This window comes from Mustela putorius, unplaced genomic scaffold, assembly GCF_011764305.1.
Source record: "Mustela putorius furo isolate JIRA1106 unplaced genomic scaffold, ASM1176430v1.1 tig00003859_pilon_pilon_pilon, whole genome shotgun sequence".
Lineage (NCBI taxonomy): Eukaryota > Metazoa > Chordata > Mammalia > Carnivora > Mustelidae > Mustela > Mustela putorius.
This window is the reverse complement of record NW_025422011.1, coordinates 9,418,035-9,560,632: the sequence shown is the minus strand read 5'-3', so window position 1 is coordinate 9,560,632 and position 142,598 is coordinate 9,418,035. Positions and strand designations below refer to the sequence as shown.

The 142,598-nt window shown below is 48.5% G+C and overlaps 1 protein-coding gene across 9 annotated transcripts; it reads left to right on the top strand.

Moving 5' to 3' along the window:
* The first annotated feature begins 59,193 nt into the window (after positions 1 to 59,193).
* Positions 59,194 to 129,108, top strand: PRR5L (proline rich 5 like). 9 transcript variants are annotated; one of them, XM_004755996.3, is made up of 10 exons: positions 59,194 to 59,329; positions 70,295 to 70,373; positions 77,820 to 78,108; positions 79,498 to 79,578; positions 92,335 to 92,383; positions 105,567 to 105,624; positions 110,203 to 110,294; positions 113,299 to 113,439; positions 118,209 to 118,335; positions 126,365 to 129,108. In XM_004755996.3, exons 3-10 carry the CDS (start codon positions 77,945 to 77,947, stop codon positions 126,757 to 126,759), a joined length of 1,107 nt encoding a protein of 368 aa, XP_004756053.1. In that variant the 5' UTR covers positions 59,194 to 59,329; positions 70,295 to 70,373; positions 77,820 to 77,944; the 3' UTR covers positions 126,760 to 129,108. The 9 variants fall into 9 exon arrangements, with proteins under 9 accessions (XP_004756053.1, XP_004756050.1, XP_044921948.1 ...); XM_045066013.1 differs by having other exon boundaries at positions 59,210 to 59,417; XM_013058009.2 differs by lacking the exon at positions 59,194 to 59,329 and adding an exon at positions 66,535 to 67,108.
* The last annotated feature ends 13,490 nt before the right edge of the window (positions 129,109 to 142,598 follow it).

Here is a 142,598-nt window from a genome sequence, read left to right as displayed (position 1 = left end):
GAGCTTAAACCTGCTGGGGGGGTGGTATTGGGGAAAAAAAAACATAGAATGCAATCCTTAGACTTATCCCCCTGAGTAGCAAGGGAGCTGGCATATCTATGTATACCAGCTTGAGGGAGTCATGGGTTGAACGCTGCCAGGCAGGCATGGTGGTCTTATTAATCACTGACCCCTTGTAGCCTGTCTCATGCATGAATAAAACAGACCCTGGTAGCCAGACAGAGCCCTTAGGCAAAAGATGCAGATTCTGGTCATGGAAAATCAGACCCACACGTCCTGAAATGTTACCACCCATGGGAATGTGAGAGAGCCACCAACACCAACAACTGCAGGTTGGGGGAGATGGGGGAGATAGTTTGAGAACACACTGACTGAGTTTAGGGAAGGCAGAGATGTTAGGACTAATCAAAGAGCATCCAAATTGTCCTAATTCTCATTTTTGAGGGCTAGTCCCATTCTAAGGAGGGGCTGCTTGGCACAGCTGTTTTTAGCAAAAAAACAAAACAAACAAACCAAACCAAAACAAAAACAAACAACCCCCCCCAAACAACTATAAAGGAATAGAAAAAGAAACACACAACATCCCTTGGTGACAAGTCCAGCACTTCATTGTCCAACTGCAGGCATGCATCTCGGGCTCAGATGGGGGAATGCTGGGGAAGCGAAGGTCTTAGTGGAGAGGACTATCTCTTAGCTCCTCATGGGCTGTGTCAGGGAGGCAAAGGCCCCAAAGTTGGCCTTCACTTGAATTGGTAGGCAAGGCTGGGTTGAATTGTCTATTATCTTAATGAACCCCTTGAAGTTGTAGTTTTAAAAAAATGCTCTCTGTATAGATCACCTAGTTCAAGATGTCACTTTTTCTTTGGGGTAAAGAGAAATGGAATATTTGGAAAAATATAGACATGGCAGCCTCTCCTGGTGTAGAAAGATCTTCTTACGGTGGGGCTTTTGCTGAGTGTGGTTTTCTTCTTTGTTCTGTTAGAGTGCAGTGGTGGATAGCGTTGGGATTTGGGGATAACCATCAATCTGTCTCCTTCCTGAATTCGAACCAACTGATATACAGACACAAGGAAGCAAAGTACCAATTGATGACTAGCAAACCATTGGAGACAATCTTGAATGTTCATTAATAGGTGGAAGGGTAAATAAATATGGAATGACCAGAAAATGGAATACTATGCAGCTAAAAAAAAAAGGGATGAAGATACTCTGGGTATTGACAGGGGAAGAGCCCTACAAAGAATGGGAAGGAAAGAGGGCGGGCAACATAAGTGTGTAGCATCCTAGGTGAACCTAACGTTTAGAGGGAATCACAAGAAAATACTAATAGGTAGAGCTTGGCACATGGTAGGCAGGGGCCTGGGTGGGAGGGAGACTTTTCATGGAATACCATTTTGGGGAAACACGTAAATCATTACCTATATGGCTAGACACCTAGAAAATGACTCAGGCGTGGGAGGATGGATTAAAATAGTTATTGCCCCTCCTCAAAAGTCACCCGGTTATCTCTTGTCATGATTTCAGGAAAGGAGACGGAAAGAGTGGTGGGTGGGAAAATATGAGAAGGTACAAGTGAAGAACTTCATGAAGGCAGAGTATTACCATGTGCACCTGCTGCCTGTGCCATTGCTGTGCTCCCATCTCCGTTCACTGGGTGTACCTTACACGGAGGAGGTGCCCAGAAATACAACTGCCGGGGTCTGAGTGCACCGGGATTCTGAATAACCTGTTGGCACAGCTCTTGGCTGCTACCCACTTGGGAGGCAGTATGGGGTGATGGTTAAGAGCACAGCACCCGGCAGCAAACTAAAACTATGTTCCTGACTCCACCACTAACCAGATGTGTGGGTGTGAGTGTCTAATTCATCTCCTCCTCACATGGAAAACAAGAGAAATACTAGCACCTACCTCACCATCATGAAGAGTCACACACAAGAGTGCATGGGACAGCACCTGGCCCATTAGAGATGCTCCAGAGCATTTGGTATTCATTTTTGCCAGTTTCATCATTTATTGCTGTGGTTGGTAGCACAGATCCCGACTCTTCACAGAAGACAGAACAGAGTCTAGCTTCTTGCCTGGGCAGGGCAGCTGACCCTTCCTGACATTGCTGGCTCATGTAGCATCTGCCTGCCTTAGATGCCCTTCCAGCATCTAAGGTCCTGGGGTGGGTCTCACCGGAGGAGCAACTCTGCTGACAGATGTGTCCTCTAGGATTCCAGAGGTGATGCCAGATGTTGGCATGCAGCTGTGCTCACAGAACACCCTATCAGTGTTTATCCCCTGCATAATTGCAAAGTAAATGGCTTAATGTTATTGTGGAAATGACTCTAAAAGTTAATGGTTCCTCTAATAGGAGAACCCCGCACTCTCCTCCCTCCTCCCTCCTCCCTCTTCCCTCCTCCCTCCTCCCAATGGCACCAGGTTCTTAGTTCTCAGCCTTTTTCCTGTCTCATGGAAAGGAGCCATGGACCTGATGACACCCTGAGTGAGAAATTCACTTGGAACTCTGCTGGTGATGATCTGATCTTAGTTGTGGTGAAGAAAAAGTAAACAGGTGTCATTAGAGAGCTCCCTTGATTAATTCTGTTGTTTTTTACTCCATCTTGTAAAAGAAGTTTTAAGCCACGCAATGTCCAAGGTTCAAAAAGTTAAGTGTGTTTCAGGTTTTAAAACCATTTAATACATCAAAGATAGTTTTGTCCTGATCCCCATGTTCTGGTCAGAGATAAGCTTTGCTTTGTTGCATTGCTCAATACTGTCTCTTGTTGAAGCAGCAGGTGAGCCAATGACAGACAAGTCTGCCCTCGGATGTAACTGGGCAGAGTAAGCTGTGCTCAGAGCAGCGGGACTTGGGGACCAGATATCTGGCATGTCAGTCGCACCTCAGCCCCAGTGTCTTTCCTGTAGGACAAAGTCAAACACATCAGTAAAGGGGCCCAGCAGCAGCCAAGGGCCACTGACCATATGTACAATGCCAATTAACTCTACATGGAGGAAGAATACTAGAGAGAGTACGGACACTGCCAACTCAGCAACCAGACATCGGATGTTAGCACCCCACCATTGCAGCCATTCTCCTCAGTGCCCAACCTTCAGGGAGCATGTGCTGGACGGTTTAGTGTTAGGGGTCCAGACCATGAGCTCTGAAAATGGTCTGCCTGAGTTCAAGTCCCAGCTGTACTGCCTACCAGCAGCTGAATGGTTTTGATCCAGTCACTTCTCTGTGCTTCGATTTCTTTTCTGCAAAATGGCAATCATAATAGCGTCCCCTTCATAGGGCTGCAGTGAGGGTAAATGAGTTAATATAGATCAAGTGGCTGTTTCATGGTAAGTGATATAAAGTTGTGGTCTCGGACACCCTGTGATGAGTCGCCCCCACCCCACCCCACTAAAGAACACTCCATTCATTTGAATCATGTAGTTGGCAAAAAGGAACTATAAAAAGCTCCCCGTAAATGACTTCTAGATGGATGTCAGTGAGTCCCTTGGACTTGGGTGTTTGCGTCCACAGGAGTGGTCTCTGTCTTGGCCTTGCAGCATTCCAGATCTCGGTGCCTCACCGAGTTACCTTAGAAGAGCCTCCTTACAAGTCAGTGAGCAAGGCGAATTTTACTAATAGCATCCCCATGAGGTGTGAGGAGGGGCTGATTGGAGGGATATCGCAGTGCACAGTCCCACACACACGTGTGTGTGCACACCACCGCAAATGACTTTCACACCTCCTTAGGATTTCTTCCCTCTAAAAACTTGGCTGCACTTGGGTGGTTTCCCTTGTTGCCCTTTTCCCCACACCAGCCTCCAATGTTCTCTCTCTGCCTCTTGGGAACTGTAAATTCCTTGCTCTCTGTAGTAAGCAGGGCTGTCTGACCCTGTCCCAGGTCCAGCGCGCACTTACCCTATCAAACACACGATGGCCAACATCTCCACCTTGATTCAGTTGACGTATCAAGATGGTGCATCGAAGCACTTTGCAGACATCCCAAAGCCCAGACCCAGATTGAGTCCCTACTGTTCTGTTATTTACTAACTCTGTGTTGGTGGGCAAGTTACTCAACCCCTCTGAGCCCCCACGTTGCTCATCTGAAAAACGAAGGTGAGGCTAGGCCTGGAGGGGCTGTTGTGGACCCAAAGTGAAACCCAGAGCACTTCCCGGTATTGCACAGCAATGCAATCTATGCTTTTTGAGTAAATAATAGCCTCATCTCTCACGAAACATAAATAGGATTTCTCCCAGCAGAAAAACGGGCATCCATAACTTTTTATGAGATGTGTACAAGGCACTATGGGACATAAAAGAATGAATACTTAGGTCTATTTTGATGATGCTGGGAACTTTTGCAGGTTACTTAATCACTCTGAACATTAGCCTCCTCCATTGTAAAATGGGGATAATAATAGTACCTATTTATTTGGCTGTGGGGAGGATTAAATGAGATAATGCATATAAAAACAGAGCCTTGGTCCAATGTGAAAGTTTAGAAGACTGTAGCTATTATTATTAAAAGCTTATGCCTTGAACTGAACTGCTAGGATAGGGAAATGTATTTGCCTCTTTTTCGGGTATAAAATTCAAATTTGCAAAGTTCAGATGCATTTAGGAAATCCCAATGCTATTTTACTGACTGCTGTAGTCAAGACAGAAATTGATTAATTTAAGCTGATAGCTTCGGCTTTAGAAATTTTAAATCACTACACAATTCATAAACTTACTAATGGCTCTCTCTTGATATTTCATTTTGGAAATCTTAAATTCTTTGTGGACTGTTAGCTCTGTAGTAGCTTCCTTTCATCAGCTACACGTCAAGAATTAATTTGAGGTACAAGCTAATAGCTCAGCACTTCTGACCAGTGTTCCCTTTGATTTTGTGTAAACTGTGAGCAATTGGCCATATTCCATGAGCAACTAGTTATGAAGATGGAATATGCATGAGCAGAGTTTAGTGCTGAGATCAAATAAGGCTTGCAACAAACTTAATGTGATGTTGTAAAGGAGATGCAAAATCTGTGGGGTAATTAGACATAAATGCAGTTCACACAGATGACTGTAGTTTCCTTGCTCCCAGAGAAGTCCTTCCAGGATTAGCTACCAGAGGAAGAGGGGTGGGGGATTTTGGAGCAGAAAGCAACTTTGGGGACCCTCAGAGCATCCTGATGTCTCTCCTTTGGGATAGGGCCTGGGTGACCAGGAAACTTGTTGTTTGGAACCAAGAGATGATGAAAACAACCTCATCCTGGTCCTTGGAGGGGTTTGACTACAAGGAAAGTGGATTAGGGTAGGCCAGGAGTCAGTAAACTTTTTCTGAAAAGGGCCGGATAATAAACACACATGAGGCCATAGGGTTGCAATGACTCAACTCTGCCATTGTATGTCAGAAATAGCCATAGTCTATACGTAGACTCATGGATCTGGCTGTATTTCAATAAAACCATAAAGAAACAGGTGGGGGAGCCTGGGTGGTTCAGTTGTTAAAGCCTCCACTCTTGGTTTCTGCTCAGGTCATGATCTCAGGGTCATGAGATCGAGCCCTGCTTTGGGCTCTGTGTTCAGCATGGAATCTGCTTGTCCCCCCCCCTCTGCTCCTCCCCTCTCTTGCATTCTCTCTCTTTCTAAAATAAATAAATAAAATCTTGGAAAGGAAGGAAGGGATGGAGGGAGGAAGGAAGGAAGGAAAGGAGAAAGAAAGAAAGATGATGGGCTGGATTGAGCCCATAGGTTGTATTTCTGGACTCCTGGTCTAGGGTAAGACTCCCAGTGGGGAACTGGAGAAGACAATCCAAACCAACACTTTCCTGAGGCAGGCTAGCATCTGGGTTGATGGATGACATAGGGGTGTGGAAAGTTGGGGTGGAGGGAAACTTCTCTTCCCCTCCTTTACAGGGCTTGCCTATCCTAAGGAAGGCAGCCACCTAGAAAGGTGGTACAGTATGGGTCAGAATGTGGGGATGGACTGGGATCGGGTTTAAACCTTGGCACTGTCCTTATTTTGCTGCGTGACCTTGGGCAAGTTATTTTACCCCTCTGAGCCCATCTGTAAAATTGGGAGTGTTAGAACTTGTGTCATGGAGTGATGGGAATTAAATGAACCATGTTTTATAAAGTTTAGCAAACATGAAATGGCAGACATAGTGGGTCTGAATATTGTCTTCTATGAGCAACTTAAGGAAGCTTTGAGAGTAATTTTGCCTTTGGGGGATTTCCCCCCCACCTTTCATACAAACTTTAGAATACAACCCCCCCCCCCGAGTTTGGTCTATGTTCAGTTATTTTATTAGTCCCATGATATGCCCAGGACTAGAACTGTTGGGTCGCAGGTTATACATGCTCAGTTTTACTAGACATCCAACTGCTTAGTTGATGTGAAGTAATTTTCCCAAATGGCTATATTTATTTATATTTCCATGAGCCTTGTTATAAGAGCTCCCATTGTTTATGATTCTGGTTTCTGGTGGTTTTCACTGGTGTCCTCCAGTAAGTAATGTTTGTGCACTTGACATTAGTCATTTGAATATCCTCTTCTGTGAAGTGCCTGTTGGAGGGCCAAGTCTTCTTATTGATTTGTTGCAGTTCTTTCTGTAGTCTGGATCTGAGAATGTCAGCTGTTTTCTGACAAACAGAAATCTCTGATTTTAATATAGTTGGCTATTTATTGACCTTTGTTGTGATGTCTTAAGGTTCAATGACTTAAGTAAATTACTGGGTACTATTTATATGCCCTTGCTTGTTAACTTCACACGGCTGATCAAGGCACACCAGTTAGAACCATTGGATGAACTCATTTCTTTTTAATCCTGAGATTTAATGAATCCATGAGACTTAGCCAGTTGGTATTCATTTGGTTTCATCTTCAACACACTTGAGAAGGATGGATATAGATGCAAGGACTACTGTCAGCTCCGAACCATGATGTACAAGGGGAATGGGAAGCCTGAACTAGGGCAGGATGTCAGGGGTTAGAGTTTGGGCATCCCTGCAGTGTAGCCTGGGGAATGTCCTGGATATCTGGAAAACTGAAAAGAAATTGAGATGGGAGGTGTCCCAGGATAGATGGGAGGGAAGAGAGATGAAAGGAAAAGACAGAAATTTGGTAGCAAACATCAGAGACTCAAATAAAACAAAAGAAGGTGTTCAGGGTTTTCTTAAATTTTCCCAAATTTTTTAGTAGGAGGTCCTAAAAGAACAAATCACATAGTAATGACTTTTCTTTTCTTTTCTTTTCTTTTTCTTTCTTTCTCCCCACGCCCTTTCTTTATACTGGAGGCACTTCATACCCACCTTTTTTTTTTTCCTGATGGGAAATAAAATGGGTTATTAACTTTTGAATAGGTGCTGTATAACATAAAAGTTGTAAAGGAACTTTAGAAGTGGAAGCCAGCACCGTGTAGAATATATATCCCATGTCAAGATTATACAATTAGTCCAGCCTAAAATAAATCCTTCCTTGTCTTTGAGGGTTCCGTGTAGACCGTATTGGGAGCCCCTGTCTATCCCAAAGAACTCTCGATTGCTACTAAGTGACTGAAATCCAACCTGAAGGCTTCAACGGTAAAAGGGAAATGCTGACTCTCAGATCGGCAGAGTCTAGAGTGGATGCTGGGCCTGGAGCGTGGCTTTATCCAGCCACTCCAGGGACATCACCGGGGGCTTGGATTTTCTCCATAATTTTGCTCTGCGTTCACCACTGCTGACTTCATCCGTTGCTGTTATGCATGGTCACTCCCACCCCGGGGTACCCTCCTCACTCCCTCGTCGCAAGAGCAAAACAGCTACAGCAGCTGGAGCCCTCACCCTACACCTAACACCGAAAGACAAGGAAGGTTGTCTAAGGTCTCCACCGCAGACCTGGGATTCACAACCTCTCATTGGCCCACACCAGGTCACGTGCCCTCGCCTCACCCAATCACAGGCTCTCTTTATTAGACAGGCTCCAGCCTGTTGTTGGGTGTGGACCTGGTCCCGCCCAAGCTGCCCGGTTGAGCCCCCGGGACAAGTGAATTCGCCAGTAACCAGAAGGAAGCTGGTGCCAGGGAGGGGGAGGGCCCGTTAGACCTAGCAAGGGAAGTTGGAGCATCGGGAAAGCTTCGTGACCTGTGACTTAGGAACCAAAAAGCAAACAAAGCGCACCTTCCTGAAATTGCTGCCCGAGTCGTGAGACCTGGCTGGATCGTGACTCCGAAGCTTAATAATTGGGTTTCTGAGTCTCAGAAACCGTGGGCAACCTGCTTCCCCCTCTATCTCTCTGCTTAATAATTGGGTTTCTGAGTCTCAGATTCCATATCAGTCCAGCGTGAAAAGGATTCCAGTCCTCTTGTTGGAGAAGAAAAAGGAGAGAATATTTTCCGAAAGGCTTTGAATAGTATAAGACAAAACACGTGGATATGAATGTACGGGGTTTTTACTAATAAAAGATCCTCGCAGGAATAAACAACTCCCCAAGTGCAGAGTTTCTACTTAAAATTTGACTTGTGAAGCTAATATTCCTACAATGTAAAATTCCTGTTGGGCCATCATTAATAATGATCAGGATCATTGTGCTGATTATGATGAAAGTACCAATCACCAACATCTATTGGGGCTTTCCACGGGCCAGCCGCTGTTCTAAGCATTTTTTTTTAAAGATTTTATTTATTTATTTGACAGAAAGAGAGAAATAGCACACAAGTAGGGGGAGCAGCAGAGGGAGAGGGAGAAGTAGGCTCTCCACTGAACAGGGAGCAGGACAGGGGTCTAGATCCTGGGACCCTGAGATCATGACCTGAGCCCAAGGCAGGTGCTTAACGGAATCACCCACCCAGGTGTCCCTACGCACCTTTCATGTATTATTTCACTTAATCTTCAAATAACCTTATGAGTTAAGCGCCATTATTATCCCACTTTACAGATAAGGAAAAGAAGCTGCAGAGAGGTTAGCACCTTGCCCATCATTCCCAGGTAGCTGGTGGGGTTGAGATCCAGGACCATGTTCCTGAAATCTGAATTCCAAACCACTATTTTATCCACAACGAAGGGTGTTGAAATCTACCGCTTAGTGGAGCCAAATTTACCAACACCTTTCTGTGCACTAACATAGCTAGTTAGTACAAAATACATTACGAGACTCATTAGCCTGTGAAAGTAAAACTTAAATAGAAGTAGTTAGTATATGGGGTTTTTTGGTAGTGACTTGCTGCTTAACCTTTGACCTGCATGTGTGTGGACACATGCCATAGCAAAAGCATGTTATTTGAGGGATTACAGCTTGTAGAGTAGAAAGAGTTTGGAATTAAAAGACTAGAATGACCAGCATAGCTCAATTTCCAGCTATAACCACTTCACATTTCTTATTTTCTCTTTTATAAAGTAGAGATCACTCCAGAGAGTGAGCATGGGGCCAAAATCAGGCAGTGCATAGAACTGTCCTTTGAAAGCTGTCAAGCATTATACTTAAGACATTTATTACTTTTCTTTTTTTAAAGATTTTATTTATTTTTTTTGACACAGAGAGAGAGATCCCAAGAGAGGCAGGCACAGAGTGGGGAAGCAGGCTCCCTGCTGGGCAGAGAGCCCTGTTCGGGGCTCCATCCCAGGACCCTGAGATCATGACCTGAGCCGAAGGCAGAGGCTTAACCCACGGAGCCACCCAGGCGCCCCTACTTTTCTTATTAATAATGCTTCCAGGGGCACTTGGGTGGCTCCGTGGGTTAAGCCTCTGCCTTTGGCTTGGGTCATGGTCTCAGGGTCCTAGGATGGAGCCCCGCATCGGGCTCTCTGCTCCGTGGGCAACCTGCTTTCCCCTCTATCTCTCTGCCTGCCACTATGCCTACTTGTGATCTCTGTTTGTCAAGTAAATAAATAAAATATTTTTTAAAACATGCTTCCAGAGACCACTTGTGCAATTAACGAATTGTGTCCCATGGAAACAGCATTAATACTTATCTGTTTTTCCATGGTATTGTGCTTTTAAGTTTCCTTGGAGTCTGGCCCTCCTAAGTGGCCTGATTTCTTTCTATGGAGCTGTCAGAATCAGCCATTGGTATGATGTAATGTGTTACTTTACCTACCTTGGGGACTCACCTGAAGTCAGTGTAAACCATTGCTTTATGGAGGTCCTTGAGGGATAATGGGCAGCCTGTATAAACACACAGATCTCTAGCATCTTCTGCTTAGCACCACAAATGTTTTTCCTACTGGTATAAATACTTTGTTTCCTTAAACCCCATACTATTTCCCATTTTACCTGGTTTATCAGTTAGTGTTCCATAGTGAATAATTGTGTGGGGTTTTGTTCATTTGTCTTACTTACCATCGATTACCGATTTATTTTTATTCTGGTAGAAGAAGTCCTCATTATGGTTTGGGTGCGTGTAGCCCAGTGCTGGGTCTGAGCTGGTGAATTAGAGCTGACTGTTAAGGATCAGCCAGTTGTCAAACGTGGCCATTAGTAAAACTTAAATTACATAAACATGAAGTTAAATAGCATACAAAGAGCAAAAGTAATAAACACTCCAAGTTTATCACTTCCTAATTATTTTGCTACATTTTTTATTATCTCTGCCCTTGAGAACATGAGTCTAATGTATTTATGGTGGAAAATACATAACAGTGTGCTACCTGCTCTTTCCAGCGTTGCATTCTGGGACATACGAGAGCTCGAAGTCAGCCACGGTAGGAGAATTTACACTAGGGAATTCAGCTAGTGTAGCACATCAGGGCACTTTCCCCCAGATCCTGGTTTACCCCCACTCTCAGCTCCAGGGGATGAACCCTAATTAACTTAAACCAATCATGTCTCTGAAGACAGTGAAAGGCTGATACCGGCTGATGAGTGTCTGCTTGAAGACTTTTATTTGGGTGTGGAAGGGATGAAGCTGGTGGCCTGTAACCATAAGGGGAGAGCCAGTCCGAGAATCCTGCTCTCACGTGGAGGAAAGCAGCTGGACGTTGCGATGGAAGGCCTGGGTTTTGAAAATTTCATTGAGCCCCTGGATCAAGCTACACCTGATTCACTTCTAAGTCAGGGATTTGCAGACTTTTCCTGGAAGAGGGTGGACAATAAGGGTTTGGGGCTTTGTTTTGGTCATAGCTATTCATCGTTGGTGTTGCAGCATAAAAGCCATAGACAACAACAAACCAGTGGGCATAGCCGTGTCCCAATTAAACTATTACAAAGGCAGGTGGTGGGCAGAATTTGGCCCAAGATCGAAAGTTTGCAGATCTCTCATCTAAGTCACAAAATCCCCTTCTTTGCTTAAGCATATTTGGGTTAGGTTTTCTAATTAATGTAACTCAAAAAACCTTAACTGACCCAGGTTCATGGGTTGTGGACACTAGAAATTGACTCTGAACTCCTTAAGGAAAAACAAATTTATTATCAAAAGAGTATAGCAAAATTCAAATTCCCAGAAGAAAGATTCCCATTGTTCAGGTCACATGATCACAGGAAGGCAGTTTACTTATCCTTCCAAGGCCACATGCAGCAGAGAAGGAGGTGTTTCTGTAGGGAAAATTAGGGGGCTATTATCAGAATAACCAGAACTGGGGGTTGATCTACTCCATTAAGACAGGAAAAGGGGGCTCTTGGGTGGCTCAGTCGGTTAAACATCTGCCTTCGGCTCAGGTCATGATCCCAGGGTCCTGGGATGGAATCCCACATAGGGCTCCCTGGTGAGCAGGGAGTCCGCTTCTCCATCTCCCTCTGTCCCTCCCCCTGCTCACTCTCTCTCTATCTCTCTTCCTCTCAAATAAATAAAAATCTTTAAAAAGAGATAGAGAGACAGGAAAAGATTCCAAAATCAAGTATACCCAGCAAGCACCCCATACATGAAGCTCATCACAGGCAGTTTTGTGTGCTACAAAAAAACTCTCCTTGACAGAAGACCCAGGTCCTAGTTGTACTTCTGTCACTAACATGCTGTGTTGCCTTGGGCGAGATACGAAACTTCTCTGGGCCTTAATTTAAGTACAAAAAGAAGGTGATGAAATGTGGATCTTTAAGGCCCCTTTGAGTGCCAAGTTTTGGTTGTTTCTTCATGTACCAATTACCTGGCTTGTTGGCCTCTAAGATTTAATACTCCTTGCCCTGTGGTTCACCTGTTTGCATAGTCACTAGCTGCAGGAACTCCTTCATATTACTGAATTTATGTGAGTACGAATTTTCTCATTTGTTATGGACTCTACCCTGGAAAGGGTGTGAGGATTAGGATTATGCTTAGAAAAGTGGCATGTGTGTCCTTTTAGAGTTAGGGTTTGGAGTTATAGATTAGCAGGACTCAATCCTTGCATAGCCTTTTTCTTGCTATAACATTGAGCAGATTATTTAAACTTTTGGAAACTTTGTGTTGTTTTCTGTAAAATGGGGATTCTTATATGACCTTCATGAGATTGTTGTGTAGATTCATTGAGATACTGCATACAGTATGCTTAGTACATAATAGATAATCTGGAAAGTGTCATTTATTTTATTTATTATAATTTACATTTAATATAGTTTTATTATTTGTTATATTTGCTTATTTTATTTTAATAATTCTAATTGCTTGTTACCGTTTTATTTGGTTTTTAGAAATAGGTTCCTGCTAATAAGTTCCTCTTGTTGTTTTTCTTTTTACTGTTCTTATTATGCAATTTTTCAAAAGAAATTCTTTGAGTTTTGGTGCTGTCGATTGCTTTTAGTTACTTCCCTAAAATTGTAAAGGTAAAACATGCCTTTTTTTTTAAATTAAATTAATTTATTTATTTTCAGAAAAACAGTATTCAATATTTTTTCACCACACCCAGTGCTCCATGCAATCCGTGAGAAAACATGCCTATTAAAAAAAAAAAAACCATATTTGATTTTCTAACTATTAGAGTAGGATGCTTTCCGTTAGTGTTACAGATTTATATAAGAAAGGGCATTTATTGTCCCATGTCATCGTCAAGTCCTCTACGGCTTAATACATAACTCAAAAATGTCCTCAAATATTATTTTCTTCCTCTCTCTACATTCTGCCTTCTTTGGGCGTCATGAAATGGTAAAAAGAGACTCAGTCCATGGCCATAGATGGGTGCCCGTAGATCTAGGCACTCCTGCCTCCTCATCCTAGAGAAAGAGAAACGTTCTCTCCAAGTGGCTCTCAGAAGAGCAAGGAAGTTTCTTTACTGTAAGCTTCTAACAAAAGTCCTTTCGAGGCTCATTTGCCCGGGTGAGGTCGCGAACTCATTCTTGAAAGAAATTGTGTCCCCCGAGGTTGGGCATCACTAATGTGCTCAGCCTTGTCCTTGTGCTTAACCCGCGGAGCAGCCTGACTGGCCGGGCAGCATCCCCGAGGGTGAGGACCAGCGCGCCCGTTGGAACCTCCACCGTGACCATGACCACGTTGTAAGACCAGAGCACCCACTCCTCTCCTCCACCCGTTTTAATCCTCCTTTGTCAGTCCCCACATTCATCTGCTAGGGCTCTTGTAAGGAGACGCCACAGACTGGGTGTGGTTTGAACAATAGAATTTCTTTCCTCACAGTTCTGGAAGCTAAAAATCCAAGAACAAAGCGCTGGCAGGGTTGGTTTCTTCTGAGGCCTCCCTCCTCGGCTTGCAGATGGCCACCTTCTGGCTGTGTCCTCACCTGCTCTTCCTTCCGGGTGTGTTTGGTTCTACTCTCCTCTTCTCAGAAGGACACAAATGAGATTGGATTAGGCCCATCCTAAAAACCTTATTTACCTTGATAATCTTTTGAAGGCTCTATCTCCAAATTTTGTCACATTCTGAGGTACTGGAGGTTAGGATCTCAGCCTATGAGGGTTTAGGGACACAGCTCAGCCCATAACAGTTCACAGCCTCCATGACTACTCCTCAGAAAAACATTCTTAAAGAGTTTTGGTGTATAGTTATACTTTATAATTGTTCCAAAAGCATTCTTTGAATCAAACCTATACTGGCATTGCCTCAGAGATGAAGGCAACCATTTTATCCAGGAGATTCTCTCAACAGTCAGGAAATCTCTCATCTGCCTGACACTTTTCCCTTAAAAAAGTTTTAGGGCAGGTGTTACCAGTAATTCAAGTACCTATTTTTTAATATACTCAACATAAATACTTGGTGAACCTCTCAAAATGAATTGGTAATACATATAACCCTAGAAAATGGAACCTAATAGTTTAGAGTGAACTGTGGTGACTATTAGTTTCATGCGCTAGCACACTTTGGTCATTCCACTTCTCTTGGGTTCTTTGGGGGAATTACTTCTCTACTCCAAGTGACCTTTGGGTATTAAACCATCAAGTCAGTGCCCACTACCATTACTACTCTGGCTTCATCACAGCTTGTGTCCTTGGGACATGGTGATTAGTTGGAGGACTGAAAATATGGGCTGAGTCAGGTTTTATCTGAATGTTGAGAAAGGGAGAGGGAGAATAGCCATCCTGTTGTGGGTTGAATTGTGTGCCCCTCAAAAGATATGTTGAAGTCTTCATCCCTAGTTCCTGCGAATGGGACCCTATTTGGAAACCAGGTCTTTGTAGATATAATCAAGTTAGGATGAAATCCTACCCAGCTAGGGTGAGCCTTCATCCAATATGACTGGTGTCCCTCGAGAAGAGCAGAAGAGACACAGAGACACATGAGGAGAATACCATGTGAGGACGGAGGAAAAGACTGGAGTGATAGTACAGCCAAGTGGCATCTATAAGCTATGAAACACCAAGGATGGCTCCCAGCGCCAGAACCTAAGAGAAAGACGTGGGACAGATTCTTCCCTCAGCCTTCAGAGAGAACGTGTCCTGGTGGCTCCTTGACTTGAGCCTATGGAATTGTGAAAAATGAAATCTAGTTTGTAGTACTTTTGTCACAGCAGCCTCAGGAAACCAGTACAATGCCCATTCTCTTGAAGAGCAAGCTGAAGCTGAGGATTCTGGGTGATGACCATCTCCAGCCGGTGGAGAAAGAGTAAGGCCAAAAGAAAGAGAGAAACAGAGATGAGAGATGGACCAGTAGGGAGGGATTTTAATCTCTTGGTCCTGTTCCCATAGCCATTCTTAACGGTGTTGGATTCGACCTACCTCAGAGCGTCCCAGCTCGGGCACCAAAGGCGGCAGGGCTCTAGGTGTCCTGAGAAATGGGTCTCCTCAGCCTCTCATGTAGCCAGGTTGGGGATGAGGTGAGCAGGCTGCCTCCAACTGCCACCAGAGTCAACTCAAGTTAGTATTACCCCCATACACTCTACATACATTGTCGTTTTCTCTCTATACCACGATATGAAAACGTTGGGAAGGGTTAACCTACTCCACAGCCTTCCGAGGGACATGAACCAGTCAGTGCCCATTCTGCGGACACAGTTTGCCCTGGCTTTCCATCATGTGCACTTACAATGGTCCTGATTAGTCCAGCATCACCAGCTCTAATGCTGCTTAGTTGGAGAATGCCTACTAACGCTATTTGGGCTAAAATGTAATAGGCTGATAGTACTACAGGGTGGCAAAGATAGGGAGCCTCTGAAAGTCTTGTGCCAGTGCAGGTGGGGCTATAAAATGGTCCATCCTCTTCGCAAAGCTGTTCGGCAATTATTTGACCAGCTAACCAGTTTAATAACTTACAAGTTAGGAGAGGTTAACCAGTTATGCACTCTTAGGTATACACCCAAGAAAAATGATTGTATATATCTACAAAAAGACTCAAACTACAAAGTCCATAAAAGAATTATTCCTAGGGGTCAATAATAGCTCAAATGCCCCAGAAACAGGATAATAAATACATAGATTATCGTGTATTTATATAATGGAGTTCCATTCAGTTAGTAGAAAAGACCAGACCACTGGAACACATAAGAATATAGATGAATTGCATATATTGTGTTATAGAAGCCAGACATAAAAGACTATATACCACATAATTCCATTTAGAATTCCAGAAGTATATGGAATTCATATACTTTTGATATGAATTCCAAATTGCTTTCCAAAAATCTATTAATTTACACTAGCAGACATAAAAGACTATATACCACATAATTCCATTTCATGATGTTAAAAACAGCACACAACTGGGGAATGGACATTAAGGACAGCACTGGGTGTTCTCTGCAATTGATCAGTGAACTCTACATCTGAAATTAATGATACACTGTATGTTAATTAACTGAATTTAAATAAAATAAGTTACAAAAACAGGAACAGCACAAACTTGTCAAAGTTTATAGAAGTCAAAACAATGGTTACTTCTAAGAGAAGGGAAGGGGGCAACGAACTAGAAGGGTGTCTGAGGGAAACTTCTGAGGAAGCAGAAATGTTCTAAATCTTGATTTGGGTAATGGTTACCTGGGTGTGCACATATGTAAAGAAAAGTCACCAAGTTGGGCACTTGAAATTAGTGTGCTGTAAGGTGTTATCATGCCAAAAATTCTAAGAAAAATAAACTGATTTTTGAGTCTATAAAACATGGTTATTTAACATTAAAAGTCTTTTTAACCTATTCTTTTCTTAATTTACCTGAAAACAAATACATATTTCTTGCTACAATTTTAGAAAATGCAGAGAAGCAGAAAATAAGTCATTCACATTCCCACTTACAAAATATCATTGTTGACTTCTGACTTTCCATTTTCTTTTAAGTCAAGGAAGAACCTGGTCATAGGGTACCAATTGTTTTGTTACTTTTTTTAAACCTATTGTGAACATTTTTTATGTCCATAAGTATTCTCCAACAGCACCATTTTCAAGAAGGCATAATGCACCAACACATTCTTTCGCTATGAGTTCTTGAACTCATTTTAAAATTTTTATTATTTTTTATTCTTTTAACTCCTTTTTTACTCAGAGTCACTATGATTGTTTTCCTTGTTCTGACATAATAACGCCCTCTGGAACACACATCCTCTCAAAGATCTTTACACATATCTGGGATTATTTCCTTAGGATGCATGCCTATGAGTCCATTGTTGGAGTCTACAAAAATGTCGAGGCTTTCTTTTAAGAAGTAAGCATCTTTAGTACTTTTGATATGAATTCCAAATTGCTTTCCAAAAATGTATTAATTTACATTAGCAGCAAAGACGTGTGCTGTCTTATATTACTTTGCTTATTTAAATCTTGAAAATGTAAAATTAGGAGAGTCCCGTGAATCCCCATGTCCTTATTGTCCAGCTTCACTAATCACCATTTGGCTGTTCTTGTTTAATCTCTTGTGCTCTTCTCCACCCATCTGAATCCCAACAGACCCTTCTTTATAATCCTTCTGCTTTGGGACTGATGCTCCAAAACACAGGAAGCATCACTTCTTACAAGCTGTGTGACCCTCGGCAAGGTGCTTAATCTCTCTGAGTCTTAGTCTCCCTTATCTGTAAAATGCAGAAAAACACAGGATTATTATAAGAATGAAATAAAAATTATCCACCCAGAGCTCTTAGATTAGTTTTTGGCTTCCAGTGGGATTACACATATTTAAGCCCTCTGATTTCCTGCCACCATGGAATTGGAGTTAAAAGAAGAGATACACACAGAAATCAATATTAATAAGAGCTATTTTTAAGTACTAACAAAAATAGTAACAATATTACCAAAAATCTTCATGAATGCCTACATCAGCATTTTTACATCTTCCTCCCTCCTGTCCAAAACATTCTCCTCTCCACCAAAACAAAGACACAGCTCAACCAGCAAAAACCAGAGAGTGGCCACAGTGGAAGCTGGATCAGTTGCTGGTTTCTCCTTCATAGGACTTTGACAGCTGGTGGGCAAAAAGAGCAGTTGTTGGGAATATCCTGTGGCACGAAATGAGCCTGGATCTGAGACCCAGCTCCTCTGCTATGTAACCTAAGTGGTTTTCTTAACCCTCCATACCTCATCCATACCTAATTTTTTAAAAGGTTTTTTTTTAAGATTTTATTTATTTATTTGACAGAGAGAGATCACAAGTAGGCAGAGAGGCAGGCAGAGAGAGAAGAGGAAGGAGGCTCTCTGTTGAGCAGAGAGTCCGATGCGGGGCTCAATCCCAGGACCCTGAGATCATGACCTGAGCCAAAGGCAAAGGGTTAACCCACTGAGCCACCCAGGCACCCCTCCATACCTAATTTTCTGATCCTAAATCCATTATTTCCTAATTGCCTCATCAATCCATCCATTTCTCTCCATTTCCACTGTCCTCCCCTACTTGGATCCACCACCATGTCTTGTCTGAACCCTGGGAGTCTCCTATCTGGTCTTTCTCTTTCCAGTCTTACTTTCTGCAATCCATAACAGGAGCTTTGGCTGACAGTAACAGAAATTCCAAAGTAACATTGGCTTAAACACAACGAAGATGGTGATTTTTTTTTCTCATCTAAAAATCTAGGTAGCCCAATGGCACATCCATGAGAATATCTAAAATTTTACAGTCTGACAATACCAAGTATTGGCAAGGATGTGGAACAACTGGCCTTCTCATTCACTGCTCATGAGAATGTAGAATGCTCTACCCACTTTGAAAATTTGGCTGTTTCTCATAGTGTTAAACAGATATCTACCATATGATGTGTCCATTCCACTCCTAGGTATTTACCCAGAGAAATGAATCCTATGTCTACACAAAGATTTATATAGATGTTCAAAGTAGCTTTATTCACAAGAGCCCCAAAGAGTAAACAACCCAGATATCTATCAATTGGTGAATGGATTGAACAGTTAGATCTATACAATAGAATACTACTGAGCAGTTAAAAGGAAGGAATTATTGATGCGACATGGGTGAATCTCAAAATAATTATGCTGAATGAAAGATGTCAGACAAAAAAAAAAGAGTATATACTGTATGGTTTCATTATATAAAGTTCTAGAAAATGAAAGCTAGTCTATAGTGGCAGAAAGCAGATCAGTGGTTGTCTCATGCTGGGAATAGAGGGATGGGTGAATTGCAAAGGGGCACTGAACAATCTTTTGTGGTGGGGGGTGGGGGTGGGGGTATGCCTGGCTGGCTCAGTTGGTAAAGCATGTGACTCTTGATCTCCAGGTTTTCAAGTTCGAGCCCCATGCTGTATAGAATACTTTAAAAAGAAATCTTTTAGGGATGGTAGAAATATTCTCCAAGTTGCTCATTACATGGATGTGGAGAACTGTCAGATTTACCAAATTATATGCTTCAAATGAATGCAGGAGGGTTTTTTTGTGTATAAAAACTGTATATAAGATATACCTCCATAAATTAAAAAGCTGAAGGAGCAGTCTGAGATTGGTAAACTCTCCACAATGTCAAGAACCCTGCATCTTTCTTCTTATTGCTTCTCCCCGCATGGCATCTTCCTCATAGTCCAAGATGACAGCATCTGGATGACAAGTGGCAGGATGGAGGAGGGAACCAAGAGGAAGGCAAAGAGCACATGCAGTTTGCTGCTCTTAAATGAGGGTCATAGAAGCTCCTCCCTCCTGACAATTCTGCTGGCATGCCATTGGCCATAATTTAGTCACATACACATATCTAGTTGCAAAGGAGGCTGGGAAATGTAGTCTTTATTTCAGATGGTCACATGTATACAGAGGAAGGGGAAAACAAATAGAGGAGCAGTTAGCTGACTTCATTTTTTACAAAGGCTTCTTCATGTCTTGCCTTCATATTGCGCATGGGATCCTAGAACCCTCTCTGCTTAAAACTCTTCAAGTGGCTTTCCACTGATCTCTGAATCAAGGCCAAACTCCTTGCATGGCCTCTCCAAAGGTGCTGGATCTGGTTCCTTCCTGCCTTTGTACCTTACTCTCTTGGATTGGGGAGCTCTGGCCAGTATTTCCTGCCTTTAGCCATACTTGCACATCAGGGTTTCATTTACTGTTTCCTTCTGTTTGGAACACCTGCACCTCACTCTGCCTAGTTAACAACCCTATCCCTTCAGCTCTTGGTTCGTCCTGACTCCAATGCTTAGGGCAAATTCCTTGTTTATTTTACACATACCTTTCCTATATGGTGCTTCTCACAGTCTGTAATCTTACATTAGTGTGTCGGTAGGATCACTATCTTTCTCACACGCTAGGCTGTAATCTCCTTTCTGTTTGCCTGTATATGCCAGTGTCTAAGGGAGTACCTAACAAGGCAGAAGGAGCTAAATACACTTTTACTGAGTGTGTGAATGAATGAATGAATGAATGGAGAATGAATGAATGCAGATATCCAGGACTGGTGATCGAAGTGAGGTGACTAAGGAGAAGTTTTGTAGTTCTGCTGAGCCCTGATTACCTTTGTTAGGTGTCAGTTTTGAAAGGCTTAATCGTATTTTATTTGATCACTCGCTCTGTACCTCCATCCTAAATGGTCATCTATGTTTTGAGGGACGATCTTTCCATAAGTATTTTCTGCTTAGGTGGCAGGATGTCTGTGTGTTGGGGTGTGTGTGTGTGAAATGAGTAACATTTCTGGAAATAAAAATTACTATACGGTTCATTACCTTCCGGCTCCCTGGAGGGGAGTTGGGGGGGTGGGCATTGGAATTATTGAGTGTGGGAACAGGATTGGCGTGCAAAGGGCTTGGGGGAGGGCAGCAACATATTTATGTTGTTTATTTAGCTGGGGAGTGAGACTCTGTTCATCTACTCGAGGGACAAATTATTCTCAAGTACATGGTATTTATTTAGAATGCAGATACAGTATGGTCTGCTTAAGTGGGAGCTTTGACAGGGTAATTATAGGATATTAATAGAGTCAGAAAAACAGGTTCTTCATGGTGCAACCCATGGTTAGCCAACTATATAATAAGCAAAAGGGAAAATCACTTTTCTTTATAAATATTTTCTTATTCAAAGTTTCCTTGATTTCCGAACTTTTGCCACAGTTAATCCAATTAGTGGGTTTTCTTATAATTTCAAAGTGGAAATACTCTTACTAACTCTTGCATACTCTGCAGAACATAGTCAAAGAAATAAACAAAAGCTTTGAGATATAAACAGAGGATGAGCAGGAAGTTGGGAGTTGGGGATGTGGGCACGCATTTCTTGTGGCACGCAAAAGTCCGGAAACTCCTTCTAGTGGGCACTAAGCTGAGCTATGTTGGGCCCAGCGTGTCCCAGGTCTGGATCATTCTGTACCACTGTCACCACTTTTGCCTTATCTGCCTACCCACAATGCACTGCTTACTTAAAAAGATAAATTCTGTTCTCCAAACTTAGATTGACTTAGAAAGAACAACTAAATGAATTGTAAACAAAATGTATAATGTCAGCTCAGGCAGGTCAGGAATTCTTCTGTTTTGCTCTCCACTGGATCCCCTCATTGGAAAATACAGTGCCTGGTAGGTTCTCAAAGAGTGTTTGTTGAATGACTAAATGTCATCATCCATAGAGAAACAAGTGTTTCTTTAAGATACGTTAGCGGTGTTTGGCTATCACAAACAACTAAAACTGTTCATTTGCTTCCCATGTAAAACCCTCTTGCATGTCACTAGCAGGGTATACGATGCACCATGCATTTTTTTTTCTTTTTTTAAAATTTAAATTCAATTAGCCAACGTATAGTACAACTCCAGTTTTTGATGTAGCGTTCAATGACTCATCAGCTGCATATAACACCCAGTGCTCATCACATGTGCTCTCCTTCATGCCCATCACCTAGTTACCCCCTCCCCCTACCCACCTCCCCCTCCACGACCCTCGGTTTGTTTCCCAGAGTCAAGAGTCTCTCATGGTTTGTCTCCCTCTCTGATTTCTTCCCATTCAGTTTTCCCTTCCTTCCCCTATGGTTGTCTGCACTGTTTTTTGTATTTGTGCCATACTTTTCTAAGTAATCATCATTGCAGAAGTGATCTCATTTCATCATTTACTTACTGTCTTACTCACTAGCTAGGTAACCCCCTTCTTAACAGTTTTGTCCACCTCTGTATGCCTAGTGCCAAGCACGGTGTGAGGCACGTAACGGGTATAATAAACACCTGTGTGTGAACGAGTGGCTTATCTCATCTGATTCTTACAGCAATGCTAGCACATAAACTTATCCCCACTGTCCTACAGATGAAGAAGAAACCAAGGCACAGAGATGTTCTATGACTTGCCCAAGGTTCCAGAGCTGGTAATTGAAGGAGCAGGGATCTGACCTCAGGCAGTTAACTCAGGAGCCCTTCTTTTTAAATAGTACACTAGATTTTTTTTTATTTTCTCTGGTCCAGCTGAGCTACCGAGCCCATTGATTTTAGTTAGACCAATCAAGAAGGATGTGGATTTTTAATATTTTTATGCCAGTGCTTGGGACGCTTTTCCCTCAAAACAGTTTCTAGCACATACTCAATTGTGATGGTTGATTTTATGCATCAACTTGACTGGGCCACTGGGTGCCCAGATTTGATCAAACACTATTCTGTGTGTGTGTCTGTGTTTTTTTTTTTGGATAAGATTAACACTTGAATTTGTAGACTGAGTAAAGCTGATTGCCCTTCTCTATGTGGGTGAGCCTCATCTAATCAGTCAAAGGCCTGCATTAAAAAAAAAAAGGGGGCTGAGTGAGAGAAAATTCCTCTCTCTACCTGACTGTCTTCAAGCTAGGAAATTGTACATGTGCTGCCGAAGCGAGCACTTCAAGCTAGGAAACTGATCTCCTCTTCCTTTCTTTTTCTTTTGAGAGAGAGAAAAACAGTGAGAGAGAGAGAGAGAGAGGTGTGGGGGAGGGGTAGCAGGAGAGGGAGAGAAAATCTTAAGCAGGCTCCATGCCCAGCGTAGAACCAAAATAGGGGTCAATCTTACAACCCTGAAATCATGATCTGAGCCAAAATCAAGAGTGCAATGCTTAACTGACTGAGCCATTCAGGTGCCCAGTCCTCTTTTACTTTGCGTTCACACTAAACTATACCATTGGCTCTCCTTGTTGATTACAGATACTGGGATTTCTCAACCTCCAAAACTGCACAACCCAATTCTTGTGTGTGTGTGTGATTAATATATATGAATATATATTAATAATTATGAATAATATATATGTATGTATTCATCTTGTTATTTCCCAGCTCATAAACTTTCCAGTGTTTGCCTACTATCCCAGGATAAAGTATGAAGTCTTTGGCTTGTTCATCCGTTAGGATTAGGTTTGCCTGCATTTTAAAATAAACACCAAATAACAGTGGCTTAAGCAGTACAGTTTATTTCTCTCTTGTGTGACCATCTTTTCTGAAACTGGTGGAGTCATCAGGGATCCTGGATCCTTCCTTCCTCTTCCATCAACCTGAGCAGTCTGCCTCATGATCTAAGATGGCTGCCAAAGCTCCAGCCATTGTGCCCACATTCCAGAATTTGCAAGTAGGACTTTCACTTAAGTCTTAACCAAATCAGAACTTAGTCACATGGCTGCATCCAGCTACCAATGAGGCTAAGGAGTGTACTGCATTTTGGGCAAATTTTTATTAAAAAGGAAGGGACAATATCTAGTAATCTCTACCCTAGCTTGGCATTAGAAGCCTTTTTCAACCCAGTTTTCCAGATTTCCTTCACCTACCAGCTCTTCTGAACATTCTGTCCCCATCAGATTCCTTTGCTTACTGTCTGTGAAACACACCTAGTACTTTATCACCCTGTCTCTGTTTACTCAGCCCTCTTGGAATGCCTTTTTGTTTCATATCCAAGCCACACCTTTGTCACCATGAGACCTCCGCCTCTCTGCTTGAATCTCAGATGGTTTCTTTTGAGGCTGAGCTCTTCCAGCAATGAGAATGTGTTTAAGTTGTTCAGAAATCCACACACTTCTATCTCAGACTGTTCTTCCGATGAATTGAACAGCATGAATTTTTAATTGTTAATTTTTTATACATTTAGGTCTTATCTCCTGCCCTCATCCCTCATTCTAGATTCCTTGAGGACAGCAGCCCGTTACTCAATGAACATTCACTGGCCTCCTACCTTATATTCAGCATGGTGCTTGATGTTGGGGATGTAGTAATAAATAAAGCATTGGACCTGTCTTCCAAGTCCTAATATGTCCCATGGAGTCTTATTAAAACTTAGAAACGTAGGGGCTTCCAGGTGGCTCAATTGGTTGAGCATCTGACTCTTGATTTCAGCTCAGGTCCTGATCTCAGCTCAGGTCTTGATCTCAGGAACGTGAGTTCAAGCCCCGTGTTAGGTGTGAAGCCTACTTAAAAAAACAAAAAACAAAAAACAAAACCAAAAAACTTGCAAACGTAGGGGCGCCTGGCTAGCTCAGTCAGAAGAGTGTGCAACTCTTGATCTCTGGGTCATGAGTTCAAGCCCCACCCTGGTGGATTACAAAATAATAATAATAATTAATCAAAATTAAACTTCAAAAAATAAAAACTTGCACACCTTAAGGACTTCACAAATTTCCATTGCACTGTTGAGCGATAAGAGCTGGCATATACATAAATGATTATTACTTATGCTCAAAATAATATTTATCAAGTAATTACTACATGCTAGGCCTTTCACATGTATCCACTTAATTTCTTTATTCAACAGCTATGAGATAGACACTGCTGATGTTTACAAATAAAAATGAAGCACAGAGAGCTTAGGTCACTTATTCGCAGTCACACAGCTGGTAAGGGATGGAGCTAGGATTTCATCCAGGCAGCTTGGTTCCTGAGCCCAGGCTCGGAGTCACTATCAAGAAGGTAGCTAGAAAGTAAGGGTGACCTCATGATTTGAAGATTTAGTGGCCCTTTGAAAATACCCACCCACAACTGGGGCTTCTCCTGTCGCCTTGTCCCAACCAGAAGATTTCCTCGACTGGGTTGGCCTTTCCCTGAGGCATGCCCCCCAGACAGGGCCCTGTAACCTCCCATTCACCATCTGAGCCTCAGCGGCACCCCAGGTCCCCTCTCGTTCCCTTGGGATGATCAAATCCTCCTTTGGCTACAAGGAAAACAACTCAGCACCTCTGTATTTTGCCGTCGCAGCATAGCTTCACTCTCACCTCCTCTGACTTGATGGGGTGGAAGCGAGCAGAGGCTGCAGTCTGGAAACCTCTCGCAGGATCAGCCCCCCTGACTCGCTTCATCTTGGGCAGCCTGGTGTTTAATAACTCTTTATAAATTCATTGTCAGTATCTATGAATTCGAGGATGCCATGCTAAACTCTGAATTTTTGGCTTCTTTTGAAACACTGGAAGATTTCAGAAATAGTGGGTCTGTCTGCCCAGGGGCCCAGGTTGCCAGGCTCCACGGAGGCTGTTCCTTCTGAATGGGCACCGTGTCCTCCTCCCTGGTAGCCTGACACCGAGGGCCACCTTTGTGTTTCTGACCCGTCTGCGGCGAACATTGCTCAGCACACGAAGCACGCGTATCGACCCTCCGCGCCAGACCTCGTGCTGCATGTCTTTCCATCGCTTTGGCCGGCTCTGGAAGAGGTACTGCTCCTATCCCCACTTTACAGATGAGGAAGTGAAGGTCCACACTGCTAGTCGTGGACGGGCTGGGACTCACCCAGGCTTTCGGGCTCCGGGCTTTGTCTTGAAGCCCTCACTGGTCCCCCGCTGTGGAGCCCTGCTGGAAAGGGAGAGCGAGACAAGAGGGGCCCTGTCCCTGCCCCACATCAGAAACACAACCCCAGAGAGCTGACCTCAGATACCAATAACAGGCAAACAGAGAAAGGCTCTGAACTGAGTGGAACCTGCACCAGAGGAAATCAGGGCCCTAAAGGGAAGCTGGGGCCATCTCAGAGCCAGCCAGCTGCGGGGGATGGCTTTCCCTAAACTCCGAGTCGGTCCCTCTTGGAAAAGAGAATTTATTGATTCTTTTAAGCCTCCCTCCAACTGTCACTTGAAACATTAGCCCATAAACAAGTGTAATCCATCTCAGCCCCGTGGGCTCCCTGGGGGCAGGTGATGCCAGCCCGGGCAAACGTCGTGGCCTTCACGCTAGCATCCTCCAAGGTCCCCAGCCTGCCTGAGTCCACCTGGGCTGCGGAGTGGGTCCACAGGGGGAATGAATGGAGCCTGCGGCACAGAGAGGGATGGCTTGGGCTGGGTCACCTGCCTGGTCAGCTTTCAAGTACCCTGAGGCAGAGGCAAGAGGGATGCAGCTGCTTTGGGTGGGTGACAGCTGTCCCACGAGGGACAAGCATCTCTGAAGCTGTGGATACAGAGCTGGCTGAGCCTCTGGCACAGTCAGGGTGACCCTAAGATCCCAGAGCAGAGCATTCTGGAGAGTGAAGCACACAGGCTTCAGGTGGGCCGATCTGGGCTCACTGGGACTTGTGGTCACAGCAAACAGAGCCTTTAAGACTCCTCCTGGCTCTGGACAACTTCTGTGGGCAAATTCACCTCTGACTGATTCTTGCTGTGAACACAGGGATGATAACCGTCCTGAGTTCTTACCTCTCGAGAATGCGAGGATTATTTCAGATCATGTGGCTGGAATGTGCTGAAAGGTCCCTCGCACGAGGAGAGGGCTGGAGGCCAAGTTGTTGGGCTCTGGGGACTGAGACGGCTTTGTAAGCTGAGATGCCCAGCGGCTTTGTAAGGTGAGCCTTAGTGCTTAATGGCTCTGGAAAATCAAGGGAATTAATAGAGGCCAAAGGAGGGGAAGAGAAAGAGGAGAAACAGAGACAACTGAAAGAGGAAAGAAATTTGGGTGTGGAGTGGAAGGAGACAGCCAAGGAGAAGCTGTCTAGGTCGCGGCTGTGCAGTGTGCTGTGTGATTCCAACCCGCTCACAGGTCTTCAGTGGGAGAGCCATTGCCATGAATCCTTGATCAGGCAGATGTTTTGGGAGGATGCATCGGACTCAGGGTGGGTGGGTGGTGAGAGCTGAAACCAGCCACTCCCGAAGGCTCTCTCCTTTGGAGTTTACGAATTCCGAGGGCTCAGCCTATTGCAGACCACAGGGAGGGTGCCCTCGGTGTTACCTCCTGCCTCTTCTTACTGCAACCGTTCGTACCACGTTACTGCAACCATTCGAAGGTCACATTCAGTCTATCAACACCGACCTGGAAACACAAAGCTGAAAACCTTTGTTTCAGTTCAGGAGGACAGAACTGCCCCATGAGGACGAGGGCAGGGGGAGGACAAGGCAGGCGGCTGTTGTACTCTATCACACCATTCCCCGTTCCTCGAAGAAAAGCCTCGCGTGTGGCAGAACCAACCTCATCGGCCAGCCTTGGGCAGCTCCAGGACGGCCCCGGTCCTACCTCCTAAGACCTGAGTGGCACTCCTCCCAGAGGGCTTGTTTGCAGAATGAGAAGAATGTTAATTAATCCTGTTATCTGAGCTGAATGCTTTCTGGTTTAATTTCTCTGATAAAACCACCCTGAATGGAGAGCTCTCAGAATACCAAAGGAGGCCTTTCTATGGGATTCCTGAGGTGCAGTGAGACCTGGAAGGGATGGGGGTGGGGTGGAGATCACCTTTCTGCCCTGGGAACCTTGGATTCAGCATTGACTTGTTCAGTGTTCTGACTGGGGATCCTTACCATACAGCCCACCTCCCCATTAAACGTTGGCCACACTTCGGAAAGGAATGGGAAAAAAAGAATTCATTAAAAGAAAAGAGAAAAAGAGAAAGAAAAAGAGAGGGAGGGGAGGAGGGAGAGAAGAATCCCTAGTTCATAATCTATAAGGGAGTACATGTAAAATGCATGTACAATGCAATGTCAAATTCAGAAGTTGGTGTTACCTAAAATTTTTGCAGCAGATTTAATAATCACTAATTGCTGTGTGTGGACCCGAGTCAAGGACTAGTGGTACTGCTTACAGGTCCTATGTCTGTAGTTCCCTGTGCATCATGTCAGCGTAAAGCGTGTGATATTTGTGTGTATTATCTAAAGTGACGCCTGGGGCAGCTACCCCTCCAATCGAGTGTCCATGCTCCCAAGTAGTCCGCTAGCATGATGTCAGAAAAGTCTAATCCCAGAAGGGATCGTCTGAAGGGCTTCAGCTACCTACACCTCTAAGAAACACCAGGTGATTTGCCCATTAGCCAGCTAAGTGTCAGAAATGGGTTTGCCTTGGTGATCCTAGCAACGTGTTGATGGGAATAATGGAGGTCAGAAAGGGGGTCTCAGTTATTATCAGACAGTGTTACTCAAGGTCTATAGATTGGCTAAAATATTTTATTACTGGTACCCCCACCTTCATGTGAAAAGTATGTAAGAATTAATCCTTATGACCCTAAATAGCCCTCTATCTATTTTGAGAATTTCTTCTTGGTTACTGAAGCCTCTTTCCCAAAATGGAGTCGCTTATGCTACCCTCTTCCCCAAACCCAAACTTGACTTAATTATAGTTTCAGCTCTCCCAGAAATGGAATCCTAAATGACTCAATCAGAAATTTCCCGGTCAGCCCTGGTGCTCTGCCTGATAGATCCTTGCCATCCCCTAAGGGAAACTAAGCTTGCAATAGTCAATCCTACTTTTTCCTTCTAGTATAATATCTCCTTATTCCTGCTTCCTCCTGCTTCCTTCATATAGAAGTTTTCATTTCATAGAATTCCTTGAAACACTTATCTTTCTGCTGGATTGGGTGCTGCCTGATTTGAGTTGATTTTGCTCAAATAAACGTAACATTTTAATATATTTCACTTTATCTTTTAACACATGCAAGGTGGTTGGTCTGAACAGCCAAAAAAGACAAGAAGGGACTTCAACTGAGCACATAGTGTGTGTTGGGGAACTACATGATTCCTCCTCCCTACTAAAGTTTAGCATCTGTGGGCAGTGTAGGGGAGGGAAACATTTTCTACTATCTTATTAGGTTCTGTATCTGGGGACTGTGAATTAAACTGACAAAAAACAGGTGAACAAGAAAAAAAAAGGTTTATTTTGTATGGGGGGGTTGCCCACAGAAAAGAATGAAAAACCCCCAAAGTGGTTAAGCCTGGGAATTTATACACCATTTTTAAAAGGGATATGAACTGTGGGAAAATGTTGAGGCGTGGGAAGAGGGCTTGAGTTACTTGAGGTGGCAAATTATGCAGAGGTAAATATATGGGAGGAATGAATGGACGACAAGGATTGTGCAGGAAGGTTTGCAATGCATATTCAAGTCTTAAACTAGTTCTGTGGTGCAAGCACCGTAAGACCTCCACTTACTGCTGGGAAAACAGGTCTTGGATGTATCTCATCCAAGGACACAGAGTCAGGATCTCTATAAATCGGGGTCATTTGATTTTCAATGCACTCAATGATTCTCTGTGACCTTTCCACCATGCGAAAATAAGATGTATGTTTTTTTTCTTGATTTTGCAAATATCACATGCTCATGGGAAAGCAGGGAAACGTATGAGTGTGTAAGACAGCCTCATTGCACTACTTAGACACACTTAGTTGAGACTGTACAGGGGTTCATGGTTTCATGTCCTGCTTATTTAACATAAACATTTTTTCTTATCATTGATAATTATTAAGATCATTTTTTAAGGCAAACAATATTCCAACCAGATGTCTGTGTCACGTCACCTATGGTCAGGCATTTGACTTCCTTCTGACTCTTTACACCACCAATAACAAGGTGGCCCTCTTTGGAGATAATCTCTCGTTTGTACTTCTTACTATGACTTTGGGGCAGATTCCTGGAAAGGAAATTTCTGGGTCAAAGGGTAAGAGCGGTTAATGGACATTATGAGACATTAAAATAGACCACAGGGTACTCTGATTTTGTAAATAAGGAAGATCAACATTACTTTCTAAGCATTACTTTCTAAGACTCTGTTTAAAAAATCAAGATAAACCATTGAGCATTTCGACCAAGAATGGACAGACCAGCTGGCAGGTTTGTTTGGTGCTACGTTTCTAACCAGTAGGGGGCAGCACAAACAAATATCAGTGGAGAGCCCTTGGCCATTGAATTTGACATTTTCGTAGGTTTTTTTGTTGTTGTTGTTTTTTGCCAAACTTCCTTTGTTAAAATCAGGCACACAAAGCCACCGAATTTACAGGCAAGAGCCAGAAAGGAAAATCTAGTTTACCTGAAAGATTTATGGCTTTCAAGAATGTTCCGAACACTGATCCAGATGGCAAAGGGCTTGAGGGAAAAGGCTCTTTCCAACGTAGGCTCTCACGGGAGGCTAGGAAAGCAGGTCAGGGTGAGAGAAGCAGGAAGAATGGTGCTTGTCAGTGGGGTTGGTCAGTGGGCATTTCGTGCCAGGCAGGAGGTGCCTGAGGGCTGGGAAGTGAGTTTATCTTGCCCAACAGAATAGCCAGAGGAAGAAGGAGGCACGTGACAGCCAGCCTTTGGAACAGCAGGCACAAGGTCAGTGATGCAAGGAAGGAAGAGTTAATGAATCACAGAGAAATTTGTTGCTGTGTCAAAGTGATGACAAGAGGTGGGTAAGCCTCCCTAAGGAACGTGACTGCCGTGTACCTGGGGCAGGGGTGGTTAACCTAAGAGTTGTGTGCCATGGACAGCATCTCCAGGAATTCTGTGCCATCTCTGAATTTATGCTGAATTCATACAGAAAAATACACAGGTTTTTCTGGGGTTGCGGGGGGGGGGGGGATCTTTAGCCCTCAGGCATCTACAACATGATCTGTGTGTATTTTCCATTTCTAGGATCCAAGGCACTCTGTCCCCAGAGCCAAACTCCTTCTGCTCTGTTCCAAAGGCACAAATACCCTGCCTGGCGGGAGGGGTGGGTGCCATCCATGGAACTGCTGTGATCTGTTTTTTATAAACGTGTGACTTTTCCACACCAAGCAATTCTCTACTGCTCTGTGGACACCAGCCAGGTGTCCCTATGAGTTGATTTAATTGTGACACGAATTACCCAGAGTTAGCCAGACCCCAGAGGGTAAAGGCCCAGTCCCCAAAGACCACCCGCTTCACTTGGGATGCCAATCAGTAGTGGGCTTTCAGATTGCTCACTCTTCTGTCTGACCTGGGTACAAATCGGGGGTTCCCATGACCCCTTCCTCAGATTTGATAACTTGCTGTAAGGGCTCACAGAATCCTGGGAAACACTTTCCTTGCTATTGCCAGTTTATTGTGAACAATATTAGGAAGGATGCAAGTGAACAGCCAGATAAAGAAGTATATAGGGCAAGGTCTGGGGGGTGGGGGGGGGGTCCTGAACACAGGAGTTTCCATCCCTGTGGAGTTTGGGGGGCACCATCCTTCCTGCACAATGATGGGCTTCCCATCTCAGATAGTCTCTGAACTCCTTCATAAAGGGTTTTATGGAGGTTCCATGACATAAGCATGCTGGATTATATCATTGGCCATCGGTGATTCACTCAGTTTCCAGCCCCACTCCCCTCCCTGGAGGTGGAGAGGAGTATGGTACTGCAGGGCTGAAAGTTTCAACCTTCTAATCACATGGTTGCATCCCTTGGCACCCAGCCCCCATCCTGAAATTCTCTAGGGGGCCCAGCAAGCCTCACCTCATTAGCATAAACTCAGGTATTGTTGGAAAGGGCTTTGTAATGAAGAATCAAAATATTCCTCGCAACCCATTGCTCAGGAAAATCCGAGGGTTTTAGAAGCCCGTTGCCAGCAACCAGAGAGGAAATCAAAATATACATTTCTTATCACAAGATCACAAGTAGTGACGTTGTAGAATAAATTGCAGTTCATCTGTATTATGAAATATTAGATAACTTTTAATCTTTTTTTAAGATTTTATTTATTTATTTGACAAAGAGATCACAAGTAGGCAGAGAGGCAGGCAGAGAGGGAGAGGGGGAAGCAGGCTCCCTGATGAGCAGGACCCTGGGATCATGACCTGAGCCAAAGGCAGAGGCAGAGGCAGAGGCTTTAACCCACTGAGCCACCCAGGCACCCCATTAGATAGCTTTTAAAAAAGAATGTTAGATCTATACGCAGTGATCTGAGAGATGTTCATGATATTATCTAAAGTGAAAGGTTGGAGTGTAGTACGTAGGGCAGAGAGGGGCAAACATTTTCTATAAAGGGCCGAAGGGCAAATATTTCAGATCCTGCCATTGCAGAGCAAAAGCCGCTTTAGACAATATGTAAACAAATGGGCTTGGCTATGTTTCAATAAAACTTTATTTATAAAAGCAGGCAGCGGGCCAGATTAGTCTGCAGGTCATGGTTTGCTGACACTTAGCATAGGAAGTAATCTTTTTTAAAGGAACCCTTCTATTTTGTGTGTATGTTTTGTAAAGGTAGGATCCGAACTTAATATTGGTTATATTGGAGAAAAAAATGGATGATATGGGGAGTAGGAAGATCATTGGCTTTTTCTTTACTCGGTTCTCTGTTGCTTAATTTAAAATGGAACACTGTGTATTGCTTTTGAAATTTCTTCTTCGAATCCTAAAATGACATCACAAAGCATTTGCATTTTTCAGCTGTGTCAGAGTGCCTCTGCCCACAGAGTTTTGGAAAAGCTTTGACTTGATTTAAAGAGGTTTATTTGACCACGATCTCCATTCAAATCAGCAGTCTCTTAAGACCGAGAGCCGTTTGAGGCCATGAAAGTGAAAGTGTGATTTTGTGAAAGGTGAGGGAAAGGGTACCAATGTTCTTTGTACCAGTCGAGTCACATCAGGGCTCTCTTTTGAGTTGGGGGTGCTGGGTTGTAAGGCAGGCATGGGCAAGCTGGACTATTGCCAGAGACAGAGCCTGGGAAGGGGAAGGGTGTGGAAGTTCTGTGAAGAGGAGCGTGGTTAGCCTGGAGGGAGGGCGGGCGTGGAGGATGCTAGGGTCTTTACCTGGTGGTGAAGTGCAAAGGGGACACTCACCCTCACTCCCGAGTCTGTGTCTACACCACTTTGACCCGCCATCTCTTGTCAGGCAGAGGACGGTCCAGTCATGGGGAGCATTGGATGAGAGTGAGCTAGACATTCCTTACAGGGCCCCTTTCTTTAAAGTATTTTTTTAAAAGAATTTTATTTATTTACTTGACAGAGAGAGATCACAAGTAGGCAGAGAGGCAGGCAGAGAGACAGGAGGAAGCAGGCTCCCCGCTGAGCAGAGAGCCCGATATGGGCTCGATCCCGGACTCTGAGATCATGACCTGAGCTGAAGGCAGAGGCTTTAACCCAGGTGCCCCACAGGGCCCCTTTCTAAAATGCTCTAGAACATGCTGGTCTCTGCAGGACTCAGGAAGCAGCTGCTGTGGTGCTTTGACTCCCGAGCTTCAGGGTAGACCGCCGTGGATTTGCAGTTGACCTTGTCTGTTCAGAGCCAGCCACCTTGGGGAAAGTTTCTGAACCTCTCTACACCCCCACTTTTCCTATGTGAAGGAAAGAAAGTTAATAATAATAGTAATAATAAGACCTCTTTCATAAAGTTACCATAAGAACCAGATGAGTCTACACACGGCATTTTCCATGACACTGGGCACAACAAATGAGCGCTTAGTAACCGTTAGTTTGTTGTCACGGTCCTTACTACTCGGGTTGTCACTATGACAACCGCCAGGTTACTCTCTCAGCTCCCCCCTGAAGTTGAGTGTGACCAGACTGCCCCCTTAACCTTACAACTTTTACAACATGGTCTTCTTTGACAACATCAAGTGGATGCTTGGCCAGATGGCTTTCTGTGGGTCTCTGTTTTCTCATCTACAGCACAGATTTCGTTGTAGCTCTTGTGCCTCTCCAGTAAGGCAGGTGATGCATGAAAGATGTCAGGGGTCCACCCCAGGAAAGCACAGTGAGGGAGACGAGTGGAAGGTGACAGGACACCCCAAGCTTAGAGCTCCCCACCTCACCCTTGTGCACACCCGAGTCCTGCTCTTCTGATCACGTGGGGATCTCCTGCCACAGAACATTCGTGCACTTCTGTCCCTGTGCCCGTCTGGGCTGGTAAGGCTCTGTCGTCCTGCTCTGTGTCACATGTGCGTCATTTCCCACGTATGTGTCACGGTCACAGCTTTGGAGAGCTGGAATCCATCCTAGGTATGCTCAAGTCATAACTGTTAATGAGAGATCATGAAAAACTGATAATCGATGCAGAGCTCGAGGGGATTGCTGGTGTCAGCTATGGTACTGGATGCCTTCACGTGGAATTAAAATTTAAGATTATCCCAACACCCCTGCAAGGCAGCTACCAGCGTTCTCACTTTATGGATGAAAAACAGGGTGCCGGAATGTCATTAAGCAGCTTCAGTAATTAAGCACCACCCACGCATCTGAAGAGGCAGACTGTTTCCTTCTCTCTAGGGGCTAGCCAGGGAATTAGCACACAGTAGGTGCAGGGTAAACGGGAAGAAAAATACCTTTGGTGCTCCCTATCTGATGAAGATTATAAAAATTTTCAATTTTTAAAATATTTAAAAAATTTTTAAAAATGGCTTTTTAAAGATTTTAATTTAATTTTAAAATTTTAAAAATTTAAAAAATTTTTAAAATTGCTATTTCTAAAACCATCTGAGTTGCTTTCAGAAGCAACACACACACACACACACGCGCGCGCGCGCGCTGTCTGAGTTTGCACTTGGCCCCTTCTGCATCTGTTTTCCAAACAGGCAGAGAGCTCACCTGGAACGGACCCAGGGTGCTGAGGGAGGGGAAGCAGGAGGCCCTAGTAGGGTCCAGGTTTCCTGCGGGGAAATCCAGGGATGGAGTGTCCCTGCTTCCTTCTGGTCAATTGTTCATGGGAAGGAAGGCAAGGGGCCTTCTGTTCTTTCTCCGGAATCCCGTGATGCCACTTCTTAAGCAAGCCGAAATAATGCACATCCCTGTCCCAGAGCACTCCACATCTTCCCCTCCTTGGGGGAGGGGGTTGTAGGAATGGGGGTGCAGTCTCTTTCATTGCTTCCTTGATGGCAAGGACGGGAAGATTTAGCTTATCACTTTTCCTAACAACTCATCAGCTTCTGAACCCTACCATACCTAAGGCGTCTTGCAGATGGTCCAGATGTAACTGGGCTCACTCTTTCCTCCAATAATTAGAAAACAGAACAAATAACAGAACAAAAATTGACTCTGAGACCTGCACATTCCCACGAGGCCTCGGCAAAGGAGAGAGTCCAGCACCATCGCAAACTTCTTGCCAAGGGCATTTCTCCATCCCCATCAGCCCCCTCCTCACTGATGCTGGGGCTGCTCAGCTCTCTGCACCACTTAGACCCTGGGGTAAGGGGGTATATTTAGTGCTCTCTCAGTTTTAGTTCCCATATTCTTCTGAGCTAACAGAATTACATCACAGAGCAAGCACACTGACGTGTAATACCAGAAATGCAGTGAAAAGCACAAATCAGGCTGCCCAGGTTGGGGTTCCAGCTGTGCCTCCTACCAGCTGGCTGGTGTAAAGCAAGTCACTTAACTTCTCTGTGTCTCAGTGTCCTCATATGTAAAAGGGAGGTCACAATACCAGTGGGATTGTTGTGGGGATTAAATGACCTGACACTTGTGAGGGGCTCAGAACCACGCCTGGTGACACGGTTCTGGATAACTAAGCACTAGATAATGTTACTGAATAACTGCCATAGCATCTGAGAGGTCTCCGACCTTGACCTAGTCAAGCTCTGTATTGCTAGGGCCTGTGCGGGCTCTGACCCTGAGGAGTAACTGCTTTCATTTTCTTCCCCATAGACTCCTGGGCCTCTCAGATGTGTGTACAGCCCAGGTTGCAAGGGGAAAGAGAATTTTTATTACTTAATTACAGAGAACACATTCCGCTTCCTTTGTTTCTGCTTCCTCATTCTGGTCTGAGCCAGAGAATCTTCTATACCTAAGGGCTCATCACCATGTTCTTTTAAACAAAAGATGAGTCCACTCCTCTCCTCTCTCCCACCATGGGGACAATAGAGAATATCTCTAACTGTGCACGTAATGCAGAAACAGCTGTGGTGGGTAGTTGTCTAATAATACTTTTGCCTTTGTAGGGGAGGGGAAACTTTTCCTCTACCCTCTTAGGTTCTGTGACTCAGGGCTGTGAATTAAGCTGACAAATGATGGAGTAATGGAAGAAAAGCACACACATTTTACGTGGTGTTACATGGCACGGGGAGCTTCATAGAGAAAAAACGAAAATCTCCAAGAAGCTCTTCGATTAGGGAGCTTAGATGCCATTTAACAAAGGGTGATAAATTGCGGAAAAGTAGTTGGATGAGTCAGAGAGCTTTGGGCTTCTGGGGTGGCAAAGTGTGGGAGCTTGTCTTGAAACACATCGGGGAAACGAAGGCAAGATAAGGGCTATTTAAAGTGCAGGTTCATCTTAGTGTCAGCTTCCCATCTTAGGTAGTAGAATGTTCTTTTCTTCCTGGTACTAGGAGGCCATCTTTCGCAGGGGAAATTTATGCCCAGCTTTTAGGCAGAGAAAGGTACTAGAGTGTGAACAAAGAAGAGGCTCTTCTGCTGACTTTGGGGAAATTTCCATGAAGAAGGATTCTGAAGCTGCCCTCCAGGGAGGGTGGACAGCGAGAAGAGGAGAGAGAACGTTCCCCAGGTCACATGGGAGGGGCTGTTGGGAATCCAGGTCAGAGGATTCACCCTGGAGAAAGGGAGGTTGATTTGGAGCATCGGCCTGTAATCCAGGCAGGGATAGTGGGGGCCTGAGGAGAGGAATCATGCATGCGTGCGAGCGTGCAAGTTTGTGTGTGTGTAGGGACAGTGGGGGTGGTGAAAAGAGGCGATTGCAAGAGGATCTTAAAAGTGGACATAAAGGGCACCTGGGTGGCTCAGTGGGTTAAAGCCTCTGCCTTCAGCTCAGGCCATGATCTCAGGGTCCTGGGATCGAGTCCCACAGCAGGCTCTCTGCTTGGCAGGGAGCCTGCTTCCTTCTCTCTCTCTCTGCCTAACTCTCTGCCTACTTGTGATCTCTGCCTGTCAAATAAATAAATAAAATCTTTAAAAAAAAAGTGAACATAAAGCTTGCCTTGAAATTGGATGTGAATTGGAGGATAAGTTTGAACAAGAAGTTCGACTTTCAGCATTTGTTAAAACTAGAGGATTTTAGAGCTAGAAGGGTTCCCTTTCCCCACCCTGCACACACACACGCACATTTTAGATGAAAAGTGGAACCCAACATCTCGCCTAGAGGAGCACATCATGGTAATTCCAAGGTGCCAGGGCCATCAATTGGATCTCTGGATCCTCGAGCTGGATCCCCAGTTTCTTCCCTGTTCCTTCCATTCAAACAAGAGGCCAACGCCAACCCTGGGTTTCAGCCCTGGGCACTCAGATAAACAGGAAGGCTTTTGCATTCCCAACCCGTCTCGGCCACGAGGACACCACTTTTAGGAAGAGAAACCCTTCCATCAGGCTTCCCAACTTCAGCACGACTGACATTCTGAAACTGAAATTCTTTGTTGTGGGTGACTGTCCCGTGCTAGAGCACCCTGTCCTTAGATGCCACGATGTCCTCACCCCCTTCTCCCCACCCCCAGCCATGGGAACTAAAAATGTTTCTAGACGTTGCTGAATATCCTGGGCAGGAAGATGGTGACGGTCCAAACCCACTCCAGGCTGAGAACCATCACCTTGTAAGGGTGTGCTTGCAGAGAGTTCTAGCCCCGCATGGGCCCCAAACCACAAAATCTTAGAAGCCAAAGCTTTTAGATCGTTTGCTGGGGATGAAATGCTTTACATTTTGCAAGTAATCGTTAGGCGATTCGTTCATTCATTCCACAAATACGTATTGTTTATGTACTGTGTGCTGGGCGCTGTGGAAGTCCTTAGAGAGACAGGGGGTGCATGAGATGGCTTTCTGGGCAAGATCGGGGATGCTGTGAAAATAAATGGAAGAGTCCCACAGTGAGGAGGAGAAGGAAGAGAAGCCAGGGGAGGCCATGGACAGTCATGTGTGGATGGACAACAGGGAGAACATTCTGCTGCACAAAACCAGCCTAGAAACTGAGCCCCTGAGAGCCTGGGCTTTGAAGTCAGATGCACCTGTGACTGAACCTCAGCTTAGTGTGACTTGGGCAAATAATTTTCTTAACCTCAGTTTCCTTATCTGTAAAATGGAGATAATAACAATACTCAGCTCACGGTTGTTTTGAAGATTCCGTAAGATAACATATGAGAAGCTCTTCGCACGGAGCTTGGGACCTGGTAAGCACTCAGGCTAGTGCTGTAGAAGCTTCTCTAATCATTGCTCCGCTTGCACTGTTTTATAATTAAGAACAAAGCCATGCTCTAGGTAAAAGCAGATCCACCACCACCAAAGAGGAGTAAGACCTTGGGACAGTTATTTCAGCCTCTGCCACCTGATTGTCCCCTATTTATGGCTGCTGGGTTGTATGGGTGCTTGGCTTTGAGGCTATTACTAAACCCTTCATTTTCTATATGCGCGAGAGCTCTGAGGTTGCCGAACGTGCCACTTAAGAGATATTGGCTCATCGTGGAAATGAAAGCAAAGGTCATTTTTTCAAAGTTGGGCATGAGAGAATGCAGAATTCTGCACGTGAATTTGAAAGAATGCGTTGGTAAGCAGGGGACGATTATACCCACGAAGTGCTTAGAAATCGCCTTTGAACTTAGTAAGCAGCCTAGAAATACCTTCCACCACCACCACTGTCCTCATCCTTATCATTATGTAGAACAAGGAAGGAATCAAATAGCTCCTGAAAGATTTTTGAGCTTCTGCACGCTACACTTACCAGCCAGGGGCAAGGAAAAGTGAAGAGCCAATTGGAAAAAAATCTCAAGTACATGGCTACGGCGGAGCATCAGTGTTGGAAACCTCATGGAAATTTAGGAGGCGCTTGGGGGTTGGAAAATGCAGGGGCTTAGCTTGCGGGAAGTGGAAAGTGCCGCTTGGTGATGTTTGTTGCAAGCTTTGGATGTCCCGTGAATTTAAGATTCATCTGAATTTGTTCTTCATTGAAGTGAATCTTGGATGATCAGAGTATGGATCCCATAATTCTCTGAGACACTTAGGGAGACCCTCTGGGGAGGGTCACCTCAACAGATTTCCAAATGGTGGATCTATTTTAAGGAAATATGGCCAAGAGAGGGATGTCTGAGAGCAGCAAGGAGGAACATAACCTTCAGAGCATAAACTAGCCCTTCTATTTGGTGTTATGGGAATGGGTCCTGCCAACGAAAACCCTCAGTCACCTCAGATTTACGAATTTTACATCAACAATGACTCACTTTTGTTGAGCGCGTACTACCTGCCAGGCTGTGCTCTAAGCACATTTCGTGGACATTCCCCAAGACTCTATGAGGTACTGCTGTGTTCCCATTTTACAGATATGGAAGCTGAGGCACAGCTTGCTTAAGGGATCCAGCCAGCCCATTCTGTGACCAAGAGGTGAATCATGCAGTCTGGTTCCAAAGCCCTTGCTCTTAACTACTGAACTTACAAATGGCCTTTTAACCCCTGACCTTGTTTAAGTATAAAAGTTTCCATATTATCAGGACGACTATCGCTATGAGGGAAGCATGGTTGCTGGCAAGGAGAAAGCCGTTTGATTTAGAAACAAGCACATCATTGACCTTGATTGGGTGGTTTCTGCAAAGCGCTGGGATGGCAGCCAGACAGCAAAGGCTTCCGGGCACCCAGGGAAGTGAGAAAAGGGAGGCCTGCTCTGGGAAGGCTTGTTTTTTTTCTTCTCCCCAAGGTGATGAATACACATTGTAAAGAAGGAAAGCGTGCTGATGGAGGGGAAGAGGATGGAGATGCTGAAGCGGGAGGAAAGCTATTTCAAATTAACCTCTGGGAAGGACTGATGCTCTCGGGGCATGAGCAGAGGCTTTGAAGTCCAGCTCGGACTCCGAAGAGATGTTTTCGGCTTTACTTGTTAATGATCCCCTGATGAATCCGTGGTTAAATGTCCAGTAACCTACACTCACCCTGGCCTGAAAGCCCACATTCATCTGATGTGGAGGGTCCGTTATCTAATAGTTCGGAGAAGTGGGGTCTGTCTCAGAGCTGTCACTAGATAGCTATGTGTTCCTGGACAAATAAGTCACTTTTTTTTTTTTTTAAGATTTTATTTATTTATTTATTTATTTATTTGAGAGAGATAGAGAGTGCACGAGCAGGAGGAGAGGTGGAGGTAGGGGGAGAAGCAGGGTCCTCCCTGAGCAGGGAGCCCAATGTGGGGCTTCATCCCAGGACCCTGGGGTCATGACCTGAGTTGAAGGCAGATGCTCAACGACTGAGCCACCCAGGTGCCATGCCCCTCCCTCTCCTGTCTTGACTCATAGTTTGGGCACCACTTTTTCTTTTTTTTTTTTTAATTTTTAAAGATTTTATGTATTTATTTGACAGAGAGAGGGAGAGAGAGTACAAGCAGGGGATGCGGTATGGAGACTAGCAGGCTCTCCCTGCTGAGCAGAGAGCCCGATGTGGGTCTCCCTTCCAGGACCCTGGGGTCTTGACCTGAGCTGAAAGCAGACACTTAGCTGACTGAGGCAACCAGGCGCCCCAAATAAGTCACTTCTTGTCTCTGAGCCTCAATTTCCCCATCTGTCAAGGGGCAGAGTTGAACTACAGATCCTGGGTCCCTGCACCGGCAGGAGGGTGAACTTCTAATATGAACAGAAAAATGTCCTGCCACTTTGGGCAAGAGATGCATTCCCCTGTCGTGTGATTTTGTTTGAGTCGGAGAGCAGCTGCAGTCACTTCTCTCTGTGCCGGAGAGGGAGGTAATTTGACCAGAATTGTAAATGGGTCTGCCTTATATTTGTAAATGTGTATAATGTTCCTTAAAATGGATTAATTGTTACCAGAAATCTGGCACCTGGATGGCTCAGTCAGGTGAGTGTCTGACTCTTGGTTTCAACTCAGGTCTTGATCTCAGGGTCGTGAGTTCAAGCCTGGCGCCGGGCTCCACACTGAGTGTGGAGCCTCCTTAAACAACAACAGCGACAACGTATGTCCTTTACCAGCCATGTACGCATGTGAGCCTCGGGCCATAGTGCTAGCTGGTTGCTGGAGAACAGAGCTTTGTCGTTTGGCTACGCTTATCCAGACATTGGTGGTAGGATTGCAGATTGCGCTAAGAGCCTCGTTGTCGGGAAGGAGGACCAAAGGTTGTATTTGTGTGGCCAGCCATCTGTTGGTGACAGCATTTAATAGGTAGCATCTGCCCCAGCCACGAGAACTGTAACTCTGCAGATGCGCAGAGCACCTACTATGTGCCAAGGCACCAAACAGGAAAAGGAGTTTTCTTCGTATCAGTTTTGCTGATCAAAGCCCATAACCACAATAAAAACACAAAACAGGAAACCATGGTTAGTATCTGACTCTCTGGTGTGCAGCCATGTGGAACACAAGGGGTGCAGTGCCTCAGCTAGAGGTTGTGTGTGCGTGTGTGTGTGTGTGTGTGTGTGTGGTCAGTATGGAATAAGAGGTTGAATAGGGTGGAAGGTTCTGCAGACACCCAGGGAAAAACCTGCACAATGACACCTTTCTCTCATTATGGATATGCTCTTATTCAAGATCACTTATACCTAGTGATCCGGCAGCTTAGACACACACACACACACACACACACACACACACACACACTCCTACCTCTGTAGCACCTCGGTGTACACTGTGACCCTAAGCCAGCCCTTTGATTCAAGATGCAAGTAATAGGGCACAGTAACAGTTCTCCAAGCGTGGTCTGGTGGCCTCCGAACTTGCCTCAGAAGCTGTGCAGTCACGACGGGGGCCCGGCTTGGAGTAACGCTCTGCTGTGGTCGCCCTGAAATGCCCGATACCTTTTGGACAAGGGACCCCACATTTTCAGTTGCACTGAAGCGATGTCTCTGGTCTTACGTATTTGAGAGCCTTCGTCATTTGAGAACACTGCCATGGGGTTCATGAGCTCCGAACTATGCAATACTAATACATCGATGACACGGGGCTCCCTTACTTGCCTTTTCTTTTCCCAGTCTTACTCAAGAGCACGGCGGAGTTTTCCAGCAACTGTAGGACATAGCTATTATAACCAAATGCAGAAACAGATAGGAGAATCCGGTTATTTTCTCTTAAGCCGGGCACTAAAAAGGTTGGCAGAAATGAAAAACAATGCTACTCTTCTCACTGCGTTTAGTTTGCTTTTGGAAGATAGAGTCAGTCTTCATAAAAATGCCATTTATGTTAACATGCGATGGGTGAATCTCAGTCTGAGGCTGAAGGAGAAGCTGGAACACCAACGTCCAAAGGTAGGAGGAGAGGGATGTCCCAGCTCAGGCAGAGAGCAGATTCACGCTACCTTTGCCTTCCGTTCTACACACCCTTCAAGGGACTGGGTGAGGCTCCCCCCCATTGGTGAAGATGATCTTCTCTACTAGGTGTACCAATTCAAAGGCTAATCCCTTCCAGACCACCCTCCCAGAAACACCCAGAAACCTCTTACCAGCCATCTAGGCACTGCTTAGCCCAGTCAGGTTGGCACACAAAATTAACCATCACACTTGGTCATTTATGTCGGTAAATCTATGTCTATCAAAAAATGAGGCAAAGACACTATTTGTTCCTTACCCATGACCTTCTCAGAATTTCCCAAAGTGGCATCCGACGCACTTGCTTTCCTCCTTCATTAAAGTTTCAGGCTGGCTGATTCCTGGTCACACCTAGCCACTGGGGTGTCCCAAAATGGAATGGCTGCTTCAAGAGGCAGTGAACTTCTCTTCCATCTTTTCCCTCCAAGGGTCCAGGTAGAAGCCATTGTTGACCTTTGTTGACCTCCCTGTGGGTGCTGGAGAGGGGTCGGCATGAGGCAGAGAGTTGGGAATAGTGACCCCTGAGGTCTCTTAACCTTCTAGAATGGCAGATGAGAGTCCAAACTCACGGGTTGAGGTGATAACCAATGGGTCCATATCTTAAAAGGAAAGAGAGAGAGGGACATTCTGTCAGCACCAAAACAGTGGAATAGTCCCTGGAGATTTCAACCTTGCTCATGAGACTGGGGTTCCACCTGGAGCCCGAAGAGAACTTTCTCCCAGGGGTGTGTGCCAGGGAGAACCAGGACAGGGAAGTGGTCGGCAGAGTGGGAATGGGAATCGCGTGTTCTCATTCTTATGACTCTGACTCACTGAGATTGACATTTTTTTTTTTTTTTTTTTTTAGTCACTAATATCTCCCTTCCCTTTTTTGGGGCCTCTTTCCTTCGCTTTTAGCACCAAAGTCCTGACAGGCTTTCCCCCCCCACTTATCTTCTGAAAATCGATCTCATAAATGGATGTTGAGGTGCTTGGCTATACGTAGTTGAACACCTTACCCTTGGAAAAGAAACAAGGAAGTCCCGGAGACAACACCGTTACCCTTGAGGAACAAATCTCCTAAGCAGGAAAGGTTAGAGGCTGGGCAAACTGTACAGACATTTGGGGGAAAGAACATTTTCCTAGCCCTTCTCCAGCCATGCCTGCTGTTTCAAAGGGCTGATCAAGTGTGCCTGTCTTCCCTTCCTTCCGGCATCTGTCTTTCCTTCTTCATTCCCACTTCTCCTCTCCCGTTAAAGCCTCTGTGATACGTCGGGAATTGCTCAGGGTTTGGGATTTGGGGATAAGTAACAAGGCATCGTTGACTGCGTGACTGGTGAGTGGAGACAGGTGAGTTACACATGGAAGCAAGGCTCTGACTTGCTGGGGCCCCCGTGCTGGGGCCACCTGCCTGGGGTGCTGGGGAAGGATAAGCCCTTGACCCGGCTCATGGAAGCGGAGGTGGGTGTTTATCAGGGGGAGCAAGAGAGCCAGGTGCTTTAGACCCTGGGAGGTTAAGTAAGCTGCCCAAGGCCTCACTGGCATGTTGCTGGGCCAACCCTGAAACCCGCTTTCACCTCCACAGCCTGCACTCTTGACAGGTGTGCGGCACCGCCGTTTCCCAGACCACCAGCAGCTCCGTGGGACCCAGCACTAGGGGAGGTGGAGGAAAAGAGTGGCCGGGAATGAGGCCCGCGGTCCAGGCCTCACTTAGCATCATCCCTTTAGTCGCAGGGATAAACAGAAAAGGGAGGCAGACATTGATGGGCCAGAGAAAAGTAAGGCCCAACACTTTGAGGCGCTGTTAACTTACATTCATGTCCCAGGATAGTTACCATCCATTCACTGAGGCCCTGCCCTGCCCCTGGACGGACACCACTCCCACCGTCTGGAGCTCCTGTCCCGCCTCCTCACGGTGTAGCTGGGGACCGGCTTGCTGAGCTAGGCAGGATGCCCTGTGGCTGGTTCTGTCACTCCCACGGATGCTTCTCATCACTTCCTCGGAAGACCTTCTGTCTCTTCTAACAAATAACCGGACTCATCTTTTCTTTCCTCCTTTCCTTCCTCCTGCTCCCTCCATCCCTGCTTCCTCGCTCCAAACTCCTGCTCCCTCCATCAGAAGAGCTGCGAACTGAGCCCAGGGCAGGTTTCCTGCCTTGGGGAGAACAGGGTCCAGCTCCTAGAGGAGCCAAGTAAGCAGAAGGTGACCCATCTCCGCCGCAGGGGTTTCGTCCCCTTGACCTGCCTGACGCTGGCTGAGAGCTTACTTTCCCCTGCCGTGGCAGCCGAGGAGGATGGCCCACCCCTCCCACAGGAATGCAAGGAAACAATCAGTGATTAATTTCCAGTGGGACGAACAGGAACCCACTCAGCCAGGAAATCTAAATTGAACAGTGATTAAGTCATTCAAGCTCCCTGGCCCCATTAATTTCCAGACCTAGGACGATTCTGTGTTCCTGTTTGCAGCCATCCTCGCCCCCTGCTAGTGGGAAGATGTCTCACTTTTAAAGACCATTTATTTATTTATTTGACAGAGAGAAAGAGACGGCAGCAGAGCAGGAACACAAGCCTGGGGAGTAGGGGAGGGAGAAGCAGGCTCCCCGCCAAGCACGGAGCCCAATGGGGGGCTCGATCCCAGGACCCTAGGATCATGACCTGAACTGAAGGCAGATGCCCAACCGCCTGAGCCACCCAAGCAACTCAGGTGTCTCACTTTTTTTTTTTTTTTTTAAAGATTTTATTTATTTATTTGACAGACAGAGATCACAAGTAGGCAGAGAGGCAGGCAGAGAGAGAGAGGAGGAAGCAGGCTCCCTGCTGAGCAGAGAGCCCGATGCGGGACTCGATCCCAGGACCTTGAGATCATGACCTGAGCCGAAGGCAGCGGCTTAACCCACTGAGCCACCCAGGCGCCCCAGGTGTCTCACTTTTAAATGAGGTGCCCGCTTGCTCTCAGCAGACAGCACTCCGTGGTTCAGCCCAAGGACTAGGGAGCCCGACTCTCATGGTTTGGATCCCATCTCTGTCACCTGCTCGGTGGGCAAGTCTCCCATCTATGGATACAATGCCTCTGTTTGCTCATCTATGAACCGGGGATAACAGTTGGACCCGCCTCGTGCTGTTGAATCCTGGCGGTATGAGAGTTAAATGAGTTGATACTTGGGATGTGCTTAGAACGATGCAAACACTTTTATGGGTCAAAAGTAATGAAATAAATGTATTTAATGATCCAGCTTCAGGTGCTCTGTCTTTCCTTTCCTTCAGGACATCCGTCATCGGACATAGGGAACAGATTTAGGAAAAGAGGCTAAGAGCAGGGAGTTGAGGGTGAAATTGCTTCAGTTCAGATCCTCTTTCCACCACTTAATTTGGGGGGGGGGATCACCTAGTCTCCCTGCCCCTCAATTTCCTCATCTGTAAAACGAAGGTTATAATGGCACCGATTTCCCGGGAGTCATGGAAACAAGTTGGGTCAAGTTCTTAGTGTTGTAGATGGGATTGGGAGGGAGACAAACCATAAGTGACTCTTAATCTCACAAAACAAACTAAGGTTTGCTGGGGGGAGGGGGGTGGGGTTATGGATACTGGGAACGGTATGTGCTATGGTGAGTGCTGTGAAGTGTGTAAACCTGGCGATTTACAGACCTGCACCCCTGTGGATAAAAATACATTATATGTTTATAAAAAAAAATAATAAATAAATAAAAGTTCTTAGTGTTGTGCCTGGCACATAGTAAGTGCTCAACGAATTTTGGCTGTTATTGGGGTGCCTGGGCAGCTCAGTCAGTTAAGTGTCTGCCTTCAGCTCAGGTCCTGATCCCAGGATCCTGGGACTGAGGACCACATCAGGGTCCCTGCTTGGCGGGAAGCCTGCTTCTCCCTCTCCCACTCTCCCTGCTATTGTTCTGTGTGTGTGGTATGTGTGTGTCTGTCTGTCTGTCAAATAAATAAATAAAATCTTTCAAAAAAATTTTTTTAGCTGTGATTATCAGGCAACCTCCTAAAGTGCCTATAAATGCACCAATTTCTTTTTCTTTTTTTTTTTTTTAATGCACCAATTTCTGTTGCACCAACTACAGTAAGGCCAGAGCTGACACCCTGAGCAAGTGTGGCTAGAGGTTCAAGCCAGCTCCTAGGGGCCGGCTGTATGCTGGTTAGCAAAAACACAGCAGCTTGGCGAGGTGTGGAAGATCTCAGCCACGCTACCTCCGAGTCCTGCCTCTCCTGCTTGCAAGAGGTGTGACGTTGGGCAAGTTACCATCTACAAACCTCAATCTGTTTCCTTCCTCCCTCCCTTCCTTCCGTTAATAAATATTTATTGAGTGTCTCCTCAGCAGAGGCACGGTGCTGGGTTCTGGGTGTTTCCCCCATGGACAGGTCAGTGGTGCAACCGAGGCAGACTGGCGGGAGGAAATGAGTGCCTGTCTGGCTGAGGGCCCAGCAGGGGTGGGGGGCGGCAGGGGGCCTGATACCCAGCATGTCCGCAGCTGACATGGCTGCTCATGCTAATTTCCCAGCAGAGGTCCTTAGTTCACATCTGTCTCTGCTCTCACCATCGTCTCTTAGGAGGAAGGTGACTGGTTCTCCACTCTTTTCTCCAGCCCAGATGAGATGCTTAAGCAGGTCGGGGAATGATCGTTCAAGGTTACTTGTTTTGTTTCTGCAGTGGAAAGTCAAGCAAGGATATTTTTTTCCCTGTAAATTTGGATACTATCAGTAGATTAGTCATCCAAGAAATTAAAAATCGGAAAGCAGAGTCTACCAAGTAGACTCAATTAAGATCCTGCCTTGATCTTATTTGATCCCGGGCCTTCTTCAAAGCAAATTTGGCAAGCAGGCACTTTGCCTAGGATAGCATCACCCTCCTCGTGTCCTGTGGAGCACCATACCCTCAAACGTTGATAGTATTCCATGAAAAGAAATTAAATGATTGAGTTTCTTTCCCGCAGACCACCTCCAAGTTCTTGATATACTGATGCCTGTTACGCCATTGTATGGAGTACTTCCCCCAATTATTTGGCTAAGGAGCCTTTCTCCAGCAACAGTAACTACGTCTTCTGGTATCACCCTTGCTCAGAAGACAGCCTAAGAGTCGCCCATCCTCAAGATCTAAGCTAGACGTCATTGATGGAAGCCATGCCGAAACACCCAAACTCTAGTAAATGAATATTGTACTTAGGAGGAGAAATAGAACAGACGTGGTGAGTAATGGGCTGGTCTGTGCTCCTATCAAGCCAGAACTGCCCCCACTTAATGTTAGAGAATGAACAGGGAGTTCTTTGTGAAAGGTGGCCATCCACTTGCCAGCTTGGCTCATCTTGACTGCAGGGGACATTCAAGGACCGCTGGGTACTGCTGTCCTAGGGGACAGGGCATCTTTCCTCCATCCGCTTTCTGCTGCTGCAGAAATCTCCTTATTTCCCATGTCCAGCACAAACCCTCCCTGCAGTTGGTGGTGTGAATGAGAATATTTATCTTCCCCAAACAGCTATGCTACTTCCTCTCCCTCATTCGGGAGGTCAAGTTGACTAAGGGGAGGGAAGCGCTTACAATGGGAAATAAAACCTTGGGGTTATTTTTACTTCTGACAAGTGTGTGACCTTGAGAAAGGACTAAACCACCCCTGTGAGCCTGGATTTCTTCCTCTGTAAAATGGGAGTAATCATAGCATCTATGTCCGAGTGTCTGAGATGGGAGATACTGCGTCCAGAACACCTGACATGGTGTCAATACATCGTATGTTTATGTTAATTGAAGTTGTTGTTGTTATTGATTCCATATTTGTGTTTTCCTGTGTGTGTGTGTGTGAGAGAGAGAGAGAACAACAAGAAGGAGGAGGGGGAGGAGGGGGAAGAGGAAGAGGTAGAAGGGAAGGGAGAGGAAAGAATGTGCAATGCTTTGGGTGTAATGAGGATTCCATCTTGCAAAGGAAGATTGGCTTACAATGGAAAATGAATAAATTTCCTACCAATGCTGACTCTTTCACCTAAAGAGATCATTTACCAATGTGATTCTAAGAAGAGTCCTAGAAACCAATATTACTGACAATAGATTAACTAGTATCTTAATTTGTACATCAGGCTCTGGAGAATCTAGTTACTATGCGTCAATACCAATACCAAAAAGCTCACTTTGCACAGAATGCTCCTTGAGGGTATATCATGGTACCCAGGACACCATACTCATAGATAGGACTGCGTGGGCAGTTCTGACTCTGAGGAACGTGGCCTAGATTGTCCCAAGGGATTTTTCATCAGGCCTCTTGACCATAGCCTAGATGAACTGTGCTGGCCAGGACTCTTTCTCTGTCTTTCTCTCCCTGTCTCTTTCTTTCTCCTCTTCCCGTCACTTCCCTTTCCTCTGTTGCTCTCACCTCCCCCTCAGACAGGAATGAATAAGCATAAACACATTTTTGTTTATTGCATTTGCCTCTGTACATATCCAACACAGACTACTATCTTACATTGTTATAGTAATGCGATTAGACTTTGTTTTACCTGTTTTCAACATGGGGAGAGTCTGAATGTCATGGTTTTGTTTTGTTTTGTTTTGTTTACTGATTTAAGGTTTTATTTATTTGACAGACAGAGATCACAAGTAGGCAGAGAGGCAGGCAGAGAGAGAGAGGAGAAAGCAGGCTCCCTGCTGAGCAGAGAGCCTGATGCGGGGCTTGATCCCAGGACCCTGGGATCATGACCTGAGCCGAAGGCAGAAGCTTTAACCCACTGAGCCACCCAGGTGCCCCTGAATGTCATGTTTTAAGATTGCCATGTTCTTGGTTGAAATCTCCCTTACATTCAGCAGTATTTTTAACACGATGGTAGGTTTGTGTTATGGTTATATAATAAACATTTGAATATAAAGAAAGGATAAAACATACATGAACCAAATTGGGAACTGAAGACAATCCTTGGCTTTACCATCAAAAAATCGGGATTATTTATCTAGGAAAACAAACACTATGAACAACAAACACACAATGTTTGAATGTGACGCTTCATTACTTTTCTCTGGCCACTCAACAGATTGTACAATAGTGTGGCAAGCACTATATACACTCTTCACAGAACTCTCATAAATCTCATATAGATCTTACAAAATCCCTTAACCAACTTGTGTCTGCAACATGGATTCCCACAGATCAAGGAACTGCCCCCTGAATAGTACCAAAGTCTAGGCTTCTTCCCCACAAGGAAACACTTCTTGACTGCAAAGCTTGGCTTATAATAGGATGACTGTGCTGATCAAGACGTGTCGCCAAGGACAGCCTTACCCGCGCCCTGTACCCTGTACCCCACTATCTCAAATGAAAAGGCAGGGCCCTCTCAGGGAACCAAGGACAAGCTGGGTTTCATGGGAGCTGGGGCCAGGAAGAAGCTCCTCACCACCCTCCCCCACCTCCCTCTGTCCGTGTGTGTCTGTGTGGGCATACGTTCATGCTGGTGCAACTCTTCTATTGGGTTGTCCTCATGATCTGAAGACTCATTCATCCATTCCTTCAACAAGTATTTATTGAGTTCCTATGCGGCGTGGAGATCACGGGCAACCTTGACAGTGGTTTCCTCAGAAAGGAGAGGAGAAAGCCTGACTGGAGAGGGCCAAAGAAAGAAAAAGAGAAGGAGCAATAAGGGCAATGAATATGGAAAACTCTTTCAAGGTATTCTGCTCTATGTAAACCAACATGGTGGGAGCAGTGACAGGGCATTCCACAACCCCATGCACCCCCAAAAAGAGGAGGCATGTGGGGGATGGGATTTGGTGCACAACAGAGTGCTTAGCCTCAGATTCAGCCCTGACAGCTCATCTCCAGCAACAGGAGGAGGCAGAGCATGGAAGCAGACTCTGGCAGGTGGATAGGCACAGCAGTGGCAGCGTACAAGTCATAGCTCTGCTGTTATAACAAATACTGCAGGCTGGGAACCTAAACAACAGACCTCATTTTCTCATGGGTGTGGAGGCTAGGAGATCCAAGATAAAGGTACTGGCAGATTTAGTTCTTGGTGAAGACCCTTTCCACAGCTTGCAGATGCCCCCTCCCATGACTTTTCCTTGGTTGAGAAAGACAGAGACAGACAGAGATTAACGATCTTGTTTCTCTTTCTCTTTTGGTAAGGGCACTCATCCCATCATGAGTGCCCTATCCTCATGACCTCATTTAACCCTAATCACCTTACAAAAAGCCCACCTCCAAATACCATCACACCGGGGACAAAGGGTTCAATGTATAAATGTGGGGGGGAGACAAACCTTGAGTCCTTAGCATTATGGAAATTTTGTTCCTATGTTCTCAAAGGAGCAAAGGTTCTCAGATGAGAGTGAGGATGCGTGAGAAAGTTTGGGATTGTTGGAGACAGTGGGACAGTGACTAGAGACATCTGGTGTGCGTCCTGAGTGGCACTGGAACCCAAGAGGGTGGTGAGTGCGGATTCAAAGTGAAATCAGGGAGTGTGGTTGGGTGTGTTTCTCCAGGCATGTTTAAACTGACGCAGGCACCAAGGAGAAGGAGAATCGGCCTGGAAAACCTTGACCTAGCAAAGTAGATCCAATGTAGTGAGAAATCGCAAGGGAGTGTAGGGAGCATGAAAGGAAGTTAATATGATAATAGAATCTACTCTGGCTGAGGAGGGAAGGGAGGGATGACAAGCCATGAAAGGTAATGGATTTCAGGCTTTTCAGAATTCTGGGAGTCAGGGTACTGGAGAGGTGAACTGCAAAGTTAGGGAGTGGGAGAAGGTAGCTATAGGAAATGACAAAGTCAAGGCTGACCAAGGGAGTGAGTGACTGCGGTAGACTGGAGAACAAGGTCACTGGAGCAGAGGTCAAAGAATGGAGCTGCCAGGACATTGGAAGGATTTTGTCTATGAATATTGAAATCATCAGGAATTGCAACAGGAACAGTAGCTAAGGCAGTGAACATGAACGGGGGGACTTAAAGAGAGGAGAAAAACCCAAGAGCCTGCAATGACCACAACAAGGAGGGGAAGTGAGTTGACTCATCTGATGGTTTGATGGGGATTTTTAGGAAGAGACAGGGATAGAAGGAGTGTTGGAGAAAACCCACCACCTTTTGAGAGGTTTGGGGGGAAGGAGAGGTCCTCAGGGAAGAACACAGGTGCCATTAGAACAGTGACTCTCAAAGTGTAGTTTAGGAACCCCAGAGAGTCTCTGAGACCCTGTCACAGATCCACAAGTCAAAAACTTCAAAGTAAGACTACAGTATTATTTGTCTTTTCACTTTCATTCTCTCACAAGTACACAGTGGAATTTTCCAGAGGCTACATGATGTATGATAACACCACAGATTGAATGCAGAAGTGGATACGAGAGTCCAGCTGCCTTCTATTAAGCCAGAAGTTAAAGAGATTTGCAGAAATGCAAAACAACTCCATTCTTCCTGTGACTTTGAAAAAAAAAAAAAAAAAAACCATTAGTTTCCATAAAATATTTGATGGCTTTATTAGTTATTTTAAAGCTAGTAAATTAATTTTCATGTTCAGTTTCAAATCCAGTATATCTAGATAGATATAATCCACCCACAAAAGTACTTTGGAGTCCTCAATGATTTCTAAGAGTGTCAACTGAAGGTTCCAGAGCACATGGCAGAAGGTTCTGGGGAGCAGGGAAGGGCTAGGAGACAGTTCAGAAATGGGAATGGAAATGGCCATGTGGTGATGATAGTCTGGAGGATTAAGGGTAACCTTGATCCCTGGCTTCTTGTGTTGATGGGCAGAGACAGAGATGAAGACCATAGGGAGGCCAGTTCTGAGTACTTGAAGACAGAGGGTAGTGATGAATCTGAGTCTGAGTGCCGCCAGAAAGCCAGGAGTACACCAAGCCAGCTCTTGCTGGGATAGACATGGCACCAGGGGACCACCATCTTACATAGTATTTGAATCCTTAAAGGGTAGTCTGACTGGTGCTTCTCACCTGCTCTTCTGTCAGGTGCCCCTTCCCAAGACCAGCCATCTGTCATAAGTTGTAGGATGGTTCACTGCCCTGTTCTGCAAAATCTGGAAGAGAGGGTATGTTGGCTGGAAAAGAGGGTATGGTGTAGGCAGGCATTCTCGAATGCCTGCTACAATGGCCAAAGAAAATGAAAGAATTTTTTGAGAACACCTTTGAGTATTTATTTGGAATGTTTTCCATTCGGTTTTGCCTGAAGGTGCAGAGCTGGATTGAGCATGTGCTGATCTTACATTGTGACACCAAAAATTGGGGTACATGGTTTGCTATGAACGTCTTCCATTACCTCTGGATGAAAAAGGTCTTCTGAGAGATGGATCAGGAAATTCAATGTCGGCATCTTTGGATGTGGCAGTGGTGAGAGGGTTGACGTATATACAGTCAGATTCCTATGTCAGTGAAGAAAGTCTGGAGATGGATCTGCACCCATGGTTGGTTGGTGGAGGAGCTGGCCCAAAGAATCTTTAGCTCAAGCCTATCATTTGCCCAGTTGCAGAAGATACTGTTCACACTGTAATTCCAGTGACTGCTATCCGTTGTAGTGTGTGAGGCAGAGCACGGACACGAGAACCTTCCCTGTACTTGTCAAAATCTAACTTTGGCAGTGTTCACCCTAACATCTGATCATAGTCTCAACATGGGAATGTATTGCATGCAAAAATGTTTAAGTCTTCCAACCAGATCAACACAATTCTATAATCACAGGAAAGTAAAAGAGCTTGCAAATATAAACATTCAGTGAATAAAAAATAAAATTTTTAAAAGTGTGTTTAAATGTGCCACCTTTGGAGAATGAGCTCAAACGAGCATTTACTTCTCCTACCCCATCCCACTGAACGGTGAGTAGGGACATAAATCAATTTCCCTCTTCATTGGATAATTCCCATCAGCCTTCAAAACATGTCTTACTCGTTATCACCCACTTAAAAGTAATCAAACCATCACATCAACACACTTTCTCTGCTCCTCTTCATGGCAGAACTATTTGAAAGAGTTTAGTATTCCCTGTCTCCTTCTCTCCAACTCTTTCTCCCCTCAGCCCTCTGATATGATTTCCTCCCACACCACTCCACTGAAAGGACCCATATCAAGGTCACCAATGTGGCTTTGTCAAAGAAAAGTTAATTCTCTGTTCCCATTTCACTTTTTGACAGCATTGGACATCCTTGGCCAAACCTTCCTTCCCAGTACATCTTCTTCTCTAGGGCTCCCTTTGACTTTGCCGTCTCATTAGCATCTCATTGTTTTCCATTCCTCTGCTGGTTACTCTTCTTTTATTAGACTCCTCTATTCTTCCTGGCTTGTCCTCTCTGTCCATACTCAGTCCCCAAAGCATTGCACATAGTCCTTTGGTTTTTAGGATCATTTATATACACCGAGAGTTCTCAAATTTATCCATCCCTCAAACCATCTCATATACGCAAATGTCTATATGGACATCTCTGCTTGGCTCTCACCCAGGCATTTCAAACTCCACGAAGCTACCATAGAACTAAGGATTCCCCTTCTGACTGCACTCTCCATCTGTCTCTCCTACCTTAGTGAATGACACCACTTTCCACCTTGCTGCTCAAAAAACTGAAGCCTCACCCATGATGCCTATCCTTCCTCATGTGGCCAACCCATCAGAAAGTTTCATCACCTCTAATTCCATGCTTGACCAATATAATTGCTCCACACTGAATCCAAGCATCATCTCTTCTTGGTCTACTGAGGCCACCTCCTCAAAGGGATTGCCCTCACTTTTGCTCTTCTTCTAGTCCATCTGCCACCCATCCACCAGATCACGTTATGATTTCTCCAAATCCCTCTGATGATGTCCCACTGTGGCCAAACTCTTACCCTGACTTACCAGGTCCTATGGGATCTGACCCCAATTTATTTCTTGACCTCCTCTTGTTCCTTTTCCCAACTGGCTTCTATGCTTCCACCATAATGGTTTTCTTCTCATCTCTTTCACTTGCCAAGCTTCTTCCTGACTCAAGGTCTCTGTATTGGCCAGGTCTTCTGTTTGGAACATCCCTCTGTTGCTATAGATTCTTCTTTTCATTTAAATTTCAGTGCCAAAGCTACCCTGGCTGAGAGGCCATCCCGGATGACCCTGGATAAAGCTCTTTTCTTCCCCATGGTCACTCTAGCACTCCATAGCCTCCTCGCAACAAAGGCCAGTCCTCAAAATGATCTCCTCTGTGTGTTCATTTGTACGTTTATTGTTGCTTGCTGTGCCTTGATGGTAGAGATGGTCTTGTTCACTGGCATCCCTAGTACTTGGTACTAACAAGTGACCTGTCAGTACCTATCAACTAACAGACCAACTTGGAACTGTGGGAAGGAATAGTTGAAATCTGGATTCCCCGGGGAAAATTCGGGTAGGATTGCTAAGTTCTTTTCACTCTTAAGATGCGCTCATTCAAGTTATTCTCAAAATACGATCTCAAAATAATGACCAGCCCCTTTCAAATAGAGGCCAGATACTTCTCCATACCGAAGTCAAAAACGAGACCAACAACCACCATACCAGGAACATGTCATTTTGCCCGAGGAAAGGTTGAAGAGGACAAAAATAATTTTTTGTATCATCCAAAATTTTTCAAAGAACAAACTTCCGGTTCCTCGGTTTGTTCGCTGTGGAAGTTAAAAAGAGGACAGGAGGGCGCCTGGGTGGCTTAGTGGGTTAAAGCCTCTGCCTTCGGCTCAGGTCATGATCCCAGGGTCCTGGGATGGAGCCCCGCATCGGGCTCTCTGCTCAGCCGGGAGTCTGCTTCCTCCTCTCTCTCTGCCTGCCTCTCTGCCTACTTGTGATCTCTGTCTGTCAAATAAATAAATAAAATCTTAAAAAAAAAAAAAAAAAGAGGACAGGAGGGCAAGGGTTTTTTTTCATCTGTGCATGACGTCTTCCTGCTCTATCAAAGGTCACTGATTTTACATCCTGGTGTTAGATCAGATTCTGAGCTTATTTCTCAAATGGTCCTGTTTTATGGATGGTGCAGAGCCGTGGATGTATACTGAGCGCTTACGCAAGTTCTGTGTCTAGATTGGTATTTATTATGAGTAACTACATTAACTTATTTTATGACCAGAGCTCTGAGAACCTGAAAAACTGTTTCTTCTACTGCTGCACGCGCTTAGGGGACCTGCCTGTGCTCACAAACTCTGTGCCCGGCATTAGCAAGGGATCTTGGATTTCCAGGACCTCCATCTTCCCATCTGCAAAAAGGAGAAAACATATGAAAATAGATGATGCTTTTCTTCATTGGAACGCCTGTAAGACATTGTATGAGATGTCAAAGTATTACAGAAGGAGGTCCAAACTTGAACGCCCAAAGTTAGCACGTACTTGTTTTACTACGGATTCTCAAGGCATTCAGTACTAGGATATTGTAAATTCAAGTGATTTTAATTATTATTCAGAGACAGATGCAGTTAATCCTACCAAGAGGGAGCATCGTGTAGTACAGGAGGGCTGAACCGGTATCGGGGATCCCTGCCTTATCCTTCTTTGGACAAGTTACCTCGCCCTTTCTTTTCTTTCTTTCTTTTCTTTCTTTTTTTTTTTTTTTTAAAGATTTTACTTATTTATTTGACAGAGAGAGACAGCAAGAGAGGGAACACAAGCAAGGAGAGTGGGAGAGGGAGAAGCAGGCTTTCCTTCGAGCAGGGAGCCCGATGTGGGACTTGATCCCAAGACCCTGGAATCATGACCTGAACCGAAGGCAGACGCCCAGCAACTGAGCCACCCAGGGGCCCCGCCTTGCCCTTTCTGACCTTGGTCTGGCTAGACTTTGGGGACAGGAATGAGTGATGAAGATGGGGCGGGCGGGCATTGTTATGGGAACAAAGGAAAAGGAGAACAGCACACCTCCAGGAAGAACAGAAACTGGATGGTGGTTTTGATCCCAGGGCAGCCCCTAGGGGGGCTCTGTGTCTCCCTGTCTAGCTGCCCACTTGCCTCCATATCCCTGCCAGTTTCCTTTATTTCAGCAGTGTGCACGTCAGGCCATGTCAAGCAAGGTTTTGTTGAAAGGAAAGGTTCTCTTGCTGGGGAGAAAATGATCCAAACCTATGCCATTCTCTTGCATTATGTCTGCTTCCTCGTGGCTCTGGCCCATCCTACCTAGGTGCCAGCATCCCTTCTCCAGCCTCACCCAGGGAAGTGGGGTCAAGCAGTGATTGAGACTGTGGCAAACTGAAACCTCCTGGCCCTGTCTAGACAGAGATGGGCTCCAGCACTTGTGCTCCGTGGCTGGGCGGGCTTGCAGAGTAAACAGCGCCACGCCTTTCAGATTTGTCAGTGCCAGCTGAAAATCCACATTTTTGCATGAAGTGTTTTGATCCTTACATAGTGGCGAGTAATTTAAAAAGTGTTGATACTGTGGGGTTCAAAAAATATGCCTGTAATCTACATCTAGCTGGTCCATAGATGATGCAGCTACTAGAATCGAGAGTTTAGATAAAGTCGTGACCTCTCAGCATCTGTTCTGGATACTAGCTCTGTGTGCGTGCAGCTGTGTGTGTCTGCATTCCTGAAAGGGATTCTGATTGGCCCAGTATACCTTTTCTGGGCCACAGTTGGTCACAGAGGTTTGTTACAGAGTTTGGCGGCATTTGGTTTGGTACCTGCCCTTGATCTTAAAAGGGCTGCCTAAGGCCTGCCTTTTCAGCAGGGACCTTGGTTCAGCCACCTTCCATTCCACAGTCTGGGGCCATGGCAAGCTGCATACCTGATAGGTCTTCCAAAGAACTACAGTTTTCATCTCTGTAAACAAAAGTGTAAATAGAATGATCTGTATTGGTTTCTCCTAATAAAATTCTGTTTCTTAAGGAAAGGCAATGTTCCATTGGCATTTAGATAGAGTTTTGGTAAAAATGTGAGTGGTGACAAGTATAAGATACTGGTAGTAATTGTTCTTAGAAGCTCTAATTCGATTTACACCAAACGTTGGCTACTTCTCCTTTTAAGAAAACTCAGGTTACAAAACTCACAACTCCTAGGTTTAGAAGAGATTTTAACCTCTTTAAACCTCCCTTCTGGTTCTTGAATACTCTTTTATGGCTTCCCCACCAAGCTGGCATCACCTACATTGAGGGTACTTCTCTTTACTACAGAGCACACTTCTTCCAGAGGGAGCCTCTTTCATCCTTGGATAGGCCTAATGATTAAGGTTTCTTTTCTTTTCTTTTTCTTTTTTTTTTTTTTTAGGATTTTATTTATTTATTAGATAGAGAGAGAGAAAAAAAAACCACAAGCAGGAGGAGCAGCAGTCAGAGGCAAGAGAGAGAAGCAGGCTCCCCGCTGAGCAGGGAGCTCCATGTGGGGCTCAATCGCAGGACCCTGGGATCATGACCTCAGCCTAAGGCAGACCCCTAACCAACCATCCAGGCACCCCTTAAGTTTTTGTTTTCTTATTGCACAATGCCCAACCCATCTCACCAGCACAGTTTCAATTTGCTGAATGAATCCATTCTCAGCGACTGCATGGGACTGAGCAGGAAATCACCATGCACTCCGGGCATGGACTGGCGGGGCACGAGCCGGGGTGGGGGTGGGGGCGGGCTCGGGGAAAGATATTTACTAGGTGTAAACTGTGTGTCAGGTACTGTTCTAGGATCTTGAACGGTATCAGTGAACAGAACAAACCCATGTTCCTGTAGAGTTGATGTCTTGGCCCTGGAAGTAGGAGGTGGTGGGAGATACATTTTCCAAAAAAATGTAAATTCTATGATACGCCGCAAGGTGATCAATGCAATGGACAAAAGGAAAAGTAGAGTCTAGAGAGGGGGACTGGGAGGGAGGAAGGAGCTACAACTTGAAACAAAATAGGGTGGGCCTCCCTAGATGAAGGGGTTCGAATGAGTGTGCCCAGGCTTTCCTAGCTTCCCGCAGCTCTGCAGAAATGGCTCCTTTTTTACTGTCCTGAACTTCGAGATGATAATAGTAGTAATAATGGCTTAGTTTCTGTTGAAATCTGACAGAGATCCTAAGCGCTTTCTTTATTTGAATTCATTACATTCTCCTAGTGCCCCTGAGGTCACTCCTACTTTTATCCCCATTTTCACAGGAGTCAACAGAGGCATAGCAGAGCTAACTAACTTGGCTAATATCTGGCAGCTAGTAAAAGGAGGAAGTGGGATTCAAACTTTGGCCTCTGGCTCTAGGCTTTGGCTCTTCAGACCTCCCCATAGATGCCTCGAGGACATCCCTCAAGTCCCTGGCCCTCATGTTTTCCTTTCCCAGGCACGTGCCTGGAATCTGGAGCTTCTCCATGAGTGTGATTTCTGGGATGAGATTTAAAGTCTTTTCAGTACCCTGGGGTTTGTACTGAGAATTGGTTAATATCATTGGACAAGCGGGGCTGGGGGAGCTTCATCAACCCCCCCCCTTAAGCCCCCCCTCCCTTGGGCATACCCTGAACAGCAATCCTTGCTTACATAGGTCTTGTAAGGTCACGGTGATCAAAATAAACATTTCCCCCCTCAGTTTTGACATAAAAAGACACATCTTTTCTTCAGCAAATGTCACTGTGGTTTCAAAGCCTAAGTGTGATGTCTGAGCGGGCAGCATTTTAAAAGTATTTCCTGCTCAACCATAGGGTGAAATTATACAAGCCAGTGAGTCCTGAAAACAGCTGCCTCAAATTCTTAACCACCTGCAAAAAAAAAAATAATTTTACGTTGTTTTTAATTTTGAGATTGGGGGTTTTCTGTTGTTTCAAACTCTGAGGGGCCCTCCAATTCACTAAACCTTCAGCTGGAAAGAGAATTTGGGAGCTTGAAAAATGTTTTGCGAATCTGAAGGAGAGACTTCACTGGAATTGTATTTTCATTAATGCGCTTGAAACAACTGTTCCTGGAAACGGCCTGGGGACTGTTCCTTGAAACAAGGGCGAAAGTCCCAGGCTCTCGGGGACTCTGGTGAGCCTCAGAAACAGTCCCATGGCTTCTTGGTACAGTTTCCCTTGGTAGGGGGACGTGGTGGAGATCCCTCGGTGGAGGTTAGAGGGGGACCTCCTCTTGTGTGAGCTCTCTCGACCTGTTGCATCCTCCCAGGCTTTTCAAGTTAAGAGTTGGATTTCCTGAAATTGTTGATCTGGATGAAAGTGCAGGCGCCCCCTCCCCCTCTCCCCTCCCCAGCCGAGTGAGAGTCGCTGCAGGGGAGGAGGAGGAGGAGGAGGGGTTGAGGTGGGGTGGGGTGGGGTGGGGGCCGCGGGAGAGAAACTAAAGCGATGAGCACCAGACAGGAAAAGTGGGAGGAGGAGGAGGAGGAGAAGGAGGGGGAGGAGGCGGCCTTGAGAGGAGAGGAGGGAAACGTGTCACCAGCCCGGCTCGGGGAGCTCCGCGGCCGCGGCGTTCGTGGACCCGCGCTGGCGGTCGGGAGGCTGGACTAGACCCCGCAGAGGCCGGCGCTGCGCGGGGAGGGAGGAGGGAGAGCTGGGCAGCGCGCTGCAGGAGAGCGATCCAGATCCTCGTTGCTCGCCGGTGAGAAAACTTTCTCGGGAAGACCGGAAACTTTGTCCTAGGCGCGCCGTCTCGGGCGGAGGCGAGCTGCGGGTGTGCGCAACTCGAGGTGACTCAGCCCCGGGACCCCAAGGGGGTGAGTGGGGAAGTCCCGGGGAGGGGCTGGAGTTGTACGCCCGGCGACCGCACGGGATTGAGCACGAAATCACCGTGCACTCCAGGCACGGACTGGCGGGGCACGAGCCGGGGCGGGGGCTTAGGGAAAGCGTCACATTTGGGGGCAACCGGATGGGGACCCCAGCACGGTGCAGGATCCTCGGATCGCACGCAGCAGGAGGACGGAGGCGAGCGGACTGGCGCCCCCCGGGTTGGGGCTGGGGAGAAAGCCGTGCTGCTTAGCGCGGGATGGGGGGATGCAGCCGACCGCGGGACCCAGGCTGTGCCAGGAGACTAAAGAAGAAAGTTTGCTTGTTTGCTTCCGTCGTTCTCCCTGGGCCCGAGGCGGCAAATCTGTAAGAGCTGCCGCGGCTGGAGCGCGGGCGATCGGGCGCCCCGAGACTGCCCATCTTTTCCTGCCGTCCCCCTATTTGCAGAGACAGGCGTGGGAGGGAGGGCAGGGAGGCCAGCCGCTTTGTCCCGCGCTCCGCTGGGCTCCGCCGCCTGGGGCGGGCCGGGGCGCAGCCCTCGAGACACCCGGCCGGGGCGGGCGGCTATTCGGCGCCGGCGGCACCCGGGTTCAGCTGCGGCTTTCCCGCCCGCCCTCCATTTGGCGAGGCGTTCGTCTGCGCGCCTGCTGTGCGCACGCCCGGGGCCCTCCGCGCACAGGGGGCTCTCCGGATCCCCCCACCCCGCGCCCCGCCACTCTCGCGGCTGCGACCCTCCCTTCCCGGCCCTCGGCCCCTGTTCCTGAGGGCGGGCGCCCCGGGTCACATCAGGCGGTATGCTTGCAAACTGTGCCTCAGCAATCGGCCCTGGGGTGCCTCCCTGGTAGACAACAGGGTTCTGACCCTGCCCCTGCCCTCGGTCACATGCCGCCGCCTCTTCCTCCGCGGGGCCGGGAGCCCGCGTTTTGTTTGTCAGCAGTAAGGCGGGGAGTATTTATAGACGGCGCTGCAGTCCTGCGGTGTGTAAGGTTTCAATTACTGCGATGCGCCCCACAGGACGCAAGGCTCACGCGCGGCCGCTCAGAGGCACGTCTGCTCCCGAGACCCGCACGTTCAACGCTCTGGGCGGGTCCTCGGGTATCCCTGCCGGGGCGGGGTTCTGGAACCTGTTGTCCCCGGGATCCGTGCAAAATGGCCCACGCAAAGGACCAAAGCGGTCAAGGGCGCTAACAGCCCTTACTGCCCCTCCAAAGGCTGCTCGTTGATCAAGCCTCGAACACTGCTTCTTTTGGAGTTCCCTTTGGTGACCCTGACCACCGTGTGTTGCTGTCCTGACATTTCATTGGTCTACGCGGTGCACAAAGTCCCCGGGGCTGAGCTCTGGTAAATTGCTCTCTGCTGGAAGGCGCTGTTCTTGACATCCTGAAGCAGCAAGTGGGTCAGGAGGGGAAATGGGGCTTGCAGAGGCTAATTTAGAAACGGTTTCAATGTAAGCCTCTGTTGAGGTTCCCGGTACTATCGAGAAAGGTGCGGTGGGCTGTCCTCTCTGTGGAACCTGGCCGCAGGGCTGAGCCCTTTTTAACCCACCGAGGGTGCATTCCAGAGCCTATTCTATAGCAGATAAAGGGAACAATGCTTGAGTGGTCCACAAAATTGTCTTTGGTTTCTACAACACCAACCACTGTCCTTTCTGTATCTTACCGATGCTTCTAACAGCCTGAACCATCAATAGTGTAAAAAAAAAAAACAACCTTAGAAATGAGCTGGTCCAACTGTCTTACTGCTCCAAGGCTTAGTTTAGACTACCTTGTTTCTTAAGGAGGAGACCTCATTTCTTTCAGATGCAGAGGCTCATGGATATTTATTTTGGGGGGGCGAGATTTCAATAATGATTGTTATTTGAACATTATAAAAATAGGCCTTTATTTAGAAAAGGAGGAAGAGGGGGGCAAACACTCCTTGAGCTTTACTATGTCTTAAACTTGGCTCTGATTGACATTGATAATGGAACAAAATCTGCAGGGAAACAGCAATGAGGTAGGTACCGTTATATCCCCACCACTATAATGAGGAGCCCACAGAGGCTTTGGACAAACCATTGAAGTGGTTTGTTCCAAGTCACACACACAGGAGTGGAGCCGAGGAAGGGGTTTGGATCAGTTACTCCAGGCCTCTAGTGGGAGCCTTCCGTGAAGAACCCAAGGTGCCAAGTAATCAAGAAAGTCCTGGTGGTTCACATGGATGTTTCTGGAGCAGAAGTGGGTACCTGAGCAGTGTGGGAGCTCTAGAAATGAGGCGGTAGGAGGTGGGTGAGCAGTGGGGGACCTGAAGGGACCAGTTGGGTAGTTCTGAGTCTTTACTCCATGGGAGGAGACAGTCCCTGCAGGTACTTTATAGAGGATTACTAGCCTTGGTCTGGCAGGGGATGGCTCTCACCCCATAAAGCAAGACCTGGCAACTAGCCTGCCCTGGGAGGTACCCAGAGGGGGACAGCAGGGAAGGAAGGACCCCCACCTCCCTCAGAATACCTTCAGTTGTGATGATGCCTGGTTAGAATCCCCAGTTTATAGGCAATATAATTTAGGGAGCTCATGAGACCTGTTTCCATTTTAATTGGACTTGGCCTTTTGTGGTAATAGTCACCTAGTCTCTGTCTTTAAATATTCTTTTCTTATGTTTTGCCAGTTTATGGCCTTTGTAGATCAATCCTTGGATTTCATTTAGAGGAGAGAGAGGGAGGGCAAAAAAAAAAAAAAAATCTGCAAAGGTTAGTGATTACCTAAATTGGATTAAGTTCTGTCTAGCAGCGTTTAAAGAAATGTTGCTTGCTCTCTAATTACCATCAACTAGGAATTTAAACGGTCTATTAAATTTAAGCTTTTTTTTTTTTTTTTTAATCCACGATAGTTCTAGTTCTAACATATTCTGGGGTTTTGGAGGCTTTCTTATGTTCTTAAATGTGTAGAGGGCATTCTCTTCCTCCCCACCTTTTAAACATATTACATTTCTCTAGGAGGATAAGAAATGGTGTTATTATATACTGGCTTCATTGAAAAGCAGAAGCTCCTAGCCAGGTACATCTGGCTCTGTCAACCTCTGGAAAGCAAGCTGGTGAACTGAGCTCCTTGTCGGAAATTTAGGGGCACCTATGTGAAACTCTGGAGTATAGGGGATGGACAGAGTATGGACAGAGTATGGATGGAGGCTGGTTGGATGGAGTGTGACTAGCTCCTTTATCTCCGTAGTAAAAGGATGGGCCAATAATGAAAATCTGCCACCTTTACTCTGTGCTTGGGCTTTGAATCAGAAACTGGAGTGCTCTTTATCCAAGGGGGTGGTGTGTGCGCTCGGGTCTGGGACTAGGGTCAAGCAAGTGAGGCATCAAGGGTATAACCACGAAGGGCATGGCCCTAAGAGACCGTGCCTCACCTGCCTTGGTCCTCTTTGGGACCCTGGTATGCTCACGGATGACCTCTGCCCAGAGGGTTTCAGAGAGTGGTAGAACTCACCAGAAGATCTCTCCTTCTTTCGCCCATGCCCCGTGGGAAAATATGATCAACAGTTACCCCTGCCACTGCCCAAAGAACCCATCATACGTGTTTGTACGGTTTATTTTGTGTATAATCGTATGTTACCCGAAGGCATGTATTTATGTCTCTAGGCTTTCATTCTCTTTCCTCCTCCTCAATTTTGGGGTGCAAGTATATGATTTTTCCAGTGCGTTCACCAGTGTCCTGGTTTTGCCACAGCAGGTTGCCAGCAGCATTTACCATTTTCTCGCTCCTCTTTACCTGTTACAGAACTTGCTCTGGCTTGGCTGGTTCTTTTTGACCCGGGCTGGGTTTTGTGTTTGGTTGAAGGCATCTGTGACAGCAGTTAGGTTTTTAGGTTTTTAGCAGAGACTAGGATTAAGGGGCCACTTTGGGCTTCCTCGTTGAGGAACCAGAGTATATGTCCCCTTGAACTGAGCCTGGGAAGATACCTCGAAGAAGCATTTGTTTTTGTCTTCTTCCCAAGGACCGGGGGCAGGGATCCAGCCAGGGCTGTGATGTGCATATTGTGCTGAACTGAGCTGCCTCTGCCCCTGTTACAACCTGCTCGTGACCTCAGCTGCGTAAATCCTCTGTGGAAACCCATTAACGCTTGCCATCTAATTCCACATACTCCTTTGGAACTGGCTCACCGTCATTCCCCAGACGTCTTTGCGGTATGTCAACTCCAGCCGTCAGTTCGGGGAATTCTGCTGCAGGGTACCAGCTGCCTAAGTCCCCCACCACGAAGCTGTGTGACCCCTTTCACCATAACGTCTCTGGAGGCAAAATTGGTGGGTAAACAAAGCATTCCTTTGCTGTGTTCTGAGAAAAGTTTTAAAACATTCTTGACCTTGACCAATAGGACAATCGATTACTTTCAAGACACGCGGAAAGGTGTCGGTATCAACTTTGCAGAGAGAGGAGTTGTTGTAAGAGCCCCCTGCGTTGGTCCTAACTGGCATCTTGGAGACAACACGGGACAAGGAGTTGAGATCTGGAATCTGATCTCGACTCTGCTGTGGGCCAGCTGTTGGACCGTGATCAAGTTGCTCAGTTGCTCTGGGCCTCAGTTTCCCTACCTACAAAGTAATGGGACTGGTCCACTGCGGTTTAAAATATGAAAATTAGGAGACTTGATATTTAAACTTGAGGTTTCCAGCTTTAAAGAAAAAGCAACAACAACAAAAAGGCTGGGTTCTCTGGCGAGGTGGTGTTCCCTGCCACGGCCCTGATAAGAATCAAGTTTGCCATCAAGTTTGCCGTCCGGGCTTTAGGCCTCCTTGTCTTTGTCTTTAATCACAATCGAATTCTTGTTCTCTCTTCTAGTGTCTTCGTTGCTGGTAGGATTACATCTGGCTCATGTTTGTGTTCAGCGTAGTAGGTGCTCATGAAATAGTTGTCGACCTGTGATTTTTTTTTAAACTTTTTTTTTCTTAAAGATTATTTATTTATTTATTTGACAGACAGAGATCACAAGTAGGCAGAGAAGCAGGCAGAGAGAGGAGGAAGCAGGCTCCCTGCTGAGCAGAGAGCCTGATGCAGGGCTCTATCCCAGGACCCTGAGATCATGACCTGAGCCAAAGGCAGAGGCTTTAACCCACTGAGCCACCCAGGCGCCCCTGACCTGTGATTTTTTTAAAATTCTGTCCTTGCCTATCACAACTGAAAAAAGATACTCAAGCTTCTGAAAGGCTCATGAAAGCTTGTGTTTCCTTCCTCACATTTCCTTTCTAGGCTCCAGCATCCATGTTTTTTGGAGTAACTGGTGAGAAATGGAGAACCCGTGTTTTTCACTTGACCTCTTAATAGCTTTGCCTTTTTTTTTGTCTTTTTTAAAGATTTTGTATTTATTTGTCATAGAAAGAGCACATTTATTTGTCAGGGAGCCGCAGGCAGAGGAAGAAGTAGTCTCCCCACTGAGCAAGGAGCCCCATCAGGGACTTGATCCAGGGGTCCTGGGATCATGACCCGAGCCGATCCGACTGAGTCGTCCACACATCCCTTAATAGCTTTGCCTTGTAACTAGAAAAGGTGATTCACCTTTCTGCCTCAATCTTGTCTCCACTGCCCATCTTCCAAGTAGGGTTGTCAATTTGCATTCATCCTGTGACCTGGGGAGTGTTTTTGGCGAGCCCCTGAGCCCCAGGGAAGCAGGTACTTTGTTCTTCCTTCCCTCTGTGCTTTCTCTTCTCAGATCCTGGCACACGCTGGACCTCCTAATGTTTGGTTGTTGAATGAACTTGAAGTGGCCCCGTGACCTCTGTGAAGTGATCAGATCCCGGCAGCCTCTTTAGTTTTCTGAGTCTCTATTCAGTGCTCTCTGTCTTTGGCTATGGGACCCAGAAGTTTCCTTTCCCTTGATCCCGTTTTCTCATGGGAAAAAAAAAAAAAGTCACCCTGCTCTTTTTTTTTTTTTTTTTTTAAGATTTTTTGTATTTATTTGACAGAGAGGAACAGAGCTAGAGGGAACACAAGCAAGGAGAATGGGAGAGGGAGAAGCAGGCTCCCCGCTGAGCAAGAAGCCTGATGCAGGGCTTGATTCCAGGACCCTGGGATCATGACCTGAGCCGAAGGAAGAGGCTTAACTGACTGAGCCACCCCGGCGCCCGCATGTCACTCTGTTCTTGCAGTGGGAGGGTGAAGCTCATTTTTAGCAAATCGCACAGCTTAACCGGGAGCACATTTCCCCACCCTGAAAATTCTTGTTGTCAGCCAGACAGTAGCTTTGGAGCGCTGGGTCACCCACCAGGGTTTTAGATGGTACGTGTCGGAAGTGTAATTGCCCAGGTAATGGTCAGCCTCAGCGACGGCTTCTGTCTAGACGTTCCGGTGTGTTGTCTGGTGGGCTCTGCAGCATCGCTTTGGAAGGCATTGACCGGCCACACCCTCACAATTTGCACTCCAAGAAACTCCATCCTTACCGTGGGGCTCTCAGATGAGTAAATAAGATGTGTGGTTATTCCCCACAGTGTGGCTGGACTTGTACCGAAGGAGGGGATTTTTTTTTTCTGGTGATTATACAGTAGTTTGCGGGCGATGGTGAGGGCGATGATGTCATGACTGCTAGCCCGGCCCAAGTCGTCAGCGCTTTGAGTCCTCTGGGCACTGGGAAGGCTCGGCGAGACGGAGATAAGCGCTGGAGCTTGCATCCTGTTGCGCCAATATTTTTACTGTTGCCGAAACTTACCTTCTCGGGACTCTTCTGTCTGGGACTCTTCTGTCTGCGTCGGTTTCCAGCAGAGCACTGAGAAAGCTGTCTCATTCTACCAGTGGGGCCTTTTCCATAGTCCCAACTTGACTCTTCATGGTTTCTTGTTGGTGGGAGAGTCTGTCCCTAGGCTGGCTTTTGTTTCCCAAGAGTTGCGAAGAAGTTTGGTCCTTAATCAAAACCAAAGGGTGGCTCAGTAGGTTAAAGCCTCTGCCTTCAGCTCGGGTCATGATCCCAGAGTCCTGGGATCAAGCCCCACATCGGGCTTTCTGCTCAGCGGGGAGCCTGCTTCCTCCTCTCCCTCTGCCTGCCTCTCTGCCTACTTGTGATCTCTGTCTGTCAAATAAATAAATAAAAATCTTAAAAAAAAAAAAACAAAAAAAACAAAAAACAAAGGCAGGACTCTGCACCCAGGCACCTCTCCTGGGCCCCATCTGTAGGCTCCATGCATGGGTAATCAGACCCAGGCTTCCTGGCCCACGCAGCCACGGTCCATGTTCCTGTGGACAGTCATCCTTAGGCGGACCCCAGTTCGGTCATCCAGGGAGAGAATTTTTCTGGTCCCTCAGCAGCGGGAAGGCTGCTCTGCTGGGTGGCCTGGACGTCCACGCGTCATTCCATCATTCAGAGATGTTTACCTTGTATGTGCCCAGCACTGTGCTCGCAGCAGGGCACGGCAGGGGACGGGACAGGCCAGGTCTCAGGCTTTGAGGAACTTACATGCCATCGGGGCTTGTCAGTGAACAAGTAAACAAGCACAATGACCTCACAAGCTGGTTAGGGCCCTGAGAAAACGGTGCCTCCTTCCTGCGAGAGGCAGAGTGTGCCAGGCAAGAAGCTGTTGATGGCGAGCATGAAGGGAAGCCCCGGGTGGTGGTCACCTCTCACCTCTGCGTGTGGCAGATGGGAGTGTTGCTTAAACCCCAGCGGTTAGGAGCTCAGGCTGTGGAATCAGGTAGGATCTTACTCATCTTCTGACTTTGGGCAGGTTAATCCCTGTGCGTCAGTTTCTTCATCGGGGACATGGGAAGATTAAACCTGCCTTGTTAGTTTCAAGTGGAGATGACCTGAGATGCTAGATAGAAGCAGGCGTGGCACCGTCCTGACCGTCCTGGCTGGGCCCTGATGAAAGCTAGTATATTCTCTTTGGTGATGGAGTAAAGTTAAGTCATGGTAGAGGATTCACAGAATGGTCTCTGTGCTCTTGAACACCCACTTCTGACTTGGTTCCTGTCTGGTGGGCTGAGGTGGGGTGTGTGGGGGTCAGATCTAGTTTCCTGGGTTGGCTCAGTAGGTCCTGGTTATTACTGTAGGTTTCTTCTCACCATGCCCCATGTGCTCTTGGCTCACCCTGTTGCAAGAGTGTGTCTGTAATACGAAGGAGAGCTCGTGGTGAGTGGGTAGGACTTAGATGGGGTGGTGGCTAGGTGGGGGCTGGTTTTAGGTTTATGCCCTGTCATGGCCAGGGTCATGGTCACGCTGCCTTGTCTCTCAGAGGTGCTCGGTTCTGTAGGGCAGTCAGTCAGGGTAGGGGCTGAATGGAGAGCTGGCAATGCCGAGGGGCTGGTGGCCACCAGCGAGGCCGAGCTCTTCATCAACTGGTAAGCCAGCAGACCTCAGGAAGGGAAGTGACTTGCCCAAGCCCACAGTGGCTGGTTTGTGGGGGCTTACGTCACACCTTAGAGAGGCCCCTAGGGAAGGTGTGAGAGGGCTGGTGGTCAGAGCTGTGATGGGATAAAATAAAGGTCCCAAACCTCTACGTTAGGACCCTAAAGTGCGAGTGGGCTTGATGAATTTGTTGCCGAGCCACATGATTTTGCATTTTTTAAAAACCTGGATTTTTGGCATCTGTTGGAAAATTCAGATCTGGCAAAATTGAGCTTGTGTCCTGAAGTGGCAAAAGCCGTACTGGATTGAGGAGGGACTGCCTTCTTTAGCCGGGACAGGTCCTGCCCGCTGTCTGTGATGTTCTACAAAGTGTGGCCAGTTTGGGACACGTGGGGCAAAAAAGGGAAAGAAATTGGTCTTCCTTTCATTTTCTTTTCTTCCCCTAGGGTTTGTTTTTCTGACCTGTGTGTCCCTGTACAAGGCAACTCCTCTTGTAGAATAAGTGAAGAAATAAATTTGTGTTGAATGAATGAACTATAACTGATCGCTTATTTGGGATCAGAAGGCAAGTTCAAATCTGTACTTCTTCCAAGCGTCTGAGTGACTTTGAACAAATTAATAACCTTTGTGTTTTGTCTTTTGTGAGTGGGGTGGGAAGCATCACTGTTGTTTTACTTATTTATTTGAATATGTCGTACATATTCGTGTTTCAAAATTCAAAGGTGCAAACAGGTTTGCAGAGAAAAGTCTTCCCTGGGTCCCTGTCACTCAGCTCTTTTCCTTGGGGGAAACAGGTGTTCTGAATTTCTGGCTTGTCTTTCCAGAGATACTTTATGCAGCGCAATGAAATATATAAATGCTCTTTTCATCTTCTTTTACTTAGATGGCAGCATAATATACACACGATTCTGTGTTTAGCACACTTTCATTTGGACGGGAGGGCACGCCAGTCAGCCCATAGTTTTCCCATTCTAGCATGGGGGACACCCAGGTTTCCATAGCCAGGTTTCTGTTGCTGGGCATCTTGGTTATTTCCCATCTGCCACAGTTGTAAAGAAGGCAGTGGTAAAAACCCTGGTTATGTAAGTCCCTTGACATGCCTAGAGTAAAATTTCTGGAAGTAGAATTGCTAGGTCAGAGAGCATAGCCTTTGTCCTTATGGTAGATCTTGCCAGATTTCCATTCCTAGCAGCTGCCCCACATTGCTCTCCTTCCAGCAGTGTGTGGCAGTGCCTGTTACTCCATATCCGAGTAATAGGTCATCTCCTGGAACCTGCGAGGGTTTTGTGAACACAGTGTGTTATGAAAATATTAACACTAGCCATGAGTATAAGGGAGGGGCCTTGGATTGGCCACATGAGATCTAGGTTATCTCATGGAGATGGGCACACCACTCTTTTGAAGATGAGGAAGCTTTGTTTTTTTTTTTTTTTTAAGATTTTATTTATTTATTTAATAGAGAGCACAATGAGGGGGAGCACCAGAGGGAGAGGGAGAAGCTGGCACCCCGCTGGGAGCCCCATGCAGGGCTCAATTCCAGGACCTCAGGATCATGACCTGAGCTGAAGGCAGATGCTTAACTGACTGAGCCACCCAGACGCCCGTGAAGATGAGGAAACTTGAGTCATTTACTCAGGTCACCCAGATAATCAATTGCAGAGGTTGGATTCAAGCCCAGATTTCTTATATTTCAATCCCGGGATATTTCATATGGTAAAGCCTTGTGTAATTCTGGGTGCTGGTATTCTCAGCTGACAGGGACGTACAGTTCCTGAGTCTCCCAGTAGTAGTGCCTCTTATGGTGGCTGGTTTATTTGCTCATTCTTCAAGTGTCTGCAGAATTCCTCCACTGTACCAAGTGCCTGGGAACAGGATAGACAGAGTCCTTGATTTTATGGACCTCACAAAAATAATAACTAATTCTGTAGTCCTTTACTGGGTGACAGGACAACAAAGGGGGTGAGGAGGGTATTCTCTGGGGTCATGTGACCTAAGCAAGAGTGAGGGGAAAGAAAGCTCTCTCAGCAAATAAAAGACAGGTGATAAAGGGTCTGTGGGTTTGAGCCTGGAGAAGTGGATGGGCAGTATTTCACATAGGGCATTGCATATGCAAAGGTCCTGAGGCAGGGAAGAACAGGTCGTGTTGGAGGAAATGAAAGAAGACCAATGAGCTGGGGTGCAGAGTGGCAGGAGGTGAGGTTATGAGGATGGGGTTTAGGGATTTATTCTGAGAGCTGTGGGATGCTTCGAAGGCATGGGAGCAACAAAGTGACATGGGTATCAAGGGCTCTGGGTGGTGAGTTTCTTGCCATAAGCTATATGACCTTAGACAAGGTAAACATTGAGCACATCCATTTCCTTCTCTGTAAGGTGGGGATGGTCACAGCACATGGATTCTTTCAAACATTCGGCTGGTACATACAGTATAAAATAAGCAATTCATTTAGACTCCGCACACATGAGCGCATGTGTAATATACACGCGTCCCCAAGATGTGACACACTCTATAACTTTCTGTCCTCATCTGTTAAAGGTTTTGGCCGAGACCCCCTAAGTTCATGTTGGAACCACTGAGAGAATATGTCAAGTGTGTGTTTCACAGCGGGCCCTCGGTAAGTGGAGCTATCACTCTCCTCATCCACGTTACCATCGAGATGACTCTGGCGGCGACCAGAGCCGACTGGGCAAATCCTGACGGTGCTGAAGGACACTGGCCCTTCTTGTCTGTGTTCAGGTCCCAGCGAAGGAGCTGCGCCGGGGGTCTCCTGACTGCAGGAGCTCCTGAGGGGGGAGTGTAAATTCAGCCTTCTCAACGGTTTCCCTGGAAACTGGCCTCTCCTTGTTTTCTGGGCCTTCCCATCAGCTGTGTTTTCTCAGTTTTCTTTGACTTCTTTGTTATTTACCCTCAGAATGGCTTTTTCCTGGAAGCCTCAGAGTCATTATAAGCCACTCACTTCTTTATTTTAAGTTGGGCCATGGTTCTACTTCCCCTTTCAGAGTGCAGCGTTGGAGCCTGAGTGGAACTGATTTGCATTTTCTACTAAGTACACTGCCCTCCTCGGCCCTCTGGGCTGGCCTACAGGCCTGTGCCCCGCTCCCCCCTGCCGAGGCCTCTGGGAGGAGAACGTGAGACACCACTGGATTTTTTTTTTGGTTTGTTTTTTGTTTTTTGTTTGTGTGTTTGTTTCCCCTCCAAGAAACCTATCTTGGATCCCGTGTGTGGAGGTTTTCAAAGAAATCCCTGTGTAGTGAGCCTGGGGAGCAAGGCCAGTGAGGGGAACCTCCACAGCCCTTCATGTGTCCGGGACCCCAGCTTTCCAGATAACATAAGCACCCACCACTTCACCATTTATATCCTTTTAGAAGCACATGCCTCTAAATGTTAACTGGTCCTTCGCAGGAGAACAGCCACCAAAACACCGGTTTCTTTAACTCTGACACGTTAGGCAAGGAAATTTTTGTGATGATGATGTTGATGGTGTTGGTGGTGGTTGTGGCTGAATTGTGTGATCCCCCCCACGCCCCTGCTGCCGCTTTGTATGTTCAGAACCTGGCTCCTGGTCCCTTCGAATGTGACTGTATCTGGAAGTAGGGCTTTTAAAGAGGTGATGAGGGGCGCCTGGTGGTTCAGTCAGTTAAGCGTCTGCCTTCAGCTCAGGTCATGATCTGAGGGTCCTGGGATTGAATCCCTGCATCAGGCTCCCTGCTCAGTGAGGAGTCTGCTTCTCCCTCTCCCTCTGCCATTCTACCACCCCCACTCCGCCGCTGGCCTGTGCTCTCTGGCTCTCTCTACCTCTCTGTCAAATGAATAAATAAATCAATAAATAAAGTCTTAAAAAAATAAAAATAAAGAGGTGATAAAGTTAAAGTGAGCCTCTTAGGTGAGCCCTAATCTAGCCCGACTGGTGTGCATATACTAAAAGGAAATTTGGACACACACACGCAGAGATGGACGTACGCAGAGGGAGGGCCCTGCGAGGACACAGAGGGAAGGTGGTCGTCTGTACGCCAAGGAGGGGGGTGCCTCAGCAGAAGCCAACTCTGCCGACACCTGGATCTTGAGCTTCTGGCTTCCAGAACTATGAGGAAATTCATTTCTGTTGTTTATGTCCTGCTGTCTGCGGTCTTTGGTTGCAACAGCCTGAGCGGGTTATCACTGTGGTGGTGGCAGGGGTAACAAAAATAAAAAGAATAGGTGGCATTTATCAAGCACTTGCTGTATACCAGGACTATTCTAAGCCTTACTTGAGTCATCTCTTTCACCCCTCATACCAATCCTAAGTCCCCTGCCAGGTCACACAGTAAGTGATGGCACCTAGCCCGGCTCTGGCACCTATGCTCAGAACCTTCACTGCACCTGCTTGTCACCCCTAATAGTTCCTGGATCCCTGCCAGGTTACTTCACAGCTCCTCCTCCTCCTCCATGTCGCCACAGGTCTCCAAAGTAACTCTTCCTGTTCCCCCTTTTCTGGATGTCGAGACTGCAGTCAGGGTGGTCCCAGGCCACACTGTGAATACATTCATTTCTCGGGCCTGCAATAAGAAATTACCACAACCTTGGTGGTTTAAAACAGCCTCAAGGCGTTCTGTTGTAATTCCGGAGGTCCGAAGTCCAGAAGTAAGGGGTCCCGGGGCTGTGCTTCCTCCGGGGGGCGCTGTGGGAGAATCTGCGTCGTTCCCTTTCCTGCTGCTGCCTGTGGCTACTGGTGTCTTTTGCCCGCGTGTTGTAAGGATACAAGTGGTGGCATTTGTGGCCCACCTGGCAAATCCAGGGTGAGCTCATTCTCTCATGATCTTTAATGGAATCACGTCATTTGTCATCGAACGTAATATTCAGAGCTCCCCCTGGGGCACCAGGCTTCCTGCCTGTCACCATCAGTGAGCAGCAGAATGTTCTTCGTTGGGGCGCCTGGGTGGCTCAGTGGGTTAAAGCCTCTGCCTTCGGTTCAGGTCATGATCCTGGGGTCCTGGGATCAAGCCCCACATCGGGCTCTCTGCTCAGCAGGGAGCCTGCTTCCCCCTCTTTCTCTGCCTGCCTCTCTGCCTACTTGTCATCTCTGCTTGTCAAATAAATAAATAAAATCTTAAAAAAAAAAAAAAAAAGAATGTTCCTTGATGCCAGGGCTTGCCTGATTCCAAAGCCACTCGTGGCCACTCATCCTTGGGAGCTACAGCCATGAGACTTCCCAGCTCCCTTTCGGCCGCGCTATTTCTGGCTAGAGCGGCAGTGGGTGTTAGAGGCATGGGGTCCCCGAAACTGCTAGATATGTTCATTCTTTGCAGGAACGAAAAACTGGAAGCCACCAAAATGGGGATTGGTTACATCAAGTGTGGTATCTCCCCAAACGGAATAAAGGAACCATTAAAAATAATGAAGTAGGTTAGTATGTGGTGATACGGGAAGATAGCCATGATGTCTTAAGAGGAAAGAACAGGTGACCCATTTTTATTCAGATAGTGTGTAGACATGTGTGTATGGAGTTAAAAATTACATTAAAATAAAATTCGCTTCCTCAGCCACATTGGCCACATCAGAAGTGCTCATTGGCCACGTGGCTAGTAGCTACAGCTTGGACCGCACAGATCTAGAACATGTCTGTCGTCTCGGCAAGTTCTGGGCAGAGAGCTTCTCGACACTACATGTCCAGAGTAAGGCCTTTTTCACTTCGTATGTTATAGATTTATGTGCATGTTTACTTTTTTTTATGATAAGTAAGTAGATGTGCTGTTATCTGAAAAATAAGAACACGGGGGGGTTTCCAAGGTAGCATCCTCTTTCTTAAGCAGGTGGAAGTTTATCATTGTTTACTATGCATATATTTGCGTGTGTGTATAAATTCCTTTTTACGTATATTGCATAATGAAAATATTTTAACATACATACGGGGAAAAAAGAAGAATGTTCTGGCAGGACAGGCTTGAGGTTAGAGGACTTGGGGTCAGATCTGGTTCCCCACCCTAACTGCCTCCCAGCTGTGGTCAAATCACGTAGCCTCAGTTTCCTGATCTGACAGGATCCCTTCTCAACCTGCCGTGCAGGGTTAGGGTAAGATTTACGAGTGTGGCGATGTGTGGAAACGCTCTGAAACTGAGGGACGGCCACACGGAGGTGAAGGTTCAGTAAAGAAGTATGTTGCCGGAGGCATGAGGGGGCACGGCCTCAGCTCTGAGACCACGATGGCAGCTTGGAGGCCTTGTATCCTCCTGAGCGGAGTGTTTTCCAGATGTCAGTAAGGTTACCAGAAACAGGGTAATGTTGCTGTATTTCCACCGCTGTCATTGCTTGGAGATGTAGAATAACAAGTTATCTTATTTATTTAACAAGCACTTACATAGCTGTTTGCCACTACTCATCCTCTCTAAGTGTTTTACAAATACATGCTCATTTTATCCCCCTACGATGCTGAGGTAGTCACCCTTAGGGTGCTCATTTCATGCAGAAGGATGTCAAGGCTCAGAGAGGTCAAGTGACTTACAAAGGTCACAGAGCTGGGGAGGAATGGAGTGTCTAACTAAGGCAGTCAACACTTTCTCTTTTCTTCCCTTCTCCCCACGGCTCCTCTTGCCCCTGTCAGATGTGGTCCTAGAGTTCCTTATGCCCATTTATCTCTCTCGGGCACATGAGATTTAAACGGAAATGAAATCTCATGAGTAGGTGTTCTTGACTGATGTCATAGCTTCTGGTTCTTGGTTGAGTTTGGTAGCATGACAAAATTGGGACAGGCTATGGAGTTAGGTCAGTCTGGACACCAGACAGCAGTCTGTCACCTGGCTTTGTGACTTCTGGCAGATTACTCGGATCTTGAAGTGGGGTTCTGTGAGGGTGGTAATTTCACCTGCTGTGACAGTGCTTGGCACCGCGATAGGCAGGCCGTCAGTGCCTTGTGTGTTCCTATCTTTCCTTCATCTGTGTCTTGGGCAGCGAGCTTAGGCTTGAGGATACGGAGGAAGGGCTGGTGCCTCTTTAAGGAGGTTATGGAACAGCCTAAGTGGGGCCTGGGGAACTTTCTAGATCTGTAGCTGGGGAACCTGAGTTCTAGCCAGTGCCAGCTCCTACTTGAGAGACACTGGACAAGTTGCTCTGGTCCTCTGGGCTTCACTTTGGCCATCTGTACACAGGGCTCTGTCTTGTCATTTTCTGATTTGTCATGGTTAGGTCAGAACCAGTCTGCCTGAGGGGCCAGCGCAGTGGCAGCGGGCGGATACGGTGGGTGGGGCACAGCACCCGCTCTTCCCTTCAGGCTGCTCCTGTCCATGCTTGGGGAAGGCCTCCTGACTCTCTCCTGAAGCAGGAATGGTGCAAACAGAGGCAGCTTCCCACAGTCTTCAGCCAGTCGGGGTCTGCAGGGGGCAGATCCCACAGGTGACAATGGAGTTGGCGGCAGCTGCCTGTTGTGTGTCACTCTGCAGCTGGTGACAGGGTGTGGGGGCTGTGCTCATCATTCTTAGGGCTGAAAATTATTCTTATTTAAAAGGGGCCTCAGGTGGATGGGGCTGCCCGCCCATGTGACTTGGTGGATGTGTACACATCCTGGAGCGCGAGGCCTGAGGGCTGCCGACTGAGCACGGGAGGGGACAGGAGCCGGCCCCACAGTCCTCCCTGTCCCACAGCTTCCTGGGTTTGTGGCTGTTGCAGCAGGAAGCCAGGAAGTAAAACACGAGGACGGGCCATTCAGCTCACCTTTCTACTTCCCTGTAGCAGTGCCCTGAGTGGGAGGCCGCTCGGTCACCTCAAGTCTCAGGTCCTCGTAAAAGGAGTTAATATCCTGTAATTACACCAATGTATTGCACTTAGCAGGCGCGTTTAAAGAAGGGCAGCAAAATGGATCCTCTTTCAACAGTGGGACCTTTACTGGGCAAATGAAATCCCAACGCCAACCTGTGGAAGGCTTCTGAAGGGGCTCCATGGTTTTATTTCTTCTTGGCCTCGTCTGATGATTTGCAAAGATCTTTCCAAATTCCAGTGGCACTTGAGTAGTCGTTGAGACTTGGAAAGGGAGCAGGCCTATTTTGATTTCTGCGGTACATACTGAAAAATGTTAAGTCACTGTGGGTTCATCCTGAGAAGAAGGTGGAGGGGCAGATCGAGTCCCACGTCGGGCTCTTTGCTCTGCGGGGAGCCTGCTTCTCCCTCTGCCTGGTACTCCACCTGCTGGGCTCTTGCTCTCTCTCCTTTAAATAAATACAATCTTAAAATTAAAAAAAGAATCTGAGACTAAAATGACAGGAGCAGAGGTGCTGAGGAAAATGAGTTTTGGGTGTGCCATTCTGCTGGGTGCATCACACAATCTCATGTCTCCTCTCGTCAGACCTGCGTGGGTGGCACTGCTCATAGTCTTGGACTCTTGGACCCCATGTGCCCCAGGTCATGCAGCTGGGGTGGGGCCTGGTTAAGACTCAAACCCGGGTTCATTCCAAAGCCATGACCATTAACCAAAAAGCCATCAAGTCCTGGGAACTGCTCAGGGGACAGGATCCTTGAGCCCAGCCCTGCAGGATAAGTTAGATCTAGATAAGGAGAGAAGAAAAGGAAGGGAATTCTGGGCAAGGGAAGCAGTAAAAATGATCAGAAGCTAGGGAGAGGGAAGAAGCATGGCGTGGAGCCCTGCCCACTGGTGGTGAGCTCTACTGGGCAGTGACCGTGTTGTCCAGAGCCACCACTGCATCCCCAGTACCTGGGTGAGTGGCCGGTGCATGATGTATGGTCAGTATATATTGCTTGAAGATAGAGCCACCCTATGATCCAGGAGTCACACCACTGGATATTTACCAAAAAACAAAAATAAACAAACAAAAAAACACCAACAAAACAAAACAAAACAAAACAAAAAACCAGAAACACTAATTCAGAGAGATACGTGCGTTCCTCTATTTATAGCAGCATTAACTGCAGTAGCCAAAATAGGGAAGCAGCCCAAGTGACCACGGACTGATGAGTGGATGAAGAGGGCGTGGTGTATAAAGACAAGGCAATATTACTCAGCCTTCAGAAAGAATGAAATCTTGCCGTGTGCGACATCATGGATGGAGCTAGAGTGTACTATGTTACGCTCAGTGAAGTAAGTCAGCGGAAGAATAATACCATACGATTTCACTCATGAGGAATTTAAGAAACAAAGCAAACGAGCAAAGGCAAAATAGAGAGGGAGGCAGATCAAGAAACGGACTCTTACCTATAGAGAACAAACTGAGGGTGACCGGAGGGGAGGTGGTGGGGGGGGGGGGGGGGGGGAGCAGAGGCTGCGGGTTAGGGAGGACTCTTGTCACGAAGAGCCCCAGGGATGCGTGGAGGTGTTGGATCCCTGTGTCGTACACCTGAAACCAACACTGATGTCAACTCGGCTGGAATTAAAATTTATAAAAAAAATAAATAAAATCAGGAAACAATAATTATTGTGTATATGGATACACAGACATTTGTGTTCTCAGTAGACCCTGAGCCTCTTGAGGGCAGGGACTACGTCTTAGAAATCTGGATGCTCCACAGCTCCCAGTGGTTAATCGATGACGAACACTCAGTAAATATGTTCTGATGGAATGAATGAGTGAACAGCACATAAGGATGGTGAGATGGGCCCGAGTGAGGAGGCACTGATGCTTCGGGAAATACTGAGCACTACACATGGGCTGGCATGCTCAGGGCAGATCATGGAAGGTCTTTAGTGCCAGGAGAAGGAGCTCCTGTGTTCTTTTGTTAAGGAGTTTTTTAAAAAGCCATCTCTTAATGCACAGTGATGCGGCGTCTACAGAAACCCAGCCAGTACCCAGACCTTGGTGTTTATAGGAACCACCGTCAAGCACAGCGTAGAAATCACTTTTCTGTAGGATTGCCTTAACCTATGCCCATTGTCACTGGCTTCCCACCTGGGGCAAGCACGGTGTTAGAGTCAAAAGGAGACCTGTGAAAACCTGTGAATGGGAGCTGGTAGGGGATGGATGTTATTGCCGGGTGCTGGAGTCGTTTTTAAAATGGTGTGGCTGGAAAATCCCCGCCAATCTCCTCTAAAATGATCTGCTCAACCTGGGACTTTTCAATACAAAGCGTCCTTTCTTTTCAGGTGTTGGCTAAATTTGTGGTTTTAAGAAATCCTGAGAACCTGAGGGCAGCCCTGGGAGAAGCCCTTCCCGGGGGCACTCGGAACCTTCTGGTCCAGAGGAGAAGGCGCTCCCCTCACCTGGACTTATGACCCGCGGCTTCGCTCCCAGTCTGCCCACTGAGTTCCACAAGATGGGCTCCTTCCGTAGGCCCAGGCCGCGTTTCATGAGCTCCCCAGTGCTCAGCGATCTGCCCCGGTTCCAAGCAGCCCGGCAGGCTCTGCAGCTCAGCTCCAACTCGGCCTGGAACAGGTAACGGGGAGGGGGCGATTGTCGTGAAGTGGACGGTGGCCAACGGCCAGAGCAGGGCCTGGGGACTGGCTTAGCTTCTGCTTCTTTGGAGAGCTCTGTTCCAGAAGGTCATGATTGTACAGCTAGGCAGCTGTTGAAGAAAGCACATTTTCCTGTGGACGACATGTCCGCTGCCTTCCCTTGTTTGAGCCCCTGGTGGCCTCTGGCAACCCAAGTCAGTTAACCGGCCCAGGAAATTTGGGTTGGAATTGACGGCTTCTGTTCCTGCTTCTTGGTCAACCCCAGCCTATTCACGTACCCGGGGGTGGGCCCGAGTAAGGAACCTCAAGTCACCTGTTACCTCTCTGGGAAGGTAAGACATAAGCCCCATGAGTGGTATAATGAGCCAAAGGTGCATGGGGAAGGTGATACTGGCTTTTATGCAGGGTCTGGCCGATGTTTTGTACACCAAGCAATGAGTGGAGACAGAATCAACACCACGTTTTGCATCCTTCTGGGCTGCTGCTTTCGGATCTAGCCATTACTCTTTGGATGAATTAAATGCCTCATGATTTTAACTGACTGAGCCTCCCAAGCACCTAGCATATCATTATTTTAAAACATTACTGAATTCTTTGTGCTTTGACTCATTCTGGATTTTCTCATGAATGCACAACTCTCGCAATGGGGCTGAAGATGGGGCTCTGACATGTTTCGCTGTGAATGGATCTGTGTTCTTAAAAAAAAAAAGCCCTGGGATCCTCAATAAAGAAGAGATTGCAGTCTGCTGCTTGCTGACATATTGGGCTGGTGCCACAGAGCCTGTGGAGTCAAGACTTAGCTGTGGCCCCGCCAGGGACTAACCCACCAATGCCTCTGCACCTCCCAGGAGGGGAATGGAAGGGGCAAGAGAGGCTAGCCTCAGTGAAACTCTTCCAAGGTAACCCTATCAAAAATACAAGGAAAAAGCAGTTCATATCAGCCCCAGGCACACAGGCAAGGACAGGGACCTTGCAGGGACAGGGACCTCCTAAGTGAAGGAACCCCAGGCATCCGCTTGTGCCATTTTGAATTCCTCCAGGCCCAGCGTCCTGAGAGCACATCCCAGCATCTGTCCTTCGTGAGGGCTGCTTGCTAGCAGCGCGGCCGATGGGGCCAGTGAGGAAGACCGGCTTGCCTTTGAGAAACTTGGGGGGCAGGGTCTGCTTTTGGATCTTCTTGGTCTCACTCTTCCTGTCTCTCCACTGACCCGGGGAAGGAAATAATGGATTTCTAGGGATGGAAAACGGGGCCCTGTTTGTGCCATGGGTTCCCTGGCCCTTGCACCTGCTTTTAGCCCTGAGCTGTTGATTGAGGCTCCCCTAGGCAGGCAGATCCTTTAATGAGGGCTCATTTCTGTTTCCCCCATAGCGTCCAGACTGCCGTGATCAATGTCTTCAAAGGAGGTGGCTTGCAAAGCAACGAGCTGTATGCACTGAATGAAAACATCAGGTACGTGGATGACTAGGTCAGGGGCCATTTTCCACCTGTGGACCTGAGGTTCCCCTCTGTCGGCCTGAGCTGGGGCAGTGGGGGCTGTCCCACTGGCAGCCTTAGCTTAAAGTTTTTGTCTGCTTGGTTCTTATAGCTTCTGTCAACTTTTACTGGCTCATAGGGCTACTAAGCTCCAAGACCCTTATCTGTCTAGATAATAATGATCCATGGCGGGTTCATCCATTTATTCCTGTGTGGGGCACGGTGGGGGCAACCACGGGGTGGAGGGTTGACATACGGCAGATGTCACATCTGTACATAGGGATTGTGCCCTGCTTAATCAATAGGTGCCATATTGGGCAAGATGGCCTCATGGCTAAAACCAGACTGTTTGGAATTCTGTTGCCCTTGTGGCTTTTACTAACTTAAGTTTCTTACCAACTTCTTTGTTCCTCAGTTTCCTCTTACATGAAGTATGGATGGGAAATGTGCCTACTTACTAGGATTCTTGTAGAGATTTAAATTGAGATATTGTATAAATGACCTGTTAGGACAGGGTCGGGGCTCTCGAAGTACTGGGGGCTCTTATGACTATGTGCGTTGTGGCAGTCATTATGGTAAAGTTTTGGCAATACAACCCTCAGTAAGATGTGGTCCTTGAGGGGTTTCTTGTCTTCCAGAATCTTCTCAGTAGTGTCAGCTTTTCATAAATTTATTCACTCCTTCAACAAATATTTGAGTGCTGCTTATTGGCCAGGCACTGGAGAGACAGCACTGAGCAAAGACCGAGGTGCACCCTGCTGTCCTGTGATTTCAGTATTCAGTCGGGGGGACCATCACTGGTCTACTAATTATACCTATAAAATGTAAAAGTGCTGTTGTGAGAGCTGCTGTGAGGAAAGCACATCTCTATGACTCCCATCTTGTCAAGGCCAGGAGTGATGTCCTGCTTGTTCCATCTTCTGGAGGACCGGTGGGAATTCACCAGGTGAAACTGCAGGTACAAAGGTCCTGTGGTGACAGTGAGCAAGAAACCAAGAAAAGGCCTACGAGCAAAGACTGCCCGAGGTTTGGGGGTGGTACGGTCAGGTTTGTGTTTTGGGAAATGAGGACAGAGAGAGACAGACAAGCCCAGAGCTGGGGAAGGAGGTTGCGCATTAGGCCCTTTAATGTCCTAGTGTTCTTGCTTATCTGGTGTGTTAAGTGCAGAACATCAAGGCGAAAGACCCAGCCCTGGAGTGGGCGGAACAATAAACACGGCCATTGTTTGGGTCCTGTTTACATTTAGTAAAGTTGTGTGTTTTGAGGGTCAGTGAGGTGTTTTAAGAGCTCTGCTTTCATTAAAACCTTTGGGGCTCAGAAGTAAACTGAGGTGTGTTGAATTTCTACCCAGGAGCTTGAATTTCACATAGTAATTACCCAAATAGGGAAGAGACAATAGAGCTGGTCCAGCCCAAGGCCTCCTTTTACAGAGAAGGAAACTGAGGCCCCAAGAAGTCAAGTGACAGGGGCAAAGCAGGGTCAGCCAACCCCTGGATTGTAGGAACTCTATTTTACTCCAAGAACTAAGATCCTGGCCTCCCCGGGAGGGTTCTTTAGCTCACAGTGGAAGTATAAATAAATAAAACAGTGACTCAGGAACGTGCTAATTGTTCCTCTCTTCGGGAGACCGATCCTGAAATTGTACTTAAAATCTTTGTTTGTGGGCAGCGAGGAAAAGTACTGGCCCCGGAAGATTCCACCAGACCTCTTATCCCTGGGGGGTTGTTGCTAACTGAGAGGCCTGCAGGTGCCCAGCAAGTCTTCTGAATGTGGGAGGCTGGCTGGAGGCACAGAGGTGAGCGTTGCCCTTGTGTGGAGAGGGGACTGTGGATCGCCCTGGAAGGACGTGGGGCGGGTGCCGTGTCAGCCTCTTTCTCAACCGGAAATTAAGACTTTTATGTGAAATTTCCTGGCTTTTAAATGTTAATAAACAATCCGAATTTCCCCCAAACATTAGTGCAGGTCAAACAAAACATATCTGTGGGCTGAATGGGACAGAGGCTGTGTGTTGACCTGAGGAGCCCCAGCGTGCGTGAAGGCCATGCTGATGAGGGCTGGCCTAGCACCGAGTTCACATGATGGGGGAAGGGAGCTCATCTGGAAAAGCATGGAGCACCTCTCACCTCCATCGGCCCCCTCAACCCTCCTCACAGCCGACTCTCCTCACAGCCGTGTGAGGTAACTGTTGTTCTGAATGTGTTCCTTATCCATAAACGTGTGGATAAGGAAAATAAAATAACTCTTGTCCGAGGTCCTCCAGCAATGGAAAGGGCGGAGTCGGGACTTGAACGCCTGTCTCAGACACCTGTGTTAGTGGGCTCAGGCTGCTGTCATCAGTGCCACAGGCCGGGTGGCTTCTACTATAGGCATTTACTTCTGGCCGGTCTGGAAGCTGGGAAGTCTGAGGTCAAGGCGCCCTCAGATTCGGTTCCAGCGGAGAGCCCAGGTCCTCGCTGGTCGTTCACTGTGTCCTCCCAGGGCTCCGCCCCTTTGTGCTCAGCAAGCTCTCCCGTTTTGTCTAATAAGGTCACTAATCCCATCTCGAGGGCCACACCCTCGTGATCTCATGGAAACCAGATGACCTTCCAGAGGCCCCATCTCCAAGTACCAGCACAGGGAGAGGGGGGGACTTCAACACAGGAGCTTGGCAGGGACACAGGTCAGCCTGGAGCAACACCTATGTTCTTAGTACCACCTCCTAGAGTCGGAGGTTCCAGACTGGAAGAAAGTTTAAACGGATGGTCTTGGTCTTCTGCTTTCCTTTCACGAGGCCCCTGAGACCCCGTCTTTCATCATGTGCTATGATTCTTAACCCCCCTCTGAGAAGCATGACCACCCCCGCTGCCCCTGCCTCTACTTTCCAGTTGTTGGGTCTGGGGAACGGAGGGCGGGGGGGGACAGGGCTGGCTGTTCTTTCCTATGTTTTGAGCCATTTTCCTGCCGGTGAGAAATAACCGTGGTTGGGGTTTGACACTGATTGCCCAGATGTGACGTGAGCCCGGAAGACGTCAAAGCTGTCAAAAACCAGACTTTCAGCTGTCAGCGTTCTTGGCCTTCTCCAGGAGAGTGGTTAGTGTGGAGATGGGTTGTCACATCACAGACGCTCAGAGCCTGACTGGGCACGTGCTAGGCGTGCCAGGCGTCGGTGTGACCCGGTGCGCAGTGGAGTCAGGTGCGCAGCGGAGTCAGGTGAGCCGGCCCGCACGCGTGCCCACATCTGCAGGTGCCTGCGTGGGAATGAACACAGCTGCCCCTCATTTCAGCAATTAAGATGCCAGAACAGCCCTGCTGCTCTTCGTGGAGACATTTGGGTTTTGGTTTTCCTTTTCTTTTCTCTTTTGGAAGTAGGTCCATAAACCCAGCAGGGTGGAGGGATGTCCAGTGCGGAGGGTGTATGGGGGCGGGGAGGGCGGGGGCACAGGACAGAAGGAACATAGGGAAGAGAATGTGGAGGGAGAGAAGACCCGTGATTCTCCAGCCCACTTCGCAGTCCGTTGTGATGGGTCTTTGTGCCAGAAGATCTGTGCCAGGTCCAGTAGAATTTTTTAACTTGTTAAGAGTCGTGTCTAAGGGTGCCTGGGTGGCTCAGTGGGTTCCTTCTGCCTTCCGCTCAGGTCATGATCCCAGGGTCCTGGGATCGAGCCCCTCGTCGGGCTCTCTGCTTAGCACGGAGCCTGCTTCCCTTCCTTTCGCTGCCTCTCTGCCTACTGGTGATCTGTCTGTCTAATAAATAAACAAAATTTTAAAAAAGAGTCGTGCCCAGATTCAGAGAGACTGGGCATCAAGAGGAGACCAGCTGTGTGACCTTGGGCAAGTTCCTTTGTTTTTCTCGGTCTCTGTTTTTCCTTCCATAAAACAGGGATAGTAATAGCATCAACCTCAAGGTGGTTGGGGGAACAAGATGGTGCTAAACGCCCGTCACGAGGGCAGGGTCTAGTGCGTAAATACTTTAACCATTACGGCGCCTATCCTAGTGAAATGGTGGTGATAGTAAAGTGATAACTGATGGACGAGTATCACGTGTGAGAGCACAGGGCAGTGTGGTGACTTGCCGCACGGGCGGTGTTGTTTAAAGACCCCCCAAGCAGTTCGGATGCAGTGAGCTCACTTTGAACAAGAGAGGTCCAGGACGGGCTCCTCCAAGAATGTGCTGGACTTGGGGTCTGGGTGAGGCTGGGTGCTTACAAGGAGCCAGCTGTTTGTCCTTTCCGCCGAGAAAAGAACGAGAGGAAATGACTCCGTTCTCTGTTCTACTCTAGCCAAACGGTAATAAACTTTGATGGACGTCCAAGTCCAGAATCAAAGCCGAAATCAGCGTCCCCACGTCCCCACGGCCAGCCCTGGCCTTCTTTGTAGCGGTAGGGTTAGTACGTGATCGTGAGTACTTGGAGGTCCTCTTAGTATAAACTCTCTAGGGGGCATCAATGTGGTTTTTAATCCTGTCCCCGGCCTCAATGCTGATGGGGCTGCCGTTTGGCAGTAGGGGCACACCTGGGTCTGAGGTTTGGGTTTGGTGAGCTCGCCAAAGACCGTGTGTGCAGTGGGGGACGAGCACAAGGCAGGGTGCCGGGGGAGTCCAAAAGGGGAGCATGGAATTTTTGGGGGGAAGGTGATAGTTGGAGGATGTTGAAATCTAGAGGATGAGCAGGTGAGGGTCAGGCCTTCCCACACCCCCCCTCCCCTGGAAGCATTTTTTTTCCCTCTGCCTTAATGAATGCTCAGAGGCCAGGTTTCCGGAAGCCAGAGATGGGTTATCTGCAGCTGGCCGGAGGCAGAAAACTCACATTTTCCTTCTCTTCTCCAACCACGCCGCTTCTGTTCTTGCTGGGAGGGAGGCGGCGTGGAGGAAACCCCAGAGATTTTCAAGGAAAGAGGTTCCAAGAACTGCGCTTGGTCTTTGACGGGTCTGAGTTGAAACGCCCTTCTCCTGAGTCATTTGGCTGCCTGAGCCCCTCCATGCCCCAAAGGGAAATGCACGCATCAGGTTTTCCCATCTCTGTGAGGGAGTCTGTTGGTTGGGTCGTGGGACCCGCAGCCACATGGGGGGAAGCGCTGGGACGAGCTGGGGAGGAGCAGAGTCTGGATGCGGCCCAGAGGCTGGCAGGGTCTGAGGCGAGGCTCCCGGAGGTGATGACGATGGCAGACGTTTGTGTCGGGTTTAGTGTGTGCCAGACTCGATTCTGAATGCTTTCAATATGGCCGTTCTTCTGGAACTCCCCACAGCTCTCTGAGGCAGGTCCTGTATCCCCGTCTTACGGATGAGGACACAGAGGCGCAGGAAACCGGGGCAACATGCCCGGAGTCACAGAGCTGGTCAGCACCACGCTGGGATTTGAACCCGAGTCTCCCGTGTTCTTAAACACCGAGTAAGCAGGCTACAAAAGGAACGCAGAGCCTGCATCGTCTAGATCTAGGCCTGACGCCCCTGGGTATAGGACATAGATTCACTACCAGATCCTGAGGTAGGCGAGGCATTGTTTTCTGAGGACCCTGCTTTGGGAGGGCTTACGATGGAGTCTCTTTTCAGCCCAGATGGTTCTGCCTGAGTATATGTGTTGTCCCTGTGTCTGTTCTGGATGATACACACCCTTGACTTTGGGGGCGGGAAGAGTAGTGAGAGGGAAGTGACAAATCAGAAACCTCTGGGGCTGGCCCCTGTGGTGGCGGTTGGCCCGTACGGTGTTTTGAGTCTCCCCTGAAAATCCAAGCCTCTCTGGAAAGTTCACATCGGGTAACACTGGAAGTGTAGTCTGGCCTGGAACTGGTCAGTGGGAGCCAAGGCCTGGCTGCTGGCTTTCAGGGGGTGCGCTGCAGCGCCCCCTGTTCATGCCCACCTGTGTCTTCCACCCGTCTTACCCACCTGCCCCTGTGAGCAAGTGGGGTACCACGGGCTGACTTTGAGGTCGGCCTCATTTTGGGTGAGGATCTACGTATAGGGCCCCGGGCAAGGCTCTGAGCCATCAGCCTCCTCTCATCTGTGACTCTCGATCTCGGGGTTGTAAGGTTAAGCCCCACAATGGGTGTAGAGATTACATTTAAAAAAAAAAAAAAAAAAAAGGAAGGCCCGTGGAAGCTCTCTGTTGGTTGTCTCCATCTTTTTTTACTGTCCCCACTCCCCGCTTAGGGTGTAGGAAAGCAAGAGGTATGGGGGTCCCTGCATTTATTTTACATGAGTCGTGGACATCGCCTCCAGTGGTCCCCAGTAAAATGGACCCAAGGAGGAAAGCGGCATCGGCAGGTAAGTGCTTAAAGATGCTGCCTCCTTAAAAGAGTGTTCTGTTGCAGAAACGAGGGAAGTGATCTTCAGGGGAGTCAGCAGTCAGGTTGGGGTTCAGATTGGAGGGTACTGACCAGCTACCATATTGAGAACAAGGCCTGGATCACGAGGAGGTCGGGTTGGATCCTGCCAAGGCGCTGGGTTGGGGGGCCTGAGTATTGGGGCAGCCCCTAGTTAGTTGCGGGAATATTGAACGGCTCCTCCGGCCGTCCTGATGGATGCTGGGAACCACGAGCCCCATGACGCCTGTCTCGGAACCACGGCCTCCTCCCCTGGGATTTGGCTGCTCTGGGTCTTTCCCCATGTGCCAGGGAGATGGTGGCTCCTACCCGCGGTGGTTTCTCTCTGTCCTCTGGGCCGCTCCTGCGCCACCTGCCCCCTCGGGGTCCCCGTGCCCCACCACCAGCCCGGATCCGGCTCTGGCCCGGTCTTGTTTACTCTTCAGGCCCACAGAAGTGGGAAGTTGAGTTGACAAGACAGTGAGGGGCGAGATGGCGGGTCTGTGTAATAACAGGAAATCTTGTCATCTGGGGTGATGTCGCGCCCAGTCAGCCTGGGAGGGGAGAAAGGGTGAGATAATACAGGCCAGTGTGTGGTTCCCCATTTTTTCCCCTATTGTGGCCTTTCTGGCTTCTGACTGAACGTCGTGCCCTGTTCCCTTTTGGGTTGGGTCCGCATGAGCATCCTCTGCCATTACTCCCGGGTCCCCACTTCCTCCTTCCAGCTCAGGCTGGGGCTGCTGCTGCTGCTGCTGCTGGTGGTTAGCGGCAGGACGCTGTTTGCACACAAGGCCTGGCCTGGAAGCCTCATACGTGACACGGGCGCAGCTGGAGCCCCGTGAGCCGGGACGTCCCCTCCATCTTCATCAAGCCACCTTTTCCCCCAAGTTCGCGCCCACCTTCCTCCCTTTGTGACCCTTCGTTCATTCAGTAAGGTCTGGCTCCCCGCGGCCGGCCTCCTCCATGAGTTTCACCGGGGCCCTTCCTGCCAGGCTTGGGAATGGGCTGGTCCGGCCGTGCTCCGAAGGAGATGCAGAGAAACCGCTGGGTCAGGTTCTTGGGAGTGTGGGCGTCCAGGTCCGCAGCCCTGGGTGGCACGCACCTGCCCGGCTTCGGGTGCCTCAGGCCTGTTCTGGGAACTGCCCGGTTCAGGATGAACTCCTTTAACCCCTGCGGTAGTCCATAGAGTGGTATCCTCGTTACCTCTGAACTCCGGCTGGGGACCGGGCCCGAGGGACTGACCGGTGATGCTGACTTGCAGGGGTGATCGCTGACAGCGGGCTTCAGTCCCGGTCCTCACGCTCCACGAGGCCCCTCTCCTCTCTGTCCATACTGACCTCTGAGGTCGGTTTCCTTGTGGATAAGAAGTGGAGCCACTACCACCACCGGTGGCTCTGTTTGGCTTACAGGAGGAAGCACCTGCTGTGTTTGTTGTGGACCACAGCGCCTGGCGCCTGGGCTTGGAAACCTTCAGTTTGGGGGAAAATCATCCTGTTCCATCCCGGGGAGCATTTACTGCTGATTCCTTATTCTTATCTATTTGTTCCAATAAGGAATTACATTCCTCTTTTCAGAGAAAATTCCCTGGGGGAGAGGGGCTGCCAGAGTCTCAGCCCCCTGTGCCTTAGCCAGAACACGCAGCCTAGAGCTTGGAGTCAATGAGAGTTTTCACCTCTTTCGGATCTAGGGAACCACAAACCACAGGCTCGTTAATTCTGTTGTCATTCCTCCTGCTTTGCTCTCCTTTCTGGTGCTTTCCAAACTCTACTGGCGAAGTTAGCGAGGAAGGTTAGAGGGTGAGTGGACTCTCCGTGAATTTAGGTCTGTGCACCTCTAACGCCTTGGTGCTCGTAGTGTCTGTTTTTGGAGAAGATGGGGCTCCTGTGCCTCATGAGACCGTGGCCCCGGCGGGGAGAAATCTCTGTCCAGACCCTGTTCATCCCTTCCAGCAGCTCGCACGGTGTCTGACACACAGCAGGTGTTCCGGAAACGGCTGTGATTCGGTGATTGAATTCGTGGATCTCTAGTCTCTCTTGGTGGCTCTGGAGGAGAGCTACTGCCGAGTCCTCCCCTGAAGATGGTGTATCAAGACAGAGGGGTGGAAAATCCCTTTTTCTCTCAGTTCAGCTAAGATCATGTTTTTCAGAAGTACTCTTTCCTTGTAAATCAAGTGCTAGCAGAATAAACACCGAGAATAGAAACAGGTTGGAGCTTGTGCAGTGACTCAGCGACAGTCTGCTCTCCCGTGGCTGGGCTAGCTCTGGCTGCCTCCCCACTTCTCTCTCTGAGTTGAATTCTCAGGCTGCCAGGCTGAGGTGGGTTCCCTGGGACCACCCGCTTCCTGACATTGCAACCTTGATGGGAACTCCTTCCCAGAATTCCTTCTCGGCTGCAGGCCATTTGGTGGTAACTCTGGTGGTGGCTCTTGTTAATTAAATTTATGTTTTTTTTTTTTTTTTTTCATAGGATTCATGGGGTAGAGAAATTTTAAATAAATAAGAAGCTATAATATAAAGAATCTTGGGGCGCATGGGTGGCTCAGTGGGTTGGGCCACTGCCTTCGGCTTGGGTTGTGATCTCAGGGTCCTTGGATCAAGCCCTGCATTGGGCTCTCTGCTCAGCAGGGAGCCCGTTTCCCCCACTCTCTCTGCCTGCCTCTCTGCCTGTTTGTGATCTCTGTCAAATAAATAAATAAAATCTTAAAAAAAAAAAAAAAAAAAGAATCTCCCATACCCCAGAAATCCAGTTCTCATTCAGTACCCCTCCCAAAGATAATTACTAGAACAGCAGCTTATTGGACATTCTTCCAGAACTTCTTTATGCATAGGTAAGGAACATATATATGGACAAGCAGCTGGGGGCACTCAGCAGTTTATAGGAGGTCCACAGACTGGGATCTCTATCTCCTCCTAACTTCAGGGAATAAAGTTTGCTGGCGTAATTTGTTGCTCTGCTTAATTTCCAGTAATGGCTGCAACTTTCTCTAGCTCCTTACTTGGGGAGATGGAGAGGAGGGGACAAAACCCAGTGCATTTATATGTAATTTTTAAAATGCATACATGCTTGATGTGTTTTCAAAATCAAGGTGCTGTCTATTTCAGTTCAAAGGGCCTATTGGAAACCAAATCACATCACTGTTCCAGAGCAATAAGTTCAAAGAACAGATGTGACACCTGAGTTAATTCATATTCTGTAAATAAAAATACATATTCTTATTTTTCTCTTATCTTTCCACAAGGAAGCATTTTATATACACCTTTCAGCATCTTCCATTTTTTAAGACTTTATGTAACCTAGATCTTTATGTATCATTAGAGTTCTTTTTTTTAACCATTGCATAAAATTCCGTTGTACGAGTGAACCATAATTTTTTGTGATTACTTTATTGGTGCCCGTTTATGATGATTCCTATATTTTGCTGCAGCAAAAACTCTGGACATAGATACAGTGACCTTGTCTAACACATAACATGCTCGGAAGTAGGACAGGTTTTGTAAGGGACAGAACTGCCTAGTGATTGGCCCCTCTCCTCCTCAGGACAACAGAACATTGACTTAAATGATCCAAGGGGGTCTATTCCATTCGGCTTCATCTGTATCACAAGACGTAGTGGACAGGAGTTTGAACTCGGGACTGAGGAAAGAGCACACGTCTGGTTCTCTTACCATACCCGAGCAGAAGTAATCCATTAATTAGGTTGAAAGGGTAGAAGGCGGATTGTCGTGCAGATTCCTCTGTCTGGTTCCTCCTCAGTAAAGGGCTGAGGGTCCTCCCACATTCTCAGCTTGGTGGAAGCATCTCCGAGCTCCACCGCTCAGTCTTCTCCATCGCCATCGTGCTGCTCCTGGTGTGGCTGCTTCTAGCTCCAGTCTTAGAAGCTTCAGTCTTTTTGAAGCTTCTAAGTTTGTCCTTGTCTTGGTTGTGTCAAGTTCCTTCCTTAGCCTCTGCTCCTTTATCAGCCGGTCCCCACCCCCCTGCAAGCTTTGTCTCTCCGCAATGCTCTGCAGCATCTGCCTGTGGCCATGCCTGGTGGCAGCCCTGGCGGGACCGGAAGATGCTGTACCTTCCCCTCGCTGTGGGTGCAGCCTTTCTGCCTCCCTTGACCAGTCCGGGACCATGCTTCCCAGATTCCTCAGTTGGGTAGTGTGGGGATGCTCCGAGCACAGCAGCGACCCTGGGCAGTAATCACCTGCTGACCGTATCCAGTCTAATGAACGATTGACATGGGTCCCTTCTCCACGGTGCTCCGGGAGGGTTTCCCATAGCAGCTGACCTCAAAGGACTACGCTTCCCCCGGAACACCTTCACCAGCAGTGTCCCAGCACGGATTGCTCGTGGACACCAATTCCATAGCCCGTTACTTGATCTCAAAGCCGTGTCTGTCCCTCAGTGTCACGGGGACCCAAGAAGTGCTTGGGAAGCTCTGTTCAGGGTAGCCTGTTATTATTAGGGCTTCTTTGTCCCCTCCTTGAAGAAGCTTGCCTTCCTCCTCTGGGTTTCAAGGCTTCCTGGTGGCCATGAAGACCTTTCTGGGAGGTGCCTCTCCCTCCAGCAGTCAGAAGCGGCTTCCCTGACTCTTCCTGTTCTAAAGCCTGCACCTGGGGCTCCCCACTGGTTTTTCTTTTCTGCCTGAGAGACGCCTCTAGCCTCCAGGAACTTTGGTGACTGACCAGCCCTTGGCCTGCTGACTGATGCAGGTTCCCCTGCCTCTTGTCAGAGAGGCCCACAACGGGGCGAGCTGCTGGGCTGTGTTTGTGGGGTGGCCTTCCAGGAGCCCCCTGTGATATTAGGTTCTCAGAATGCAGTATCCATCACATGCACATTTTCAGCTGTGGGCCAAGGAAGGTATTTTCCTAGCTCAGCACGTGTTTGCAGCTTTCCAGGGGTCTCTCTGGTATGAGAATGTGGACCATGGAGCTCTCTCTCTGTTTCTTTTGCAATCCTGTTGCATCTGTGGTCTGCCCCTAATGATACCTCGCTGTGACTTCCTGTTTCTCCTCCAGCGACATGTGGGAACACATTGTTGGGGTGGGGGGTGATACCCAGCAGGTGTTGTCAGAAGCCTGAGCATTTGCCCCTTCATGACCATGACTGGTGGGATGGGTCAGCGACATCATTTGAAGCGGGGAAGAGCGTACCCCCCTAGGGAACGCCCCAGGTCTGGGGAATGAATTATTCTTGTTTTTAGCTTTCTCACCTTGTTTGGATCCAATGAAAGAAAGCGGGGGGGCCAGTCCCATGACTGTCATGGGGCGAAGAGGGGCTGGTGCCAAGACCTCTATTTTAAAAAGTCATTTTAGGAGCGCCTGGGTGGCTCAGTGGGTTAAAGCCTCTGCCTTCAGCTCAGATCATGATCCCAGGGTCCTGGGATCGAGCCCCGCATTGGGCTCTCTGCTCGGCAGGGAGCCTGCTTCCCTCTCTCTCTCTGCCTGCCTCTCTGCCTGATTGTGATCTCTGTCTGTCAAATAAATAAATAAAATCTTTTAAAAAATAAAAAAATAAAAAGTCATTTTAGCTCTTGAGATTCTGAAGTCATCTTGCGAGTGTGTTTGTGAGCCTCGAGACCTCCTGTGCTCATTTCCGGGTAGCAGGTGCCACCACAGTGTCTGGCACGTGAAGGACAGCTCAATACATGTTTGTGGCTGGGTCAGTAGAATCCCTTTTCCCTGTTGTCGTCGCCTTTGAAGGACTTCCTCAGTCCCTCCGGGATGGGCAGCAAGACCAGCCCAGCCACGGCATGGAGCTGAATGAGCTGATGGATTTGGAGGAGAGGCCGGGTGGGATTATGGGGAAAGATGTTGAATTTGCAGGAGGCCTGGGTTTGAGTCTCAGCTCTGCCACTGGCTTATTCTGAGCCTCCGTTTCTCTATCTGCATAGGAGGGCTAATAATTACCTTCCTCTCGCACATATTTTACAATCATGGGTTGAAGAATGTATGACAGATGTGGTTTAAACCATAAAGTCTACAAATATGGAGGATTCTAAAATTACGGTCTTTCTCCTCTTTGCTTTTTTTTTTTTTTTTCCCCGCTTCCACGTGAAGCCAGGTGCCCTGGGCTTGCCTCTACCAACCCTATTAGAATGTCCAGTGGCTGGGTCGTGATCTCAGAGTCGTGAGATTGAGCCTCGTGTTGGGCTCTTCGCTGGGTGTGGAGCCTGCTGATGATTCACTCTCTCCCTCTCTATCTATCCCTCCCTCTACTCATTCTTTCTCTTTCTCTAAAAAAAGAAAAAAAAAAAAAAAGAATCTGATGTGGCTGCCTGGATCCCCTGTAGGATTTCCATTGCCTGAATTCCCTAAGAACTCTTGGGTTATGAGAGCCTAACACACTCCCTTCTTAGACCTAGCCTTGGTCCCTGTGCCACTGGGGAGCACTCCATTGTCGTCATGCATCTGTGAACAAGACCTGGGGAACTCCATCCAGGACTACTTGACAGTGTTTCTCTCTCCCCAGGAGGCTGCTGAAGAGTGAACTTGGATCATTCATTACGGACTATTTCCAGGTAAGCTGCGTGGGTCTGAGTATCCGTCATTCTAGAATACGTGGATGCATGTACCGTTCCCTCAGCATCCAGAATTACGGTCACCGAGTCCCCAGAAGGTGCAGAGTCAGTGTGGCCCCTCCCCTCCTATAATGGACATGATGGTCTTGGGCAGCAGCCCTCAGGCTTTTTAGTCTCACGACTCCTTTACGCTCTTACAAATGACCACTTTCTTGGGTTATCTCTAGGTCTTTACCCTATTGGAAATGAAACCTGAAAAACTTTAAAATATTTAATTCATTTAATATGTAATATTTATTATTTATATTATTATTTGTTTTATTTTTTATTTCTACATTTATAAATAAATATATACTTACATATATTTATATATACTTATATTATGCATTATATATTATATATATTTATACATCTATATGTTTTTATTTTATTATTATTATTTTATTAATTTGTTATTTAATTTAATATTTAATTCATTTAAATAATAGATCTATTACCCCTTAGCCTAAACAGCATTGTTGTGAAAGATAGCTTTTCCAGAATAAACTCACCGAAGAGCAGCGTTGTGTTAGGCTTGTGACTCTGCTCCGTCTGGTCTCAGAGGGGAGAGCGGGTCCTGGTATCTGTCTCCCGTTCAGTTGTTGTGATATGGCCCGTCTTGTCGTCTCTGGAAAACTGCATGGTGCACTCATGGAGGGGGTACAAGAAAAGGGGTAAGCTGTAGCTTAGGGTAACTGAGGAAATCATTTTGACCATGTGGAAAAGGTCTGAGGATCTCCCGTAGGACCCCAGACCTCCCTTTGAGAATTGCTGCTCTAGCTACCTTCCCTCGCACCCCCATGGATGGCATCTAAGTCACCATAACTATAAGTACCCTTCAGCCAACTTATTTCTGGTTTCTAAGCCTCCTGGTCTGTTCTGTTCATTGGATCAGGGGATCTGACATCCCAAACCCTGTTGTTACGGGGCTGTTGAATTCAAGGTTCCAGGCTCAGTTAGAGGACGAATACAAGTTGTTTTCCTGATTCTAACCACAGGCTCATGGGGGCAGGGGAGGCCATGGGGACGGACACATTGTTTGACTGAGTAACTGACTAGGTGACACTTTGGTGAAGTCTGAGCTCTGGCTTTTCACTTATTAGCTGAGTGGTCTCGGGCAAGATGCTTTGTTTTCCCCATCTGTAAAATGGGAATAAAAACATTAGAGGTCGTTGAATGGTTTACATGAAATAACACCTGTAAAGCATTCAGCACAGAGTGTGTGGGGAGAGAAGTGGGGGGACACAGTGGGGAGGGAGTGGTCAATATCGTGCCCCCTAAATCCAGATTACCTGACTCCAGATTACTATGCCTGACATAGCCACGTACTAGCTGTGTGACCTTGATCAAGTTGCTTTACCTCTCTGTGTTTTAGTTTTCTGTTCTATAAAAGCAGGGGTAATAGGACCAAACCTTATGAGGTTGTTGTGGACTAACTAGATATTGTTTGTCAAGTGTTCAGGACAGAGACGAGCACAGAGGAAGACAGAGTAACGTGGTCGTTAAATTTATATGTATGCATGTTTGTTATTCTAAGGTGTCATCCATCCCTTTTAAAGGGAAAGTAACATAAAAACAGAAAACATTTTGGTTTCAGGTTGGTGATGTTATTCCATATCGTAGGAGAAAATAGTTTTAAGACAGTTGAAAGAGGTTTTAGGTCTTAAAAACACAGGCATTCTCTTTTTTTATTTTTTTTTTAACCAAGTTTCTACTTTTACAAGCTTCTATTTTTATGTGCACTTTTTAAAAAAGATTTTATTTATTTATTTGACAGACAGAGATCACAAGTAGGCAGAGAGGCAGACAGAGAGGGGGAGGAAGCAGGTTCCCCGCTAAGCAGAGAGCCCAATGCGGAGCTCAATTCCAGGATCCTGAGACCATGACCTGAGCCACCCAGGAGTCCCCACTTTTTTTTTTTTTTTAAGATTTTTAATTTATTTGATAGAGAGAGAAAGAGCACAAGCAGGGAGAGCAGCAGGGGGAGGGAGTAGGAGAGGCAGAAGCAGACTCCCCACTGAGCAGGGAGCCCAACATGGAACATGATCCCAGGACCCTGGGACCGTGACCTGAGCCAAAGGCAGATACTTAACCAACTGAGCCACCCAGGAGCCCTTTAGGTGCACTTTTAAAGAATGACAGCTGTCAATCCCTTGAGACACACATGCACAAGCACGCATGTACACATGCAGAGCAGAAAATGGCCACTGTAAATCTGGACAAAGTGAGATGTTGCGGAAGCCTGGAATTCACTTGGCTCAGATGTCTCAGCTGCTGGAAAGAAAGCCCCTGTCCAGGGAGAGACAAACATAAAGATTAAGAAAGAGGTAATGAGTTACAAATGTGCATCATCTCGGTTGCCCTTGACTCAAAGGTCAGTCTTGTCCTCAGCCTCTCCTCTTGCTGTCTGTGGTGATTGATTTTTAAATCCAGCTCCAGAAAAGTGGTTTTTCAATCAGTCCTGGAGGAACCTGCCAGCCTGGCCGCCTTCCTTGTTGACATTTAAAATAGACAGCATTTGCTGTGGTTTCAATTGGGTTTTAAATGTCAGTTGTCTTCTGGCATGGGGGGCTTACCCTAGGATGGGTGGGGAAGGGCATTTGGGTGGGGACTTGTTTATCTGGGAAGCCTTGAGGTTTTTGGGGGCGGTTAATGCTGCTTACAAAGTATGCCAAACACTTAACTAATAACCACACGTCATGTTTTTTTTTTCTTTCGAGAGCTTAATCAGACAAACTGCTTGGCAAATAGTGAGTCTCTGGGGGTGTGGGGTAGGAGCTGATTTTCACAGTTTTGAATCTGGGTTTTTCCTTAGTGTAAGGTGCTAGACTGGAGGGAAAGCTAGCCTGGGCGCTGTCTAGCAGTCTCTATAAAGTGTAGGTTTGAAGTCTCCTGGAGGAGCAGAGCCCCTTATAAAAAGAGGTGTCTGGTTCCCCAGCCCCTGAAAAGTACCTGGCGTAGAGTAGATGCTCAGTAAAGTTTCTCGGGAGAGAAGAAGGGGTTGTCTGCTGCAGGTAGATGATCTTAGATGGTGGAGACAAGGGCGTTAAAGAACACTCGCCTTCGTGGCTGGGAAGTGTTGCCCTTCCTTTTCCTTTAGTGCTGCCGATTAGGCCAGAGAGGGTCTTGGTTTGTGCCGGGGTCTTTTACACTTCTGTGGGACTTGGCGATGGTGTTTCAGGAAGACAGAGCAGGCCTCAAACGTAGAACATTCAGCTAGGGACGCTAATTAGGATTTCACAACTTTTTTGTGTGTGCGTGTGTGTTGAGTTGATGGTTGAGTTACCTTCCATTTATGAAATGATGTTGCTGTAATTTCGTTTTTAAACGTGTGTGTTTTAAAAAGTGGATGGATTTAAGAAAAGTAGTCTGCAAAGAGTTAACCGTTTAAGTGGCCCTGGCTATGGCCAAAGGCTGAAAGTGGTTGGAGAGAGATTCGGGGTTTGGATAGCCCCCTGCTAGGCACCGCTCAAAAATGGGCTGGTCCCAAAACCAGCTGTACCAAGTAGAACTCTCCAGGAGGGAGGCTGGAGGGGGAGGGGCATCCAGGAGCGAGGGTTTTAGAGGCCAGCCTTCGCATTCTACAGGCAGATACAGTTTCAAGAAGGAAAGTCTGAATGGGCTCCAGGAAGAACATTTCTCCAGCAAGGGAGGGGGGGTGGTCTGGGGACACATGAGGAACAGAACCAAGGGGTGGACAGGTAAGACACCAATGCTGTGGATGTGGCTGCCCGAGAAGATGATGAATGGGTTCTTGGCGCACTAGGTTCCTCTCTGTGGACAGATGACTCCTTCCTGGCCATCTGCGTTTATCCATGGACACCCATTGCCTGGGACCCAGACCCCCAACCTGGACATCTCCACTTGAGTCTTCTCTGTGACTCTGTGTCTGAAAGTAAACATTCTCATGTTGTAGCTTTTTTTTTTTTTTTTTTAAAGATTTTATTTATTTATTTGACAGAGAGAAATCACAAGTAGACGGAGAGGCAGGTAGAGAGAGAGGAAGGGAAGCAGGCTCCCTGCTGAGCAGAGAGCCCAATGCGGGACTCGATCCCAGGACGCTGAGATCATGACCTGAGCCGAAGGCAGCGGCTTAACCCACTGAGCCACCCAGGCGCCCCTCATGTTGTAGCTTTAAGTTTTTTTTAGATTTTATTTATTTATTTGACAGGCAGAGATCACAAGTAGGCAGAGAGGCAGACAGAGAGAGAGGAGGAAGCAGGCTCCCCGCTGAGCAGAGAGCCCGACGCGGGGCTCAATCCCAGGACCCTGGGATCATGACCTGAGCCAAGGGCAGAGGCTTCAACCCACTGAGCCACCTAGGCACCCCTCATGTTGTAGCTTTAAAGAAAGAGTCATGAAAGGGTATCTTCAGTGAAGAATGATGGCCATGACCTGAGGTGGAGGCAGAGGGGAAGCAGGTGGAAACACGGTGCTTATCATGTGTCCGCACATGCAGAAGACAGGCCGTCTGAGCCACAGAAGCACAGGTAGATTTCCAGAAGACATGGGCCCCCCAAAGTTGAACATTTCCAGTATTGAATTTTTCTTTTGCCCTCTGTTTTGAATTGCTCCTGGAAGGAGACTTGGGGTTCCCCAGGGGAACTCCATGTCATGGAGACAGCTCTGTGGGATAATTGGTTCCTTATAACTTTGCAAACTGATGATAGGAAATGCTCTGTGTCTTTCTGTCACCTAATTAGTGGTTAACCACCTTGGTGGTGTGGGGCATGGGGATGGGAGGAGCTGCAGAGAGCATTTTCTGGGCTCCTGTATCTGCTGGCCATGCTGTAAGCTTCCCCCTAAGCCCAGAAAGTGAAATTCCTTTCGGTGAAACTGGAGTTTCACTTGATACAGAAACACTGTCTATCCTCAGTGGCTCTGAATGAGCTAGTACCTAGGAAAGGGGGACATTTAGTCACCCTAATGCCAAAAGGTCATACATAGATGGCTTGGTAGCATTTGCTATAAATACCTCCCCCTGTTACCCATATCTGTAAGAGTCCCAGGAGGCCCGTTTCCTCATTGGTGCCTCGTTATCAGGGAAGGTTCATTGAGGGCTTATGGCACCTGGCAGAGCCGAGGGGGGAGACCCCTGGAAGCTTCATGGCCCCTGTGGAGTTGGAGAATGCAGACACAACAGGGATGTAGGTGAAGCCACATGGGTCCTACACCATGTAGCGTTAACTGAAACGCTAGCGTTAACTTAACCTGCATGGATGGTTAAAGGCTTCCAGAGAGGCCCGGAATCAGTAGATTTTGTAGGGGACAAAGATGGCGCCGGTAGGAATCCACAGCTAGTTGGGTGGAGTGATGATACAAGAGTGGGGAAAATCACTTGCGTGTGATTTTTTTTCCCCACAAACCCAACTGGAATAGAGAAGAAAGGTTTCAGCTCCTCTTTGTGGAGCCTGGGAAGTCTTCCCCAACCAGTGGGATTCCCCAAATGGAAAAAAGGGATCAGGAGGACAGAGGCTAGCAAGGGATGGGGCGTTGGACAAGTGGGCTGTGCTCCAGCGAAAAGACAAGGAAGAGGGGAGGGGACGATGCCCTTAGATGAGAACACCGGTGCAGGTTGCCTTTTGGAGTTGGCCAGTATGTGGAAGAAAGGCACTGTGGAGTTTGTAAGTATTGCGGTGGTTTGGGGGGACAGAAGGTTTTCTTGGCTGCTGGGAGGGGAGAGAAGGGAGTGGTACCCATCTGGCAGCTGTGAGAGGGACCCTGGATGCTTCAGGCTACTCTCAGTGGGGGGCCACCTGCCAGCCCTCTGGGTTACCCTTCAGGAGCTCTGCCGTACTTCATCCCCTCAGCAATTACCTGAAACCCCTGCAATTATCTGAATATTTTTAGTGTACTTGTCTCAGATTTTATGAAGATAAATGGAAAAGATGGGTCCTATGAAATTGATAACCGTACGTCTTCATATAATTGAGATCGAGAGGAAACTCAACAGGCACGCAGACGTGGCGGGTGTTTAGCCCCATTGGCCTTGGCGTACTGCACGTTCCGTTGAGAAACGAGGAACGCGTAGGTGCGAAACGCTAGAAGTCTGTCAGGTGCAGGTGGGGTGTAATTAGGGATTTTATAATCCTTCTTAGCTCTACAGGAGCAGAACTCTGCCTTATATCATGCAAGTGTCTCATTCTGCATGAGTTTTCAGGAAACCATTATGTATGAAATTGGGTGATGTCCCATAGAGCAGGCAGCAGCCAGGCTCAGGGCCCCGATGGAGGGGGGCTGCTGGAAATGCACACAGTTTTCGGATGTGGAGACACTGCAGCCGCTTTGTGGCCACGAGGAATAAAGACTGAGTTGGAAGGGCTGAGAAATACTTGTTAGGCATGGAAAGCACCAGGGCAGCTTTCTCTGAGGTTGGCGAAGAGCTCTAAGGAGGACGAAAGCAATAATGGTTCCAATGGCTGACATTTTCACAGGTTCATGGTCCAGGCATTGTTTTAAGCCCCTGGTTCTCAGAGTGTGGTCCCTGGACCAGCATCTTTAGCGCCACCTGCGAGTGTGTTGGAAAAGCAAATTTTCAGGCCCCGCCTCAGACTCACAGAAGCAGAAAGTGTGGGCCCTGGGCTCCGCTGTCCATGCTTGTGATGCCTGCGCACTTTCTGAGAGACGCTCTAAACCTTTTTTCCCCTGGGCCATGTCCCTTATTCCTCCTGATGGCTGATGAGGAAGATTTTGTTCTTGTGCAACCGAAACCTGGAGAAGGGAGGGCGTGCAAGATCGCACAGCTAGGGAAAGGCAGAGCAGGTATCCAAACCCAGGCCATCTGGCCACAGAAGAAAAATCTTCTGGATTGTACTTTAAATGTTCAAGGATGCCCCAGGGAAGAGAAGTTTCAGTGTTTTTAATTTTCATTTGTTTTGTGTCCAGTGAAACAGACATGGACTGTTCCAAGTTTCCTTGTGAAACAACTTTTTTAAAACCCCAAATACACCCTCTCAGTAACCCCTGAAGCAGGGCTAAATGAAGCATTGGCATTTGTACTGAGTTTTAAATCTTCTCACTCCAGCTGGGGATTTCTGTCTGGTCTTATCACGCCCCCTCACACACACACACACAAACACACACACACACACACACACACCCCACAACACATACGTGCAAAACACACATCAGGACTGGCTTATTAGGAACTCTCCAGGCTTGGGGGTGAGTCATGTTTATGAGCCTTCTCGCTGCTTATCTAGGAAGGTATTGAGGTTCACAGGAAATGTGGACGTCCTTAGGGACAATGACTGTACTTGCAGAGTTGCGAGGGGAGAGAAGAAGGTGGCCCACCATGTCCATCACTGGCTGGGTGCCAGCGCCAGGAACCTCTGTAGACCTTGGTATCGCTGGAAACATGCGTGGAGCAGGATTGTTGGGTAACGCAAGTTCTCCGGAGGCAGAGGGGTGTGCTTCTAGACGCCTCTGGGGTCGGAAGGAATGTCTCATTTGGGATTGGAATCTGCCGGGGAGCCAGGTGTTGGCCTTGCTAGACAGTGAGTGGATCGCAGAGAGGGAGGCCTGAGAAACTACTTTTGGAGAAGCAGAATTTGGGACGCTGCTAGCAGGGTCAGGCATCAGGAATGAGCCAGCTAGATGGAGGCTTTGTGGTAGGACTGAGTGACCTCACCTGAGGTGGCTAAGCCAACTGCTCCTGGCAGGTGTAGAGCCGGAAGACGATCTCCTCTGCTTTCCCCTGTGGGCAAGGAGGTAAGCAGCCTCGCCAGGTGCCAGGGCAGGAGAGCAGGACGGCTGAAAGCACCAGCCCTTCCGCCAGGCACATCTGGATCCTGGTCCTTACTGGAACCCTTACTGGCTGGGTGACTTCAGGCCTGTCACTCAACCTCTCTGAGCCTAGTTTTCGGAGTGGTACGCTAGTTATAATCATGGTACCGACTTCAAAAGGTTGTTGTGGTTCCTAGAGGAGTTGTTAAATTGGCAAAGTGCTTGGTATAAAGGGAACAGTCAGCATATGGTGATTTGTGTCTTTGTATCTTTTATTATTATTGCTAAAATAAACCAGGGGCATAGAATGGGAGAAAGACCTGGGTTTGGATTCAGACCAACCTGGGTGCCAGTTCTGGTCTTGCATTTGCTGGTTACTTCTCCAAGCCTCCATTTCTTCATCTGTAAAACAGGCATCGTTTCTGGCAAAGGTGTAATGAGCTAGTGCATGCAGAGGGTTTAATACAGTGCCTGACAAGAGTGAAAACCAGTAAGTAACTCTCCTGTCCTTCCATCATCACGGCTGAAGCAGTAGAAGCAGAGGGTGGCCGGCGGCCTTAGCATCTACAGAATTCCTGCTATGTGGAAAGTTCTTTCCTCTGGGAAGATGGGGTCCATGGCCTTCTCCCCACCCCCCCAAGCCTAACGGGTCCCCTGTTTTCCTGAGTCCCTCCGGTGGGAGTGGACTGGAGGTGTGCACTGGTGACAAGACCACCTTCTCCTCTGCCCTCCACTGCTTCCTCCTGCCTGTCCTCCATGATCCCCTTGGCAGGATGGGGCGAATCTGTCCTGCCCACTCAAGATTGGGTGATTCTAGTGCGTTTCCCCAGACATCCTTGTTTTTTGCATTTTCCTAGCTGGACCTTACTTTTCTGTGGGCAGCCTATTTTCTGATGGCTTAGAAAAAAATAGACAAGTCAGCTGTTTCTCACACCCAGCCACGTCTGCCACTTCAACAAAGTGTCGTGTATTCCACGGCTAAGTTCATTTCCAGGGTGGGGGTGAAGCAGTAGGTGACCAGGACCCTGGTTCCAAGTCCCACCCGGGTCGTTTCCTAGGTGGCTGCTGTTTAATGTGTTTTATTAGCTTGAAGCCTTAGGCCTGGGGACGTGGTGGTCCTGCTGCCATGGGGCGGAGAGTAGGACCAGAGGAAAGTTAGGTTCTTTCCAGCTCTGGCCCCACACTGCCCGCAGCGAGCAGATACTCGGTACCTTCCGGAGTCGGGCTCTTGTCGAGGGCTGGGAGTGCGGTGAGGTGAGTTCCAGGGAGAACAGGTGCCTAGAAAGACAGGCTGTGCACAATGGATGCCCAGTTCAATGCTGGTTCCTCCCTCCCCCACTTTTTTAGGTCTCAGTAGCCTTAAGCCTCACAGATGTCAGGTGGCATATCCTTAGGTAAAGTGATAGACAGACAAGGTAGGCTTCATCATTTACAGGGCCCGGTGCAAAATAAAAAATCGGTCATGGCCAGGGTGGGTAAATCAGTCTTGCTGTGGGCTTGCTGTTGTAACCCACGGTGGCCAAGTGACCTCTGAAGAGATTGTAACCTTTGCACCCTCTGGACACAGATCAAGGGTGGCCAAATGTGCACCACCACCACCACCACCCCCCCCCCCGCCCCCGCGCTGAGCCACCAGCACTTGAGGCACAGCTCTGTGAGCCCTGGGAGGGGAGGGCTGCCACCAGGCCCCTCCCCGAGATGCTGCAAGGCGGGCACCCAACTCTCCCTTCCCTGCACCTGTGCCTGGGTGCCCACCGGCCAGACCCTTTCCACCATTGGGAATGGGAGGATAGTGGGAGGTGGGCAGGGCGAAGAAGACCCTGCAGCGGGGTCAGCCACCAGTGCGCGGGGACAGCAGATGCTGAAAACCCCTCCTGGGGAGGTGCTAAGAGGCAGGACCACAGAGGAGCTGAGGCCCCAGGCCTTGGCACGTCCTGCCTAGCCCTATCCAATTTCACTTACAATACACAAGTTCAAAGATAAAAATATTAAGAATTGAAATGGTAACTGCAGGGCACTGAACCCAAGTGGGAGGCCCTTCAGACCATGAGGCCTGCAGTCACACAGGACCCTAACCTCCCCAGGGTCCTGCCTGACTGCAGATTCCCAGGAGATACAATTGGCTCAGTCTGAGGCCTGGGTCAGGGGTAGGGTTGGAACCAGGCCAGCTGGCTAAGCTGACGCTACAGGCTGGGGTCAAGGGGTTTGAACTTGCACAGTGGGGCACAGGTCCATTAAGTGGATGACAGGTGCTTCTCCAAAGGAGGTGGGGGCTGTAGGCTAGGCTGGCCCCAAAGATCCTTCCTCCATGCACACATGCTGAAGAAAATCTGGAGACTCCTTTCCTGGAAAGGTCCATACATACACCATCAGAACAGTGTGTGACCAGTGGATTTTGACCACAGAGCTGGGGAGACGGCAGAATGACTAGATGCTCCCTTCAGTCCCTTCCCGAGCCTGTTTTTGGTGCTCTATTTGGTCTAAGTTAAGGATTGCCATGATGCGTATCATGAGAATTTTTTTTTTCAAAGATTTTAAAAAATTTATTTGACAGACAGAGATCACAAGTAGGCAGAGAGAGAGGGGGAAGCAGGCTCCCTGCTCAGCAGAGAGCCCAATGAGGGGCTCCATCCTAGGACCCTGGGATCATGACCTGAGCTGAAGGCAGAGGCTTTAACCCACTGAGCCACCCAGGCACCCCTATCATGAGAATTTTAAAATGAAAATTTTCTTTTTCATTCTCTATAATCCACAAGTAATTTCTTTTACTTGAAAAAGAAAAAAAAAATGTTTTGTTTTGTTTTTTCCCCCAAGTGTCTCCTTGAAAGGGGGAAGATGTAAGAGAGAGAAGGAAGGAGAGTCTGGGCCGTCTTTTAAAGAAGTCTATCCTCTAAGATCCAGACAAAGTGATTTTTACCAAATGAAGAAATGTCAACAAATTTAGGGAGACTGTTTTTCCCTTTCTTCCCTCTTATACACATTCTGTCACTTATCTTGATTTCTTAAAAGTTCAACATGATCTTACCCCCCAAACAGGGAACATGGACACTCAGCTAATGTCTATTAGCATCTGCTGTGTTTGGGACACTTCTCAGAGCCATGGGCACTAAACTAAGAAACGTTCCTCACCCCTAAGGACCTAGCACAGAGGATATAGGGTTTGAATTCATTTCTTTGACTAACTCAGGATAGGACCAAGATGAGGCTTTTTTTCTCTCTCCACCTCCCAGTACTTCCGGTTCTCCCCAACCATTGAACATGTGCATGACCGCGGTGATGGAACACACTCACGAAAGCTGCCTTCAGAGGGGCGCTGGATCTCATCTGTGGGTGTATCGCAGAGACGTGAGCTTTCTGAGGCTTGTAGGGCTGTTTTGGAAAAAGCCTGGGACATCCGTGCTGTATTAGAGGTGGTGACAGGGAGTCATGGCATCAGGAGCCTTTGCACAGAGCTCCCAGAGTTGTTCTGAGAACCTCATCCGGATGGGGGAAAGGGACCCACGCAGAGGCTTGAGGCCCCAGTTGCCCAGAAACATGCCGATGGAGCGATTGCCACCAGGAAGCTCCTCTGGAACCCTTTCCTGTCCAGCTCAGCTGTCCCAGAACCTTGCTTCTGAGAGCTGAAGTTGGGTGCCGTGGTGGCTTCTTGCTTTCTGACCCAGGAGCTGCTGGGAAATGTTTGCTGGGCTGGAAGGAGAAGACGCAGTTGGGGTTTCCCCTTAATTACCTGTTTGTTGCCGTTCTTTGTAAAGGAATTGCTATTTTCGTCCTTCAACAGAGTTGGTGCTCTCCCCTAAGATGTCGCTCTAACTTGAATTTGGGGTTCCATCTTGAAACCAAACAGTGCCTGGCTACTTTTTGAAGTTACATCCTATCTTTCTTGTTTTTTTAAAAGACTTTATTTGTTTGAGAGAGAGCATGAGCAGGAGAAAAGATTAGAGGGAGCTAAGCAGAGAGTCCGATGCGGGACCCGATCCCAGGACCCTGGGATCATGACCTGAGCCGAAGGCAGAGGCTTAACCCACTGAGCCACCCAAGCGCCCTACAGTGACTAATTCTTACATGAACTCTATGATATTGCTGGTTGGGTACCATTTTACAGATAAGGAACTCAAGAATCAGGGAAAGTAAGGCCGAGATCACACAGCTAGAATGTGGCCAAGCTGGAACTTGAACCCATCTGACATCTAAGTTTTTTCCCCTCTGCTATGCATGCTCTTGTCATCATGGCCATGTAGGGTTTTATAAAGGAGTATACTAACAAATGCATTGGTTTTTTTTGTGTAGGAGTCCTATCCCCACAGGCCCCCTATGCCATAAACATAGGCCTTTGAGAATCTGATAATATGGGGTGAGGTGGAGAGGCACCAGCACGTCCTTGTTCTCGGAGCTTCTGTGACATGTGGAGAGGCTGTTCTACTTCTTGTGGGACCCGCTGTAGCCCTTCAAGGGAAGGAAGGGGTCTGGGTGGGAAGACTTGCCGGAAGGCAGCAAAGCAGAGTGGAGAGAACATGGCTTCTGGCTCCAGGAAGCTCTGCTCTGTCGCCTGTAGGCAGTGTCTTTCCTGACATCAGCCAAGTAAGGGTGATGGCACCAACCAGAAGAGACTTTCAAGGTGGTTGGAATTAGGTGAAATGAAGGCTGTAAACCCTTTGACATACACAGAACACTCAGCAGTTGTTAGGTGCGATTGAAAAAGGACTTAACCTGGGCACCTGGGTGGCTCAGTCGGTGGGCGTCTGCCCGTGGCTCAGGTCATGGTCCCAGGGTCCTGGGATCGAGCTTCACGTCGGGCTCTCTGCTCAGCAGGAAGCCTGCTTCTCCCTCTCCCACTCCCCCTGCTTGTGTTCCCTCTCTCACTGTGTGTCTCTCTCTGTCAAATAAATAAAATCTTAAAAAAAAAAAAAAAAAAGTAAAAGAAAAAAGACTTAACCTTATTCTCCCTTTCCACAGCTTAACACACACACGCTCACTGACGGACACATACCCACAGCTGGTTGAAGTTTTACACACAGTCTCTTTCATGCTAGCGTGAGAAACCCTCAATTTATCTTTTTTAAAAAATATTATTTCTGCCTAATTTCCCATTACCTCAGCGCTCCCTCTTCTGAGTTTAGATTAAGGGCTCAAAGGATATTGGGTGCCACAGGGCCAGCCAAGCGCGAGGCCTACCTCCTTCCTGCTTGGAGGAACGGGATGGCGGTTGGGTTCCGCCCCTGTCTCCCTCTTTTGCTGCGGGATGTCTCGCTGACTTCTCCCGAAGCCTGATCCTCCAAGAGGACAAAAGTCTCCTCAGACTTGGAGGCTTCAGAGCCTGCCAGTGCCTAGAACCCGGCGCCCTCAGCCACTGGAAGTGGAAGAAGGTTTTGTCACTCTGTGCAGTAGCCCAACCCTTGTGTTCTTTGTTCTCTCTTGACAGAACCAGCTTCTTGCAAAAGGCCTGTTGTTCGTGGAGGAGAAGATTAAGCTGTGCGAAGGCAAGTACAAGGCAGCCCTCGTACAGCGGGCTTTGTGACTCAGCCTCTGGTGTTTGGACAGCTGAAATGCTTCTGTCCAAAAGTGGCGGGCTCCAAGGGAGTGATTCACGCCGACCGTGTCTCCTCCAGCCAGGCGGCCGCACTCGCCTACAGTCGGCTGCTCGTGGCAGTGCGAGTCCGATCGTATTTTGAGAAGTCCTGTGGAATCGGGGTGGTCTTCTCAGAGACCCTGCTGAGGGTTCTCCCCGGGGGCGTGCTGGCGGTCTCCTGGGCAGGGATTGATTACACTCCAGATCCTGCCACGCCGCTCCTTCTGGTCTGATCCAGGCTATTCTCAATTGGCCTTTTTCATGTTTCTTGAGGTCTTCTATTTCACGAGGCCCCTACCCATTTTGGGGATTGTATACCAGGCAGGTACCTGCTGCATGAGGTCTGATAAGATGGGCAAAGGAAGGTTCCTCATGGGACAGGATGGAGAGGCACCAAATAGAGGTGAGAGGTGGGACCAAGGCAAGAATTGGCCAGCCCCATGACTCTGGATCCTGAGAAGCTGGATCCTGATCTTAGATCACCACCTGTTGCTTGGGGGACTTTTGGCAAGTTTCTAGTTTCTTTGGATTTTTTTTTTAATCATTTTTAAAATGATATGATTTTGAAAGGGAGTGTAGGGAATATAATAGGTGTAACCCCATTATCTGGCATGTAGTAGGTCTACAGATGTTTGTTTTTTTTTTTTCCCCCTACTCTAGCCTAGAAACTTCTACCTGGAGGTCAATCTGCTACTACAGATTTACTACTGGACACAGACATAGTGGGCAGGAGGGTGTGCTCTTTTTTGCCCCCTCATGCAAGCAGGGAGGAGGGGCAGAGGAAGAGGGAGAGAAGGAATCCGAAGCGGCTCCACACCCGGTGCTGAGCCTGATTCGGGGCTCGATGTCACAACCCGAGATCATGACCTGAGTTGAATTCCAGAGTCAGGTGTTCAACCCACGTAGGTGCCCCGCGCCCCCCTGGCCAAGGCCTTATTTTTAAGTGACTGGCCTTGATGAGAAGAAGTCTGTGCCCCTTTTGCATGTTGGGGTCAGGCTGGTACACCAGCGTGGGAGGTGGCTGCCTCAGAAAGGGAGGGAAGAGAAGCACATGGTCTCTGGCCATGATATTTGCTTGGAGGTCATGTGGGGAGTTATCCCAAGCTCCTGGAAACGTGGAAAATCAGCTTCATGAAAAGGATATTGAGCAAAATCGGAGCTGTATGGTGCTTTTAAAGGGAAGTTCAGGGCCTCTCATTTGAGTGATGCTCACTGTAAATACATTTGGAGTGAAAGCTCAGGAATGCCGGTCATCTGAGGTTCTGTGCCTCTGCCCCCCAAGCACCCTACGGGGCACTGGGCCGGGTGTTCTGCCTGGGTCTGCTCTCGTCCAGGCGTCTGAGCGGCTCTACCGCACAGCCAGGGGGCCTGTGGAAAACCTGCAAGGGCCTTGCCTGTCTTCCGAACATCCCCACTTTTTATGTTATGTACTACACCTCCAAGAAATATTTTATTCAGCTAAAAGGATCCTCTGGCTATATTTTTTAAGATTTTATTTGTTTATTTGACAGAGATCACAAGTAGGCAGAGAGGCAGGCAGAGAGAGAGAGAGAGAGGAGAAAGCAGGCTCCCTGCCGAGCAGAGAGTCTGATGCAGGATTCGATCCCAGGATCCTGAGATCATGACCTGAGCTGAAGGCAGGGGCTTATCCCACTGAGCCACCCAGGTGCCCCGGATCCTCTGGCTCAGAAACCACGGTTAGTACCCATCCTTTCATAGAACAGACCTCCCTGTTTATGCACCTGCAGCATAACGGCCGCAGAACCAACACACACAGCTCCTCTCCGGGCAGGCTCTGTCACGATAATTCCAGTGACATTTCCCCAAGCTTTAGCAACCTTGACCGTGAGGAGTTTCTCATTCCCCTTCAGTAGTCATGCGGTGGTCAAAACTCCCGTGGCCCATTAAGTGTTTGTAGGGTATCTATCTAGAACCTTCCATCCAGTCGCCCTTCATCTTTGCAGGAAGCTGAGTCCTCTGGGCTGTTTTCTGAAGGTGAAGTCACTTCCTCGTAACTCTCTTCCCCGGGGTTACCCTGTTTTGCTAGCCTGTGTCTGTCTGATGTTCTCCTCTGAATGCTTTCCAAAACGTCCATTACTCTGTGAAGTTTGAAGGCAGCAATTAGACCCAGGTTCCCAGGAGAGGTGCCTTCCTGCTGCTAAGCGGGAGGATTGCCTTGTGTGCCGATGAGCGTTCTGTCTTGGTGGTGGAGGAGAGTCCGTAGGCACCAGCACTGACCTGCAGGGGTCCCCTTCCCTTCCTCCATTTCCAGAAGGCCTCTGCTTGTCTGCCTCGTAGAAGGCTTAGGATACAGGCCATCATGTAAAGGAGCTGGAGGAGCCCTTTCTCCTGGGAAGGACATTATCCAGGTGTTGGGTTCACCTTGTTCTTGGGTACCAGGATGAGAGCTAACATCTCAGATGTTCCTTTTGACCTCCTCAATCCTCTCTGCTGTGAACTAGCATAGCCTGCGTTTGGAAAGATTTGTGCATTCAGACGTTGATTTTTAGTCCACTACGTACCAGGCACTTTGCTAGGTGCTGGGGACACTGTGCTGAACAAAACCATCGTAGGATTCCAGGCCCTCGTGGAGCTCACAACCAGTGGTGGAGAGAGGTACTTATCAAATCCTCATCAACTATAAAACTGTAATTGCAACAGGTACCAAGACTATAGTCCATAGGTTTTCCACTGGTTTGACCAGTGGGCTGGACTTTGGTATAGAGGCAGTATTGGAGCTAAAACTAGAGGGACAGACAAATGTAAGTCAGGCAAAGTGTGGGGTGAGGGCTGGAGAATAGTCTAGGCAAAGGGACTAGCACGTGCAAAAGCCCTGTGGTGTGAAGGATCATGGTGAGCATTAAGGGCTGAGGTAAAATCCACATAGTAGGGCCCAAAGGTCAAAGGGAAAGGTCACGGGTAAGGTTGCAGAAGAAGGAAACAGACTCCTGCCCCTGCCCACCAGAATGCCCACGTTTTAGAGGTTTTCTTGATCTGAGAGCAAAGGAAAATGTCGGAGCGAATTATTTAGTCCTGTTCTGCCCTGTCCCATATTTAGACTAGATGGTAACCACCTTTCACGCACCGGCCTTAGCGTCTGGGAAAACCTATACACTTGATCCCTGCCATTCATTTACTGAAAGCTTCCCAAAAATGGATTTATTGATCCGTCTGGCATCGTGCTAAGCACTAGAAATAATAATGGTGAGCAGGACAGACAGGGCTCACGCGCTTATTCCCGTTCTAGTGGAGGGGGCGGAGAAGTCAATAAGCAATTCCAACCGCCTGTAATTAGCAGTCCAGGAGGGAAATTAAAGGGGTGCTACGGATTTGCATTTTCCCCCCTAGTGTGTTTCTCTCTGACCTTTTAAACTCGGCACATCTTCGGCCCTGCTCACTGCTAGTTATGCCCTTGCTCTGCTCTCTCTCAGCCACTGCTTTTATTGTCCATTAAATTAATAGGCGGAAGATGCTAAATGAATCTTTCAAGATCTGCTCAGTGGAACTGGCAGGGTTTTGCCAAGTGCATCTCTCGGTGTCTAATCTTGGCCGACCCAGTTTCTCTGCTTCGGATGAGCAAAGACAGTGCTCAATCAGCTCTGTCATCTAGGTCATTAAAAAGCAGCCACTGTGCGGGCCCCTCTCTCTGCCCGTGCCCGCCTTCCTGCAGTTGCAAAGTTTCTGGCACCGCCTTCCGGTGGCATTGGGGTGACCCGTGTATAGGCAGCCCGGGACTGGTGCCTGACCGTGGTCTGGGTCCCAGGGGCAAGAGTAGGCGCAGCATCCGGTGGGTCCTGTGTCTTGCAGGTGACCACTGCAGAATGTGCTATGTCCCACCGTCCACCTGGCCTCTGGTTATTGCAAACCAGTGGGTGGAAGTGGTACTTTCTAGGCCCTTCTTTCTTCTCCCTGTACTGACAGCTCCAATCCGGAATATAGAAAACAAAACAAAACAAAAAACAAAAACAGTGTTGTCATGATTTGAAAATGAAAACAATAAATAACTGTGCCCATGATCCTCCCCGATTAACTCTGTCGAGAGCATGGGTTCTGGCATCCCCGCTCTGCCTTCTCGCTGTGTGATGTTGAGCTAGACCCTTGGCCTCTCTGAGCCTATAAAATGAAGTCATGAGTTTACTCATGAAATGACCTAGAGATAAGTTGTTTAGCGCAGTGCCTGAGAATGTTGTAACCATTCCCATGATGGCACAATGGTCCTGTGATTTCCAAACTTCAGCTCCCTTTTCTGGCACGGGGGATAGAAGACTTATTTGTCTTTTTTTCCGTGAAGTCTTCCCATCTAATCCCACATTTACTTGTACTAATGCCTCCCAGGGCAAATGTAGATAAGGAGCTTCTTCTGTAGCTCTGTCCCCAAGCTGCCCTGTCCCCAAGCTGCGTTTGACACGGGACTGTCTCTGCCTGTCCTGCAAGTAATGATCAATTCTTTTCTTTCTTTCTCCCCTCCCATCTTCTCGCCCTCGTGTAGGTGAAAATCGCATTGAGGCTCTGGCTGAAGTGTGGGACCACTTCTTCACTGAGACTCTCCCCACCCTGCAGGCAATATTTTATCCAGTTCAGGTCAGTCTCACTGAGGAACGACCTCCTGCCGGCCTCGGCGCTCTGTCTCCTTCCTTGGCCTTTGGCCAGCTGGGGCCTCCTGGTGAACGGGGCAGAGGCAGGACGTTGGGCGCCTGAGTTGGCTAAGGACCTCGGTGCTCTCTGGAGGGCTCTCTGGTCTATGTTTAGCATCTAACCTCAAGCAAAGGGAGAGTGCCCGCTTAACCAGCAATTTGTAGGCTCTCGTCATGCTCTTGGTTTTGAGTCTGCCTGTATATTCTTGGAGCGGTTTGTTTCAGAAGTAGAGAAGATGGGGCAGGGAGACTTTTTTCTCTTTTCTCTTTTCTTCCCCCCCCCCCTTTCTTTGAAGCCCACGGATGCTGTTGTCCCAGATTGTGGGAAGGGAATCATGTTGCTTGCCTTCCATAAAGGATGGATGCCTGAAGACGAGTAGCCACAGGAGGGAGCAGAAAGGACACTGGTAGCTGGGCTTGGGCGAACTCATTTCATTTCTCTGGGCAGAGCTCTGTTGCATCTGCAAAATATGGGACTTCCAGCGAAAAATGAGCAGCATCTCCTTGGTATTCTTACTCTGTGACCGGAGCTTATTCTAACACTTGCGTTGACTTCCTCCACCTTCTTGCAGAGGCTGTTAACAGGACTGGTCACTGCCCAGTCAGAGTGAACACCCCTGCGGTCAGGTTGACTGATAGATTGTTCTCCCCAAGATTCACATCTCCATCCTCCATTTATCCTGCCCCCGGTCTGCCCGCTGGGGTGAAGGTGCAGATCTCATGGGGGCTTTGTTGAAGGGCGGGTGTGGGGCCCCACAGCAGCACAGCCCTTGGCAGTGACGTGTGCTGGACATAAGGGCCCACAGGCTTTTCTTGCTCTGGATGGTGTTGTATGGGAACTTGGAATTCTGTTAAATATATATCAATATCTAAAAATTGGGAGGTTATGCCTACAGAGTCTGTATCCCGTTTCTGGCCTGCCCCGAGTAGTTCCAGAAGAGCTCTGACCGTTACCTCAATGGTCTCTTCATCCCCTCCTCAGCTCCGTCCTGTGCCCCTCTGAGAGGGTTTGGAGCGTGTATGGGGTCATTTATCTCCAATCCCCACAGACGTCTCCCCTCCTGGTAGTGGTCACTCCTAGGCCCGCATTGGGTCCTAAGAAGACCAACCTGGGAGATAGTGTGGCCAGAGTTAGCAAATAATATTATAGGATAATAAATTAAATTTGAATTTCAGATAAACAATGAATAATGCAAAATCTAGCACATACTTCTACTAAAAAATTATTCCCATTCAACTGGACATTCTCCGTTTTATTTGGCAATTCTACTGGAGGGGGTGTGTACACCTGAGTGTCTGTCTTAGGACCCCAGGAGCACGGAATTCCAGGGTGTGGGTATCTGGATGTGGTTAGAATGGGAGTGTGGCATCTGAGTGGGCGTGGCCTTGGTGCGGTCACCGGATGGCCAAGAAGGGCCCTCACTGACATATATCCAGGCAGGATCCCGGTTGTGTGGGTCTGGGATGTTACCAGCTGCTTCTCTTGGAAAATTACAAGCTCCAGTGATAGTTGACTTGCCCCTGTCCACCCCCTGTCCCCCACACAGTTTCCCAAGTGCTGCTGCTGACCCAGACGCCCCCACCTTGAGAGGCCTGGAGTTAGGGGTCCTCATTGCTGCTAGTAACACACCCAGATGTCTGTCAGGTCAGCTCGATCCTCCTTAGAGCCCCTGTCTGGGTAGGTGTCTGTGTCAGACCTAGTTCCTCTGTGGGCAGACGGGGTTTTGAAGACCTACTGTGTTCAAGGATGTGGAAGCTTGCCTTCATTTTCCTACCTTAGAAAGTGAAAGGAACTTGGGAGAGGGAGCGAGGGTACAGATAGTTATGAGGTCAGAGGTCAGTGTGGACTGCATTGCCTTGGAAAAGGCAAAGTTGGGGGGAGCACCGCTGCCATTGGAGACATGTGGGGAAGGCAGTCAAAGAAGGGGTGTTTGACCCAAGCCTGGAAAGTGCCAGGGGCGCTTGTGTGTGTCTCTGGGGACAGAAGCGGGCAAAGAGGAAGAAATGCAGGGAAGACAAAAGCACTCTGTGTGTTTCTGGGAAACCCTGAGGAGTTCTAGAAATGTAGATGCTAGAAAAGGGATGAAAAGTGACATCCTGTTTCACAGGTCCCTTCCGATCTCCTCCTCGGCTCTGCCAAGAACAGCCCCCGTGTTTTGGTGTGTGCGGTGTGTATACGCGCAGAGGGGAGTCTAGGAGAGAGACCCTCTTTTCTCTTTCTGCTTTAAGAAACTTCAGGAGCCCTAAAATCAAAGAGTTAAGTTTTGAGATCCGGCTCTACCCTGGGGCTAGAACCATAACTCTGGGCTCAAGAGGTTTCGTGTGTGAAGTAGGTTTCATACCAGTACCTATCGTGAAGGGTGGGGATTAATCGTGTTAGTTCCATCTAAAATATTGAAAGTCCTGCCTAGCCCCTGGAGCTTAGTAAATTGTCAGCTCTTAGGATTATTACTTATTTCCAGCCCCCACCCACACCCTGCGTGGTCAGACTCGTCTGTGTGTTTTCCTTCTTGGCCTGGTGCAGGCTAAGTGCTCACGTACTGAACAGAGTTGAGGAAGCAGCCTGGAAGGGGGTGGGGTGGGGTGTGGATCTTTTCTCTCGTTTCCCCCCATCTTCCTCTCTCTTCCTCCTCCCTGACCGCCCCTCCCCCCACCAAACTCATGACAACATGGTCCCCATTTATGTGTCTTATATCATCTTGGGTCATGCAGGCAGGTCGAGTCACGCCTTACTGTACATGAAGCTTTCCTTGGGGAGGACCAGGGCCAAGTCTTTGACTCTTTAGCAGCATCCACCCCCGCGCACCCATCGCCCCTGCTCCCCAAGTTCTGCGCATACCTTGTCTTGTCCCATCCTGGTGTTCTGTTCATACTGGGCATCCTGGACCCTGTGTTGGTGGCCTGTCCACCTGGCTCTCACCTCCCAGTGCTGCCCCCTCTCTCCTCTCCAGGGCCAGGAGCTGACCATCCGTCAGATCTCCCTGCTGGGCTTCCGTGACCTGGTGCTGCTGAAGGTGAAGCTTGGGGATGTGCTGCTGCTGGCCCGGTCCCCGCCGCCCCCATCCATCGTCCAGATGCTGCTCATCCTGCAGGTGGGTTAGGAAGAGACCCTATGGCACGGGGATGGGACTGGGTGACCTAGGCACCTTAGCTCAGCTCTTACGCTAGAGTGTCATTATTCCTGTTCCTTAGAGCGTGTGTTCATTTGCTGCACCTGTAAGGCTGTGCTCCGTGCTGGGATTCCAGCTGTGGGGGGACGTGGCTTGGCGGGGGGGAGGGGGTTGCTGCCAGAGAACCAGGGTCCTGTCATTCAGGGAGCTGACACGCTCCCTCCTCACCCATGAGCTACAAGGAGCATGTGACAGCAAGCGCCCCCTGCAGGTGAGTGGAGCCAGACTACAGTCACTAGAAGGTTCCCTAGGGGCAGGTGGGCATCCCAAGTCTACAGGTGGAAGCAAGACTACGTCAGACCCCAAAGCTGCCAGCCTATCGCCACCTGCTGGTCTTTCCCTGTCTCTCCGACGCTGGGAAGACCCTGCCTGGTGTCTCTTGGACCGAGTGTCTGTCTCTCCCCCTCCCTCTGCAGACTTGTGTTCATTTCTTTGGTTTGCACGTGACCAAATGTGGCGTCACACATGCAGCTCATGTGTTTTCACCGAGAAATGACCCCCATGGTTGCCTCTTTCTTCCCATTCTGTATCAACAGTAGGAAGATGAGCTACGTACCAGGTGCAGGCCCGGGACTTTGTGTGGTGTGTTCTGAATCAGATCATCCAGAGGGTTGCTCTGTAGGTAGTCGGTGGTGCTATTCCCATTTCCCAGGTGAAGAAACAGGAACTCAGGACATATGTGCTGGTCCAAGGGACCTCAACCAGAAGTCGTAGGATTCTACGACAGAGCTGTGTCCACTCAGGGGAAGGCACTGGATTGGTCTAGCCCCGGCTACCCAAATCTCCTTTGCCAGTCAGCTGTGACCTTCAGTCAAGTATATAAATACGGCCTCAGGGAGCCCAATCCTATGGGTGGGGGTACACAATTCCCACAAAACAGAGATGTGGTCAGGGACACGCCCCTCCCCCCCAGCCCCGCAAAAGATGGCTCCAGTGCCTCCATCTCTGTACCAAGTTCAAACGTCACAACGTTGGGTCTGAGCTGCTCCCCGGGGCAGCCGGTGTCACCCTTGCTCAGACTGGCGGTGACCCCACTGCCCTATAGCAGGCATAGGGTCAGGTCTCCCTCTCCTCCAGCTGCTGTTCTCTTCTGGGTCCCTGAGCTGGGCCGACCTTCTGGGCCTTCTCCTTTCCTGAAGTCCCAGAGGAGCACGAGTTACCTAATACCATGAGGATACTTGTCATTGGCTGGGGAGCCAGGTCGGGTGTTTTCCGGGCAGGAAGGAGAAGGAAGAGGGTCTGGAAAATATGTGGAGGATTCATGTCTAAGAAGTGTAAAGTGGAGCTTGCATCCCGAGTGAGGAGTCTAGACAATGACCCCTTTGGGGCTCAGATTGGGAAGATTGGGAAAGAGAAGTTGAGCTTTCCCCTTCTTATTTCCGATTATGCTGTTTTAAGGACGAGAGGTGATTTTTTGTTGTGGGTGCTGTTTTTGTTCTCGGTGGGAGACTAGGGGTGAGGGCCCCCACCTGCCGATAGCAGCCGAGGAAGGCCTCTGTCTGTGCTCATGAAAAATATCCACCACGTTCCCACATGGGACAACCCAACAGCCATATGGGAAGGCAGTCATCATCCCCTTGCAGCTCCGCAGGGGTGGGCCTGCTTGCCTAGGAGACGCTTCCATCACCCACCCTCACCTCTAGCCTGCATTGCTGTTTATGGGGTTCCCAGTGATCTTAGGAAAATGGCCTGATCTGTGTCCCGGCCTCTGGTCCTCCCACGTCCCCGGCCTCACCTGGAGCCTCTGGTCACACTGGTCCCTTTGCCTCCCCCTGCGGCAGGAGAGTCTTCGCACTTGGGTTCCCTCTGCTGAGAACACTGTCTCCCGGGGCCCACAGCCATCTTCCAGGCAAGGCAGGTCCGTCCGTGTTCCCTCTTATGCTTTCAGCACCCAGCACATGGTAGGCACGTGGTAAGCATGTGGTAGGCACGTGGTTGGCACTTGGTAGGTGTTAATGAAACATGTCCGGCGAGGGATGGCACAGCTAGCAAAAGCCTGAGCGGGACTGACCCCAGGCCTCTGGCCTCCCTCCAGTCCCCTGATGGTGACCATCTGCAGGGATTTCTCTCCTGGCCGAGGGAAGGAAGTACAGAGAAGCTCTGTGGTTGGGACAGGTGTCTGGGACGTTGAGCAAGGGGAGAGTCCTTGTTTTCCTAGTTTCGCAGATGAGGTGAAGGTTCAGAGTTGGTCGAGCATCGTAAGGTCACATAGTAATTTATAAGAGAGTGAATCTGTCACCCTCTTTCTATCGACCCATCCGGCCTTGTTTAGGTACCACGGCCTCCCTCCTACAGTGCCCAAGAGCCCTGGGAGAGACCGCAGAAGCTTCTAAGATGGTCCGCTGTCCTGGTCATTTGGTGCTGTTTCCCGGAGGGTCTCGTGGGACGAGTCCTGGCTCTTGTTCTTCCTCACTCTGGAAACTGTAAAGCCCAGAGCTGGGAATGTGACAGGGACGAATAGAGATCCTTGCCCCGTCCAGGTCTATCTTCCTGAGCAGCGGGATGGCAACTGCTGGGTCTGAATGCCCTGCAACCATGCCCACTGCAGGAAATTGGAGCCCCAGTCATTAGAATTGCTCCCTTCTCTCCCCAGGCCCCTGCTTGCCCCAGTGCCACGAGATCTGGAGCTGATTTCTCCTCGCCTGACCCTCATACAGTGAAAAGAGCCATTCCCCAAGCCTTCAAGTGTCCCTTTTCCACTGCTCTTCCAGATGTCCCGGAACAAGCCCTTCCCTCCCCAACACATGCAAGGGGCTGCCAAGTCCCCTGCTCTCTGGGTGGCACACTTCTGTCCCCAGGGGCTGCCCCCCAGGGAGAGGCTGAGCCTGGGCTCTGGTTCCTCCTGGCAGGTGCCGCCAGGTCCTGAGATCATCCTGGGACAGTGCCTCCCGAGGGGCACCCGTGCAGTCACCCGGGGTCCCCTGCCAAGCAGGGCCCCATGCTGGGTTTACTCTCTCCCATCGCCGTCTTGAAATGCCTAGTAATTTTTGCACAAGGAACCCCACCCACGTTTTCATTTTGCGCTGGGCCAGCCTGGCGGCCGGGCTGAGGGCTGTGTGCAAGTCGGGTTGTCCGCGGCTGCCCTGGGAGAAAACTGTCCGGCTCCAAACCATGCGCGGGTGACCCATTTTCACCCCACCTCTTGTCTCTTCCCCTTTCTCCACTGTCCCTCTCTTGTTGAGTCGAGAGAAGGCTTGGGGCGATAAGGCAGAGGAGAAATATCAAGGAGGAAAAAAAAATTGAAGGAAAAAGAAAAGTCTCCTCAGCTCTGAACACCAGTCCAGGCGGTTTTGGGGCTGAAACTGCCCCGGTTTGAGTCCTGAGTGGTTTCCAGGGAGCCCGAGGGAGGTTCCCTTCTCCCTTCTGCGGCCTGGAGGAGTCCCTTCCTGGCTGAGGTGCTTTCCCCCTTCATTTCCACTGCTGGATTTTCCAGGGCATCAGCCCAGGCCGAGGGCCAGGTGTCAGAGCCCAGGGGCCATGAAAACCCTCCTGCCTGCCCCCCCCACCCCCGTGCAGCGCTGGGCAGCCTTCACTGCGGCCTGTTTTTTCTGCATGTCCTCTCTTCTGACCCCCCCTCCTGTCCCTGAGTCTTCTGCCCCGTAACCCCCTTCCCTAGCCTGTTTGTGTTTCCTGAAGCCAACCCCCCTCCCTTCCACCGCCCCCAGCCCTCCCTGTCCCTGGGGGAAGGAGCTGACATGGGTCAAGTCAGCTGGCATCCAAGGGAGCCTCCGCCTCCCGCAGCCATCCCCAGCCTGTGGGACGGGCTCTTCTGGCTTCAGCCTCCCACCACCATCTTTTCCTCCCATCCCCCCAAACTCCAGCACGGTGGGGGAGTTCTTACTCTTTAAGTGAAGGTCATGTACCCTCCCTTCCGATGTGAGATTTCGGTGGGACATCCGGTTGGGCTGAGCACAGCTCTGCTCCCCTCCAACTCCTCGATACCCAGCAAGGCTTCTAGAGTCCTTTCCAGAGAGAAACTAGATTCCCTAAGAGTGTGCGGGTCTTCTGGAGAACCTGGGTCACTTTTGGTCTCCTTTTTTTGTTTTTGACCATGGTCATTGGTGTTAGTTGGCGTTTGCCAAGGCTTAGCCCTGAGGACGCCTGTCCTGTTGGGCTTTTGAACGACTCTTCATCTTGATGCTAGATTCTATTCCCCGTTCTTTTCTAGCCTCTTTAACAAGTAGCGGTAAGAGGGTCTCAGAGCCAAAGCCGCCTGCATTCCAGTCCTGGGTTACACGAGCCTTCTGGGTCTTCACTTTCTTGTCTGCAGAAGGGGGATGATGGGGGCATCTGGCTTCTTGCATTGTTGAGAGACCTCTGTGCTTTGGTCCGTGTAAAGTGCATGTGCAAAGTGCCTGCCGAGTGCGAAGCAGCTGCTGTTGAGAGTGGGGTGGGGTCCTGTGGTCGGGACCCGTCAGACCTCAGCCCTGAGCTGGCGTGTCCCGTCTGCCCTGCGTGGCTGGGGCCCAGTGGGAGGAGATGCCATGGGGGCACAGTTCTCATCACTGTGACCTGTGGCACGTGACTCGGGCTTCGGGCCTCGGATTCCTTCATTCCAGCCACGAGGATGCTGCCTGCTGGTGTCCCCGCTTCCAGTGTAGCCTGAGGGCAATCAGGATTTGCTGGCTGGGTGCCCGCTGGCCCTGGCTGCTTTTGACTGACCTTTGTCTCTCTCGGCTGTTTATTCCCAGAGTGTTCACGAGCCCACGGGCCCCAGTGAGGGTTATTTGCAGCTGGAGGAACTGGTGAAGCAAGTGGTGTCTCCCTTCCTGGGCATCAGTGAGGACCGCGGCGTCTCGGGTCCCACGTACATGGCGGGTAAGGGGTGAGGCTCTTGGGTTGTGGGGATCCCCGTTGAGAGCTGCCAGCGATGTCTTCCTGAGCCTGGACGGTGTTGCAAGCTCTTTGCTGCTGCTGTGGGTCCAGGCCGATCTGCGCATGTTAATGATCACTTGTGTTTCCCACTGGCCTGTGTCGCGGTAACCTCCCCGCCTCACGATCCCTCCCGGGGGATGGATGCTGTGCCTCTGTGGTGTTGCTTGTCTGATCTGCATCTTTGATCGGTGGCTTCGATCTTTTTTGTGTGCCTGCAGTGTTCATTTTCCTGTACGTGATAACCAGAAACTGCCTGGTTGCGTGCATCCCCCCACACACACTTGAGTGGAAAAACCACCGGTAGTGGATTTTCCCTTGAAAGCAGCTTGAGATGGGAAAACAGCTCGTTTTGTGTTCGGCCTGATGAAATGGAACTGCTGTTCCTCGCTCCTTGTCTGTAGGTACTGCCAAGGCCTACATGCCAAGGAAAGGCGCTCCTCGATGTGGGGGGCAAGTCCTGTTGGTGGCTCTAAAGCCAGCATTCGTGTCAGCCTCTGCACTCGACACCCTGGAGAATCTAGAGGTGGATGGCATCTGCTCCTTCTTTCTGTGAAACTGCAGTCCAGATGCAGAAATAGCCCTATACTAGCCTTATCACAAGACACATTCTTCAGTTACCTTTTGAAACAAGAGCCCCCCAAATGCAGGAATTTTCCTATGTGCAGCAACTTTAATGCTGGTTCGCATATAGTAGGCAGCCCTCTAAAACTTACCTATTTAGGTGGGTGACAGGCAGTTGTACCCCAGGCAGGGGAGACCAGCACCTACACAGAGGTGCAGAGGCGCCAAGGGATTCCCTGAAATTGGAATCTTTTGCCCCGCTCTCCTGGATTCTGTGGAACTGTGGCTGAGCTTCGAAGGAAAGGGCAGAGGAACTGTGTCCAGCGAGGTTCTGCCCCTCCCTGGGCCTCACTACTGCAGGAAAAGCGGGGCTGGCTGTCCGGTTTCCTGGCCCCTTCATGTGTCTCTGGAGACACTACACATCTGGGGTGCTGGCCCCAGCCTTCCTGCCGGGTTCTTCTCCCTCCCCACCCCTTCCTCTTGAGCTGGTGGAATGATCCTCCAGCTCATTCCACCCAGGAGCTGGTGCGAGCCAGAGTGACCATGCCAGCTGAAGGAAAGCTGTCCCCCCGCCTCCCCAGCCATGAGCAGACTGCCGCGTTTCTCTGCCCTCCCTGGAGCCCACCTTCTGGCTTCGACTCAGCCCTAACCCTAACCTGTCTATGGCCGGAGGAATCGGGCAGGTATCAGGATACAAGCCGGTGAACTAGGTCGTGGCAGACACTTGGCCATCCGCTGGGCCTAGAGCCAGGATTAAGGATAGATTTGGAAGTTTGTTCAGAAGTACTTACTCTAAGAAGGGATGCTTTTGGCTTTCCAGTTAAACTCAGAATAATACATACTTTTGGCAAATGATAAAGGCCTGAGGTTTTCTTATACCAAGGACGGTCCTCCTGTCCGGGCTATTGTCTCAGGAAGGGCAGAAGGGGAAGAAAGAGACTCTTTTTGATTGTTTTATTATTATTGTAGCAAATGTGTCCTGAGGCCCTCCCCCAGGTGCCGTGTGAGATGTGGTGCTGCGGGTATACCCGTGACTCAGACTGACCCGTCACTGCCCTGTGGCGTGCACAGTCCGCGGGGGAAGTCACAAACAATAGATCACAAACAATGATTCATCTGTGTACAGGGACTCTTGGGGGTGGGGGGAAGCTCATCAGCCAAGGGGCCCTTCACCTGGACTGGGAGATCAGGGGAGGCCCCCCCAAAGGAAGTGATACCTGAGATGCGTCCTGTAGGATGAGTTTGAGTTAATCTGCCTTCCCCATGTACTCAGTTGTCCCAGGCAAAGGGAAGGATCTTTGGGAGGGCTCTGGGGGAGGGGGTGTAGGGAACAGGAGGTGGGAGCCTTTGAGGAACTGAAAGACCTTCAGAGTTACAAAGTGACCTGTGTTTGGGGAAGGCTCGGCCACAGACTACCTCTTGCGCAGGCCCTCTGCCGGGTGGGCTGGCTACCCTCCCACAGAGTGGGCCCCAGTGTACCCATTTTGCAGGTGAGACAAATGAGGATTAAGGTCGCATGGCTGTTGGAGCTGGGATTTCAAAGCCCCACGTTGGTGGCACTTGAGCAGCTCTCCTACGTGCTCCAACCTCACCCCTGCCTACTCCTGTCAGTTTCTAGAAGCTGATGGTGATTTTTACTGAGGGACAGCTGAGGGGGTTCCCCAGCCCAGAAGGGTTCTGGGGCCAGACCTTTCACCCTGAACCTCTGCATACCAAACAGCTAAAATGGTGACGGTGGAGCCCTTCCCTGTTGAGGACACCCTTTTGCCAGATAAAGTGAAGACTCCCTGAGCCTCAGTCTTCCCCTCAGTAGAATGGAGACCAGGACCTCTGTCCAGCCGGAGTGTAAAGCCCCAGGAAGGGTTTGCTGTGGTCCACTCAGGGTCCATTGGGGCTGGGCATGGTCTGAGACAGCTGGAGGGCTCATCTCAGAAGCCACTACTTACCAGATGCCTGTCATGCTGCAGGTGCCGCCTAGGTGCTTGTCTTCCTTGTACAGCCTGCTGAGGGGTGGCTGCTGTGCTGACCTCAGGCTCCGACTTGGAAAGAAAGCTCCTGAGGAGTGGTTCCCGAGGGACTTGGAGGGGCACCTGCCCAGGCCTGTTTGACTCCATGGGGATGCTTGGAAAGGCTCTCTTGTTGTGAGCGAGGCCGATGGGTTTGTGAAGGGAGCCTCACTCCCTGAACGTGCAAGGCTTGGGGGGGTGGGGGAAGTCACGTTGGAGTCATGTTGAAGTCATGTTGGAGCAACAGTATGATGTACGGTTCTCCTCCAAAGCAGTCACCTTCCCAGGGCAGTGGGAAGGTGGTGAGGAGGAAGGGTGCACACTTTAAAAAATAAGTAAATAAAAATTTGTCAGAGGCCAGGCCCACATCCTACTTTTCCAGTTCCCAGAGTTTCCAGGCGGCTGGCCTGGCTGCTTCCAGGGCCCTCGGAGCAAACACTCAGGAGCACTCAGCGTGCTGTGTTTCTCCCCCGCAGAAGCCCTGGCCTCCCACTGATCTTCTCCTCCGTTAGGTCTCCAGGGGGAGGGCCCTCGTCCTCAAGATACTGTAACTTCTCCTCGGGACAAGTAGGCTTTCGTGGGCTTCCAGGTGCCCGGGGCCCGGAGAGAGACGCCCACGGTGGGCTTTGGCGTGCGGAAGTCACAACACCCACATTGTGGCGGCCGCTCCTGCGCGCCCTGGAGATCAAAGGCCTGGGAACCGGGGGCCCCTCAGAGGCACTGAGGACCGCCTCATCCAGGCTCTGCTTCTCCCGGGCTTTGAAAGGAGCTGCCGTTGCCCGCTCCGGTTCAGGGGGATGAATGCCCGGAGCTCCGCGGGGCGCCTGGGGAGTGAGGAAGGAATAAAGGCTCTCCCAGGCCCCAACCCGTGTGAAAGGCAGGAGGAGAAGGGCTGGAGGTGGGTGCTGGCTGAGTGGGCAGGGCCCAGCTCCTCGCCCAGCTCGAAGGGCACCCCTGCAAGGAAAGGACACGTTTCAGCCCCCAGGGGCTGTCCACAGCTTAATCGGTCTCTTTAAGGGAGATTTCCTTCTCTGAGTGGCAGGGCCTGGCTGGCTCTCCCCAGTACAGATAAGAAGGCTGGGGAGCTGGGGGGCAGCCCTGGTGTGGGTAGCGTCTCCGCTCCCAGCCCAGTGTGTGGCCTGACCCCACTGGGGACGCAGCTGACTTGCTTGTCTGAGGTTGACTCTGGAGTCTGGTGGGAGCTTATCGAGGAAACACTGTCTGCCCAGGGGAATCCGCACAGCCCAGTGGCCCCTGCGGTCTCTGTTCTGCCCACACCCAGTCCTGGGAACCAAAACATTCCCCTCAGAAGGCAGAAGAGTCCTAGGCCGCTCCTGTGAGTCATGAACAGGGAAGAGCCTCACGGAGAGAGGCGGGGCCGGCCACAGAAGGAACTTGGCCTTGAAACCACAAGGTTTCTGCTGTGTGGCCTGGTATGATTACTTGAGTCTCTGAGCAGCAGAGGGCTGAGCACAGAGAAGGAAGAAGGTGCCCTATCTCTAGGGCCTTCGGAACTGATACTGGCTGGCTTACGGGCACTGGCTAGAGGGTGGCCTGGCCTCCTTGGAATCACTCCAGAGGAGAGATTGTGCCTCTCCCTGGGAGCCCAGACCGATCCTGGGCCTTGCCATGCTGTGTGGTCCTGCCTGATGACCTGTCAGTCTCCCCCACAGACTGTCAGCTTGCTGGGAGCGGGGAGCATGTGTAACCCTTCGGACCCCAGGCCCTAGCACGGCTCTTGGCTCTGAGGGAGCGAGTGAGTGAATGTCTGGGTTCTGTCCGTCTGCCAGCCTGGAACCCGCCCCTCAGAAACGACTCCTCTTCAGGACTTCTCCTGACGTCCCAGAGAGCTCCTGCCTTTACCTCTGCCCTGCCGTTGGTTGACTGTGTCTGTTTTTAATTCCCTTACGGGTCCCGTATAGTATTGCATTAATTCCAGGTGTACAGTAGAGTGTTTCGGTAGTTCCGTACTCATTGACCTTGTCCAAACAGTTACTCGTGTGCAGGCTTCCCAGCAGGCACAAGCAGGGGCTCCGCCGTGAGCCCTCAGCTTGAACCTTGCTTCCATCACTAACAGGCTGCAAAGTCATTCAGCATCTTGACTTCAGGTTCCTTTTCTGCAAAACGGTCAGAAGACAAGCATGTCAATGAAGCATCTCCTTTTGTGATATAGTACCCCGCCCACAGTAGATGCTCAGCTAGTGACGGCTGCCAGGACCCGATCCCTCACCGCACATGGGCACACACATTCACGCACGCACACTGGGCTCAGGCCCCTGTGGCAGGCCCCAGGGCAGGTTTGCATTTCTCCCTCTCAGCAGTGACTGCAGGGTTTTGCACATCACAGTTCAGAGTTTCTGTTGAAGAAGGGGGCAGGTGTCCCGGGGGAGCTGCCCCTCACTGTGGCTCTAGTTCTCTCAGCAGCAGCTGAAGTGGCCTCTTGTTTTTGCTCCCTGTTAAACCTGTGAGGACTTTGGGCTTCTGGGATAACAGCAGGAGAGAGAGAGACGGGTAATGACCAGGCAACCGTCTGAAACACCTTTCCTGGCTCATTCTGCTGGACTGGGGCGCCCAGAAATCATCAAACAAATGGTCATTTCCTCCAGAGATGCTGAGTGTGTCCACTGTCTGTCCCCCAGGCCCTCAGCTTACCCTGTGTCCCCGGCCCAGCCTTAGCTCCTGCTCTTTCGTCTTCCTGCATCTGCGTGTGAGCTCACAGAATGGTCTAGCCCAGTCTCCAGCCCAGCTGGTTGAGGGTTTGGGCCACAGTAGATTTTGCAACTGCCAGTCCTAGGTGCTTGCTTCTAACAGCTGGCAGGAGACAAACGAATTGTTTTCAAGAGCATTTTTTTTTTTTAAGGATGGTTTGTTAATGGGATCCTGGCTTCTTTCTACTCTTCTGGTGCCTCTGTCTTATAGTTACTGATTTTTGTGATTATAAATGTAATACATGGTTATTGTAACACTGTGGGAAAATTATAGAAACATTGAGGGTATGAGCACCCGTGCTCCCAAGAGAACCTCGGCCAGTGCTTGACATAGATTCTTCCTTCTCGGTTGCTCCTTGTCATTTCATCTCCTATTAGTTCTTCCCCAAAGAGAAGAGCCACTGACCCAGCCTCTCCCGGCCAATACCAGCCTCTTGTTTGGCACCTCCTAGAGGACAGTGTCTGCTGTTCATGGCGTCAGAGAGGAGTGCCTCTTCTGAGGGCAGCAGCTGAGCCCTGAGACGCGGTAGCATGCTGTGGGGAAGATCTGGGCACTGCTGTTCAGAGCCTACGAGAGTTGGGCAGAGCCTCAGTCTTCCTCATCTGAACAGTGGGAAGAGTGAGAGTAGCCCGGTGTTTCAAAGGGAGACTGGGACTCAGCAGTGAGAAAATGGATGGGAACACTCTACATACCATTCTTTGGTTTTGAGAAGTAATTATTATTACCTGTCGGCTCCCTTGGGGCTCAGAGCCAGCAGACTTGGTGACTCAGTCCTAAGGCTTAGGATTTCAACCTGTCAACCTGTCTTCACTGAATGTGGACATATAAAACAGGAGCCACCGAGAGCCTTGCAGACGGACACGCCCATCGAGGAGTGTGAGCTCTGGAAGGGGGACGTCACTATGTCTGGGCCCTGCAGATCCATGGCAAGAGCCAAGAGTAAACTAAAGCAGAGTGGACTGCGTGTCCCCAAGGACAGTCTCTGAGCTGCACGGTTTCCTCTCCCTCTAGAATCCAGGTCTTCCCCTGGGATCCTGTCTATGTGCAGGAACACCACCCCATCACGCTTCTGCCCTGCTGCCTGCTGAGAAAGGGATGGGTTTCTTTGGGGCGTCTCAGGGACATGGAAGCCGTGGAAAGCCAGGGCAGATGAGATGGGGTAGGCAGCTGGATGGCTGGGGGGGAGTGTGCACTGGTAGGAGGAAGGTTGAACGGAACCCACTTGGTCCTCAGGCCTCCATTCTCAGTCCCCTGTCTCCCTGGGGTCCTCCAGCCGGCCCCTGACAGAGGCAGTGCCGATGTGGGGGAAGAGGGGCGGTGCCTCTTAAGGAGCATAGGAGGTAACTGCCCCAAGACTGAGGGGATGTAGGCTTGATGTTGCCCCGGCTTTCCTCACTTCCGGCCTTGCGGGCTCCAACCCGGTGTCGCTCCTGCCAAGTGCATCTTTCTGGAGCGCAGCCTCCAGGCTTCCCCGGCCCCCACGGCTTCTCTGATCACAGAAGCTTCCATCTGGCTTTCAAGGGCCCTCCTGATGGTGCGGGTCTTCCATGTTCCAGCCAGCCTGTGGCCGGATGGCGCCCCTGGCTCAGACCTGGCTCAGGCTGCTCCCGGGGCTCAAAGTGGCTGTCCCTCCCCCTTCTGGGGGTTTCGCGTATGGAAGGCTCAGCTCCAGGGTACGTCCTCCCCGACACGTGGATCCGCTTTGTCCTGCCTTGGAACCCCATCAACTTGGCTTGCCCTTCCCTGGAGATTCTCAGCCCTTTCTAGTTACACCTGCTTCCTGGGGGTCTCTGGGAAGAGCAGGGTCTGCAGTGAGACCTCACCTCACTCCCAGCCATTCTGCAGCCTCGCTGTGTGCACGTAGGTCAATGATCACCCCTCTGATACTCCGTGTTCTCATCTGTAAAGTGGGGCTAATAGCATATCATGACTTGAGCTCCATTTTTAAGAGGAGTCAAAAGGCTCAGTCAAAAGATGAATGCATAGCAAGGCAGCTTCTGGATTGTTGGGGGCATGCAGGCAGCGGCGGTTTTGCATTAATTCGTGGCCAGGCATCCCCTTTGGGGTCTGCCTCCACAGGGCCATCTGTGAAGCCTCGCCCGTTGCTTGGTGCTGCCAAACGCTGCTGGAATTGCGGATCACTGGAACAGAACACTGGTGTCGGCCCCTTGACCTGGTGGGAGGAGCGTGTGGTCCCCAGTCAGGATGTCCCTTGGCCCTCGCTTTGATAGCCGAGGTCCTCTTAGCTGGACTTGGGATTCAGAGGCTAAGTCATCGCTGTCACCCGAGAGTCCCCTACTTCCTGCTGAACAGAGCCAAAGGGTGTCTTCTAGAAGCTGGTCCAGCCAGTGCCCAGGCCTTTAGAGGAGACTGGCCGAAAGGAAACATAGGGCGAATGCAGGGAAGCTCGGGAGGCAGCTGAGAAAGAGGGGAGACGCCCTAGAATGGGAGGCACCCTGGAAAGCCCTCTGGGCCCCCTGCTTCTGGCGGGAGTGGGGGTTGGGGGTGCGTCCAGCAGGCGCAGGCATTGCTGCAAGAACAGCCTGTCGGGTTCCTCCCCGGCCTTCCAGAAGGTCTGTACCTCAAGCTGTTCCTGGACGTGGAGCCACCACCTCCCTCTCCCCCCAAACGGAGGCGCCGGTTTTGCACTTGTCACCCCTCCCCAGTGACAGCCTTTGCCGGTTTGTCTCTTGCAGCCAGACGCCACTCCAGGGTCCGGCCCAAGGTCGCGGTCCTGAGCTACGCCTGCCCGACGACCGCCCTCAGCCGGCCCCTGAACGAGACAGCTCTGACCCCGCTGACGGAGCAGGAGGGGGAGGCCTACCTGGAGAAGTGCGGCAGCGTGCGGCGGCACACGGTGGCCAACGCCCACTCGGACATCCAGCTGCTGGCGATGGCCACCATGATGCACTCGGGCCTGGGTGAAGAGCCTGGCGGGGAGGACCAGTGCCTGCTCCTGCCGGCCAGCTTCTCGCCCCCGCACCGACAGTGCTCCAGCGAGCCCAACATCACCGACAGCCCCGACGGCCTGGAGCAGGGGACCGCGGGCAGCGAGGAGGATTCCGAGCTGAACTGTGCTTCCCTCGGTTGAACGCCCAGGCCCAGGACTTCCCAGCTCCGGCCTGCCACTGGCATGAGAACGGCTCCATCCCCGGGGTCAGTGGGGAGGGGGGCTCACCAAGGGGCTCCTCTTGGAGGCCAAGTCCAAGTGCCCCGGTTGTGAACCTCTCCATGTTCATGACTGTGACCCCCTCTCTGCAGCCACACAGACCCAACTGCCTGAGGCTTTCTTTCTGCTTGCTTGACTCCGGATACTCCTCTCTGGGCTCTTCCGCCAGATTAGTGCTGTCGGCTGCTCCCGACCATATCGCCCGGGGCCCCTGGGCATGATGACAGCGGGAGGTCGGATGAGCCGCCCACGAAGCTGGCAAGGGTGCGCTGGCCTGCGGAGCTCCCCTGTAGGGGCTGGTGACGCGGGGCTCCTAGAGCGGTACCTCTCCTCCCCTGTTCTGCGCGGGGTAAGAGAAGACAGCAGCTCCTGCCAAACAGGACGCTGGGAACGCGCCTTCTTTATTACACTTTCGGAATTCCTGGGAAGAGTTGACCCCGGCGGGTGCGGGTCCTTCTCACCTGTATCCAGATCCTACATGCCGCCTTTGGCTTTTGCTCCCAGGGGGCCACATGGCTAGAGAAACCCCCTCTTTGATGAAGCTTCAGAGCTCTCCTCTCCAGCCTCCTCCCAAGCACAAAGAACTAACCTCCCTGGTGGAGTAGCTGGTGCCTTTGTTCCTCTCTCATTTCAGAAACTGACCATTTTCCTGCTGTGGGGTGTGGGGCCAGTGGATGCCAACCAAGTAGTCTGTTCCTGGATTTGACTTGAATTTTTTAAATGTGCATCGTTTCAAAAAAAAAAAAAAAAGTTTGCAAATATTTGCACGTAGGATCTTGCCCTGCTCATTTCCAAGGGGGTTTGTCTTCAAACTAGAAGATAAACAACTCCCCCCTTAGGAAAGGAGCCTGGAAGTGGCTCAGGGTGCAGGCTGGGTAGTGGTTGGGGCTGATCAGCTGTAGAGCGCTGGAAGCAGCTGGACTTGAATCCAGAGTGGCCTGTGTTTGTGAGCGTCACGGTCTACAGCACCAAGGTGGGGAGCCTCAGTTTGCCTGGAGCAGAGGGTCGTGGTGAATGGAATGTCTCAGTGCTGTATAGCAGGGGAAGATGAGGGAGATGTGGGCAGGACCTTTTAGAAAGATGTTCATTCCCTGTGATTGAAGAAGTGCCTGGAATTTCTAACATCTGAGCTCTCAACGTGCTGTGTGGGGCAGCAGGCTTTGGTACTGTGCTGAGTCCTTGACACTGCTCCCTCCAGGTCTGGGCTCTTTGTCCACCTGGAACCACTGTTCTCTGTATTTGCCTGTATTTGTTGGCCCCCCTGGTAACAGCTCCAGAAAAAAAGAGAAGGCTCTCCTGAATCCTTCTGGTACCTTCTAGGTGTCCAGTTAGTCTTTAGAAACCGTTAATGAGGCATGAGCTAGCTTGGCTTCCAACATGGCAGGAGGTGGCTGGGAGGGACGAGCCCAGTGTGAGCCGCCGGCAGGGAACGAGGCCTTCTCAGCCTATCTGAGCCTTGACGGCACATCCCTTCTGGGCGAAGATCTGGACTAGGACCAGAGTCATGCTTTGGATGGCTTGTACTTTGGAAAGTTTGTATAAAAGGTTGTCTCATTTTTATTCTTCTAAGAGAATGTGGAAGAGAAATGCCCCAGGGAGAACTTTGGAGAATTTCAAACAAAAAAAAATCATCTCTGTGTCTGCGTTGGGTGAGGTCCACAAATTGACTAACGTACATTAGCGATCTAGAACATCCGTGAGTAACAGCGTGATGGTTTCTTTGACTGGTGGTCTGTCCTTACTGGTACACTTAGCACTTGGGACTAGTATTTATTGATCCAGGCAAAGTCATTAATCATGTCTGGGTTTGCTTTTTTAGTTTACAACATTAATGATATATACGCTTTTAAATGCCTTCTGTGTCTCCTTTAGGAGAACAGCAGTCGTGGGTTAAACGTGAGCTGTTGGGTGGAGAATCGGAGGGTCGGGATAGCCCCAGTACACTCAACGGCTGTTGACGGTCAGCCAGTTGACGATTTCACCCTTGATGTCCTGCCCGATACTGTGCAGCGCCTATTTTAGACTCTACAGAAAAAAATGTTGTTGATGTTTATGGGCATTTTAGCCATCAGAGCTGTGGTGAGGGTGACAGCTGTAGTGTTTGTAAGCTCTTTTTCTCCCTCTGTGAGATAAGCTAGGATCTCCTGGGGGCTGCGTTTTAATGACAGGAAGCTATCACGGCTCTGAGCTCGGGGCGAGCTCACAACCCAAAAACGTTTCATGTTGTCCGTTTCCAAAATAGATTCAATAAACATTGTTTTGTACACGTCACTCTGTCCCTGTGCTGTGTGGCTTGACAGGATCGGCAAGCACCGCGCTCCCCTGGCTCCTGGTGCGTCCTGTCCTCATGCCCTCGGCCAGCTTTTCCTGCCTCCATGTCCCTCTTCCTGTCGCCTCCACTCCAGGATTCGGCAGCAGCCTTACCTCAGCCAGCGTCCCCTGGTTTTGTTTGCCATGCGCAGCTGGATTGGCAAGTCATTTCCTGGACCAGCAGGCTGTCTGAGTGTGGAAAACACCGAACAAAGTCTGGGAAGGGCAGTCATCTTCTAAAGCCAGCTCGGGCTCTCCCTGAGCGTTTGACCCGGAGGGGATGCTTACCGCAATGCATGGACTCTCTCTATACACTCCCCTCCGATTTTGTTTGGCAGAAGGAGACTTCAGTCTACACTCTGTTACTCTCTGCATAGATTTTCCCAGGATGGCCGGAGCCGAGTTGACCTGAGATGGAAGGGTTATTAGTAAGAGCATTTAACGGGGTGTGACCCAAGCTGACCGAGGAGTCCTGGGAAATGCAAAGCAGGACTTGGCCGTTTGTGTTGAATATTGAGGCTGTAAAGTGGGAAAGAGCTGTGCCGCGGGAGATTCCTCGTCACCGGGGCACTGTCACATTGGCTTCTGCATCTGCTCAACTACCCACCGAATGTGGGGGGCTGGGGGGCAGCTCCCACTATGTTGAACGCCCTTCTCTTGGAGCGGGGGATACAGCAATGGGCAGTCTGCAAGGGGCCTGCCCACTCTTCCTGGGGACAATCCAATGGGGACAGGCTGGCGATCAGGTCAACACAGGCATTTCACATAATGACCAACAACCCAGGGGAGTCAAATGACAATGCGGTGGCCCCGGGAGAGGAGAGGGCAACCCTGGGTCGGGTGGCTAGAGAAGTTCTCTCTGCAGTTGACTCGAGCTGGCCTTACAGTCAGCTTCTGTTGCCTGACCTGCCATCACAAGTGACCACAGATGGTAATGGCATTGAGTGGCTTAAAACAACACACATTCATTATCACAGCTCCTTAGGCTGAAGTCTGACGCGGGTCTCACGGGCCTATGATCAAGGTGTCAGCAGGGCTGGGCCCCTGCTGGAGGCTCGGGGAGAATGCATTCCCTCCCCCTTGCCAGCTTCTGGAGGCCACCTGTATGCTGGGCTCCTGGGCCACCTCCTCCAGCGTCAAAGCCAATTATGGTGGGGGGAACCCCTCTCACATGTGCATCGCAGCAGCCTATATTCTATCTCTTTCTCTCATGTTCAAGGCCCCGTGATTCTGTCTGTCCCAGCTCAACAACACAGCATGATCTCCATCTTGAGGTTTCGTGGGCACTGCCGCTGCTGACCTCACTGCCAGCGTCTCTCCCGAGAGGAGAAAAGCCACCATAGGGAGTGCTGGGGGCCCCACAGAGTTGAGGCTCCACAGGGCAGGCCGGTGCTGGTCTCAGTGTCCAGGGGCCTTCAAGCCTGTCCTCCACCCACCCAGGCCCGGACTCCCGCACGCACTAAGATTCTGGAGTCTCTTGCTCAGACTTTTCTCTGATTTCTAATCTCCCGTGCTGGTCAGGCCCTCATCCTCCCGTCTGGACTTGTGGGTACTCCCTGTCTTTGGCTCTAGATGCCATCTCTCCCCCATGGATGGCCGAGCGGATCTTTCTAAAACATAAACTTCTCCCAGGCTTCCAATAACATCCACACACTTGAACATGACTTCAAGGTGCTTTCCAAGCTGGCCCCCAGCTGCTTTTGCTGCTCTGTGACTCCCTGTGAACAGGTGTCCGTCTCACTGGATGGTTCTGCCTTCTACCCCCACACCTTCCCACCTCGTTCCTGCCGCCCCCCCCACCCCCCGCGGGCCCTGCCCACCGCTTCTCCAGGTAGGAGACACTTATGTCTCTGCACGTGTCAGGTGCTATCCCAGGAAGACAACGATATGTGGGATTTGTGTTTGCCTGCCTAGGGCTTAGCAATACAGAGAAAGTTCTCTAAGTCAAGTGCATTGGACGGATTAATGGGACGGTGGTAATTCTGATGGCCACTCTTTCCCTCCCGTCTATTTGTACAATAGACCTTCACCCACTTTCCTTTCTCCACAGGCAGAGACCTTCCCCATGCTGCTGCCTAGTCATGTTCCCTCTGAGGCTATGTGGCCCAGCAACCTGGGAACACGGAGGGGGGCCAGGCCTCGGCTCTTTTTGCAGCCCCTCCCCTTCCTGCTCCAGCCCGAGGCCGCCAGTCCCTGTACAGGGCTAACCCTGTGCACAGGACTGCGGCTTTGCTCCTGAGCCAGCTGCTTCCTTCTGGGCGTGTCCCCTCTCTGTCTGCGGTGAGAGAGTCCTTCAGGGCCCGGAGCATGTGCCCGTTGTTGGCACACAGCCTTCTCTTTGAAGAAATTCTCCTGCCTAGAAGTAAGTGGGAGTCTTCCTGGCCGGTGTGCTTAGGCACGAACCTCCTGGCCCTAACCCAGGATAGCTCCAGCAACAGGGAGCTTTAGAGTCTGCCCTGGTGTGCTAGCACAATCCGGACCCCCACAACAACTATGCAAGGCAGATAGTGCCCCCATTTTGCAGATGGGGAAACTGAGGCTTGGGTTCTTTTACCTCACGTCCAGTGATCATCCTTCCTCTATCCCATGAAGTGTCCTGGCTTGGTAGAGGTTGAGGAAGCAGAACAACTAAGTCAGGGGCATAGCCCCCTCAGCTCGCTACACGGCGAGATGGTTTCAGGGTCTCCAGAGAGTGGAGAAGCAAAGCTGCCTCTCTTGCTCTTCTCCAGCTACTTCTAAAAACACCTCCTGAGGGGAGGGCATGGGGGTGGGGAAATCCCACTTGTCCTGAATAGTCACTTTCCTACTCAGAAAATATTTCAGTGGGCCTTTTCCTTAATAAACTAATAAGTTTAAATTTGGATTTAAAAATAATATTTTAATAAGTTTAATAATAAGTATTCATTTAATAATTCAGTTAATGTTTTTGGAATCAATATTCAGTTTATTTAAAAAAATAAAAAAATTTAAAAAACTTAAAAGCCTTTCTTAGGCTTTTAAGTTCAACTTAGAAATTTTATTATTCTATATGTCTAGCATATTTTAGCATTAATTTTGGAGGAGCCTTTAAATAATGCTTGGTCCTATTTACAAGCTTAGCTCAGCACTTCAGACACTTCTAAATACATTTATAAATTTAATATTTCTTTTTAAGTACTTCAGTTTTTCTAACAACATATAAAATCTTCCCCAATCCTAACTAATTCTAGAAACTAATCAATTAAGCTTATAAATAAGGGAAACTTTAAATGTTTTTACGCTCTACTTAAGCTTAGACGACAACATAAAAAAAATCACAAGTCTTAATTAATTACTCTATTACCCATTTTTAAATGGAATTATAAAGCTGTCACCGAACAGGGCCTTATTCTCTTAAAGACCACATGTGTCTAAAATACCGACTATGCGTAGATTCCTTCCTCACATAAAAGTCTCAGCGCTCTCGTTTGTTTCTTTTAAATCTTCCCACACTTGAGTCTAAATCTTTCTGGCCTGTTGGTTGTGAAGCTGTAGTCCTTAAGCGTCTGGCCTTTTCCGTCCGTATTTGGGGAGGCTGGGGCTGGAAGTCTAAAACCCCGGTCCCGCTTTGTGGGGCTCCGCCTGTAGGAGGCGCTGGAGGGCGGCTGGGATGTCTAGGGGGCGGTGGGGAGTGAGGAGAGACCAGAGACCTGTTCATGCCTGTTTCCTGCCCTTGTCAACATCCGGGGCAGGACAGGTGCGCTCAGCGGTGGCAGCTGGGATCAGTTCGCAGCTTTCCCGCAGTCCACAGGCGGCCTCAGGACATCAACCCCTCAGAGCCAGCAGCCCCAGCCCGCCTGGGCCCTCCTCTAGCCCTTTCAACCACCCTCAACTCAGGCTTTCGTTTCCCTCCTCTGAAGGGTGGAACCTGCTTCCTGCATTTTCCACTTCCTCCGTGTCTCCTCTTTGCCAGCTGACTTGCCCAATACCTGACTCGCAGTTCTGTATGTTAAATTCTCTGTTGCATTGGTAGATGCGGCTTTTGTCCCCTGATTACACCCTGGCTGATACACCACCCACTCGAGAAGACTCAGATCTTCTCTGTTCACCCAGGTTACTCCAGACCAGAAATTTCCTTTGGGAATGCTACCCACAGCCTCAGACGTGCATAGCGATTCCTCTCACCCTGACCTACGCACCCCAAAACATCTTTTTAAGTAATTTTGGTGACTTCCTCACATCTTTGAGTTTACTGGTGAAGCATAATTTGACTCTTGTCAGAATCCCCAGAGACACTGGATGCTGTTTATGATTCCTTATTCAGTAACTTCATAACCTAAGAGAAGTGACCTTATGTAGGCAATGGTCTAATCCAATCGCCCAGTTCTTCAGTGTCCCCTCAGAAGTACGCTCCTCTCACCAAGTCACACATTAATTTGGTTCTTACTCTCCACGGTCTTTCAGCCTACGTCTGGGCCTCTGAGAAGAATCCAAAGCTGTAAATAGAGACTTCTAAATTCTTGCAGGTTCTCAGGGCTACATAACTTTCAACAAATGCCTAAACTTCAGTCCGATTTCAATGAAATATCTCAGCTTTGTCTGGGAGCCAACTTTTCTTTTCATTCTTTTTTTTTTTTTTTTAAGATTTATTTTTTAGAGAGAAAAAGAGCACGAGCGGAGGTGGGGGAAGAGCAGAGGGAGAGGGACAAACGAGACTCCACACCAAGTGCAAATCCTGACACGGGGCTCGGTCCCACGACCGTGAGCTGAAACCAAGAGTTGCACTGACTGACTGAGCCACCCAGGCACCCCTGAGGTCCAACTTATAAGGTCCTTCCTCTCCTTGTTGACTGAACTAGGATCAAGTCAGTCGCCTGCCAACAGAAACTTCGGTTGCCCACTCCAAGGCAGTTTTGAGAAGGGCTCAATAAATGGAAGCAGTGCAACACTTCTGCTTCTGGCCAGAGAGGACTGGCTTGTATCAGATTAATCTTCCTGCCAAGATAAGGATAAAAACTGGACACAATATATAGAGCAACTGTTTGAAGGAGCTGGAGAGCACCCAGCACAAGTCTGAATGGCTGTGATCCCCGAGAAGGGTGAAATGGACAGTCATCCCACTTTTTCCCAAAGGAATTTTCCCAAATCACGGGTGGGGTGGGGGTGGGAGGAGTGGGTGGGTGAGAGCAGAAAGCTGCCATCTCACTGGGCTGAGATCAGAGGTGAAGGCTGCCAGAGTAGCTGGAACTCAAAGGGAGGATGCTGGAGAGGAGCGAGTGAGAAATCTGCATACATGTTTCCCTCAAGGTGTTGGCTGACTCCTAAACTGAGCACAGCAGAGAACAGCGGCTGGGGGGCTGGGGAGCATAAGAGCTGAACAGATTTCAGCGGCTGCATAGGGCTGAGGAGCCAGAGGTTTGAGTCCCGCAGAGTCGGGGAGAAGATCCGGCCAACCTCCTGGGCTTTTGGTTGAGATCCCAGAAAAGCCAATCCAGTAGCAACATGGTAGACAAGCACAAACAATAGCAGTCATTATGTTAAATGTAAATGGGCTAAACACTCCAATGAAAAGACCAAGACGGTCTAAGTCAAAGACGGAGAAATAACAATATGCTATTTATTAGGATGCAACTTTAAATATTGGGACACAGATTGAAAATTAAAAAGGTGGGAAAACATTTACCATGTAAACACGAGCAAAATAAATTTGGTGTAGCGTATTTAGAATCATGCGTATCTCACAATGATAAAGGGTCGATTCAAAAGGAAGATAGAAATTGTAATACTTAAATGGTCGCTTATTGGTCATCAACTATATGTCAAGCACCAATCTGAGTATTTCACTGTGTTTTGTAATCATCTGAGGGCTTTTTTGAAGTCCCTTGTATCATCCCCCTTAGAGGAGGAAATTGAAGCACAGAGAGGCTGAACAATTTGCCTAACGTCACACAACTAAGAAAATGATAGAGAAGATTCAAACCTAGTTCCGTCTGACCTCTTGCCAATGAGCTTTAATCACAGCTTTGCTTCCTGTGGTGTGTTTGCCTGAACCAGTTGGAGAGGGCCCCTGAGGGCACAAGAGTATGTTTTAGCTCAAACGGAAGACATTCTATGGGTGCTGCTGGGACTCTGGACTGGAAACCCGTCAAGACTAAACTCTCTAAGATTGTCTCTCACACACTCACACCTCTGTGTAAATGCTTGCTCTTCCCTACACCTGATCCCCAAGAGGGACAGAGACCTTCCCATTAATGGACTACTGTAGCACGATTCTTTGAATTTCTCTGAATTCTCAAGAATATGGTCACGTTCAGGAATCACGACACCACTCCTGGTTCAGTCAGCCAGCTGCTGCTGAAGCGCGCCATCTTAACCTGGTTTCAGATTTAGCTCTGCTAAGTCCTTCCTTTGGAATTGAAGGGGAGGGCTCAGCAGTTATCAGGAGGAGAGACTCACCAACTCCAGACTGAATCCATGCCTATGTGGGTGGGTGGGAACCAGAGCAGAAAACCCCCAGAGAATCCTTCTCAAGCCACCACCAGCTCTGGTCTTTACGTCAAACACAAGATGTCTGAGGCGGAGGACAGGCAGCAGACTCCTTCAGAAGAAGCCCCAGGAGAGAGTGGGGGACAGATGTGCTTCTCATCAGGGTAGGAGGGGAAGCTGGAGGAAACCACGAAATGAAGTGTTCTCCAAAATGGACAGTTTGGGCGGGAGCCCTCTCTGCCTGTGAGCTACCAGGGGGAAACTTTTTCTCAGGGACAATTGTCATCAACTGCCACTCCTCTTACTACCTCGGCAGGCACCACTGGAAAAGCCTACAGAGAAAACAGACTGAAGTTTGGGGCATAATGTGCTGTGCTGATGGACAACCAGAAAGACGCAGGGGCCCCATGCATCTTCTAAGCTTCTGGAACCTTCTGTAGCAAGTAACTACACTAACCACTTTTAATACTTATTCAGGGCCTGCTATGGCCAGGTGCCAACATAGTCTTTGCTCCTTCTCTATCATCGCATTTAAACCTTATAACAACCCAGTAAGGTAGACACCCTTATTATTCACATTTTACACATAAAGAATCTGGAGCACAGAGAGGATGAATAACTTGCCCCAGGCCGCAGAGCTAAGCAGATGCCAAAATGTGAACTTAAGTAGTCCAACTCCAGAGGCCTTGCTTTTAACCACAGTGGTAAACTCCTCCTCTGCTCTTGGAAAATGTCATCTAAATTACCAAGCAGAATTACAGCCACTGGGGAAAGCAGGAGCTAGCTGGGGGACCCCTTGGAGCTCCTGGTTTCCCGAAACGAAGTAGTTCCACTTGAGGGAAATGCCCTCTGTGAGGCTCCCCCGCCAGTGTGCCTGGGCCTCTGTGAGGCTAGGTCCCCAAAACCTGCCACTTGAGAGCCAGTGAGTGCATGGTAAGTGTCTGAGTCGTGATAGTTTAAACTTCTCCTCTGTCACCCCTCTCACTGCGGGCAGTCAGACCTTTGCCCATGCCCAGCAAAAGTAGCTGGGTGAACTTTGCCAGGTTGCTTAACCTCTCTTTTTCTTCTGTGAAATGTGGCTGATTTTGCCTGTCTTGCTGGATTAGAGAGGAAAAAAAAAAAACCCACAAGCACACACAAATACACACACCCATATACATACACATACTTACACATATGTAGGCATACATATGGCATAGGAAAGGTTTAAACTGACTCTGGGTTAGGTAAAGTCATGACTGTTCTTGGTAGCATTATACATAAAACCAAAAACCAAAAACAACCTCAGCATCTATCTATTGATGAATGGGTCGACGAAACGAGGTATATCCACACAGTGAAGTTCTATCTGGCAATGAAACAGCAACAAATTACAGACACATGTTCCATGATGGACAAACTCCAGAAATGTTCTGGTAAATGAAAGAAGCCAGGCACAGAACAGCACATTTTGTGTGATTCCATATACACAGAGGAAAAGTCCAGAAAAAGCAAATTTATAGAGTGAGAAGGCAGATTCGTGGTTGCTTCAGGGGTGGGGTAGGAATGGGGCCATATGGACTGTGGTGGGCATCACGGATCTTACTGCAGGGATGAGAATTACGGAAAACTGATTGATGGTGACGTTCCATCCCTTGGTAAAGTTACTAAAAGGAACTTGAGCTGTACAACTGAAATTGCAGGTTTTTTTTTTTTTTTAATTGTGGCAAAATATACAGAACATAAAATTTGCCATTCTAATCATTTTTAGGTGTAGAGTTCAGTGGTTTTAAGTACATTCCCACTGTTGTGCAACCGTCACCACCATCCATCCCCGGACCGTTTTCATCTTTCCACAGTGAACTCTGTCCCCCGCAAGCAGAGACTCCCCACCCCCTACCCTCCGACCCCACCAGCCCCTGCAGCGGCCATTTTACATTCCCCCTCTTTGAATAGTCCCTCAGGTAAGTGGAATCATACAATATTCGTCCTTTTGTGACTGAATCATTTTGCCTGGAATGATGTCTTCAGGGTTCATCTATGTTGTAGCATGTGTCAAAATTTCCTTCCTTTTTAAGGCTGAATCATATTCCTCTGTAAATATAGACCACAATTTGTTTGGATCAGTCATCCAGCGAAGAACTTTTGTGTTGTTTCCTCCTTTTGCCTCATGCGAATAATACCATTATATCAGTGTATAAATACCTTGAAATGGGTGGATGTTATGATATGTAGAACATATCTCAGGAAAGGTATTTATTTTATTTTATTTTTTGGAAGATTTTATTTATTTATTTGACAGAGAGAGAGATCACAAGTAGGCAGAGAGGCAGGCGGGGGTGGGGGGCTGGAAGCAGGATCCCCGTGGAGCAGAGAGCCTGATGCTGGGCTGGATCCCAGGACCCTGAGATCATGACCTGAGCTGAAGGCAGAGGCTTACCCCACTGAGCCACCCAGGCGCCCCTTGGAAAAGGTATTTTAAAATAAAACTTCAATTATGTTTTCAAAACTTAGAGAGCCAATACATCGTAGATGCTCTTATTATCAATAACTCAAAGAATGATAAATTTGATCAGTAAAGGGAGTTTTAAGAAAATTAAAAAGGAAAAATACAAAAAAAGTACAAAGAAGAAAAGAGAGCTCTGTAATCTCACTTCCAGAAAACCACTGAAGGATTACTTTTTAAAAATGACTGAATTTTAATTTTACCTGAAAGCAGTAGAAGGAACTGAAATGAAGACACCTGCTGAACTTTCCAATACTGATACACTCACTCCTAAGCTATCCCTCTAACGGCAAAAGCAGTTAGGAAAAAATATGGAGGTTGAGTTGGGACACGCAGTATTTCTATTCCAGTTCACGTTTCATGAAGCTCAAAGTTTACTCCTGGAGTTGGACAATTGTTTCATAAAAATTAGAGGATATTTCTGATGTTTAAACAAATAAAGTGCCTGAATTTTTAAACACAAAAGAACAAAGCTAAAAAACCTTAGTAGGCTATTGAGTTAAACTTCTAAGAGAAATTATCAGGGAATGACGAGTTTGTAAGTCAGGTAACTAGAAAGAGGACAAAACACTTACTTACAAAGCAAGAGGAAGTGATTATGGCTAGTGTCTGAAATAAATCCGAGGAGGTTATACGTGACTTCTGACAGTTTTCACCTCTCTCTGGATCAGGTGGCTCTCGGGTTTGAATATATCTGCTCTAGCCTGAATTTTCTCACTCAGAGAAACAGAGTCCACACACTTGATGTTCTGCTGTCTTTGCTCCCTGTAGAACAGAATTGTTTAAAACTTGGAAATAAGGCAAAAAGTTGGGCTGAGTGTCCTTTCAAAGTCATACTGGGGAATTATTTAACAAAGTCACCCAGGGACTGTTTAATTTTCTAGCAGAATGTATCTGTGTTTGGCTTTGCTATTTATTGTTTCATGATAGCCAGATGCTGCAAAGTTACATGTTAATTGGTATTTTAAAAAATCTGGTAGGAAAGATAACCCCACAGGTTATGGTTGTATTAGCCTGGAGGATATTAACTAGCTTCTTATTTAACCCAGCAATCTTATTCTAAGATCTTTTGTTTTGTTTTGAAATGCTTTTTCTGTTGGCTTAATAAATTATTTTTCCCCAAATGCTCTTGGAATCAGCTTTACCGTCTAATGGTTCTGCCATAAATTCATGAGCTGAACAAAACCTTTGACACATGTCCATTCTATATTTGAATGAGAGCCACGATTTTACCATTTTAACAGTTATACTTTGATATACCTAATAGACCTCAGCTCATAGTCTCTCCTATCTCCTGGGGTTACCTACTCTCATATTTTGTTTGCTTCAGAGTTACCTGGGAGCCTACTTAGAATGCAGATTCCCCAGCCCAGGGCCCAGCCATCTAATTCTGGGGGTTTAGCAAGGGGCTTAATGAGATGCATTTTCACAAGCACCCCAGGAGACTCTGAAGCCAGTGGTCCTCAGAGCAGACTCCCTGGATAGTCTCTAGTGAACTGGGTTGGGTGATGGTCTTAATGCCATCTCGGTTTTCACTGTTCAGAGTGGTCAGAATAGGTTGGGGTTACACATCTAGGCCTTGGGGTGGATTGGAATCCAACAGCCCATTTTCCTAAATTTCAACCTGAAGGTGGCAGTTGATCTCACATATTCATCTACCCACTGGCTGTATCAGAGTGGGGGCGACCAGGAATCTGTATATGTAAGTTGAACCTCAGCAAATTGCCAATATTCGTCTTTTTAGTGACCTTACAAAAATGACAGTTTTGTATGGTTCAACCTAATAACTCCTCAGGTGTTTCTAACTTAAAGCTAATTTGGCAACCAAGTTGTGAATACGACAATGAGGACATGGAATTTCCAATACTTGGGGAAAGTGCTCTGTAGCTTCATTAGACATAAGCCAAAAAAAAAAAAAAAAAAAAAAAAAAAAAAAAAGACTCTCCTCCCAGAAAAATGTAAAAAGTAAAACTTTTTTTTTTGCATACAATCCCAGGGACTCAGTCCATGGACCCCAGGTCAATCCAATTTTACAAATTTATTTTTTGTGAAGGCTGCTTTCTTTAGGAGTGGAGCTTTGCTGCCCCCTACTGCCACATGGTTCTTGAGCGGGGTTTGCACTACTCTGGACTTGGTTCCAGTTTGGAGCTTTGTAGGAGCTGGAACAAGCGGTCACCTCACACCAGCTGTCAGAATAGTCCACTTCTAGGGGGGAATGGATATTTTGTGCTTTGATGGAACATTACATTATCTTGTCTGGAGCACAGCCTTCGGAGTTATCAGATTCTGACCCAAGAAAGCTATTTTTCAGCTCTGTCCTGTAGATAACGTTGAGAAATGCAAAATAATTGTTTTTAGAAATGCAAATTATATCCTGTGGGGGAGAGATTCACCTGACATCCCTTCGCTAGGAAGAGAGAAGGTAGTTTTGCCTCTATTTGGACATTCATTTAAGTATTCCCTGCCCATAAGTGTCTGTTCTTCGGATTTGCCTTTGAACGGGTTACAACATCTACCTGGTTCCCTCATTAAGAATTAAGTAAAATCTTTAACTTGTATTCATTTGATATTTATATGAGAGTCATAGTTTGACTCTCTTTTGAGAAGGCCAAGATCATATTAGATATCTCAGATTCCCAACCGAGATAGAGAAAGTTTGGTCCTTTCCTTGAAAGCTCATGGTCTGATGAAGGAGACAATGTTGCCAGTAACTCGGAGATATCAGGAAGAAATCTGCCTCTCCACTCTCCACCCTTCCTCCCTCCTGTCCCCCTTCATTCAAATAATACCCTGAGAGAGAGAGAGAGAGAGAGAGAGAGAGGCATCAGCCTTCTGGGCTATTTTAAATCCTCAGATCTTGACTCAAGAGACAAGCTGTATTCTGATAAACTCATATGGGTTCTGGGGCTTCATTTAAAAAAGAACAGAATGGGTGCCTGGGTGGCTCAGTGGATTAAGCCTCTGCCTTAGGCTCAGGTCAAGATCTCAGGGTCCTGGGACTGAGCCCCCATCTGGGTTCTCTGCTCAGCGGGGAGCCTGCTTCCCCTCCACTCCCCACCTCTTGGCTTACTTGTGATCTCTCTCTCTGTCAAATAAATAAAATCTTTTTTAAAAAGTAAAACAATAAAAAAATTTAAAAAATTAAAAAGAACAGAAAATACCAGAATGCATCAAGATGAAGTAAAATCCAGTGCTTCAAACACCTTTTTCTTCAGCTGAGTCAGTGTACATACTATTTATTCATTTATCCCTATCATCTTTCTATATTTACCTGTGTATATAATTTACTGTGGGTCACAAACAAAAATAACAAAAAAGATCACCACAATAAACAAAACAAAACAGAAAAAAAAATATTGCAAAACACCAACCCTACAGGTATCAATCAAGTCAAATTCAGGTTTATTAGCCTAGTTGTTTTCAGGAAACCTGATTGCTTTCTTCTTTCACAATGGCTCCAGGAGAATAACAGATTAGGTTTGAAAAAAATTTCACTTTCAAATGACAAGTTAGCTTTAGCTTTAGCTTTCTCAAGCACTTCTTGTGGGGCTTTGTCTGCTTTATGTAGACACTTAAAGGACTGGCCAATCAGAAAGAATGAATCACCCACCATTTGCTTTGACATGGATGGAATTGGAGGGGATTATGCTAAGTGAAATAAGTCAAGCAGAGAAAGACAATTATCAGTTGGTTTCCCTTTTATGTAGAACAGAAGGAAAAGCGGGAAGACCATGGGGAAGGGAGGGAAAACTGAGCAGAAGAAATCAGAGAGGGAGACAAATCATGAGAGACTCTGGACTCTGGGAACCTAATTGAAGGTTACAGAAGGGAAGGTTTGGGGGTTGGCGTAACCAGACGATGGGTATTAAGGAGGGCACATGATGTGATGAGCACCGGGTGTTACACACAACTAATGAATCATTGCACACTACATCAGAAACTAATGATGTACTGTATGTTGGTTAACTGAACATAATAAAAAAAATAATAATACACTTATATTTAAAAAAAGAAAAAAAAAGGCTGGCCAGAGGGAAGCAGCTGGGATTAAGAAACTAGAACTTCTCGAACAGGGTTTTTTGTTGTTGTTGTTATTGTTGTTGTTTTTAAATCAACCTCTGACAATCAGGGCAGAGCAGCAAGTGAGAAGGTCTGGGGTAATGATGAGGATTATTTTTCAGGATTTCGGAATCTGAATCTCAGTGTGCTTTTATTAGTTTTCACAAGTGTAAATTCTGTGAAGTTCAGACTTGCTGATTCACTTTTATATTAAAATGTGCAAATCCCTACGCAGACCAAGCAAAAATTATTGTGATTATGCATCATTTCCTGACAAGATTAAGACCGTCACTTCATGAACTAACCCTGCCCCTGCTGGTCCCCATAAAAAAGGTAATTTTAAAAATGTGACAAGTGTAACAAGGCATCGACAAGAATAGACTAGAAGTAAGGTAAGTGTCAAGAAACCCAAATTAGAGGTGGAGTTTAAAAAAAAATTATGGCTTATTCTGGGATTAATAAC

Bases quoted from the DNA above. Each gene is read 5' to 3' on its own strand.
- PRR5L (XM_004755996.3), top strand. From the start codon at position 77,945: ATGACCCGCGGCTTCGCTCCCAGTCTGCCCACTGAGTTCCACAAGATG. The intron at 78,109-79,497 runs GTAACGGGGAGG...TTTCCCCCATAG, and splicing joins TCCAACTCGGCCTGGAACAG to CGTCCAGACTGCCGTGATCA. The intron at 113,440-118,208 runs GTGGGTTAGGAA...GTTTATTCCCAG, and splicing joins AGATGCTGCTCATCCTGCAG to AGTGTTCACGAGCCCACGGG.